The sequence below is a fragment of the Copadichromis virginalis genome, linkage group LG16 (assembly GCF_057382275.1).
Source record: "Copadichromis virginalis isolate Kocher_CV1m ecotype Utaka linkage group LG16, C_Virginalis_male_GT1.1, whole genome shotgun sequence".
NCBI lineage: Eukaryota > Metazoa > Chordata > Actinopteri > Cichliformes > Cichlidae > Copadichromis > Copadichromis virginalis.
In genome coordinates this window covers 14,512,730-14,645,272 of record NC_140633.1, presented here as the reverse complement: position 1 = coordinate 14,645,272, position 132,543 = coordinate 14,512,730, and the positions used below count along the sequence as shown (strand labels likewise).

The following is a 132,543-nucleotide window of genomic DNA, read 5'->3' as shown; positions in this document are numbered from 1 at the left end:
ACGTAAGATCTTTGCCCAATAAGATGGATGAGCTCACGTCGCTAACCTGGTCACAGAGGGAGTACCGGCAATGTAGCATCATGATGCTAACGGAGTCGTGGCTAACATCGCTAACTCCGGACACAAGCGTGACACTACCGGGATTTCAGATGCTGCGAGCGGACAGGACGAGAGAGAGCGGTAAGAGGAAAGGAGGGGGACTGGCAGTTTTTGTGAACGACAGATGGTGTAACCCTGGGCACATCACTGTGAAAGAACAACTCTGCAGCAGAGACATTGAGCTGTTAGCCGTTAGCATGCGTCCGTACTATCTGCCCCGGGAATTCTCGCATGTTATCGCAACAACAGCGTATGTCCCCCCCTCGGCCAACGCGGATGCAGCCTGTGACACTCTCCACTCAGTGGTCAGCAGACTGCAAACACAATCTCCGAGAGCCCTTCTCATAATATCAGGGGACTTCAATCATGCCTCACTGGACTCCACACTGCCCACCTTCACCCAGTATGTGACCTGCTCAACCAGAGACAATAAAACACTGGACTTACTGTATGCCAATGCTGAAGAGGCATACAGTTCATCACCTCTCCCTCCACTGGGCAAATCTGACCACAACCTGGTGCACCTTGTCCCTGTGTATGAGCCCTTAGTGCGCAGGGTGCCACCAGCCACCCGCACAGTGCAGAGATGGTCAGAGGAGAGCGAGGAGGCTCTTAAGGACTGTTTTGAGTCGACTGTGTGGGAGGTGATCTGTGACGACCATGGAGAGGACATCGACAGCCTTACTACATGCATTACTGACTATATTAATTTCTGTGTGGATAACACCGTACCTACCAGGACTGTACGGTGTTTCTCCAACAACAAACCTTGGATTACCCCAGAAATTAAAGCTGTCCTCAAGCAGAAGAGGAGGGCCTTCAAATCCAAAGACAAAGAGGAGTTGAAAAGGGTGCAGAGAGAGTTGAGGGGACTGATAAGGAATGGGAAGGACAGCTACAGGCAGAAGATGGAGAACCAGCTTCAGCAAAACAACGTTGGTGAAGTCTGGAGAGGCCTCAGAACCATCTCAGGCCACAAACAGCAGAACTCTCTGCCTGGGAGGGATGTGAGATGGGCAAATGAACTGAATCAGTTCTTCAACAGATTTGATTCAACCATGAGACAGTCTGCAACATCGGCTGCAGACTCACCCACCCCCACTGCTGCTGTTCCACCTCTGACACCTCAGACACTTCACACCTCCTCTATTCACCCTGCTCACTCCCCCCCACCCCCAACAACAGCATCCAATACACACTCAACACAAGGCTCCAGCCTGTCTCTCTCAACCACCCAGGTTAGGAGGGAACTGAGGAGGATTAATGGCAAGAAGGCAGCGGGCCCAGATGGCATCAGCTCGAGGGTTGTCAGGTCCTGCGCGGACCAACTGTGTGGGGTGATGGAGCACCTCTTCAACCTGAGCCTGAGGTAGGGAAGAGTCCCACAGCTCTGGAAAACCTCCTGTGTTGTACCAGTGCCAAAGACTTCACGCCCCAAGGACCTCAACAGCTACAGGCCGGTGGCTCTGACATCCCACCTGATGAAGACCCTGGAGCGGTTGGTCCTGGCTCAGCTTCGGCGCCTAACAAGCTCATCACTGGACCCACTTCAGTTTGCCTACCAGCCTGGCATTGGAGCGGATGATGCCGTCATTCACCTCCTACATCGTTCCCTCGCTCACCTGGAGACCGCTGGAAGCACTGTGAGAATCATGTTCTTTGATTTCTCCAGTGCCTTCAACACCATTCTTCCCTCGGTTCTGAAGGACAAGCTGGTGAACTCTGGAGTGGACCATCACCTCACTACCTGGATCCTGGACTACCTCACCGACCGACCACAGTATGTGAGGACTCAGGGCTGTGTGTCGGACAGGGTCGTCTGCAGTACGGGGGCCCCACAGGGAACGGTTCTGGCTCCGTTCCTCTTCACCATCTACACTGCAGACTTCTCCCACAATTCCACCCAGTGCTTCCTGCAGAAGTTCTCTGATGACTCTGCAATAGTCGGCCTCATCACTGATGGGGACGACAAGGAGTACAGAGGACTGACTCAAGACTTTGTGGACTGGTGCCAGCTGAACTACCTCCAGATCAACGCCAGTAAAACCAAGGAGCTGGTGGTAGACTTCCGCAGGCACAAGCATTCTCCACTGCAACCACTGAACATCCAGGGTATGGACATTGAGGCTGTGGACAGCTACAGGTACCTTGGTGTTCATCTGAACAACAGACTGGACTGGACTCATAACTCAGACGCCCTCTACAGGAAAGGGCAGAGCAGGTTGTACCTGCTGCGGAGACTCAGGTCGTTTGGAGTGGAGGGCCCACTCCTGAAGAAATTCTATGACTCTGTGGTGGCTTCTGCTATCTTTTATGGCGTGGTCTGCTGAGGCGGCAGCATCTCTGCTGGGGACAGGAAGAGACTGAACAGGGTGATCCGAAGGGCCAGCTCTGTTCTAGGATGCCCTCTGGACCCAGTGGAGGTGGTGAGTGACAGGAGAACGGCGGCTAAGCTGTCATCCCTGATGGACAACATCTCCCACCCCATGCAGCAGACTGTGACAGCACTGAGCAGCTCCTTCAGTGGGAGACTGCGGCACCCACGGTGTGGGACGGAGAGATTTCGCAGGTCTTTCCTCCCCACTGCTGTCAGACTCCACAACAAAGACTTTAACTGAACAAACACACACATCCACACATGTGCAATAACACTAAGTGCAATAATCTTTTCTGGCATCGTATTTTTACTCAGTTGTATATAGCATTCGTATTCTATTTTTATCTTATTGTATATTTTTATTCTATTTTATTCTACTGTATATAGTATATTATTTTATTCTATTCTGTACAGCTGTGTACTGTATTTATTCTTATTGTATTCTAATTTTTGCGTCATAACTTTTGCACTGTCCACTTCCTGCTGTGACAAAACAAATTTCCCACGTGTGGGACTAATAAAGGTTATCTTATCTTATCTTATCTTATCAGTAATTAAATGTTTTGATTTGACAGTCATTTAGTATCCTTCCAGCCAAGATCTATTTAATAAAAAGTGAATTTGAGAAAGGAAGTCTAGGGGATTGGAGACATATCCTGGCTACCACCTCTCTCATTTGATTTATGAATGATAACAAGCACTGGGATGTGCACCTACACACAGAGAGAAAGCTAGATTTAAACACAAGTTCATGCACATTTTAAAATCCTGTTTAACTCCGCCTTACTGCCTGAGAAAATGGAAACAATACTTCATCAAGAATGAGGAGAAAATGAATCACAGAGCAAAGAAAGAAAGCATAAAACAAACACAACAGGTTAAGGTTGAAAGCAAAGGGCTTTGAAGGCATCTGCCTTTTGTGAAAGACAAGACAGCATTCTCCTTGTGTAGAGCAATGATTGTGTGAGGTGATTCCCCTTGAGCTCTCCTGAGGATGAAAGTCACTTGTTCAGCAACAGTCTAGGAAAATAAAAAAGTCCTGAGGTAGTAGGTGAAGAAGGAGCTTTAGGTAAGTGCAAAGTGCTGATATGAGTACTTTGGGGGAAATTGCTCCCCTTTCTGATGTAAATCAATAGTTATTATGTAGTATTTTGGGGAGGGATGTTCAAGCGGCTCACTTGAATTACAAGGAGTATTTCCAGTAGCTTGTTTCCTGCTTAATCCAAGAAAGGATCATCTCAAAAAGTTGATTCTGCTCACCTGGGCGTAACGTTTTCAGTGGGAGAAATGTGTTGTCACTCATCCAAGTGACTCCTTCAGTCTGAGCTGACTGCAGGTTTCCCCAACCTTTTAAACAGTGCATCTGCATAATGACTGAAACTAGCACCACTGACGAACAATGGGCTGTGAGGTCAGTTTTATATTAGTGATCAGGAAAGTGCAGTTTCACGTAAACTAACCCTTACTGAAGGAGTCCTGGTGAAGGCCCAAAGCTAAACACTAACCCACATTTCTAACCTGGCTAAGGGGCAGGTTGTATAAAGGAACAGAGACAGAGATACTGACGGGAGTAACGAGGTCTGAGATGGAGGAACAGAAGCAGAGTCAACTCTTCTAAGAAATCCCAAAGGAGAATAAGTGTGGGTAAAGGCAAGCGTGACAAGAAGACAATAGACAGACACATGTTTGCAGGAGCTGTGAAAAGGAGCAGGTGGAGGATACACAGACAGAACAGAAAGATGGGAGGAGAAGTGAAAGCAGGAGAGATTAGAGGAGTTAGCATCTCTTTGATGCTTACTTATTAACAGCGGCCTTTGTCTATGTAATAGCGTTTACTTGCATCAGATTAATATGATTATTCACAGTGTTTGCTGATGAATATTTAGTGTAAGGAAATTAGAGCTCTGCTCAAAGAAACATGTTTCAGTGCATCACATTTGCACAGTTTAAATATGGCATATAAAAGAGCCTGTATTTAAGCATTTTTCCCCGCTTGACACTAGATTATTGCATTACGGGTAGTTTTTGTCAGTTCCGTTGCTGTAACTAATTATAGTGTGTTAATCTGAAGTATGCATTTAGTCTTCGAGTCACAGCACATGCTGATTCCCAATTAATGAACAGGATGTAAACCAATTAGAAAATTCTGATATGATGCCTTTTCACAAACACTTCTTTGCTATCATTATTTCAGCAGATGTTTGTGAATGATCCTGGTGTGCCTTCACAAAACGTATTACAGTAAAAATGTGCTTTCATTTGAGAATCAACTAGATAACATCAGAGTATAGATGATACAGATCAAACATTAAACAGAGCATTTTCTCTCTAATGTCTGTTTGTTCTCTTCATACTAAATTTTACTCGGTCTTGGGTTCATTTTTGATCAGTTTTTGACTGTCGATGCTCACATAGAGTCTATGACCCACTCTTGCTTTTTCCATTAAAAATATAGTGCTAAACTCAGGACTGTTGTCTCAAAAAGTGAACTTGTTCATGCCTTCATCTCCTTCCGCTTGGATTACTGCAATGCTCCATTTCCTTGTCTGTCTAAAGTGTCTATTAATCGCCTCCAGTCTGTCCAAAATGCTGCTTCAAGGCTTTTAACTCACCCTTATAAATTATCTCATATCACCCAAATGTTAAAAAGTGTCTGCACATGCTTCAAGTTTAGGTATCATTTTAAAATCTTGGTTCTTACTTTTATGGCCTTACAAGGTGAGGCACCCATTTATCACTTACTCCACTCCTGCTCTCCAAGCCTGATCCTTAGTTCCACTCCTGGAAGCCTTCTACCCGTCTAAAAAGTAAGAGGGATTGTCCATTCCAGACCTTAGCTCCAAATCTGTGAAAGTGTTTGCTGCTCTCTCTTTGCATCATGTAAAAAACAGCTTACAGCCCATCTGTTCAGACGGGCATTTGGGTAATGTTCTTTGCTTTGTTGTTTTACTTGTCATGTGCGTAATAAGTGAAGTACATTCATAATATGATATGATACAGTATGGGGCAGCAACAAAGGCATCCTCTTTTACCCCTGCAGCCACTCCCTTTCAATAACTCCTCCTGCAGAAAACACATTTGTTCTTCTGCTAGTTTATAGTTTAGCTGCTATTGACATAGCTGCTAATGTTTCTTAAAGTCTTGTGTATTTGTCAAAGTGAGGAAGGTGTAGTCAACTACAGTGAGTGGAAACATGTCCTTGGTATCTTGTTGTGCTGCTTGGTATGACATGTGGTAACAAAATGTTATCAGTTGCTAACAGTGGCTACACGTGAACTACTTTTAAGAGTCCTGACTTTAAAGGATATTTTTTTTGTTTTTCTTTTATTCCAATTATTAATTGGTGAGTCTTCCACAGTGTGTGTTGTGCCCTGTCTCCTTCCTATCGCACCCAGCAGATGGCTGCCTCTGCTTGAGCCCGGTTTTATGGACTTTTCTTACCATACACTATACAGCACTGTGAGGTGAGTGTTGTTGTGATTTGTCACTATATGATGAAAATTATAATGAGTATGATGAAATTGAATTGAAAGTGAAATGAACCGAATTGAAGTCAGTTCATTTCAGCAGAAAAGCATTTGTCTGCATGACTCTGCCTCCAACACAGAAAAGAACACAGAACTAACAAAGTGCAGGTAAATGGGGACATCTGAAACGAAGCTGCATACTCCAGCAAACATTGACATGCATGTCACATTTGTTTTTGCTCGCTTGCTTTCAAATTACTTTTGCTCATTCTGAAGGTCTTTCCATTTTCTTGCCCATATCTGCTTCTTCTTCTTCATTGTCAGAGATCCCTCCAAATCTACTTATCAAAAGTGGGCATGACAAAAGGGGTGTGGCAAATGAGAGGAAGTGGGAACGAAAGGGTTTTGTTAAATGCATTATGGATCTAGGACACAGACAGATGGATAAATGGGAGGAAATAGAGAGTGGAACAGATGGGAACCAGACAGCATAAACTGACAACATAGGAAGAGCTGTATGGTCACAGAGGGCCATCTGGAATCTGTCTGTTTTTGTCTATGTATTGTGTTTTCTGGTGGGAGAAAGGAAATATCTAACACTTTAATAACAAACCTCTGATTAATGTTTGCAAAGTAAACTGATGAATGCAGAATGCAGCCGTCATACTGGCTCTTTGGGATAGCCCATCCAGCATATGTGCAACACTCCAGTGACTCATCAGATGGAAATACAGGGTCACACTTCATGGTAATGGTCATACACCCTGACTCAGAGTCTGTCTGCGAACTGTGGTCCACCAGCCACGTAGGCATCCGGCGTGATTCATGAGCCATATCTGGTATTTATTACCAAATTGGATAGTTGGATTCTTTGTAGACTAGAAAAAGTTTTTGTTTCAATAGGACAAAATATTAGTTTGATACAGTCCATCAAAATGAAGGTGAAGCAAAACTACTACAAAACTGGTTCTCTTCAGTATTACTTTAAAACACACCAGTCATTTGCATTCCTTGCATTAAATCTTTCCAGTTTGTCTGAGGCTCAGAGGAAGTACAGACTCAGTTAAGAGCAGCCAAGGAAGGCAGCTGTGCCTAAAATTTGGCTGGGGATTTGGTGGGCTCGAATCCCAGTGATATCAGAGTGTGCCAAAGCTTTATAACTCGCTAGTTGTGCTTTGCTACAGCCACATATGCAACCTGCAGTGATGAGCAAATTTATAATGCTTTGTATGTGCTAAGACTTCAGTTACTGAATAAAATATAAGCACATTTTTGCTTATATTAAAGTCACGTAAGATTTTAAATTAAATTATTCATAAGCAGACAAAGCACTGAGAAGCCAATGTTCAGCTTTTTATTTTATTTATGTTTAATTTATTTATGTTTTCCACATTACGGTTAATTCAGTCTGCCTGAAAAGCAGAACTATGACAGATGGTAAATGGACTGGTTCATATCTAAAAGCACTCAAAGTGCTTTGCACAACTTGTCTCATTCACCCATTCACACAAGTACTTCCTATTTACCATTCACACACATTAATACTTCAGTTGATGCATCAGGGCGCAACTTGGGGTTAGTATCTCGCCCAAGGATGCAGGATGCATGCAGAGAGACGCAGGCAACCATTAACATTTATGGTTAACTTAGGATAGCAAATTAACCTTTGAACTGTGGGACGAAGTTGAAGAACAGGGAAAACACACAAACTGAGATAGCTATACAGAGAAAACTTGTTTTCTGTAAACATGTTTATTTCTGCTCTAAATTTGGGAATTTTAACCTGTTTTTTGTGCACAGTCTCAAGTGGCCACTTGAAGAACTGCAGTGGAATAGAAAGCTGTAACTGCCCTGGCATGTAAAATTAATAAGTTAACAAACATATTTCTATGAAAACGACTGGGGTTTGTGTGTGTGTGTGTGTGTGTGAGCGAGTGAGTGAGAGAGAAAACTCTAGTCTGAAGGCAAATGGCCAATTCTTTGCACCACTTAAATTGCAGCCACCCAAAATTTGTCCAGTGGACACGGATTCATCTAAAAAAAAAGAAACATGATTCAGCTTCTCACAGAGCTCAATGAGAGAACATTCAAACCCAGATTAGAAAAAAGTAGAAGGCCCACAACGATTACATAACTGACTTTAGTCTGTTGTCATAATACTTTGTGTTATGGGTTTAGTCAGATTTGAAATGTTAACTCTTTTTCCACTCAACATTGTTTCTTAGTAACTAAACAAGCCAAAACGTCTCATTCTTCCTTAATATGTGAGTCTCTAGAAAACCGTCTGCTGCTTAGCTTTTGACAGCAGTAAATTTACTCATCTGTCAGCACCAACACACCCACATATTGTTCCGATTTCCAAGCAGGCAGTGCCTCTGTTCTGTATGTGTGAAATATCTGCCTTCATACCAGAGAGTGACCCATAATTCCCACGGTGGTGATAAGACTCCATCTTCATGGATAGGCCATTCAAAGTCATTTTAGTCATACAGCCCTGTGAAAAACTAAAGCCAAGTTCAGTAGCTCGTAGAACCAGCTTTAGCAGTAACCGTTTTCTGTGTGACTTTATCAGTCACTCACATCATTGTGGAGAAATTTTGGGACACTTTTCTATATAACTGTGATGGCTGCAGTTACAGCTCCACAGTGGTAATATCCACCAAATATTAGTGTAGAGGCTTATACATAACACTACACTAACATTTTTCTTTCTTTAAATAGGGTTTAATTTACAGGATAATAACTGGTTTTGGTTTAGAATTAATTCACGTATCCACATAACACTGCATTCTAAAATAAGTGCGCACATTTTAGTTTACACTGTTATGTATGATTTAATCTCTTTGTTTTCTGAGTTAACTGAGTTGCAGCTACTCCAGTCCCTTGATTGACGAGCCAAGAGGTGGAAAAGGGGCGGAGCCAGCATATATGGAGGACAGCAAATTGGCTCATACCATAACTCTTGATCATGGGGGGGGGGGGGAATTGGGATTTGTTATGTTAGTTTCAGTTAGGTTTTGTGTGTTCTACCCCTTTTTGTGTTTTTGTGGGCTGATCAGCCACTATTTAAGTTTCCCCTTTGGCTCGTTTAGAGAGGTAAGTTTGTTTGAGTTATCAGTATTATTTGATTGATCTATGAGTAGAGTTCTGTTATTTTGACCTCTCTTATGGGCCCAAGATTTTGATTTTTTTTTTTTGTATGATTTAACCAACTATGTTTTTGGGTTCAACAAAAAAAAAAACATTTTTGGATTTTAACCTGTGCCTGACTTTCTTTCACTGCTCAGTTCATCACAATGACACTGGTTCAGTTCATTATAGTTTTGTAGTCTCTTAAGGTCCTACTACAGCACAGGTGTCGAACTCCAGGCCTCGAGGGCCGGTGTCCTGCATGTTTTAGATGTGTCCTTGATCCAACATAGCTGATTTACATGGCTAGATTATCACCTCAACATGTCTTGAAGTGCTCCAGAAGCCTGTTAACGAACTAATAATTTGATTCAGGTGTGTTGAAACAGGGTGATATCTAAAACCTGCGGGACACCGGCCCTCGAGGCCTGGAGTTCGACACCCCTGTACTACAGCATTTCAATTAGGCTGGGGTCTGCGAATTTGAGTGGCCCATTGCAACACCTTCATTCTTCTTGTTAGCTGTGATTGGGACCTTTGTCGTATTACATGACCCAATTTTGGCCAAGCTTGAGAGATTCAACATTAGAACACTTTGATAAACAGAGGAGCTTTTGGTCAACTCATTGACTGCAAAGCCAAAATTTTCCTACTCCAATATGGTGATCAACAGTTGCTATTTATCCTGATATGTTGGCTTGTTTTTCACCGATAGCGACTTTGTGCTTTTTGGCCAAACATCTCCGCTTTCATCTCATCCGCCCTAAGACATTGACAGAAGCTATGTAGGGGTTTGTTCTTGGGCGTTTTTTAGCTTTTGAGTTTTTTGCGTTTTCTCTCTTCAGACATCCAGCTGGGACATCCAGTCATGAGAAAAATAAAAACTATCTTGAATGTTCTCCATCTGTGAAAAATCTTTCTCACTGTTGACTGCAGTCAAAGGACACTGTCATTCAGGTCATAGATGAGTCAGTGTAATAGTGGTGATGATCATAATGAATGTGCAATTTAGGGGACATGATAAGGTCAGAGAGACGCAATCATAATTACCCAAATGACAGCTAAACCTAGTTGTGCATCTTCATTTGAGGAAGTCTGAACTTGCTCATGATTTTGAAAGCTTGTCATTGGAGGGGAGGTCTTTAGTGCATGCCTCTGTCATATGAAGTTCATCACATTGTTTTCAAAACATCACCAAATTTGGGGAATATCCCTTAATGACTGATATCCCTTTAATATCTCGAACATGTCATATCTAAAAAAAAAAGTAAACTGGGACATTTACAGTAATTTTTGGGAGGATCTTTTAACCACTTCACATCACTGAAAAAAATTCTAACCAAGGGAGATTGTATTACTTCTTGTATTATAGGCTAGGACTTATCCAGACATGGGGGAAATTAAATCTCATTCACTTGACTTTCCTTAGTTTGGATGGAAAGCAGAATACAAAAAAGAATCTGTGACCAACACTCAGAAAAAGCTGACTCAAACCTTTCTTTTATGAGGCAACAGTGCAAACAGGATGGGTAGATTAAAGACAGAGACATCTGAACATATCAGTTAATGTTTCCCTCTTCTTGCAGTGTTAGCAGTGACATCTGGACACCAGTAATGTGAAGACTCGGTAGAAAGCTGAATCTGATATTTGGATTCGTGTATTTCTGTCTCTTTGTGATGTGGATGCACATCTGTGGGTCTCTGCCCAGCCTATTCATAGACCAACCACTTGAGCAGGCTCGAGGGGCCTCCCATGGGAATCCGTGTGAATGTATAGATGTCATACGGAAGGATTTAGTTTGTTTGATATGATGCTGCCCATCTTGCTCCCATTGTCTATGCACCTCTTTATTCATCTTAATTTTCTGTTTTGGAAGCCTCTTAATCCTTTCACCTTGCTACGTTGCCTTATCTTGTTCTAGCCCCTTTTCCACAGCTGTGTCCTCCTTGCTCCTGACTCCCTGACTTTCCCACACTTCCAGGCCTGTGAACATGACTGCTGTCCACACTGCCAAGGCCAACATTTCTACAGGATTGACCCATGTGGCCAAAAAGATGCTCGCTGCTGCCAAGGGGGGGAGGTTGTTTTATGTGTTATGTCAACAAGGACTGCCAGATCAGTGCCAGCTGTCTTCCAAACACCATCCAGTGGCAGTGGCACTGTACCCACAGCTTCCCTGTGGCAACTTCCCAGTGCCAACTGTACTGAAAAAACAACATGGACGGGTGTCGCAGTGCCAGCTTCCTGCCATCACATTAATACAGACTGGCATGGACTGACAGTAGTCTGGTCACATCCGCACACTTATTTGAAGGTGGGAGTGGGGGCATAGGCGTATCTCTTTACATTTAGCTACAGCCTGCGTGTGTGCGCGTGGACTTCTGTGCTGAACTTTTAGCTACTTAAGATGTTTAGATTCTTATCATGATAACATACCATGAGTGAAAGATAGTCCTAGTCAGACTGATAAGTGGATTTGATAACCAAGACTGATAACCCAGAGTTCAGAAGAACTCTGTTGTCTTACACTAAATGCTGACTTTCTGAGAATTTTTCTCTTTACTTCACTTTGTATTAGAAAAATAAATGAAATCTTTTAATGACTTTACTTTGAAAAGTCTTTTTAATTTAGACTTTGTAGCTGTGCAACATGTTCCAGATGGGTCATTAGAGGTAAAGTTAAGCCTCATATTGTTGTGTAATCCTGTTCTCAAGTCACAGAAAGGATCTTGATGTTGCAGTAATGCAAGCAGGATTTCCTTGGCTCAGGAGGTAACAATTTATAACAGAAACCTTGTATCAAAAACCCGCTAGCAATAAAGACTAGTTAGATTATAGGAAATGTGAGATCAGAATAGAAAAATATAATATCATCTCAATGGCAAAGACAGAGAGGGGGAAAGGCTGGACTCGAGGAATCCTGAATAGACATCTTTTGGTGAATTCTGTTATCCTCCCCGTCCCCTTAAAGAGCCAATAACTGTGTAGTAGCAGCCATATTATAGAAAGAACATGAAGTGCTTTAGTCTTGGTTTTCTATATTCATACCATGAATTAGCACAGCATTTGTTCAGTGCTCTGGTGGTCTGTTGATTATGGCGCTCTGAACGTATCCATAAATAACGCCATAATGTGTAACCTAATCATATAATCTTGTGTATAACTTGATGGGAAAATCTTTTTAAACATTTTCTTGAGCAAAGAATACAAGTGAACGTGTTTTTTATGCCTGTTTGACCACTGAAGTCATTTAGTTGGGGACTCCAATTTTAAACAAAAAACCTGCCCAGTTAACTGCCCAGAGATGCCTAGTAAGTGTAAAGACTTGCTTCTGTGTACACCTGCGGCACTATCAGTAAGGAGGCATATCTACTCGTAGTTATTGACCTTTGACCTCTACTGGTCAGCAGACATCAGATTCCTTTAGTCACAGTTGCCACTGAGCCAGAAAGGGGTCACGCCCTCCCATCTCCTTCCACCTCTGGAAATAGACACAGTGTTGCTTAAGAAGTTATCAACCACTCAGCTTTGCCGAGTGGTTGATTCATGCGCACAGAAGTCAAGAGACTTGTAACACATCTTTCACTGTGCCTGCAGTTTTGCATGTAGGTATTACATTCTTAGAAGGAAGTGAAGGCTCTTCCTGCCCTTCTTTATGTAGTCTATGTTTGTGATTCACTTTGATGGATCACATTAAGAGAACTATGTCGATGTTCCAAGAAACATTTGACACTCAGTGTAGATCTTGTTTGTTTTGCCTACAATGGCTTTAATTTCAGAGATAAACAGTGAGTGATCAGGTCATTGAAACACACAGGGCCATTTGTGCATGTGGTGTTGGTGGTCTTCCATTGACAGATCGACACTGCTTTACCAGTAGAGTTTGCAAGACAGCAGGTACACCTAGTGTGGTTGCCTACCTCTGGAAACACCTCCCTGCAGGGGAGTTTCCAGGATTTTTTAAATCCAAAAGCAGATTAATTTCAGATGTGAACTGAAGCTCAGAATAAAAAAAAAAAAGACAAGACACGTGCTAATAAAAGAACAATTTTTAATCGTTTTATGTTATCGCAGGCAGGTAGTAGCTGTATAAATACACACATTATTTTCCAGTTTTTTTCAGAGTGGGTTACGGCTTTAGTTCACATTTGATCAACTTTATTCCAGTCAACTTGTCAAATCTTAATCTGACTGTCCTGTCAAAACAAAGGTAAATAGAATTTGAAGCAGTTATTATTTACATATGATACAAAAATAGATTTCACAATAAAAGAGAGATATATTTACAATAAGAAGCTCTATAAAATACAAATATCTTTCTGTTATAAAAAGCCATTTTTAAAATAACTCTTCCAGCTCAAGTTTTGCACGAGGGAGTGTAATCTGGTCTGTGGCAGGATGAATTGTAATTCAAACAACGAATGCACCTTTAATGGGAGTCCATTACTTCATGGCTGCGCAGTATTCTTGTCCTACAAAGCTAATCTTAACCCTGACTGCAGTCTTTACAGCCATGTGGTCTGAAGTTAGTGCTGGGTTAACTTTGGGAGCGCTGAGCGGCTGGAACTGATGCTGTGGTCGAGCTACTTGGCAGCTGCTCCGCCATCCAGCTGCATCCTGTTGGGTGGTTTTCTGTGAGGGGTGGGCAGGTGCATGTTAACTGTTCAAGGGGGGTCCTCCAGACTTACACTCCCTCCTTCCCTCATGGCCAGGCTCCAAGCTGACTGTGGGCCTCTGTGTCACATGCCTAGACCAGACAGAGACGGACACGGTTAGAGCAGGACTCCCTGGCTCCTGGTTCTATTCTCAGAATGGTGGACGCTCAACTTTACAGGCTGCTCATCGTAAACACTGGTGGCCCCAATAAACACACCACACTCCGTTGCTAACAGAGGAGCTGGCTGACTGCCTGAACGGCTAATTGAATGTCCAACTTTACAGACAGACGGGATGTCTGCGAAAGACGGATGTGCAGTGGCTAAAACAGAGTAGGGAGCCCAAGGAACAGACATGGAAATAAGAAAAGTTCCTCACTCCCACCCCTGTCTCTTTCCAATACTGACATTTAAAGTTGAAATTTCCGACAGGGTTTACCCGGCACACATTCCTTATTCTCTGATGCAAGTTCCAACTCTGACAAGGCCTGAGCAAAGAGGAGGCGCAGCACAAACCAGCCGTCTATTAGCCTAACATAGTGTAAGCTACCAAATTGCCTTCTCAGGTTACAGATTTGTGCATTCCAAGTCAACTCAGGTCAAATATTATTATTAAAGCCCAGTAGGCTAGAGATGACAAATTTGCATACACCACGGAACATTCCCTACCTCTGGGTTGCCAAATATACAGCAGAGGTTCCAGATTCAGCCCACTGAATGGCTTTGCAGAGTGCAAAGACTGCAACAAGGAGGGCATAAATTTTGGAATTTTCACTGCTTTTTACATTTGGAAGAACTGCGCTGCTAGTTGATAAGAATGAATGGTGTGATGACAGCTGTTATTTAGGTCACTGCTGGGTTTGCAGTTTATCCTGACATCACTCAAGGCTACACGAGAGTAAGGTGGGGGTTTCTTTGCTTCACTACCACCACATATTGTTCAAACTGACTTGTTTTTCTAAAGACATCTCATCATTATCATTACAAATAGATGTTTTATTACCTGTAGATATTTTCACATTGGAGTTACACTTTACATGAAAAGAAAAGAAAGTAATAGGAATGATTTGGAGGGTTGAACTGGGCTGTATGTGACCCACAAACTAAAATAAGTTTGACACCCCTGCTCTACACTAAGAGGATCAATTTGGATAAAGAACAAAAGCCCAGAGGAAAATGCCTCCGTACAGGGTATATGTACCATGCACTGTATACACGGAAAGAGATAGGGGAAGAATAGACCAGGATGAAATTTATAAAGCAGCGTTCCACTGTGTATGATCTGCACTTCAAAGCTGAGTGACAGGTGAAAAGGGATACGCAGCCTTTCTCTCCAGTGTGGCCCTGGAGGCCTGGAGGTCCATATAGCAAGCCTCAGCCACTTCATAATCCTGACACATCATTGTTTCATAGAAACCTGCGGGGTGGCTCTCATGGCATTTTATGAGCAGTTGTTAACACAGCCGACACAGGGAACAAACGCTCCGGTTAATCCCGAGTAGTGAGTGGCGCCAGCATGCAGGCTAATTTATCATGGGGCTCTGACAGCCAGATTGCATTAGTGCTTACTCTCTAGTGTCTTGTCCAGGTCAGCGATGAAGTCCTCCAGCTCTTTAGTGTCGCCCAGTTTGGCTGCAATGGAGACACGCAGAAAGAATCACGATTTTGAAGCAGTTTAAATATAAGCTTCTTCAATCACTCATTACCACATATACAGTACAATACATAGCTTGTTTATGTCCATGAGTTTTCAAGGGCTTTTACTCACGTTTTGGTGACATTAGGGGAGGTGAGGTGGTGGTGATGGGGGAGAGCATGGTGGGCGAGTTCAGTCTCTCGTCGCTGAAGCTGAAGCTGTTTCTGTTGAGAGACTCGGCACCTGTCAGAAAGAGACAGAAGAGAAAATGCAGGCACATAAGATCAAGCGAGTACTCACTTTTCTCTACATCTGTGTCAGTGGAACAAGCTTCAGTGTGTAATCATCGCATTCTCCTCTAATGACACCCTTTCTCTATGGGCTGTCGCGTGCATGCCTCACAAACACGTGCGGGTACAGCACAAAAACTAAAGTGTTAAAATGAATCTCTACGGAAGTCTTTGTTTTTCTAGCAGCAAAAGTTTCTGGATGACTTTCAAAGCTAAAAAAAAAAAAGTCTCGATGACCATAAATCATGGATTAAAGCACCACTGAGGCTGTTAGTGACAGTAATATCAAAAGTTTTTCTGGGCAAAGAGGTCTCTAAAGGCAGCCAACTCTTCTCCTGCTCTTTAGTAAGATTTATCTTTGACATGTTCAAAACAGCAGAGCACGCTCTTATTTGGGATACTGTTTGTGTTTCTTATGCACCACCCAAATCTCTACACAGAGTCTTACATAAATGACCTAATAGTCACCTTTATTTTGCCGCACAGTACTTCAAACCACCACTCTTGCTTCACAGCAAGGAAGGTTCTGGGTTTGAATCCACCATCTGTGTGGCTGCTCCGGCTTCCTCGCACAGCCCAAAGACTTGCAGTTAGTGGGGTTAGATTAACTAGTGATTCTAAATTGTGTGAATGTGAGTGAAAATCTTTGCTTGTGGCAGACAAGTGACCTGTCGGGGTGTAGCTTGGATAGGGATAAATGTTTATCCGACAGCATGAGAGACTTTTTAAATCATTCTTTGTAGAAGTGCAAACCACACTGATAATAATGAATGTGTAGCTGTGAAGTGTGTGTGCTCAAACTAAGATTAGGCTACACTTAAAGATGCCGATGTGTATCTTGCACCATGTCTGAGATGTCAAGCACCCACTTGTTCCCGCCTCTCTGACCAATGCCTCTCCCGCAAGTCTGGATTGTGGGAAATTGCACATGGGATAAAGGCAAAACACGCGGGAAGTGCAAGTGGATCACATGCAAACACACACACACTGATGAGCCCTTAATGTCTGCACTTGACTTGAACCTGAATCCCTCTCATTTCTCAGCTTCCTCTGCTGCTCTATATTCATGTCTGTCTGTCCTTCTTATTCACTCCTACATTCTTCATACCACTTTCTGTGGCTCTCTGTCGCCTCTCTCACTCACACTGACACTCCAGGGTGCAGCTCCAAGACTTTTTTGTCATCTATCTACGCCTTCAACAGTCAATACATCCATCAGACTTTGAGACAATAGATGACCCCTGTGGGAGACAGCTCGTTCGTCATTACTTCACTACCATGGAGAGGACAGGGTTCAAGCAGGAATCCGATCCACTGATCAAATCAGCAAGCTCATTAGTGCCATAGACATGTGTTCAAACACCTTCCCTGTGTTTGTATCACTGATGTTGCTCCCTGCGAGATCATTAGTGATAATGGCCCCTGTTATTGTGCAATTATCTAGTTTTAAACATCTGATTCTCTTTCTAGTATATATCATACATTCGACTGTTTGGCCATCAAACCTGTACACCCTCTTTCCTCCCTTAGACGGCCCAACCCACTGGCATGTGTTTGGAAAAGTATATTTGCGCATGGGGACATGAAGCATATTTTTCTCTGTGTGTCAGCATATCCCACTTGCCCGCCTGAAGTCGGCTCTACAGCTGGGGGAAGCTAGACTTTTAAGACACTGTATGGTAGAGTGATATGGTAACATATGACAGTAAACCCTTAGAGACGCAGCCACAAAATAGGGGCAGGTGTGCCAAAATATGCAGCTCAACGTGACGCCAACATCTCTGAAGCATGAGAAAGGGATTTTCTCTCACTGCTACTCTCCCTGCGTGCGAGCATACATGAAGGCGTATGCAACAGTTTGACGCTCGACTCGGGTGCCCTCTGGATGCGGCACTGTAAATGCAAACAATACCCTAATCAATTCAAAATAGTCTGTATGCTTATCTGTACCTCATACACCTGTGAGAATGTTAATGTTTAACTTTCAATAAGTTTAGCAGTGTGGTGATCCCGATTCCAGTTATGTCGTGTTTGCACTTCTTGTGGATGTGGAATGTGGTCTCTAGCATTTCCTCCTGTTGAGAATAATGATTCCTGCTCAGTTTTCTTGTTTAGTTGATGGTCAAATGTTTGCTAGCGTTTATGTAACTGTGTGGTATTTGGGCCACTGTGACATTAATCAGCAATACTAAATTAAAATTAAATAACACTCTCTTATGTTTATGTGTACTATATTACATTGATGTGACATATCCTCCTCAAGCCAAGTACACTCAAAATAAACAAGCTTGTGAACCTGGCTTTTTTTTAAAAGGTTTCCTTACTTAGAGAGTTTGCATGTTTTTTACATAAAGCCTACTTTACAGTGTACCTGATAAGACACTACACACCCAAGGCATACAGTGCGCTATAGGAGGAGTGGTACTGTAGAGATAACAAACCCTGTGTCTTCAGTCTGCAGAGAAGTACAACGTGTCATTATTTTGTGACACTCTGTAACTCTTGCCTGACTGTCTGGGGTCCAATTTAATTGCTCCATGTTAAGGATGACAACAAAGTCGCGCCACTGAACCTTTCCACTGGTTAGATAACCATGGTAATACTGAGGAGCAGGTGAGCCGAGAGTAAATCACAATCCTTGCCCACTTACTTTCTGTGTCGCTGATGCCGCTGTCGCTGACGCTGGCGCTGCTCCTCCTCTTCATGGTCTTCAGGTGTTCGTCGTACCTGAAGTGTCGCCTCTCCACCGGCGATGTGAAGTCTTCGATCACCGCGTCGAACTCGCACAGCACATCGTTCAGATCCTCCTCATTGACGAACTTGGCTGCAAAGGGGGGGGGGGATAATTCACAAAATTGAAATAAAATGTTACGCAAACTGTTGATGTTATGATTCAGGTCTGAAAATCATTCACGTAGCACATTATTCTATTCTTATATAAACACAACTGCAATTCAGTTATCGTACTCATATATAAGATAATATTTATATACATATATATTTAAAACAAACGACATTACCTTGAGGCTTCAGCTTTGGGGACTTCATGATTCCACTAGTTCGCTTAGAAATGATCCAGAAACGTCGTGAAAACTTCTAAATAAATAAATGTGGCCCTCAGCGTAAAGTCCCACTTCGTCGTAGGGTGCTTCAGGTCTTTATCTAACCTCCAGGTCCAGGACTGGCGCTTTTTAACGAGCCCTGAGGAGTGGGGGCGGAGACGCAGGGAAGGGAGGGGAAGCGTATGTGTGTGCGCGATCTCTTACGCGCTCGCCATTACCAATAAAGCTTCCCCCGGTTAAAGTTACGGTCCCCTGACGTCTCCTTCTTAAAAGTATGTTTGTAAACAACTTCTGTGTCACTTGCCAGGCAGAAGTGTAATGCAGGGATATTTATAATCACGAGTCAGGGCTTTTCATATTTTATCACCGGGCAGATCATCACAGTAGGGTGAGTAAGTATACTTACTCACCCTACTGTGATGATCTATAGCCTCATCTTTGATGAATGACCAAGTTTCTATAATCAAACTGCGTTTCCTCTCTTTGCATTTAGAAGAAATGAAATGAGAGTATGATCAGTGTGGGGCATCTTTAGATCAATGATTAACTCGGTACATCTCAGCCTTACTGTGAGTGATTGATTTTCATTCACACAGTGGGAAACTGCGTGTTTGCTGCTAGAGTTATTCACAAAGAGACAAAACACTGACAGATCCCATAAAAAAATCAAGCTATTGAATAATTTCTCTAAAAAATGGGAATTTATTCTGGTTTTATAGATAGAACACTATTCAGGTTACATAATCTGCACTGTACTCAGATAGGAGTAGTGATGTATCGGTCGCGAACGAAACAGCTCTTAGAGCCGGGTCTTTGAGTGAACGACGCGAGCCGGCTCCTTATCGCAGGCCATGGTTTTTTCCCCTTTCTCTCACCCTCTCTCTCGCACTATTTTCCGCTTCACTCCGCATGTGAGCCTTGTGCTTTGCGTTGGGAAGAGGGGGGACTCGCAGTAGCACAGGAACAGAGCTGAGGGAGAGACAGAGAAAGAGCGCCAGGGACAACAACGTCACATTAGAAAGGTATAGTAATCATCCACAACTATTTTCAGTTGCAGATGATAAAGGATTCAGAAAGTTTATTCATGCAGGGCCCATATGACAGAGAATATGCATCTTCTTTTTGTTTTTATATTTTAATTTATATTTAATTGTGTTGTGGTTTGCAGTGTTTTGTGTTGTTTCACTTTAAATTTGTTTAAAAGGAAAAAGCTGAAAATTTAAATAGTTAAAAGTTGAAATGTGAATAGTTGGTTTTTGTATTATATGATTTATTCATTACATTTTATGTGGAGTGAATAAATAAAAGTATATTTACAGTGGCCCCTAGAGACAAAGCACATACAAACTTCAAAACACGTACAAACCCTGAAGCACGTAAAAACTCCATAGCACGTACAAAAGACAACAGAAGTGCTCCAGGATGCTACGTGCAGTGTTGAGCTTTTGTTATTTAGTGGCTACACAAGCCAGCAAGTACCAAGGACCGGATTTGGTGTGTGGTAGTAACAGGTAAATGAACTTTTTAAAAAAAAATTATTTGAATATATATGTGTGCTTGTGTTTTTCTGGGCAAAGAGGTCTCTAAAGGCAGCCAACTCTTCCCCTGCTCTTTAGTAAAATTTATCTTTGACATTTTCAAAACTTGTGTCCTTTTGTGCATAATTTTATATTATTGTTAATAATAAATTAATTAAAGCAACAAAACAGCCTGAAGAGCCAGTTCGGAGCCGACTCTTTTTAGTGAGCCGAGCTGAAAGAGCCGGTTCTCTAAAAAGAGACGGAAATCCCATCACTAGATAGGACCTCCATAATCCAACGAGACAGCTCGTTTTGCACTGTATGATCTCCGGGGCTCTTATTTTGTCTAGGTCTGATTTTCAGCCATCGTGAAACTGCAGTGACATCTGGTGGTGGAATCTCACAGTTGCGGCTGATCTTTGCTCAGCAATACAACAGTCCCAAAACAAAATCTCACCTCAGTTGTATTTTGAACTGAACTGTAATCTACATCAGCAAGTACAATTTAAGGAGGGCGCTCTCAATATATCGCCTTTGCTTTCATTTCCAGAGTACCCAGAGGGAACCCACGCAAAGACGGGGAGAACATACAAACTCCACACAAAAAGACCCCGGCCGGGTGGTGGAATTGAACTCAGGACCTTATTGCTGCATCATCATCATCATCATCATCATCATCATCATCATCATCATCATCATCATCATCATCATCATCATCATCATCATCAGTAGTAGTAGTATTAGTAGGTTCAAGGTTCTTTATTTGTCACATGCATAGTTATACAAGTATAACACACAGTGTAACCTGACACGCTCCTCGACTTGTGCAAAAAGGGGGGGGGGGGGTTGATTTGTGAGTTGATTTGCCTCCATAGATCAGTAGCAAAGTAATCCAAACATGCTGAGACGTTCACACCTCTGGTGCCCCGTTTAACATGATCAGCAAATGGATAAACATAACGTGTGTGCAGCTGCATGTGTCTGTTGACTCTCGTGCTGCTAACCAAGGCTTGGCCCCAGCAGAGGTGTTAAAAGTGAGACCTTCAGGACATGAGAAGATGTCAGCGTTCCCACACTCATGCTTGGGATACCAAGGCTCTCCATTTGTACAGCGTATTCAGTCATGCAAACCGTCCATCCATCACTGAACATGACACCGAATAAAAACAATGCATATTGTATTTATTAGAAATAAATTACATATTCGTTCTCTGCTTACATATTTACATGAATCAATATTTGTTCCTGATAAAATACTGCATATAAACTTGAAAATACAACTAGTATTTCATAAAACACACAAATCCGACTTACTCATTACATTTTTACTACTTTTTACTACTTTGATTGCAACTTCCAAAAAATAAAAAATCATAGTGACAAGTGACAATTCACTGAGTTACTCAAGCTACAAGACAAATCTGGCAAATAGTCTGAAACAAACATGTGTGAGTTTTTTTCATGTTAGCTGTGATTTGGTATTTCTATGTTATGTTACCTTTTTAGCTTCATGTCCATTTATTTGCATATTCATGAGCATGCTTGAGCTGACCTGTATGATCTATTATCTATTATCACTCAAAGTCACATCCAAGTAGCTCAATTCTCATGGTGATGGAGGTCATCCAGCTTTTGGGGATGACTCGGATAAAGCGGGAGAAAATGGGAGGGTAGATGTAGTTCCTGGCGTGGCCGTTGTTATTTGTATTTCCCACAAAAACCTGGATTTGATGTGAGCAGAGAGACAGGAATTGTTTACAATCACTTCTTTACTTCACTCAGTGAAAACACAAGTTTACTTGCTCAACATGTTGGACGGCTCACCCTGGCAGGCTCATCCTCACTATCCGTGTACTCTTTCCACTCTATCCCATTGTCACTGTACTGCAAAATGTAGGACATGACATACATCTCCTTCCCCAGAGACTTGGCTCCCTGGGTTATGACACCTGTGATCTTTTTAATCTGAGGCAGTTCTACCTGAAGCCACTGGTCCATGTTGTTATACTGAGAAGGAGAAGAAACAAGAGAGGCAATCAGGAAAAATCTGAATGCTAATGAACTGGCAAATTCTCAAGGGTTTTTAAGTGTTGTAGGTGTACTGGTTTTTACGCGATGCTCACATTAAATCTGAATGCACTTCTGTTTTATCTATCACGGCAATATTAGGACATTTACCATAGCCCGCCATGCGTTGACGGCACCTTGTCTGTTGAGGCGTGCGAGTGATGGTTTCCAGGGTCCATTGTACCAGCTAGTGGCTGTAGAGCTGGCTGTGATGTAAATGTCCCCTATAGCTTCACTTTCCATCCCAAGAGGCACTGAGCAGCCTGAGGCAGGAGATCAGAAATGTTCAGGACCTTTCACTTGATCATAACATACACTTTTAAAATTTTCACAGCATCCCTTACAGCCAGTTTAAAGTCTTATGCATTTAGTCTGGGGTTTGAAATGCACAGTGTCCAAACCTTTTTTTTATTTTTTTTTTTACTAAAATCGTTGTTACTGTACCGGCTTACCATCAAGCTCACAGCCAAAGTACTCCATGCGGACTGTTGCCATGTTGTACCATTCAATGGGGTGAAGCCTAATGAATCGTCCAATCACGGGAGGGAAGAAAATATTTGTCTTTGTCCCATGGGCTTCCTGGTTACCAGTGAATACCTGGTAAGAGAGGATAAGACACAAAGTGAGAGAATTAGATAGCTGCTCCCAAGCTTGTCCAGTTTGTAGGTCTCTGCATTAAAGAAAGGAAGTGATCAAACTTCCCCCCCACCTTTCTAAAGCCTTCGCTGTCGCCTTTATAAAAGATCCACTTCCGGCGGTCGTTGCTGTAGGAGATCAAATATTTGACCACATACTGGGAATAGAACATTTGCTTGGCTCCCTGAGTTGCCACCTGGCTGATCACAACTGGCCGCTGGAAGTCTACCTGTGTAGGGGAAAGTAGATATTAAGGCACAGTGTCAAACATAAGGCCCGCTAAAGCCTCCAGTCCGTCCCACTGGATGTCTTCAGAAAAGAAATTTTGGACTTTTAATTGTATTTTCAGAAGTTTCACAGCTTTTCCTGCTGATAAAGATGTCCCCCATGGTCATCCCTACTTAAACAAAGTTATTCAGTTATAGATTTCTGTAATTTTACACATTTACTCTTTAAAATTTAAGACTTGTGATGACAGATTTCTTTCTGTTAAAATAGTTTGTATATGAGATATACAGTGGGGCAAAAAAGTATTTAGTCAGCCACCGATTGTGCAAGTTCCCCCACTTAAAATGATGACAGAGGTCAGTAATTTGCACCAGAGGTACACTTCAACTGTGAGAGACAGAATGTGAAAAAAAAATCCATGAATTCACATGGTAGGATTTGTAAAGAATTTATTCGTAAATCAGGGTGGAAAATAAGTATTTGGTCACCTCAAACAAGGAAAATCTCTGGCTCTCACAGACCTGTAACGTCTTCTGTAAGAAGCTTTTCTGTCCCCCACTCGTTACCTGTATGAATGGCACCTGTTTGAACTCATCATCTGTATAAAAGACACCTGTCCACAGCCTCAAACAGTCAGACTCCAAACTCCGCCATGGCCAAGACCAAAGAGCTTTCGAAGGACACCAGGAAAAGTATTGTAGACCTGCACCAGACTGGGAAGAGTGAATCTACAATAGGCAAGCAGCTTGGTGTGAAAAAATCAACTGTGGGAGTAATCATCAGAAAATGGAAGACATACAAGACCACTGATAATCTCCCTCGAGCTGGGGCTCCACGCAAGATCTCATCCCGTGGGGTCAAAATGATCATGAGAACGGTGAGCAAAGATCCCAGAACCACACGGGGGGACCTGGTGAATGACCTGCAGAGAGCTGGGACCAAAGTAACAAAGGTCACCATCAGTAACACACTACAACGGCAGGGAATCAAATCCCGCACTGCCAGACGTGTTCCGCTGCTGAAGCCAGTGCATGTCCAGGCCCGTCTGAAGTTTGCCAGAGAGCACATGGATGATACAGCAGAGGATTGGGAGAATGTCATGTGGTCAGATGAAACCAAAGTAGAACTTTTTGGTATAAACTCAACTCGTCGTGTTTGGAGGAAGAAGAATACTGAGTTGCATCCCAAGAACACCATACCTACTGTGAAGCATGGGGGTGGAAACATCATGCTATGGGGCTGTTTTTCTGCCAAGGGGACAGGACGACTGATCCGTGTTAAGGACAGAATGAATGGGGCCATGTATCGTGAGATTTTGAGCCAAAACCTCCTTCCATCAGTGAGAACTTTGAAGATGAAACGAGGCTGGGTCTTCCAACATGACAATGATCCAAAACACACCGCCCGGGCAACAAAGGAGTGGCTCCGTAAGAAGCATTTGAAAGTCCTGGAGTGGCCTAGCCAGTCTCCAGACCTCAACCCCATAGAAAATCTGTGGCGGGAGTTGAAAGTCCGTGTTGCTCGGCGACAGCCCCAAAACATCACTGCTCTCGAGAAGATCTGCATGGAGGAATGGGCCAAAATACCAGCTACTGTGTGTGCAAACCTGGTAAAGACCTATAGTAAACGTTTGACCTCTGTTATTGCCAACAAAGGTTATGTTACAAAGTATTGAGTTGTATTTTTGTTATTGACCAAATACTTATTTTCCACCCTGATTTACGAATAAATTCTTTACAAATCCTACCATGTGGATTCATGGATTTTTTTTTCACATTCTGTCTCTCACAGTTGAAGTGTACCTCTGGTGCAAATTACTGACCTCTGTCATCATTTTAGGTGGGGGAACTTGCACAATCGGTGGCTGACTAAATACTTTTTTGCCCCACTGTATAAGGAATTAAATGTGCAGTTAAACTTCTGTTCAATGGCAGAAAGGGCAGTTTTGCTGGTCTGCCCCACATAAGATCAAAGTGGATCAAAAAGGAGTTTTGATCCACGTATTTGGCCTTTGACACTTCTACACACTGGACAGGTAAAATTTGTGCAAATATTTTGTGCGGTAAAAATATTTTTAAGACCCACATTTTCTTAATGCAGTTGTTCACACCAACTGAGTCATTTCGCCTGATGAAACTTGCAGCATTTATTTTTCAGATAAAGATAGATTTTTAAATTTTTTCCATATGAACAATAAATGTGACAAATCAAACTGCTGCATTTGGTGACAGGTGCGCTCATAGCGCACCGAAATCGAGTATACAGTGATAATAGTTAAATAATAGCAGAGGTGCCAAAAGTACAGACTTTACTTAAGTAGAGGTATGGATAGCTGGGTTAAAAATACTCCAGTAGAAGTACTGAAGCAACTTCTTTACTCAAGTAAAAGTGAAAATATGCACTCAAAGTAAGAAAACAAACTGTAGGTCTTTGATTCTACTAACCATTTTTGTCCAAAGGTAACTGAGGCTTGTGCTATATTAATATAATAATAAAATAATGTTAGTACATGAGAATTTAATTTTAAATGCTAATTCTAATGAATATACTTAGCTTGAACATGTTATGTAGGACACATGAAGTGAAAGAGAATTAAAAACAAACAAACACACTATTTTCTGTTGCCTACATTGTCGAGGGTGCCTCCACAGATAAACAATAAAATGAGTGCAGTCAAGGGTTACAGTCGGATTCAGTGGGATACATCAAGGAAACTCTAAGATCTGTGCAGAGTCTAAGCGTTGGGAAAAGAATCACAACTTACATTAATTTCTAACGTGAGCTCCAGTAGGTTTTCTTTGTGTACATGCTGTAATCAGCTGACCAGCTGCTCTTTGTGGATTCACACAACTGAACATGATGTAAGCAGTTTCACAAGCTATCTTGGCTGATGTCTATCCCCTACACTGACACTACACTTTTTATACGGTGTTTATAATAGATAGTATAAAGCTGGAATTCAGTTAATTAATATAAGCATCATTGACTTAAATGCAAATTCATCTCTGCTGCACTTGTAACCTAACACTGACCATGAGCAGCACAGCCACTATGCACCAGACGCACACAGTGTTTTAATAAAGAATTCGCCGCAGTACTAAAACTAACCTGTTTACCCAGTATTTTCATGCAACATTTGAAGAACATAAAGTTTGTGTAGGTTTGTTTGTTTTGCAAGACATTTCACAATATGATAATACATAATTTATCAAAACACACCATATACAAATCAAATATGTGATTAGAATTATGACATTGAATACAAGCTTTAAAGTTGCAGTTTATCAAGCGTCACTGAGCAGTCTTTATCTTTAAATCTAACCTCTCTTTTTCTTACCCACTCCTGTTTGTGTTCCTACATCTTTCTCCATCTCTGAGTGAACTCATATCACACAATTTTCTCTCCCTGTAAAATACAGCAGCTGGACCTTTAGCTAGCAGGAGCACTGTTGTGCCAAGGTAGTTATACTTGGCGTTGGGAGTGCACAACACCATTCCACTTTAACCCCAGATGATAAACGCTACAGATGACACAGCTGAACCTAATGTAACCTATCCCAAACCTAAGCTGTTTTGAAAATGGAAGTACAGCTAGTCATTTAAAGATCTAGGGAGTAAAAGTAAAAAGTTGTCAGAAAAAGAAATTCTCAAGTACAGATACCTGAAAATTGTAGTTAAGTACAGTAACAAAGTATTTGTACTTCATTACTTCCAACCTCTGACTATTTTACCTAAGACATAATTTCTCTGCCTCTTCAGATGTGGTCCCAACTTTGCCAACAAGAGCTCAAACTGCCCCACTCACATCTTGAAACATGTACAAGCAGTCGTAAAACAACTTCAATTCCTGGATTTCAAACCATGAAGTTCTCCCTGCTGCTGCCTTCTTGTGAGAAGTGGATGAACCCAGAATCTCTCTGTCTTCCCTTTCTGGTTTAGAAACATCAGGACCAGCTACTTTTTTCAGTCCAGTGTTGGAGGAAAATTATTTTTTGTGAGGACAAACGCTTTCAGTGTGTATATGTTAAACAACAAGTTTGCATCTGAAAAATGTGGAATTTCGTGTCTTTTTTTTGCATCGCATCTGGTATGTAAACAACTGTATTTGCATGGTAAGCATGGGAGTGTAGGTTATCACATCTACACCACATTACCTGAATAAAGCTGTTGTTCTTGTCTGTGCTCCATGCATTGTATTTACCCTGATTGTTCAATCTGGCAAGATGGGGCTCCCAGTATCCTTAAAAGACAGAAAAAATTACAGACCTTTACCATGCAATAATTTCCCAGGTCCTCTGACAAGATACCGAACTGCCGATTGCCTCCGATGTATCCATCAGAGTGTGATTGGTCAAAGTGCAGAAAATAACGCGGGACAGGGGTGAATGCAGCTTGTGGTATAAGAAGTGCATTGAGTCCACAGTAAAAGTCCTTTTTATGAGAATTATAGTAAAGTTGTCGGATATGGTGGTGGATTTGGAGACACAACTGGTGAAAAGAAAGATTTCTGTGATAGTTGGTGCTAGAGCATCTGTTCAAGACTGTTCCACCTGTAGATATAATGTAGAAGTTGGACTTCTAGCTTGGCTTTAGTTTTTATTAATATTTTTAAATGCCCTGGGCTTGTTTTATTGTAAATAAATCATGTTATTTGCTACTCTTGAGTTTTGTACTCCTTGGCTATCACTGCCCTTTTAGTGTTTTAGTTGATCTCCACCCAATGGAAAAGGACCTCCCTCTTCCTTCTCCTTTTCCTGCATTACATAAAGGCAATGACCTTGATTACCCTTCTAGTTTTAGTCCAGGTAACAACAACATCAGTAGATCAGTAGTGATTCGTGATGTACTGTGAGTTAAGTAGTACCGAAGTGTATTTGTTGCTAAAATAAATTATTGCAGACAAGAGGTAGTATAGCTACCTCTAGTTTTGATTGCTGTGATCTCTCCATCCTTCACACTGCCCGATTCTAGACCCAGTGGACGATAGCAGTCTTGGGGACACACGAGAAATATTTCAGTATTAAAATGTAAGACATATAAAACATGTCAAAATGGGTAGAAAATCATGTTGTAAATGCAGCAGAGTGATAGTTTTATATTTGCACCATTATCCAGAACCAAAAAGAGTGTCTGCATGCCCTTCTGTTGGCTAAGGCCAACTTCTGTCTCCAGCTGCCAGAGGCCAGGTTTGGATGGATACATCTCCAGGGTAGCAAAACCCCCTGCGAACACAGTTCATCACACGGACTCACTTGAAACTTTTCTCTCTGCTGCTACAGCTGACAATCCAAATCCTGCAGACTGTGAATTCTAATGTTTAAAATGTGGTGAAGAAGGTGTTACTCTAAGTTTACATATCATTCTCACCAGGCAGCAGTGGGTAGACAGCCTGTCTGTAGCTGGTGCTCTTCTTGTGTATAAATGTCTGCCCATGAAAGTGGACACTATGAAAATCATTGGGAGAACCCAAGTTGATGAGATGCCAGGTCACAAGCTGGTTGGTGTACATCCTCAGGCCCTTCAGGCTGTGTATAATTCCATTGATTGCTAAAAAAACCAAGACATTTTTATATAATTCTGTTTTTGTCTCTAATAGGTGCATGGTATAGAAGGCACTAAAAGTAATGCATTACAATGGAACTTTAGGTTCTCCTTGAACGTGTGATCCATGATTCTCCTTCGCCTTTTTCTTTGCATTATCTCAGAGTTCTTCTCATAGTACCAGCTCCGTGACTCATCAAAAGTCATGAAAAGTAGTGTGAATTCTCTCCTATCTGTTAATTTCGTGTCCAAGGTTCCCTCTCGACACACCAGCAAAGGCCCAATCAAGCCTGAGTGGATATCCCTTTCCTAAGAGAAAGCGCACATGTGAGGTTCAATATTATTTTAAATAAATCATTACTTTGTTTTTGTTTTATTGAAGATATAACTTAAACCACAGAAAATTCTCTGCATCTCTCTTTTTTATAACAAGTATTAATTATTATACTCACAGGATTTACGCCTGAATAGTAGGCCCAGGTTCGGCAGACAGACTCTTCTGGTTTTGGCCCAACTGTATGCCCGACTTGCCACAAATAAGTAAAGGTGCTATTGGGTTTAACCTCATTGTCATATTGGAACCAGTAATGGGATTCATCCTCATAGGAGAGGCCTTCTGTCCGCTTGGTATAGGACACCCCATTGGGGTGTATTGAATATGGACGGTTGGCATTGTTCCTGAACACCACCTACGAGACAGTGACACACATTCTGCATTTTGGAAAGATGGAGTGTTAGGGTTGGGGTAATAAACTTTTTTTGGAAAACGCTCTTTTTGATTATCTTGCTGAGAGTTAGATTAGGAGCTCTGACCTTTAAACCAGGATAAAGGACACATAGTGAGTCTATTAGCTTAGTGAAGGTAATTGGTTAGATGGATCTTGGTTGCTTTAGACAGAATATATAAATATTGAGAAAGTAAAGGCAGCTGGCTTATGTCGGGTTAGTCTTACCATGATGCTTTGTCCAACCTCCGCTTTGATGACCGGCCCCAGGATGCCGAGATGCTCGTCTATCTCCCCACGGATGTCGGGTGTGGTGAAGCTACTATCCAAGTAACCTCGAAAGACTACCTTGGTGAACTTAGTTTCTTGGCTGAGTAGTTCATGCTTTTCTTGCCTCCTGTTTAAATAACAGGATGATGCTTTAGCTGACATGTTCTTGATTTCCTGTAAATCAGCATTCAGGTGTTATATTAGTCTTTTAAATTTTCACAACTCTGAGCTTACCTGTGTCCATACCCTGCATAATCCCATTCGACCTCCTCTGCAGCAATGAAATAAGTCTTGACATTGGGGCCTGACATTTTTAAGTAATATTTTGTGGTCTCGTCGAGGTCAAGGTTCTTGATATCATCAGCGACGCTGTAAGGGTCTTTGTACATCACGTACTCGTATTCATCCTGTTCTTCTAGCGCTAGGTGATCTGGTTCTCCCCCAGGAATATAAAGCTCATAGTCGCTGAAATCAGGCCGAGGCACACCAATAACAACGGGCATGTCAATGACGTGGTCCTCAGTCAAGACGGGCTTTGGTGAGTGAGGCCGTGACCCACGAGGAGTCATTCCTGGATTAAATCCACGAGGAGAGAATGGTAAACCACTCCGGGCCTGAGGCTTGTATTCCTTTCTTTTCCTTGTTTTCATGCCATGTCCCTTCTCTGGTCTCTGTCGACGGTTCACAACCCTGACTTTCTTTTTTGGAGGCAGTGTTGTTTGAGGGGTTTCCTTCTCAAAGTGTTTCTTCAACTGGTCTGGAAGTTCCTCAGGTATCATTTGGTAAGTTCCTTCGTAGGTCCAGTTGTGACCTTGTATTTTGACCAAACTGGTTTTAATAGCCTCTGTATTGTTTTCCTTAAGGAAGATGATCACTTCTTCACTGCTCTCTGAGAAACCTAGCTCTTCAGAACTGAGGGACTGGTTACCTGAAACTGTAGTCTGATTAGAAAGACTTTCCAAAGATGTGTTGGTCAACTTGTCAAAGAGACTTGAGATATTCTCCTCACGCCCCATACTGCTCATCACTGATAGAGCTGATCTGGATGCATCCCCTGTGACATTTTGCTCATTCTCAAGCAAAATCTGGGTTACATTTTTATAGCTGGAATTAGTTGGAGTAGTCACAACTTCAAGGTTAATTTGAAGTCCATACTCTAGCTCTCCTGAGCTCAAAAAAGTGTTATTGTCACTGGTTTTATTTTCTGTCCTTTTAGTCAACTCCAAGATGGTTAAGTTGTTCCTTTTAATGTTGCTGCTGACTTCTTCAGCATCTACCTCTAGAACTGACAATGAATGGTTTGTTCTCTCTGCTGACGTGTTGCCATACTTTACTGCAGTGTTAGTCTCGTCTTCCCGTTTTGTATTTTCCAGCAGAGTGTCAGCTGATAAATTGCTGTTTAGGCTACTGTTGAAATTGTTAATGCTCGGCTTTGACAGAGGCACAGAGTAAGAGAACACATCCCCTCTAGTGTATTTCTCCTCAGAGTCCTGTACAACCTCTTCAATAGAAGTGTGGTTATCAGTGGTCAGTGTTACATTTATTCTTTCCCTTTCTAAACTGTTACTTGAATTTCCTGATAGTACTGCAGTGAGATTGGTCGGCTCTTGCAATGCTACGTTAGGTCTGGTAGTCTCTGATGACAAACTGCCATTTCTAGTTGTACTGGAATCCTTTTGTGACACATTGTGGCTATTCAAACCAGTTAGGTTCTCTGTTTGATACAGAGTGGAACTCTCTAAAACTGACTGTGTCAATGGTGTACTGCTGTTCAGTATATGTGTTGTATTCTCACTTGTGCTTTGTTTCTGCAAATTACCTATTGTAATATTCAGGACTTTCAAAATAAGAAACCACACTTCAGTTAATGCATCTGAGTTTATAGTGGAGGTCTCGGGTTTACTCTTTATCTCTGTGAAATTAAGGGTGCTGTTCATATCTTTTTCAAGGACATCAACAACATCGTAATCCAGGAAAGAGAGGTCCAAGTTCTCCATATCTGAGTCAGCAGACTGGTTCTTGACAGACCTGAGATTCAATTCTTCTGCAAACATTTGTGTGTAGATATCTGGCTCCAGTGATGGGTTTTTATCTGGATCTACCTTCTCTTTCTCTTCTTTTTCTTTGATTTCCTCCAAGCTAGGGGGCTTCCACACAGTAAACTCACTTTTTGGCAATGAATCTTCGTACTCATACTGGTAGTCACGGAAGCACTCAGCATCCCGAAACTTAACACGCATTCCGTTAGTTGTCTCGTGGGAATTCAGGGAAGCAAGAAGCCAGACACCTGGTTTAAAAGAGACACAAAAAACATCAGTGATAAAACTATGGAGTGTGCATCTGTTTCGGATGGTGGCAGTGACTGGTTAATTACATGGACTATATAGGATGGATATGGGAAATGTTACGTTACACTTATGAAGTTTCGTGAAGTCATGAAACATTTTTGTTCTCACCATCAACCCACCAGCCTGGGGTGCCTCTAAACATGAAACCAAAGGACACTATCTTTGATAAATCGTGAGCATATCCTCACCTTTACAACTTTGTACAAAATGAACTTCTTGTATATTAACTATGATCTGTAATGTAACAATTAGGGCCATAAACTCATCAGAAAAGCATTTATTTAGGGCACAAAAAAGAGCGCTGAGGGTTCTGTTTCCATAGACTTCTGTGCAACTGCACTGGTTTTAATTTTAACACCAGAGCTATTGCATCTATGAATCTACACTTAATATCATGCAGTTCAATAAAGTGTTACTTTCAATGTCTTTCTGAAGGTAAAAAATATCCTGGCAAATAATTATCTGGATGTTAAGAATCTGACATAATATGAGCACTGTCAGTCCTTACTGACCAGTGTTGAGCATGTTCATAGTGATGGTCTCTCCAGTCATGGGGTAGAGGCTTAGGAAGTCCTCTGTTCTTTCATTCAGCTCAAATGTGTGGCCGTAGAAAGTAGCTGTCTGGATGTAGTCCTGTGCGCCAATGCTGGACACGTGCCATGTTGCAACCTCACCACTGCAGAAGCCCAAGGGTGGGTCGTCCTTAAAGATGTAACCGTTGACAGCTGTAAGGTAATTCATGACAGTTAGTTGACTGCAGCCAGGTAAATGCAAGGCCAATATGTTATATGAACCTTAATTAGCTCAAGGAAAAACTCACTGTGCTTGATATTGGACTTATAAAATTCTGGGTCTTCCCTGTTGACTTTAGATTGATTACAATATTGGCGAATGTTATCCTCTAGATACCAACTCTTGTTCTCATCAAAGACCGCAAACATCGCATGCTGCTCTTTGTCTGCTTTCAGCTGTAGACAAAAAGAAAGACATGTACTCCTCTTCACACCATCAGCTTCTATATCAACAGCAAATACATCTCAGTCTTATAGTTTTTGGGCTTGCAGGTATTTTGGTCATCATCAAATTATTCGACAAATTAAAACAACATTCATTAAAATCTTTTTCAATAGTTGTTAACTAAACATAAACTAAAAAATGATAACTAACTGAACAAGATTGTGTGCTCACAAACTAAGTTTAGTTTTACTCTTTGCCTGGTTCTGGCGGAGGTTTCTTCTTCCTCTGCACTGGCGCCAAAGTGCTTGCTCGGAGGACATCTGATTGTTGGGCCTTTCTCTGTAGGTTCTTACCTTACAATATAACTCGCCTTGAGACAACTGTTGTTGTGATTTGGTGCTATATGAATAAAACTGGACTGAATTCAACTTAAATAAGTGAACTTGAAAAACTATATGAAACCAAACTTAATTCAAAATACCACTTAAATATGAAGACTGAGGCCTTTCTGTGTGGAGTCTGGACGCAAACCAAATAACACTGAAAGCAGCATTTATTATTTATTTTTTATTTTTGCTGCCCAGTGTCTAGCAGCTGTTTTTCTTACCTGCACATTCCTGACATTGAGGGACTGACTCTTGCAGATGAGCATTGGTCCAATCAGTCCAGAGGCGATGTCCCGTGGTGTGTTCACCGCACTGTGATAAAGTCGTGTCAGACATCTGGAATCTCCCTCCAAAGGCTCATCCTCTTCGACCACTTTCCACACATAGGTGTGTGTCTCACCTGGCTGGACACCATGAGAATGGTTTCCTGGAAACCATAATACAAAAACTCCATCAAATATATGTCAACTTTTAAAATAAGCAAACTAAAGTGGGCTGTTCAGCCTTAAAACGTTTGCTTTAAATGGGATGAGAAATGAGTACCTCCTTTTGGGTAGTTGACTCCTTCTTGGGACTTCTCTATTGTCAGTCCATGCGGGTAGATACTGTAGGGTCTGGAGGCCATGTTCTTAAAAACAATCTGTAACAGCAGTAAGGGTACATGAGGACAAACAGTCTGTAATCACTGTGAAATAATTACACAATCCCTGCAGTCCACTTTAGTGAGACACACATAAGATACTTGTCTTAGCTCTGTGTTTATTGATTTGAAATACCACTGACTGTCTGGATAAAGTGTTGACTTTCAACTCAAAAGTACATCTATTTCCTGTCTTTGAGAGATAGGTTTTGAATTTTTGAACGTAGTTAAATAATATTCTGTTTTAAATCATTTAGTGAAGACTGTTGATGCCTAAATAATTGTCATTTTATTGCCTGTCAGTGCACGTTGGTGACCCTCCAAACCAGGTTCCCTCAGCCAGAACTAAGAGTGAGACTGCTTTGAAAGTAAAGCATTTGCAGCATGGTACTTTTAAGCTGTTTTTTCCTAAATATGTTTTGAGTTATGTGGCTCGTGTGATCATGTGGAGTGATATGAATAATAATTGAACTCATAATATGCTAAGTGACTATAATTTGGCTTCAATACATGTTCTCTCACCGTGATAATGTCTCTGATTTGCGCTCTGATCACTGGGCCCAAAATACCCAGCTCATTTTTCCTCTGCTTGTTCTCTGATTTTTCAGTGAACGTCTCATCTTTGTACTGAGTGTACACTGCCTTCTTGTACTTCCCACCTATGCGTGTTGGTGACTGACTCAGGTACTGGCGCTTGAAGTCCCTACACAAAAAAAATGAGAAATTTTCTATATCAGTTCATGTCGGCACATTTGCAGTTTTAATCTTTCATAAACAAAAAAATACCTAAAATGTTTTAAAATATAGTCTGCTTACTCATCAATATGGTCTTGCTTGGTAGGCGCATAGTCCCAGAAAATTTCCTCAGCAGCGATGTAGTATTTCCACTCCCTGCTTTGTCGTTGTTCTGCATAGCTCACCCACCGCTGTGGTTTTTCAAATCCTTTACAATTTATCACATCCACAAAAGCGTGCATGCTAGCTGCAATGATAGGAATGAATTTTTACTGTCAGTTTAACTACACAGGTGAATACTTTTCTACTCTGGTTAATGTAGAGAAACACTTACCTTCTATGTGCTTGACGGTGTGTGAGGAGAGCAGCCAGCGTCCTGTGTGGATAGCCACCATTCTGGCAGTGATGGAGGAACCAGTGATGAGCCCGACTGATGACACTTTATGCCCAGCATGTTCCAGTACTTGCCCGTTCATATGCACTGAGAATACCTCTGGCTCTGAGCTCATACCCACCAGATGTACACTCACAGGGGCATAGGTGCACATGCTGACATCTGGAAGGAAAAGAGGAAACTCTGAGTCTCTTTATGGTTTTTACATTGTCAATATTGACAATATTGACATGACAGTCAATATTTTTCCTTTACACCGACATACACACCCTAGCATTTACCACTCAATTCCATCAGCAATGTCACTGTTCCTGAAAATACAGTTGTGGCCAAAAGTTCTGGCAATGGCACAAAGGTCTTTTGGTACACTTTGCAACTTGCAGCTTTTGAATGATTAAATCTTTGTGATTGTTCTTCAGTTTATCATAGAAACCTGTCAATAATAATTTCATTAAAAACAAAAGCAGCATGAAATGAATGAAAAACTTTGTGCCAATGTCAAAACTTTTTGTACAACTCACTGTATAAACCCCAGCTGTCAGAGAAATGGAGTGAACTGTAGCTAAAGATTAATGAATCTCATGGAAATGTGAATCAGAGATGCCAGTGTAAATAATTGTTTAGTATACATCAGAGGAGAACAGAAAAAACAACTGTGAAATTCTGGGCTGCTTCTGGGGTCTGTATTTAACGTAACAATTTAGTCCATAGCTTTTGTTAATACTAATATATATATATATATATATATATATATATATATATATATATATATATATAAAAACACCCAGCACGCCCCTGCGGGCGGTTTATCCTTCAAGCTCGGGTCCTCTACCAGAGGCCTGGGAGCTTGAGGGTCCTGCGCAGTATCTTAGCTGTTCCCAGGACTGCGCTCTTCTGGACAGAGATCTCCGATGTTTTTCCCGGGATCTGCTGGAGCCACTCGCCTAGCTTGGGAGTCACCGCACCTAGTGCTCCGATTACCACGGGGACCACCGTTACCTTCACCCTCCACATCCTCTCGAGCTCTTCTCTGAGCCCTTGGTATTTCTCCAGCTTCTCGTGTTCCTTCTTCCTGATATTGCTGTCATTCGGAACCGCTACATCGATCACTACGGCCGTCTTCTTCTGTTTGTCTACCACCACTATGTCCGGTTGGTTAGCCACCACCATTTTGTCCGTCTGTATCTGGAAGTCCCACAGGATCTTAGCTCGGTCATTCTCCACCACCCTTGGGGGCATCTCCCATTTTGACCTCGGGACTTCTAGGTTATACTCGGCACAGATGTTCCTGTACACTATGCCGGCCACTTGGTTATGGCGTTCCATGTATGCCTTGCCTGCTAGCATCTTGCACCCTGCTGTTATGTGCTGGATTGTCTCTGGGGCATCTTTACACAGCCTGCACCTGGGGTCTTGCCTGGTGTGATAGACCCCAGCCTCTATGGATCTTGTGCTCAGAGCTTGTTCTTGTGCTGCCATGATTAGTGCCTCTGTGCTGTCTTTCAGTCCAGCTTTGTCCAGCCACTGGTAGGATTTCTGGATATCAGCCACCTCCTCTATCTGCCGGTGGTACATACCGTGCAGGGGCCTGTCCTTCCATGATGGTTCCTCGTCTCCCTCCTCTTTCTTGGGTTTCTGCTGCCTGAGGTATTCACTGAGCACTCGGTCAGTTGGGGCCATCTTCCCAATGTATTCTTGGATGTTCCTTGTCTCATCCTGGACTGTGGTGCTGACACTCACCAGTCCCCGGCCCCCTTCCTTCCGCTTAGCGTACAGCCTCAGGGTGCTGGACTTGGGGTGAAATCCTCCATGCATGGTAAGGAGCTTTCTTGTCTTTATGTCAGTGGCTTCTATCTCCTCCTTTGGCCAGCCTATTACCCCAGCAGGGTACCTGATCACGGGCAGGGCGTACGTGTTGATGGCCCGGATCTTGTTCTTACCATTCAGCTGACTCCTCAGGACTTGCCTGACCCTCTGCAGGTACTTGGTGGTTGCAGCTTTTCTAGCGGCCTCTTCATGGTTCCCATTCGCCTGCGGGATCCCCAGGTACTTGTAACTGTCCTCTATGTCTGCAATGTTGCCTTCTGGTAGTTCAATCCCCTCAGTTCTGACTACCTTCCCTCTCTTTGTTACCATCCGACTACACTTCTCCAGTCCGAATGACATTCCAATGTCATTGCTGTATAGCCTGGTAGTGTGGATCAGGGAATCGATGTCTCGTTCACTCTTGGCATACAGCTTGATGTCATCCATGTACAGGAGGTGGCTGACAACTGCTCCGTTCCGTAGTCGGTATCCGTAGCCAGTCTTGTCAATTATCTCACTGAGGGGGTTCAGGCCTATGCAGAACAGCAGTGGGGACAGAGCATCTCCTTGGTAGATCCCGCACTTGATGGTGACTTGTGCTATGGGCTTGGAGTTGGCCTCTAGTGTTGTACGCCACATCCCCATTGAGTTCCTGATGAAGGCTCTTAGGGTCCCATTGATCTTGTACAATTCTAAGCATTCCAGTATCCAGCTGTGGGGCATTGAGTCATAGGCCTTCTTGTAATCAATCCAGGCAGTGCACAGGTTGGTCAGCCTGGTCTTGCAGTCTCGGCTGACTGTTCTGTCTACCAGTAGCTGTGGTTTTGCGCCTCTGGTATTCTTGCAGTCAGCTTCTTTAGCCAGTAGGCGTGAACCATGTCGGGCCCTGGTGCTGTCCAACTCTTCATACTGGAGACCCTTTCTTGGATATCTGCCACTGTGATGGTTACTGGACCCTGTTCAGGGAGGTCGCTGTGGTCTGCCCTCTGATCCACTAGCCACTGAGCATTGCCGTTATGGGTTGCGTCCTTCTCCCATATGCTCTTCCAGTATTGCTCCGTCTCCAGCCTTGGTGGTGCTGTTCTTTTATTATTATTATTGTTCCCTTGCCACTGAGAGTACACCTTTGCTGGTTCTGTGGAGAACAGCTGGTTTATTCTCCTGCCTTCTATCTCTCTGGTGTACCTCCTCAAGCGGCTGGCCAAGGCTATGAGTCTTTGCTTGGCAGTTTCCAAGGCCTCAGGTATGGACAGCTTGCTGTATTTCTTATGCACCTTCTTTGTCGCACCTTTCTGCAACTCCGTTAGTTGGCTAACCTCCCTCTGTGCTACTTTGATCTTGCCCTCTAGCCTCCTTCTCCATGGAGGGTACTGCCCCTTGTGGCTGTTCAACTTGTAGCCAAGCATCTCACTGATCACTGCTGCTGTATTGTAGATCAGCTTGTTAGTGTCGGTAATCGTGGTTGTAGATATCGTCCGTAGTGCTGCATTAACATCATCTAGCAGACCTTAACCCGTAGTCGGTTATATATATATATATATATAAATATATATATGTATATATATATATATATATATATATATATATATATATATATAGTTTTCATTGTTTTGCTATTGAATACTTCATTATTGTATTGTATTATTGTAGAATCCATATATTAAAAAAGGCTAGCTTTTAGATCCCTTAGTGACAAATAACTGAGTGTTATACAGACTTACCTGGCAGAGATCCGTTTGTATATCCATTGATAGTATATTTCACATGGTTGTCTGAGGTATAGCCGCTAGGCTCGTATTTGCTCCTGCTCTCATCAAAAACCCCGAAAAGAAATACATACTCGTGGTGGATGCCAGCCTGCTGCCCTGATTCATCTAGACTGCCTGCCCAGAGAGAAAGAAAAAAAGAGAGCGTTCAAAATTCTAAAAGCAGTGTAAAAAAACACAAAAAGCACCAACACATTTTCATAGTTACCTTGCTTGCAGATGAGCAAAGTGCCAATGAGGCCAGAGTTGTAGTCTTTGACCACATTTTGATGGGAGATGTAGGTGTAGGTAAGACAGGTGGGGTCATTTTTCTGAGGAGCAACATCTGATGTCACCTCCCAGTAGTAAACGTGCTCACTGTTTGGAAGTACTTTGTCGTCCTCTTTCTCTTTTTGTGACGTGTTGTCAAAGTAGTAGGCTCCTGTGAAGAAAGGAGATAACTACTCCGAATTACAGATAAATAATATCATGATGGCAAAATTAACAAAATGCCACTGGTGTGCAGCAACTACAACTAAAAAATAAACTAAAACTAGATGTGAAAAAAACAACAACATATTAGTTAACTAAAATAAAATAAAAACCAGCCTTTTGAAAAAGAAATTCAAAATAATTTAAATGATCTTGTAAACTTGGAAAACTAACTAAAATGAAATTAAAATATATAGAGAAAATCTCCTTAGTTGCACTGATGTCATGTTCACAAGACTTTCAAAAGTTTCTGTTTTGTTACTGTCATGGTCCTGGGTCAGTGAACCGGTGTTTTATATTTTGTGTTATCATGATTTACTACAGTTAGCGTTTTGGTTTCTGTTTTGTATTTCTAGCTCCTTAAGTTTTCTAGTAGTTCTTGGGTTTTGTTCCTGTGCCCCTCACGTTTAGTGTGGATTTTGTTCTGTCTTCATGTTTATTTTCTTGTTCCCCAGTCAGTCGTGTCTCATGTCGCTCCTGTCCCGGTGCTCCGTGTTCCCTCTGTTCAGTATCAAATCCATGCCTCTGTGCATCTCGTGTGTTTCCTGTTTTATTTTGATAGTCCCTGTCTTGTGTTCAGTGTTTTGAGTTTTTACATCTGATGAGTTCCAGCTGTGTTTCCACCTTTTCCCCCATCCTCTCGTTTCCTACGTGTGTATTTTAGTTCTCAGTCTTCCCCTGCTTGTTATTGCGTTGTACTCTCACAATACTGTGTTTTCCTCCGTGTTCCTAGCCGTTCCCGAGTTCCTGGTTCGTTTTCTTGTGTTCTAGTTGAAGTTTGTAGTTTCCAGTTTCTAGTTTAGTTTTGTGTTTAATGTTAGTTTTTACACCCTAAATAAAACTGCCTCCTTTAGTTCGCTCTTTCGTTGTCTGCAGTATGTGGAAGTCTGAGAAGATTTAGAGCTTTTTTTATAACCAGCTTTAAACAGTTTACAAAGATAATAGAGACTCTCCTGCATGGTTTTCTTACATTTTTGTGTTTCCTGTGTACTCTGACTTTTGTATTAAGAGCAAATTAAGGAACACTTTGCCTCAATTTCCTAAGTTCACTTTAATTCCCGTAAGTCTCAGAGAGTGATTTCCTAAGGCTTAGCAGTTCTTCCTGTTGGACTTCAGAACTGTCTGCTTTGATAATCTGCCTGCCTGGTTAATATTTTAGAAGAAGTCAAACAGATTTGTTTGTTGTATTGGCTAATGTTGTGTAATTATTACAATAAGGGACATCACAAGCACTCACAGTAACATTATGAGGCAGACTATGTTATGAAGTAGTGGTACTGTTGTTTTAAGGATAGCAGCATCTTTTGCATTCATCTGTTAGCAGCTGGGTTAATACGCACTCACCCTCAGACTGTTTCCCATAAGCCACACCGTGTGGGCTGATGCTATACGGGCTGGTGGCCATGTTTCTGAAAGTTACAACAATCGTCTCCCCTTCTTCTGCCCTCAGCGTGGGACCAAGGAGACCTGCAGAGAAGTTTATTTATGTGGAATCATGTCGTTTCAAAGGCTTTAGTTCATCACAGGGACACACTCGGATAAACACAGACTGACTCATCACTCTTTCTCTTTAACTGTTGACTTGCACAGCAACTTGACCGTAAACATTTGCAATAAAATGAAAGTAACCTTCTTCTTTGTAAATACAGCTTTATATTTTTTTCTTGCTTTCTGGGAAAGGAATTATTCTGTGACTGTTATTTCACTATCCTGCAAATGAATATATGCTTTGGCACCACATAAGAGGTGGAAGGGAGAAAGTCCAACCTTTTAATTCAGTTCCTTCAGAGAAAAATTAGCAAAAGTGGTAGCTGCTTATCCATTAATATGCACTCGGAGTGATACATTAAATGAATAATAATAACCTAATGTGTCCTAAAGTAAAAAGAGTGCATTTGATAGCGACTGTCTGTGTTTTTTTCCCACTGCGTGACACCAGGGCACCTTAAAAGCTCCTCAACACTGGTTCATTAAGTCTCTAATATACATGCATGTACATGGTAACTGCTTTCTGGGACCGTTATTGGTAAATACACCCCTCTATCTCACAGGTTAGTTAATGTGCAGACAGCGCAAGTGTTACTTAAAAATTTAAACCAGACATACGGTGTGTTCATGTAAACCGCATGAAGCATTTACCTAACCACGATGGATGAGTCTTAGCCTGTCTGAAGCCTTTCTCATATTCCCGAAAGACCACTTTCTTATAGGTGGGTCCAGACCTAAGGAAGGGTGGAAAAACACAAAACATTACTCATTGTGCACACATAAGAAAATCCCCACAATACTTACACAATGGTGCATAGAGTCTAAGATGTGAAATTTACTGATTTAACATGGTGTGACTACTGATTTCATAATAAAACGGATTTTTAAAAATACAATAATAAAGTTACCAGATGCAAAAAAACAAAAGACAAAAAAGCATTCCAGTTACTCTTTATCAAAGTTTGAAGTGCTGTCCTACCCGTCTGTGTCGTTGCCAGAGTATTTCCAATCTATCTCCACAGCAGCAATGTAGTAATGTCTCTCCTTAGGCTGAGGCTGGTTTGCTTTGACCTGGTGGGCAGTCAGAAGAACCAGGACAGGTAGGAGCCAGCGAGCTCCAGTCCGGACACGGAGCCTCATACTTATGATCAGAGAGTGTGCTCTCTTCTACAACTCAAGAACGTGGGAGCTGACAGTCTGCTGTGTCCTTTATCTGCCACTGACACACGTACACATACCCACACTTGCTAGTTCAAACATTATGTCCCAGGGCAATGAACTGCGCCTCTGCATATTTTTCTTCCCTTTTGCAACTGGAAACATATGTGCGTTGCTGTGAGTCATGCCCGAAGGGTGTTGATGGTGGGAATGAGTGTTGAAATTCTGATCATAAATTTCTCTGGCCTAAGAATGTTCCAGAAAACCACTCTTAAAAACATGCCATAATTTCAGGGAAGCATTACTGTAAGTGTAATAGGTGTGGCCACACGTCATTCTGGTTTACCCCAATTTCACGCAGTTGAAATACTATTAAATGTAGCCTAAACTCATATCTGGACATTCACTTAGTGTTTACCAGTTTATTATTATTTTTAAGTAAGATGTGACTTAAAGTATCACATTTACATAAAACAAAGACAAAAAAAATCTATTGAGGCTACGTCCACACGTACACGGGTATTTTTGAAAACGGAGATTTTCCGTTTTCGTTTTAAAAAATAATCCCGTCCACACGTAAATGCAGAAATGAAGGAAAACGCTGCTATGAACATGCCAAAGCAACAGGTGGCGATATATTCCTAACCGTGCAGAAATGTTGGCCAATCAGAAGTCTAGAAGCCTCGGTGGGAAAAAGTAAACAAAGCTGGGGCATTGAAGCAGAACTGAGTCGTATGTGTGGAGGGACAGTAACTGTGTGTGTATATGTAAGCATTCAAACACTGCAGAGAGTAAAATTAATAGTATTGTAGAAATTCATTTCACCGAAACAATAACGTGGCGCACAGTGTGACGTCAAAAAATGCGCACACCTTTGACGCTGGATTTTCTCAGTTTTTCTCATCCATGTGTAAATGCAAAAACGGAGTTTTCGAAAATATCCACCCTGGCAGGCGTTTTTAAAAATCTCGAAAATGCCGTTTGCGTGTGGACGAAAGGTGCAAACGCATAGAAAAATCTGCGTTTTCAAAAATACCTGGGTACGTGGACGTAGCCTCATACTCACGCTTTTATTCGTGTATCGTTTTTCTCTTGTCTCTTATTTCCCCTTGTCTCGATTGTACTTTATTTTCTTGTCCCGTGAACATACTTTTCTATGCTGTGGTGTGCTGGGGGAGCAGCACAGCAAAGAAGGACTCATCCAGGCTGGAGAAACTGATCAGGAGGGCTAGCTCTGTGGTCGGCATGAAGCTGGACACTCTGGTGACAGTGGCAGAGAAAAGGACATTAAAGAAACTGATGGACATTATGGACAATGCTAGGCATCCTCTGCACACGGCCATTAACAACCAGAAGAGTCTGTTCAGTGACAGGTTGCTTCTCCCAAAGACAAGAACTAACAGACTTAAAAACTCCTTTGTCCCACACGCCATCAGACTGTTTAACTCCTCTCTGGAGGGGAGAGGGAGGGGAAACAGGAGGACAAAGGAGGGGGGAACAACTAAGTTGTAGTGCCTCTTCACCTCACTGTGCAATACCTTTTGTGCAATACTTTTGTAAATAGTCAACAGTGCAATAGACCTCAATACTTGAAATGTGCAATTCACTTGTATTTTTATTTTTTATTCCTATTTATTCTATTTATCCCCTTCGTATATTTTATTTATATTGTCTCTGTATTTATATATATGTGTGTGTGTGTGTATAGATATATATATATAATATTCTGTAACTCTGTAACTTCTGTCGGTGCTGTGCTTTTCTGGAAATCGAATTTCCCAGAGGAACCCACCCGAGGGATTAATAAAGTTCTATCTAATCTAATCTAATAGAGTTTCCGCTCCACTGCCTTATTTCATACGGGTCCACATTACCGATGCACACTATTTTTTCCAAGTACGGCCGGTCTTGGCGTCTGGGCGCAATCGGTCGCGATACAGCCCTTTGTCTTTTGCGCTGATTTTAATTTCTCTTTGATATTTGGGCATATTGGGGCCCGATGAATGTAAAAACAAAGAATTACCAGATTTTTTTTAACTTACTTTTGTTTTTAAGAAAAACGAGAGCCACAAATGAGGATATTCATTTAAGATTATGATAGAACGGTAGCAGTATAATGTTCTCGTAAGTGGATATCAGGCCCATGTAGAGCAAAATTGAGTATTTTTGTCTAAATAACCTAAATGTGATGTCCACATATGTGGACGGCAGGTCCTAGGAGGTTAAGCATGGTTCTGATTGACCAGGGATATCACTATATTTGGCAGAGTCATCCTTTCCAAAGCTGAAGGTATCTCTAAATTAATTTACCCATGTCATTCTCTTTATGTTTCTCCCCAAAATATTAGGAAAGCCAACTCAATTATTTTTCAATTCCTATGGAAAAACAAAACCCACTATATTAAGAGATCACAGTTGGTTAAAGATTATGAGAAGGGTGGTGTCAGAGCCTTAGACTTTGAATCAATGATCGGAACTTTTAAGATCAACTGGCTCAGAGCTTGCTTATCTCAGTCTGATTCCATGTGGTTTCATATACCCAGATCTTTATTTAAGGAACTAGGAGGAATTGATTTTCTATTAAAATGTGACTTTGAGACTAGTAAAATACCTGTTACACTCTCTAATTTTCACAAACAGATTCTTCATTTTTGGAAAATGATGTTTACACACAACTTTTCTCCTCATATGTCGACCCTATGGAACAATAGAGTGATAACTGCTAACAAAAAGACATTATTTATCAGGAACTGGTTTGAGAGTGGTATCTTGTTTGTAACTGACTTGCTGGATTTGAGTGGTGCTCTATTGGATTACGTGTCTTTCTCAAAGAGACACAACTTTAATTGTCCATTAAAAGAATACAGAAAAGTTTGCTGTGCTATCCCTTTGGCCCTAAGGCAGCTGATACGCAACACAATGCTACACTCTGAGGTCAATCCAGCGCTGCCAAACCTAAAAATTGGTAACTGCATCCTAAATGATAGTAAATGTAACAATAAATTTATCAGTGTGAATTTTAAATCTATTCTTTTCCAGGGGTTTAACTCAGGTAGATATTTGCAGGCCCTTCATGGGGACCAGTCACTCATGGAAAAGGCGTTCTCAAAATTCATTCAGTGGCCTGTCTCCCCAAAAGTAAAAGAAACTCATTTCAAGATAATTAATAATATATATCCTGTGTCTGAATTTTTAAAGAGGAGGTTTAAATTTGAGGTTAACCAGTGTGCATTTTGTGATTCAGCCTGTGAAACATTACACCATTTGTTTTTCTCATGTCCTGTGTCAGCTGCCTTTTGGTTAGAACTACACAGCTGGTTATCCCTCAAGATCAACGATATTCCCCAGTTTAGTATTTCTGATATTATTTTCTATATGGCTAAACAACATCCATCTGTCTCTACTGTGATTAACATTGTCATCCTGTTAGGTAAATACCATATACATTGTTGTAAATGGAGGAATAGAAAACCATCCTTTACTTGGTTCATCAATGACTTTAAACATTATTTCATGTCACTTAAAAAACTGAAGTCAAGCAGATTTGCCGCAATCTATGATGACATTTCCCATTTGCTACTGTTTTGATTATTACCTATATTGTGTATCAACCTGTGCTCCTTTTAATTTCTTCCCCATTAATACTGTGGATCTTTTGTCTAGCCCCCTCCCCCCATATCCTTGCTGTTAGTTTTGTTGTATTGACTATGTTCTTTTTTTTTTTTTTTATCCTCCACGAGAGTTCATTTGCACTATAATGTATTATTTTGTTTGTGACTGTATTGTTCCAATTGTTAATAAAAAAAAAAAAAAAAAAAAAAAAAAGCATGGTTCTGATAGTCCTGCTTCCAACACAGTAGTGTGTTTGTTTTGATTTGTGGCCTTCTGTCATGGCGCCGCGATCCCACAATGCAATGCGGCGTGACGTCAACTCCAAAGCCCAAAACGGGATGACGTCGTAACCTGTGTTTTAACGCATGCGCAGATCAACCAGGAAGCGGTAGTGTTGGCGAAATGCAATCCCTCGGTTATGTTTCGTACTAAAGAAGACTAACAGGCAGGTATTTATAACACTGCCCTGTTTTCTCATGTTATGGACAGTAGCTCAAAAAATAATTTCCGAATATTTAAAAGAACAAGCGTGTTTTATCGGCGTTTATTGGCACAAAGGTGACGATTTAAAGGCTAGTGATGCAAGGCCACCTCTGTGCTAATAGAGCTGTGTGTTGAATTTTGTGTGTTTGAACAGTCTAACTTACCGTCCTGCCAATTTTCGGGTGATTTTTATAAGTTTTATGAGTATTATTGGACATGGCAATGGAGTTTAAATTATCTCAAAAGCTGGAAGTTGATTTAAAAACTGTCGACTAATTTGCCGTAAGTTTGTTTTGTTAGTTCTTAAGTCACTAAGTCTTTGTAAAAGTGAAATATAACTACGTATTTTAGCAAAGTGTCGGTGTTTAAATTCTGTGTATTTAGGTTTGTGTAGGTTCTCAGACGCCAAGATCATGGTAATGTAAGTCGCGTTTTTCCCCAAACGCCTTAGATTGCAAGAGTACAAAACACGTATTTTCTCTTGTGAGTAGGTAAAGGAGAGGAAGCACTGTATCAAATAAGCTTAAATTAAAGCAAGAGTACTTTTAAAACATCATTCAGTAGTTATTATAGCTATCTAGTGTAATCATCATTATTATTATTTTTTGTTAAATTAGTGAACAGAAACCCCCCCAGCACCAATACTTGTTGTTAAGCAGGGAGTGTTTTTTTGTCTTGGTGAAATTGTGGATATACAGTACTGTGCTAAAATATTGAAGCTAGCCTCATTTGTGGCTATTGGCGGCTTCTTTTTTTTTTTTTTTTTTTTTTTTAAAAAAAAGAAAAACAAATTTTCCGTCCAGTCATTGTACCTGATTATTTTCAGAGGAACTTTTATTTATTTATTTTTGTTTGTTTGATAAGCCACTTAACACTGACCTGTGAATTATTCAAGAATAGGAGAGCCCACCTCAGTGTTGTGTCTGCACATAACAAACAACTGAGCAAAGAGCCAATTTTAAAATATATTTCTAGCCACTTTATTACTTGCTGCCTCTCACAAAAACACAGAATTTGTGCCCATTTACTTATTTGAATATACAACAAATGCCCAGGATAATGCTGTTTGACAGGGACAAAATTGCATTTTTTGCACCAAAAAAGTGTTAGCTGAAAACTTGGCATATGGTGGTGCCATATGCCACCACGCTGCACACCACATCAGCGTGGTGTGCAGCGTGTCTTTAAAAGCAAAAGGAAGGTAGACAAGTGGAGGACAAAAGAAGAAGTGGCAGGCTTAAAAACCTGCCCACAGCTGATTAACAGTATCTCAAAGTCACGTTCTTTAGAATAAGGGGGGGAAAAAATGCAGCAAAGACCTGACACAGGACCTGAGAGATGCATCTGGGCTTGCAGTTGATCCATATACTGCTTACTGAAGCCGCATCAGAAATGGTGTCAGTGTGAGGGTGGCTGTCAAAAAATTACTCTTAAGGAAGGGAAATTGGAAGAAGATGTTATGGTATGCCAAATGACACAATAACCAGACTGAAAATCCCTGTGAGCCCTGTTGCAACAGTGCTTATTGAGTCATAGTTTGACAGAGAATAAACAAAAACAGCCAACATCCACATAAATCTCTTGGATTACTTAAAGAATTGACCTGAAAGCTTGCCTGATACATAGATTTCTTGGAATATAAAGGTCATCTTACTGAATATTGAAGTTTTAAAAAATTCTTTGGCAGTATAATAATCATAATGTAAAGGGGAAGTCTGATAAACATGTGTGCGTGCATCGTTGTATGTATTCCAGCAGGTTTGGCTGGATCCATTTCCAGTCGCAGCCATGGCATGCTGCCCCTTGTGCCCCAGGCTGTGCTCCCGCTCATCAGCCTACACTCTTGCTCTCGGGCTAGGCTTTGTAACACTGGGGACCAGCCGCATCCTACTTCTGAAAATGTCTGCCAATGCCGGTGATTACCTGACAGTAAACACATGCACACAACTTTTTTTTTTTTCCACAGCTGGATAAAAAGATTTAAAAAACAGTGTTAATGTGTTGGCAGCTTGCTCAGCACGTGTCTTCACATTTTGTTCTTTTTGCAGAAAACAAGTATGACTTCCTCCCAGCATCTGTAAATCTGCTTGCCGAGGCTCTTAAACTGCTCTTCTGTCTGGTCATGTCAGTCAGGGTCATAGTCCGAGGTAAACTTTGATGCCTGCGTGTGTGTCCTAGTTGGGATCAGCTTATGTTCTGGTTTCATATCACATCTCAAAGTGTTTTCTCACCTGCGGTGTTTTGTCTGTTTAAATCAAACTCTAGTTCGTTTTCCCTCCTTGGTGTAGTTCGTTCGTGCAGGTGTGACTGCACTCAGGAGCGGATGAAAAGAACAGCACCGAGACCCTTTGGAGGAAGTGGTCTCAGTACAGTTCCAAATTGACTCCAGAGCGGTTTGTTTATGGTGTGAAGGTGTAGTTTGAGCTATAAAAAAACCCCCATCCCATAGCAATGTATGCTTTGTAATCTCAGCATCGAAAGGTACTATAGATGTGCAAAGGTCTTTTTTTTTTTTTTTTCTCTCTTCCCCCCCTTCTCACCGTCTCTTCTCCCCTTTGGTTTTCATTCTTTCCCCCTGTCCTATTAAAAAAAAAAAAAAAAAGGATGACAAAGGATGAACTGAAGCTCCGCCATCATGTGATGTCACATGCTGCTGTTTCTGATGTCACTTCCAAAAAAAAAAAAAAAAAAAAAAAAAGATGTGCAAAGGTCTGTACGAGCTAGCAGCTAACCATGAAATAAATGTAAATTCTCTGTGTTCAGCACCTTCTTCCTGCGTTTACTTTTGTTGCTCCCAGCCCGACAAATCTGGCTGCTGAGCAAACTGAACATTGTCACATTGTTTGTAGTGACGCAGTTTGGTTTGTGTGGAGTTCACTTGATTTCTTCTCTGTGTGGAAACAAACCCAATCACAGCGAAAAGCTAAAAGTTTACAAACTCATCAAGTGGCTAGGACCAGAGTAAATGAACTATAGATGTGAAAACACCCTCAATTTCAGATATCTGGGCAAACTGCTTGAATGTGGAAGAAGTTAAAAAGAAACTAAGATAATGTTGGAAGTGTGATTACAAGTTTGCCTATGAAAATAAAGAAAACATAGCAGTTAAATATGACTGATCTGTTTTTAAGGTTAAAAGCCCCATTTTTGTGGTTTCATTTGTGTAAATTTTCATCTCAAACTTACAAAGAGAGAATCTTTCTGTCAGACTGGCCCAATTTCCTGTAGAGGACCATTATTAATGAATTATTAATTATGTGTTATTTATTATAAAGTCCTGTGTCTCCAGAATTTTGGGATTGTACCTATTAGTTTATCATACATAGGTGTGACTGCCTGTTGAAATTATTTTTAGATTTCAATACATCTGCTAGCTTGGATCGTAGAAGGCACTAAAAATCTAAACTAATGAAGTCTATAGGAGACAGGTTAGTGAATGATGGCCAGTCAAAATAAGGTCAACCCTCCAATTAAAGGTCAGTGGCAACAGGAATGTTGAATTAACCATTACAAAATAGAAGGGATCAATAATCTGGGTATTGGTATTTATCATGTCTCGAATATGACAAAAACCACGACAAGTCTTACAACTAATATTTGTGTTCATAAGTTCATCTGACCTCATTCTGTGTTCCATGAGTGAAGGATGTTCGTTGACTCTTTCTTTCTGTTACTACAGAGGGCCGATCATGCAGAGATTTGGGTTGTGCCTCCAGCTCTTCCTTCCTCAGCTCCCTGAAGTGGGCCGTCCCTGCTTTCCTTTACTTTCTTGACAACCTCATCATCTTCTATGTTATGAGCTACCTGCAGCCCGTCAGTACAGATAAGATATTTAAGATGTTTGCTAAATGATAGCTGCTAGAGGGAAATGTGGTTGCCTGGACTGCAAATTTTTTTAACCCTTTGTTAACATCCAAATCTCATTTTCCAGTTTGTAGATTTGAGCTTTTCATATCAGACTGGCATTAACAAAATGTCCTGCACATTTGATGCTTTAAATGTGCTGAGCTGCTGCTGTTCTTTTTGTTCCCAGGCTATGGCAGTGTTGTTCTCCAACTTTGTCATCCTGACCACAGCTGTGCTCTTTAGAATAGTTTTGAAGTAAGTTTCACTTTTAACTCAACTGTTCTTCAGAAACATGTTGTGTGTGTTTGATTGTGGAATGAGAGGTGATATTTTAAGATTTTATTTGGTTGGTCTCTTGAGGAAAAAAGACATTTTTTTTCATGTTTTCCAATTGTAAGCGGACCAAAGTGTGCATGTGAGTGAGAATGGTCTCCTATACCATGGAACACTGTTACTGAATGTGTTTTGCTTGTCCCAGTGCACTAAAGCACGCACAGGTAATTTGATCTTCAGGCTGTTATTTTTATTACTGTATATCATAAGCTAATAGATTAAGCGTCATTTGTTTTTTGTTTTTTACTTGGCCTTTTCCTACAGGAGGCGCCTGTCTTGGGTTCAGTGGGCAGCGTTGGTTATTCTCTTCCTGTCCATCGTTTCCTTGACAACAGGATCAGGAGGCAAGCAAAACTCAATAGCTGTTCCCAGTCTTCACTCAAACCCACTTTCTAGCCCCTCCAACTCTTGCCTACTCTACACCCAGCTTCTGGAGGAGATGAAGAACAGCAGGTAAAAGTGAAGCATGCAGGATTATTTAACCTTTACTTAACTAGGAAGTAGATCTTCGGAGCTTTAAAATATTTTTGCAGCAGAACAATTTTCCAGAACAAGATGAGCAGCAGCACGAAATAGAACAATACACACCCAGTGAGCATATTTATACACATGAGATAAAGAATAAAGTGTAGAAACTTAAGTAAAACATTTCAAAACTATGAAAACATCATGGCAGGTCAAATGTAGTGAGGCTGCAAAACATTTATCACTGTATTCAAATAATTTCTAATCACCTTGAATTCATTTAGTGAGATCAGTCCCCTCAAATGTAGTTGATTTTGCAGCTCATGCTGGGAAGCTGAATATTAAACTGCCCACAGCTGTAGGGAGAGATGGAAAGATTATATGTATCAGTTCCAACTATTTTAGCAGGTCTTTTATGCAAAGGGAGAAGAAAAGGTTTGGTAATCTAATAAATGACACATATCTGTCATATTTGTAATATTAGATTTAAATGATGGTGTTTTTGACTGCTGCATCGAGAAAGTATTCTGTAAGTAAAATGGCGCAGAGAGCTTTGGGAAATTCTGAGCACTTCTTTTGCAACTTGATAACATTTTTGTATTATTTATTAATCTACAGTGAAATACTGTAATGTACACGTTACATTAAATACGCTTTTTCACATCTTTGTTCCTTTACACTGCCAGTATATCATGGGCATCAACCCTGCCCGGCCAGGCCTGGAGGGACAAAGTAGTATCGAAGCTTCAATCTCTGGGTGTGGGTCACATCCTGCTCATCCTCCAGTGCTTCATCTCTGCCATGGCCAACATATACAATGAGAAGATTCTCAAAGAAGGAGAGCAGCTCACTGAAAGCATCTTCATACAGAACAGTAAACTGTGAGAAGCTGCTTGTGAAGAAAATGGGAAAGCAGAGGACACGTGGATGACTTTGGTGCTAACATCAGTCGTTTTTACTGCGTGTTTTTTAGGTATGCCTTTGGTGTGGTGTTTAATGGTCTGACTCTTGGGCTCAACAGCGAGGCACGAGGTCTCACCATGCACTGTGGCCTCCTACATGGACATAACATTTATTCCCTGGGCTTGGTGCTGGTCACTGGTGAGTAATGGTGGATTAATGACTCGCACTGTCATCACAAATTTGTATTTTTTCTTTCCCCATTAGTCAGATTTGTCAGTTTCTTCCAAAATGTCAGTGTTAAACAAAAGTGGACCAAAACAGCTTCAACATTTATTCTACTTTTGGACATCATGCAGTCATTGGGACCACAAAATTACATTTAACATTTTTAACTTTTGGTGTTTCTGCCTATCACAAGATTGATAACTTCAGTCAGCACTGTAGTGCATCATTCTCACATCAGAGGGACATTTGAATACTGTTTTATACAGCATATGACTGGAAGATGAATATCAAGCAGGCATAAGTGTGATGTTTATTGAACTGAGATCTCCTACTGTCATTTCTGTTGCTGGAGATGTCCACTCTAATTTAATTTAATTAGTTTGCTGCTTTGAATTATATGCAAACATGTCCATGTGGATTATAGAAGTTGCTTGAGGAAGAGAAAATATGTTCATCAAAAGAAGACAGTTGAGGTACTCGGGGCATCTAACCAGGATTCCTCCTGGACTCCTAGGTAGGTGAGGTGTTTTTGGCCATGTCCTACTGGGAGGAGGTCTCAGCGGGCTTGGGGAATACTGTGTCCTCCAGGATGAGCTGGAAGGGATGGCTGGGTTGAAGGAAGTCTGTCAAATTGATAAGCAGAGGAAGTGGTGCAGCACCTGGTTCTGTTTGTAGAAGCTCAGATGTAGGGGCAGCCAATCAGATGAAAGCTGGCGTAAATAGAGGAGGGGTCGGAGTGGGAGCTCCAAAAGACTGTAGCATGCAAAACCACTACTTTGTACAATTTCTGTCGTCTACAGACAAAATCATCTTAACTTGTGATCTTGTAAGCTGCTGGTACTTGAGTTGTTTTATGCCTCTGAACAGAACCTGGTGGGTATTTGGTCCTGCTTCTGGCATCAGTGCTAAGCTACACTAATCCAGCTGCTGGATGTAATTTGTTATTAACTGGACTAGTTCATTTATCTATCTCTAGTATGCATTTGAAGAACTCATAATCTTCTGTGTTCTCCCTAGCTGCCCTGGGCTTATCCGTGGCCTTCATCTTAAAATTCAGAGACAACATGTTCCATGTGCTGACTGGCCAGATCACTACTGTTCTGGTCACAGGCCTCTCCCTCTTCCTCTTTGACTTCCACCCTTCGCTGGACTTCTTCTTCCAGGCACCCACTGTCCTGCTGGCCATCTTTATCTACAATGCCAGCTGGCACAAGGACCTGGAATATAGCCTGCAGCGAGAGAAACTACGGGTCATCAACGGGGAGGTGTTTGAGAGGTCAAGAGGGGTAGGAGACAAACCACATATCCTCAGTAGTCACGCACACAAGCCCACACACTCCTTTTCCTCACACAACTTCGCTCACCTAACCCCGATGTATATCCACTTCCTCTACTCCCGCCCACATACCAAGTGCTCTGCAGGAAACTTGGCTCTTGTTTCTCTGTAATGTCATTTCTTGAGTGCAGGAGGAAACCTGATTCCCAGCTATGAAAATAGCATTCAGGCTCATGCTGGAGCCTTGCTTCATATAATTCCTTTAGTAGTCAAGTGTTTTTTGATGGAAGAAGCTATTTAACAATACAGTAGTCTGTGGGGATACTATCCTGGAATTCTTTTCATCCCCAGCGTCCCCAGGAAGAAACCCTGTAATTCATGTGAAATGCCAGGTTTCAGGTGTTTGTTTCTTTGCTAGAGCACTAACAAAAATACCCTCTCCATTGGCAGCCGTGGCTTTAAAATGCACGGTACTTCCCTGGTGTTTTTCGGGGAGCAAATACTGCCCTCCACTTTCTGAAGACAGAAAAAAGATGTGCACAGTGCCTCATTGTCTGCAGATTTGTCCACTGGATTTGACCACTTGTGCATTCATTCTGATGCCTTGTCTCTTTTTTGTGTTGCAGGACGGTGAGGAGCTCGAGCTCCTGACAAAGGCAAATGCAGACAGTGAATCTGATGAAGAGTCCTTGTAGTAATGATAGCGCTAGTAGTATCCAGAGGATACTCTGCATCTTTCCTGGTGCTGGTGTCGAACTGCACAATTGACTGGATGGAACATGGTCACAGATTGTCTGTGAAAGCATTTATTTGAACAGTGATAAGCAGGTAAACGGTGAAAGATACTGTTGCTAGATTATATGATAGACTCCTAGAATTAAAAACAAACAAGGTGTTTAATAACAGAATTAGCAAAATCTGTATATTTTGGAAACGTGCCTGTCTGTGGATGACTGCTGTCATTCATATGGGGGAAAGTACCAGCAACGCTGTTTGTTGGAAAATAAGTGATAAGTGATACTTTTGGATTCATTATGGATTTCTTTTATGGACAGTGTATTTCTTTACATGATTTCTGTTGTACATGCTGCTATCTGACTGCTTGCTGGTGCTGGACGTCTAAGGACCAGAAACTGCAGTTTCAAGATTGTTTTGATAATAGATGTCCAACGCAACGCAACCCCCCCCCCCCCCCCTTAATCTCAGCCTTCATGAAACTCCACTCTTGTCCATCAGCCTTGTTTCCACTCCGTTCTGCAGTCATGAATGGATGTAGGAGCTCCTTTAACTGTCTGGACATTTGCAGCTCAAATAATTTCACATGGTGATGAATAGAACCACAGAGAAGACGCAGAGTTTTCATCAAGGTGGATAAAAGAAATTGTCTTTTATTTGGTGATCTCAATTCTGGAATCACAAAAGAAGAAACTCAACCAAAAGGAAAAAAGGAACAGAGGCAACTATTAAGTCCAAAGTAAAAGGGGAAAGAAAGAAAATACCACTCACATTACTACGAGAGGAAAAAAAAAAGTTGTTTTTCATTGTTGAAAAAAGGAAAGCAGAGCTGCAGCTTTTTATAGGACCTCAAATTTCCCCCAAAACAATAGGAGGCTTGCTAAAATTTAGTACACCCGACATTAGGTGGAAACAAAAAATATAAATGAATGTTTTATACATCTGGCACCTGGACTATTATTTTCATTGGACTATTGGTGTTTATTTTCTGAGCCAGAATAAGTGGTATTGATATAATTGCCACTAAGGCCTGACTTTCTGTCAGCACCACAAACTCCCTGCTTCTCTTACTTGGGGCTTGAATATTTTCTTGTTAAACTGTAAAATAACATTGTCTAAAGATTGTTGTTTGTGCCATTAAAATCCTCACGTGTGAATGCATTTTCTTGTAAAATAAATGGCAAGTTGTTTTACTTCTGTGCAAGTAATGCAATTTAATACAATCGCTGATGTCTTGTCATAAATTTATGTGCATTTATTTAAATACTGAGGTTTTCTGGAGGAAGACCTAAAGGGTACTAGCTGCTCTAACTCCATGTTTTTATTCTATTACTTTGCACATACTTGATAGCTGTTTTAGCTCAATATCAGTTCCTCTTAGATATTTTACCCACCTGCTGAATAACAGTGTTCCACACCCACTAACATTATACAGATCCAAGAGAAAAGAGACTGTAACGCAGTCTGATGTCTAAGCTTTAAATGAACAAGACTTACTTGTACATACACTTTGGCCATGTTTAATACAAACTCTGTCTCTTGCTCTATGGCAGCTGAGAGATGCTCCAGCCTCCCCATGCCTTTAATTGGATAAGTGGAAGAAAATGGGTAGGTGGATTCCAGCCCTTCTTACTCACAAAGTGTGTTTGCAAATGTGATTGCATTGAGGGGACAGTAAGTTGAGAAGGTCTGAAACTACTGTAGATATTTCAAGTACGGCAGGTTGTTTCAGTCATTACATGACCACTAAAATATACTTGGAAATATCTTTCCAGTTTTGCCACTAGGGGGAGGTGTTGCTCAAAAGATTATTGCAGTGCATTGGCACTGAAAGTGAGACAAATAATTTAAAGGACCTGGTAGTAAACAAACGTTTATTTTCATATAGCCATATAGAAACAGAGTATAAATAGAAACAATGTATAGCAACAGAAACTTTACAAAAGAGAAATAATGTGATGCTTTTAATAATATTATTGGTAACTGCACTTCAAATGCAACAGATGTCCAATAAATATGTTCTATTATCCACAAAATCAACGTGTGTGCTGAAACTATGTAAGTCTGACCTAAAAAAGCCAGCTAGAGATGACAGACGATGCAATAATGTTTTAAGTTGAAAGAAACAAAAAAACCCCGGCAAAAACTAAAGTACGCAATCCATCTTTGAACCTTCAGGTTCATCCATAAATTTACTGACTAACCAGATCTGACGCTGCTAAGTATAAAGCAGCGTACTATGCTATATAGGGAATGTTAAAGAACTGGATATGTGAAAGCATTTTTCTTCCCTTCACTAAGTGCTACAAAATACTCGTCTGTGCCAACTGCCCGGTGGGAGATGGGAAAGACACAAAAAGGTTTTGGGCCAAAGGAAGGTAGCACCAAGGACCAGCTGCAGGCCAGTGTGCATCATTGGAAAGCACACACCTGTTAGTAACCATACCCCTGGTGATAGCCATCCTGATAACTGTGTTCGTATCCATGTTGATGGTAACCATAGCCACCATATTCATCTTCAGGGCAGCGCATGCCAAGTGACTGCTGGATGGCCATCTCCTGTCTGCGGAGCTGCATAGAGTCTACCAGGTCATAGATAATGGCCATGGACCACATGGGTGAGGGGTACCAGGACTTGACATTGCCATCCTTCCCCACCAGCAGCATGGAGAAGTATTCTGGGCTGATTTGGAAGTAGTTTCTCATGTCCTTCACGAGGGTAGCTGAGAGCCCTTCACGCTCCACGGTAGCACTCCCTGGATGGACCAGAGGATCAGGTTAGGAACAACGTATTAAAGAGTGAATTTCACAATAGATGTAGCACATCGACATTTTCCTCTTCCTCTAAACTTATCACACAGAACTCAGATACCAAAAAAGTAGAGACCTTAGCTTTCAGAAAATATATCTGTTCACTATTTTGTATTAAATATTCTTACCATTGATAGGATAGAGCTCCAAGACTCCGCCCATATCTGGCGACTCTGTGCCAACCAGCTTCAGAATGGCGATGTGCCTCAGGCCTGTGTAACCATGGCAACCATTTTTTGAAAAGACATCAGAATGAGGCAAACAATTTTTAGACAACAGCATGACTTCAAATGAGAACAGCAGTATGCTGACCAACTGTTCCTTATCAGTCTGCTTATTTAGGCTGATTGTTACTTATTTGTTATTGGAACTGTCCTAAGCACTGGTCTCTAGGTAAAGGGAGGAGAATGTGATGGTGGTCCAGAAAGCCCTGCCAAAAAAGCTGTTTCCTCTGAAGCGAGAAAGCCCACATTAAACACAGGAGAACGCTGGCTTCACTTGGTGAGTGCCAAGTGCTGAATACCAGGATCAAACCTCTCAGGCCTTCAGCCCAGTCAGCAGGACAGGCCTTTGTGCGGGATGAGGGAGCGAGGGGGCAGCCCTGGGTGCTAAACCAGCCAAGAGCAACACACGAAGGGAAAAAAGTCCCAGTAGAACCTAAACTGGATCTAGTGATAAAGCAAGAAAAGCTGATTTTTTCAATCATCTGACTTGACTTAAATAAAAACAGTGTACACTCAAACAGATAAATGGTAGCACTTTCTAGGAAGTTATATTTCATGAGAGCTTTATAAGCTAGGACAAATGATAAATAATCTGTTAATGCTTCACAGATCAACAGTAAGCTAAAAATATTTTTTATCATTGCAAGGTTGTAAAAATTTGCTTTGGCTTAAATATAAACCCCTATTTAATGCCCCTGTGTACACACAGTGTATGTGTGTTTGAAGGTGAAACAGGCATGAAACATTCAAAAAGAGAGGGCAGTGAAAGATTACTTGTCATCTTGTTCACTAGCCCTTAAGGTCAGAAACTGATATAATGTAATTGTAGATTTAATGGCTGATTGTTACAAATAAAACATCTGACTCAAGGTCAAGCTCATACACGTGAAAGACCATTTAGTGTTTTTTACAGCCTATGTTAACCTGTATGAATATGCAGAAGCAACAAAAGTCTGAAGGGAGCCAGGAAGAAATGTCCAAAATCTTCAGCTTGTGCAAACAAAACAAGAGCGTGAGGTTCATCTTGGGCAGAAAGTCCTGCTGACAGCAGTTATTTGGTTTCACAGAGAAGGAAAGTTCACCGTGGGCTATTTAAAGTTTACACGTGTCTTCCACAAACCTGTCAAACGTATCAGGTTGTTGAGATTTGCAAAGTTGAGACAAATGCCTCTTTTTGAGATGTGCCGTAATAACTTTCAAGTTGCTGTGGAAAAATTGACTAACCGGCCGGCTGAAAAGTCTCCTGCCAGGGGAGGAAAAGAAAAACAGTTCAGTTTTTTGCCAGTTCCGTCATCTGGGATCCTTCTCCACATCCACTGGTGAACATGCATTAACACACACATAGTGCTCATGTGCATAAACACAGGCTGATAACGTCTGGAAAGTTGCAGTAAACAAAAAAACATAACTTGTTCATTTGATTTCATTGCTTCTTCATTTGATTAACATATTCATGAATATTCTGACTAACATTTTGGCAAGCAGGGACATGACACAGGCCCGTGTGAAGAGAAGGTCACCTTGGAATAAACATGTCATCAGAGGGAAGTTTCATAAAGAGTTCTGCTCTTTTAGGTATTTCTTCCCAGGAAATGAATCTTTGTACTTTCGGACTTGCAGGAACAGAAGATTGTTATGGGCGGCTGTGCATCTTCCACTAATAGGAAGGTCAGTTGTTCAATCTCTTACAACATTTCTTATAGGGTACAGAGTACAGTAAACAGGCACATCGTGACCGTTTACGATGAATTAGACTAAGGAGTGTTAATCACACTAACAATTGGTTCATTGAGCCTGCAACTGTGTTTCTTATAGATTTGTTTTTTGGTTGCAGCAGGCAGCAGATTTTGGAGAAAAAAACCTACACCACCTAAACAGCACCAAGCAGCAGAGAGACTCAATTAGAGCTTGGGTGGCGAGCATATTTGAGCTTTTAGCAACTGAAGTGACCTCTGAAAAGTTAAACTGGTTGACTTCTGGTGACTCACCCAGATTGCAGGCTTGGCTGTTGAGGGCGTAGAGCTGCTGCTGATAGGCCCACTCCTCGTCGTTGGGAGCGGAGATAATGAACAGGCGACGTCTCCATCGGAACCTGCAATCACAGAAAATTTGAGTCCGGATTTAAGTGGCACTTTGGTCCCGCAGTGAGAGCTCTGTACCAAGACAAGGAGTTTGTGCTTGTGTGCTACATATTCCCCTTATTACTGCCAGAGGGTGACAACCCGGAATTATGGTCAAAAACCTGCCAGATCTCTACACTGTGTTCGGGGGGATTCAGGTCTCTATGGCAACAAAAGACAGCCTGTCTTTAGACATCTCCAGGAGAAAATGTGACTGAAATGATTCAGCCTTGAGGAATGGCAGGGTTTTTGTTACTTTTGATTTTCATGGAACACACACACATGCAGGCTGCTGCAGTCTGCCAAGTGCTGCTCAGAATTATTTAATTGTGGTCCAGCTGACTGCAACAGATATTTGACTGATGTGGACACACCATGATGGAACCACCCAGTAATTCCAACTACACAGACTATATTGATCCTTGGGGGAACAACCTATATATGGCATCAATCTCAATAAAATGTTGTAATAGAAACTGTACTGAATACCTCAATTTGTCATGGAAATCTTGCACCCATGGAATGGTTTGTGCATGTTATTTTTAAGCTACAAGTTAATGCTACATCAGCATGGGTGCTCTTATCCAGTGTTATTTTCACTGACCAATTATTTTTGTCATAATTTTTGTCAGTTACCTTTGTTTTCATGATGAAAGGGAGACAATAACTAACTAAAAACTAGTGCACGAGACAAAAAAGTGCGATGGAATATATTGATACTTTGGTCTAAAAAAAATAAAAAATGTGAGATCCAATCAGAAATATTTAAGCTGTGTACAAAGGCGGGACGAGTTTGGAAGTGACCCAATCAGAGGTAATTGCCCTGTGCATAAAATGTGACCAAATATCGAAACCTGGGAGGAAGAGGAGAGTGAGCATATGCACACATTTCACATTTGATATCAAGGAAAATAAGATGGAAACAAACCTTTACACTTTCAATGATATTTAACAGACTAAAAATAGAAATAGACTGAAACTACAATATTTCAGATGCCTAAATTATGACTAAAACTAAATATTCAAAAGACTATGACTAAAATAATCAAAATTAAAAATGTAAAACAATCACAGCAGTATTCCTGTACACAAATCCATTCTTGTGTGATCCCCGAACAGTTTATGATTGCAGCTTATTAACCAAGCTTGCTAGTGTTAGCTAATAACTTTCTCAACCTCAACCTGAATTGTGTCTCCAAAAACACCACACCATAATGCTAAAATGTAAGGTTTTCAAAGCAAGTGGATCAGTGAATCAGTGGGTCTACAGGCTTTATTTACTGATCTCACTCATGGGCGAATATCAGCAAATCCCTGCTGATAGTTCTTATGATGTTTTTGTCAGAAAAAAAGGTTTTAATGTTTGTACATCCACAGTGTTTTGGTCATGCCCTATATTTCCATAGAAATCCTCACCTGGAGAGAAAGTTTTCCAAAGATCTGGGCTTGTCTTCCTTCTTACAGACCACTCCATCTCTCTTCTGCTGCTCCATCTCTCGCATTCGGGAGGAGAAGGTGTCGATGTAGTTAAATACAGCCTTCATGGCAATGGGAACCTCAAAGGATTGCTGACAAACAAGATTGACAAGAACCAGTCATACTCTCCCAAAGGTCGAGTCCGAGGTGAAACCACAGAATAAATAAATCAAAATCCCTGTCGACAAAAAATAAAACAATAAGTAGCACTACAGTACAGCGGGCATTAAAATAGAAATCCACTGCATGAAAATGGTGAAACTCCTTCCAGTAATGTGATTATATGAAGTTATGCATGTTAGTAAATGTGGTGTGGGCTTTATCACATCCCAGCAAATCTTTGTAACAACTTCTGGGAAGCAGCAAAACCGAGTATCTCATTTCATCCTAACTGGTCATAACACGAACATCTGAAACGCGCACAAAAATGTAACACACTTGCACATCTTCCTCAGGACATGCTGAAGTTGCCATTCTGATTCTTTCACACCTTTCCTTGCACTGCGCTCTCTGTCCTTTTTCTGTCTAATAAACACACCCACATCCGTGTACATTCACAGACTCCTCTGTCTCTGCTGCTGACAGCAGAGGATGTGAACACTGGCCTCTTTGATGAATCTGTCCGAAAAACAGGCTGGTGATTTATCCTGGCACATGCACACACACTCTTATACACAGATGTTGAGCAAATGTCATGTTGTGTAAATTTAAACAGTGTTTTAGTAAAAGCACCATGTTGGCAGTATTAGGGCAGAGAAAAAGAGAAAGATTTAATGGAAGTGTAAGCAGATAAGTTGTGAATCAGTGAACACTGGAAGAGGACCAACCGACCAACAGCAGTGCTGTTAATCAAGGCTGTTTAAAAGTATTAGTCAAGACTATGTGAAAGGGCAAGTAAAAAAGTACGATTAAAATCCTCCCTGCTAAAATATCATAGTATATTTAGAGGTCTTTCACAATTCAGTGACTGAATCCCTTAAGGCTATGTTCCAGGAAGGCAGGACTTTTGACACAGCTGATCATGCAGTCTTGGTGAATATGCTACATGGCAACAGTCTTGTCCAATAACACTGTAACTTAGTTTTGAAATAACCATGACGTGTCTGCTTTCCTGGGTCTTCTTCTGTGTTTTTTCCTGTTTCCAAAGAAATGCCTTTGGATGTGTGTGTGCATCCAAAGGCACTTTGCATTGGTTGCATTGTTGCTCTGCTTGGTTCCTTCTTATTTTTTGTATGTACATGTGTAACAGCCATACCCAGCACTGCCTTCACTTTCACAATATTTTACAAATATTTGTTTCCCAGAGTCAGAACAGACATTAAAAAGAAGCATTTACCGATGCTGGCTATGTTACGTGGCCTAATCTACAGGGGGATATCTTTTATGAGTGTTTTCCATTTCCCTGCATTGCTTCTCTTCTCTTCGTGTCATGTCAGCTATTTACAGTGCAGCTGACTGAGAAGAGCTTACACTGCAAATGCTTGTTAAAGGCTCTTTGAGACTGATGGTGGCCTAAAGGTTAGTGTGAGCCTGCTATTATAGTTACTCACAATGGCAACACATCACTATCATGCTAACCGTCTTGTTAGCATGTACTAATTAGTCCTAAACATAACATGGAGCTGAGGCTGTTTGGAATGTCACAGGGTTTTGACATCATATGTTTAGACTGTTTAGCTTACACGTATGTACCTCACTGCATGTTTATTGGGCACCGATGCATTACAAATATATATTTACTCATTTATTTTTTTTAACACCTTGTTTTGTGTTTTCTTAACACTTTACTAAAACAAGACCATTTAATTTTGGTATCTCACCATAGCACTTGCAACAGTTAAAACAAAGTTAATTTGGAGTAGAAACCAAGTGTAGACATATCAAGTGAACACTAGATATATCTGTATGCCCATCCACATTATCTTTGCCTATATTGACAGCTGTTTATCTCTCTGCTTCAAGCTTTACAGGTACATTAATGACAGTTCTCATATTTAGGCTAAAGATTATTCTCTCTCATTATTATTTCCTCTAGATTAGGGTTGTAGTGGAGATATCAAGGATAGGCACGGTTGTGGCACTGATTCAGTCTTTGAGCACTACTGTCACCCCGGTGTGTCAGCCAGAACACAACTTAAGGGCAAATTGTCGCAGAGTAGGGAAGAAGGAGCTTGAGGTTCGGTCTGAGGCACTTTATTGTCACGACTCAATTTCTGGGGCTGTAAAACCGTTGCATGTGTATGTGTGTGGTTTTACATAACATCCCGCAGGAATCAGTGCACCCCACCGGACCAACACTGCTCATCGGACCTTAAACTGCCCACCTTACTAACCGGATGATGTCACCATACGGTGGGCTGGCCCAAACTGACAGAAGATTGAATATTTAATGAACAGTAGATAAACTTATATAAACTTATGAACACCAATAGAATTATCCTATGAACTTTGGGGCCTTTTATACAAGGGTCAGTCAACTCCAGGCCTCAGGGGCTGGTGTCCTGCAGGTTTTTGATCTCACCCTGGGTCAGCACACCTGAATCAAACGATTGGTTCATTACCAGGCCTCTGGAGAACTTCAAGACATGCTGAGGAGGTTATTTAGCCATTTAAATCAGCTGTGCTAGATCAAGGACAAGGGTACACACATGTATATTTATATGGCTCTTTGAGAGGCTATTGATTGACAGCAATGCATTCCCAAGTCCCTCCAACAGGACTTGAAATTGGTGTGAAATAGAAGAGCTGCCCAAAAACATGTAACTTTTAAGAATTTCATCACAGCGTGAAACTACAGTTCTCAAAAAAGCTCACCACACCACCTTCTTCCTCGACACCGTCACATTCAGTGAGTATATGTTTATAACTCTCTTCTTTTCAAAACAAAAAATGTGAGTGTGTGTGAATCTCCAATCATCTCCTGGATGATTGAGAATGCATCAAGACGTGAGTGTGTGTGGTTCATTTAGGGGACATCTTTATATTTTAGAGTGAAAAAACTGCTTGACTTACATGCAGTGCTTTAAGTGGGCCGGTACGCGCCGGTACTCAGTACCGCCACTTCTAAATATAGCTCTTGAGAGTACCGCCACCTCTCCATGCGCCCAGAACGTGCTTTTAGCGTACCGGTACTCTCATTTGCACATCTGTTATAATCGTTTGGCTGCGCTGCCGCTTTTCAGAGCGCCCTTCACAAGCACGCTTCCTAATTCGTCCCACCGAGAGCAGAGACTACATTACCCATACACCAATGTGTTTTACAAGTGAAAAGCGCATGCGTCGCTTTTGCCGTTGTCATGTCAACTCAACGTGGTCCGGAGAGGGTGTGTAAAACGCGCAAACAGCTGCTCGGTTAAAATACAAAAACAATGAACACTTAATATGCTCTCCTGGCTTCAGACTCTGAGTAGTAAAAGAACAAGGTCAGAATCAGAGGACTCGCTGGCTGACACCCCACCAAGCCAGAATGATATCGCTGCAGGTCAGACGCAAGCTAATGAAAGCTGCACTAGTGCCGCAGCCGCGGACGACGGCACTTTTGGCGACGACGAGGACGAGAATGACACCATTTCTACCGATGACAACAGCCGCGTTAGCGAGCACGAGTGGCCAGAATGTTGGTCCCAAGCACAAGTCCGGTATTTCTCCACAAATTACAAGTGGCTGATCAGCAGAAATCAAAAGTTGGGTCGTAGTGTGTGTAGTCAAGTTTGTGCTCGCGTGGACATGCAGCAAGGGCAGAGAGTGTCGCAGGAGTGGAGTGGGTGCTTAATCTCGTCTTTTGGAAGGGACAAGGCTGCACAACAAAACTCACTACGAAAGAAAATAAAAGAGCACAGAGACTCAATTTATCACAAGAAAGCAGTTGAAATAAAAGAGAAGGCAACACAAAATACAATGCAAAAACACAATGAAGATATGAGAAAGGCTGACTACGCTTCAACTTGCAATGTGTTTAGAACAGCTTATAAGATTGGCAAGCATGGGTGTCCCTTTACAGACATGCCAATAGATGTCCAGTTGCAAGTCTTAAATGGTGTCAAGATGGGCAGAGTTTTGCACTCTAATAACTCATGTGCAAATATACTGGATCACATTGCAGCTGAAATGAAAAAGAAGGTAGTCAATGACATAGTGATGAATGAAAGAAAATTGTGTGTGCTCATTGATGAATCCACTACAATAAGTGGAAAGTCTGTGCTTGTCGTGTGCCTGCGGTCAGCTATTTCCAGTGAAAATCCAGACACAATATTTTTTTGAACTGATTGAGCTGCAGGGGACCACAGCAAAGGACATCACTGAAGCACTGTTAGGATGTCTTCATAATAATGGCTTTGACCCTCACTACCTACAGGAACATTTGTTGGCATTTGCTTGTGATGGAGCCTCAGTGATGCTTGGGAGGAAAGCAGGAGTTGCTGCGCAGCTTTGTTCCAAATTCCCTTACCTGTTTGTCTGGCATTGTTCCAATCACAGACTGGAACTGGCAGTTTGTGATGTTTTGAAGGAGGTAGGAGGAATCAACCACTTTAAAATATTCTTAGATCAGCTTTACTCCCTCTGCCATGCATCACCAAAAAACCAAAGGGAGTTAACCGAGAGTGCTCACAATGTTGGACAACGTCTCCTTGTGATAGGCCGTGTTTTATCAGTGCATTGGGTTGCTTCAAGTGAGAGAACAGTGAAAGCAGTATGGGAGAACTACCAAGCTCTGCAGGTACACTTTACAAGTGCTGCTGCTGATACCAGCAGTGACTCAAGAGAGAGAGCAAAATACAAATTATTTTATAATTTATTTTATATACATTTTGTTAAAAATAAATTTCAATACCTTTTTGCACATTTTATTTATGTTCAGTAGCTCTTTCTAGCTCAAGCAAATCTGCAAACTAATAAAATGATTTATTATTTTGTATAAGGTTGTCTGTTGACTGTTGTATATAAAACCCATTCAATAGTTGTTGTTACCTCAGGGGAGGCGGAAAAAAAATAGAGTACCGGCACCTCTTTTGGGCCACTTAAAGCACTGCTTACATGCTTTCCAAATTCACACCGCATTAATTTAAGTATTCAACAAGCTAATTGATCTACACAGCACGGCCATTCTGTTATGGGGCTGCCCATCGCATTCTAGCCCCTTTATTATCAATATAACATGCCTTGATGAGACTGTGGTCTGGCACTATTTACCTAAATCTGAATTAAATTATTCACAAGTCACTACAAAAGGTATACTTGTGTTTAATTTGGCGTATTTGATGCTCTTCCCGACACAGCTGTCAAGGGATTTTTTTTTTTCCTCCTCCTGGTACTTAAATAGGGATCTTTCACTGTTAGGCAAATGTGCAAACCACTACACTATAGAGCCACAGCCTTCACATAATCATCCTATACTGCTTAGAAAGAGTAAGTCTCTACCTTGACTCTCATGTCAGTGTCTGTGAGGACCATGTAGAACTCCTCGTAGGTCATGCCAAACTCTTTCCTCAGCTCTGTGATCAGATCCTGGTTCACCAGGTCTTCCTGACGAAGGCCCTTCATAGGCTTGTCATTCTCTGGAGAAATAAAGGCACATTAGACAGATTCAACATCTACTTTCCTACTTTAAAGAGGGTACTAATTTCCCCTTTAAAGAAAATCAATTAACTGTTAAAATCAAAGGAACATAACATTTATTATATTTGGAATCTTAGTGAAATGGTCCAAAAGTCAAATGTAAATCTAATATATTGCCTGGAATATCAGATTGGAAAAATTGGGGAAAGAAGGAAAACTGCACACTATTGGTTAATCTGTCTTCTGTCATGTCTCCCTCCCCTCACTGCCAGTCGGTTGCAGCAGATGGCTGCCTCTCACTGAACCTGAGGTTTCTTCCTGTTCAAAAGGAGTTTTTTTTCTTCTTCTTCTCACTGTCACCAAGTGATAGCTCATCTTCATCTTCTGAATGTTGGTTTTTTTTTCCCCCTGACAATTATTCAAATGGTTATGGCTTCAAAAGGCTAGAAAAGTACAGGGAAGATACAAAAACAGCTTAAGACATGTTACAGTCGTATTTCTTAACGTAAAATGAAGAGCAATTGTTTCCCAGTTAACATGCTTACTCCTCTTGTAGTTTAGTCATCTATGCTGATTTCAAAAAAACTGCTCCTTTAACAAATTTGTCTGAGAAGTTTAAGAATTAGACTCTTGAGTGAAGAGCAGAACTGAAGCATGCAGAATGAATCGGGGACAAACTGGACAAACAGCAGCTGAGATCTAAAAGGGTTGGATGTCTCAGAAGTCTAATGGAGCTGGTGTTTATGCAGACCAAAGCCTTTAATCATAGCTCCTTCCGTGTGTGTGTATGACATACAGACCACGGAACAGTGTGTTCTTGGTGGCTGGTTTGTAATGTGTATGAGCAATCACGTCAGGAAACCCCCAGTACATGTAGGTGGCAGAGGACAGACTGTACACACAGATATGTACAGCAAACACTCTTTAATATGGTCTATATGCAAAACATACACATGGCCAACCAGGCTACAACCCAAAGATGAAGTCACTGTAAGCAGAGGAGGGGCAATGCTGAAAGGACCAGCTGTTTGTCTGTGCACTGTGATCACACACAGTGAGTTTCTCTCACTTCCAAGGACTCTTATGTTGACTTCCATTTACTTTCTTGAGATTCATTTACATACTGTTGCTTAGCTTAACCTAAACTTAAATCAAGCCTTCATAATTAAAATGAATGAAGACTTACCAACAGAGGTGGGCCACAACAATGTGACTACATAAAAACATTATGTCTGGATAAAACCTCATCTGCACATTGAGTGACACACTTAAAAAGCTTAACAAAGAGCAGTTAACACACATCAACCGCAGCCTCTGGTTTGAGACGGCTATAAAATGTCTCAAAATAGAAGCCAAGCACAAATGACGCAGTGCGTCTCACAAAAACAGCAGCAGTTTTGTTGCATTTGAACAAGTAGGTTTTCAAGCACTGTTATAACTGCTCTCTGTGTGCATGTGGGTGTGATGAATTAAATGTCTCCAGCTTACACATCAACTCCACAGGAGATGATGCACAGGAAAGGTATGCACTCTGGTTTGCTCTCCCGGTACATGTTATACAGACTCCTGTACTTCATAGCTGCTGAACTCATCACATTTTGGATTGGAAGCTGAAGGCATTCCTACCTCTAGCTACAGATAAAGTGTAATTACTAAAATAAGCAACGGTATTATGGTAAATGAGCCGAATCTAACATCACTGAATTCAGAGGTCAACACTGTTTAGTATCACCTGCACAGAGAAGCACAAAACACTGTGGCTTTGGCAGAGTCGGTGCACATTCTGGATGTCACTGTGGGAGCAGAGATCTCTGCTGAACACATTTAGTTTGACATAATGTGAGGAAGGTAAAACAAGGACAGGACAGCAGATGTGGCAGGAGACACTTTTCCTTGCCACAGTCTCAGTATGGACAGCACTCACACAACATTTCCCTGAAAAATGGTATTTTAAGGCAAATCACATCTACTGTATTCCTAAAAACATGCAAACTTACTTACATTTATGACAGAATGCCCGAGTCTGTTTATTTCAGTGCTAAGTAGAGAGAAAATGCTTTCCTTTTTGGTGATAACCACAATTGTTATCAACAACCCTCCGGTGTAAGAGAAAGAGTTTCACTGTGAAGGAGATTAGTGGTGAGGTCAGTGAGAACATGTGGCTGGAACTTCATCTAAGATGACATTACCTTTGCCTCTCAAAGCCTTCTACTGATCTGAAATACAGGACTAGAAAGACAGATCCTATTTCTTACATTCTTTCATATTGCTTCCAGTCAGGGCTAGATCGGGAAACCCTGAATCATCCCTCAGTCATGCTGCTGTGGGCTCAGGCTGATGGGGGACTTTGCAAAACACTCTGAGCATCGCACTGAACAACTCTCTGAGCTTCTCTGCTCACTTATTTGTCTTCTCTTTCCAGCAGGTTGTGCCTTGTTCTCCTCTCTTTCTCCTCACTTGCCCAACTGTCTCACCCTGAAGTGGTTCTGTCAGAAATCTCTTCTTGTTAAAAAGTTCTTCCTCCCCACTTTCACCAAATGTTTACTTGCAGTTTACTTGGTATCTGATCATTGGGGTTCTCTCTTGTATTGCAGGGTCTTTAGTATATAAAACAACTTGGGATGGCTGTTGTTGTAGATCGGGGCAATAAAAATAAACCTGGACTAACTGCTTTGTTGTTCTGTGTTTCTAGTTAACATGTTTGTTTGTTTGTTTGTTTTTGTGTGGTGCACAGAAGTTCCCACTGTTGTGTTACTGGTTTAATATTGTTTTCCTCATACTACACGTGAGTATTCTGTGTCTTCGCAAAGTAGAACAGAAAAGCGGCAGCTCTTAAAATGACAGGAAAAGCATTTAGCTGGATCTATGATGACTCTGTCATCCTAAGGAAGATTTACTGACAGCGGAAACATGACTTTGATTTAGAATTACAGCCTTCTGCTGGTTAACTGCAGTGTTTTGCTGCATGGAAGGGCTGTTTGGGAAATCCATCTTCAGTGCTGGAAACTTCAAAAATGTTTCATTGTTTCAAAATGTTGCAGTTGAGAAATGCTGCACGTCCGAAAAACATCTGCTCCAAATTGAGAGCCACATGAGCTATTCAAAAAAGGTGCCTGGCTGAGCAACTGAAAGACTTGCTACAGTTAATAGCGATTGTGGCATATACCATGTCAAAACAAGGAGCAAAAAAACAAAAACGTATTGAACCCTCTCATACTGCATATGGAACTACTTACCTATCTGATAGTGGTCGATTTTCATGGTGGAGTTGGTCAAAGAGCCAAAAATAGTTATGATAGAAACTTTCCTGATGGCCATCTCACACACAGACTCCAGGTACTCATCCCTCTGCTGAACATACATACTGAGCTCCTCACTGGGGGATGTAATCAGCTGGAGGAAGGGAGGGAGTGGAAACAGGGAGGTTAGAGTATCCTGTGTATGCTGTGACACGCGCGCGTGCAAATACAGTGTGCTGCAGAGGTGATGTTTACATTAACCTGTAGGCGGACGATGGGGCATATTTTCCCAGCCTGTTCACAGCACCACTGTGATAAGAATCTATGCTGGCTGCAAAACAGAGCCGCACAGTCTGTTAGCTCACAGCTGTGCAGTCTTTCAAATACCTGGATGATGGTTGTGTGACCTACCCTACCACTTCACTATACAGAAGTGACACTGTACAATAAATGGTACAGAGGTGCTTACCTGTTTGTTGACTAGTGAAAAATTAATCAACAATAAATGATTTGTCCTGATGTGAGTCTTTAGAACATTTCAGTACTCTGTCTTGGAAAACAAAGTCTTTCCTTATTGGAGCCGCACCAACTGTAGGTCACTTCCTTCTGCTCCACACTGCCAGCTGCTCAGTGACTCAGAATGGTGTAATGCTCAACTTCCCAACTCAAAACCTATCAAGCCAATCAAAATTTGAAGTCCAGAATAAAAGCACTAATTTCATGTTTGACTAATGAGTTTGGCTGATGGCTGTGTCTTTTAATTTCTCTTATAGCTGCATTCATTACTGTAGTGCTGATGTGTTTCTTTAAAGAAACTGTTTGAGATTTTAGGGAATTTTGCTTATTTGCTTCCTTGCTGCAAGTTGGATGAAGAGATTGATCCCATTCTCGAGGTTGTTTGGGATATATATATATATATATATATATATATATATATATATATATATATATATATATAGAGCTATTGGCCAGTTAGCTTAGCATAAAGCTGGCTGATAGTTGTATTTGACAGAAAACTCAGTTAATTACTGAGGAGATATTTAGATTATTACAGAAAGGAGGCAACATCAATTAATTACTGAGGTAATGCTAAATCAGAAATTAAATCACATATCATGCTTCATCTGTTGGAGCCATTTTTGGCTGGGTGCAGAGAAGTCCATGCCATCTGCTTATCAGAGGCCCATGGTCTGATATTTGTATTCATCTGTATTTTGGCAAGAAATCAAATAAGCACTTTGGCCAAAATGTTAAACCTGTCCTCACACTTAGCGATGGTGCCCTGAGTACTGACATTTCCCTCTGGCCAAAGCTCGAAACCTGGAGTTTTGCCAGGTGAAAGAGCCTCTTGTGAACTGTCAGTATTATGTCATGCTCTCACCAGCAGCCGCCTCCTGTTTTCAAAGTAATCCAGAAAGGAGGCAAGGGCACTCTTTGGTGGTGGCGTTGGCTTTTTAGTGGGCTTTGGATAGTCCACTTTCTCCGGGTACTTTGACGCCTTCTTTCCATTTTTCTTTCCCCCGATCTTTCCCTCCTTCCCTGGCTTTCCTCTTCTGTCGGCTTTCTTGGCACCCTTGTCATTCTTTTTCTTCTTCTTGTCATGCTTATCGTGCTTTCCCTTCCTGGTAGGAGTGATAACAGTGATGACTTCTGGCTCCTCTGGATTGCTTGCTGTTGGCTTGCTAGGCTCATACTTGTCTTCATACTCGTTAGTCAACACCTGCGCACAAAAGCAGATATTATTTTTCATTTTGTTCACTGATTCAAACACTGTGAGAATGATTTGGTCTTGAGCTGGTGTCGTGGTAAACTTTTCTTTGTACACACAAAAAATGATGGTGAAATGAGTTATGTTGGCTGCTAAACAGCTATTTCATTTGAAAAGCTCCAATGAAAAGCAATTAAAGTAATCAGCAAGAAGTGTGCTGCATATGTACTCATGGATATTATTTATAAATTTATGTAATGTATGGTTTTAGCACTAATATATACCCAGGTGTTTTGTATTCTATAAATAGCATGAATCTGAAACCCATTAAAATACAAAGTCAATCTATTAAATCTATCTTTAAAATGAATGTTACAGATTACCTTGTCTCCACCGTTCTTCTTCTTGGTGGGTTTGGTCTTTGGGAGTCTATGTGTGATGGGTAGCTTGCGGCTGTGTGGATCTCTGTTGAGTTTGTCAGTGCGGTTATCTCCAGCTGGGGTGGTTTTCGGTGGGTACCGTTCCCTTTCTCTGCGGTTGTAGTAGTATGGATCAGCGGTAGTTCTTGGCAGTGGGAGCCACAGGGCTGTGGTAGGAGCTCTGGTCGTTTTCTGAGTGGTGGTAGTAGTGGGCCTTTTTGTGGTGGTTGGTTTTCTGGTTGTTGTTGTAGTTGTTGTTGCTCTGGTTGTTGTAGTAGTCGTAGTGGTGGTCGTGGGCTGGGTTGTTGTTGTTGTTGTTGTTGTTGTTGTTGTTGTAGTGGTAGTAGTTGTGGTTGGTTGTGTAGTTGTTGTTCTGGTGGTGGTTGTAGTAGGTCGAGTTGTTTTGCTATTTGAGTTTAGTTTTATTGTAGGTGTGTCAGGAACTGGCAAGATGGAGACAGAGATCACAGGTAAACATTTCATTTTGCATACACTCAAAAAAAAAGATTATTCACCCTAATAAACATGAAGCAACAATTTTGAATAAAACACAACTGAAATAAATACAATTTAAGATTAACTTAAATTCAAATTCAAACTTTTAATTGAAATAGTAAATTCCTAAGGAAAATGTGCTTTGTATAAACTGAATGTATACTATTTAAGCAAATTTAATTTGAGCAGATTCCATTAAATGTAACATTACATTGTACTTATGTAACAATTTAATGTTATGCGTCATCAGTGTATACTGTTAAAAAAAAAACCTTTGTAAAACTACAGGAATTTTAGTACAGTAATATACTGTACTCAATTTTGTTTCTGAGTACAGCTGCACACTGTAAACGATATTATAAAAAATATGAACAGCAAGATACAACATAATTTTACAAAGAGGAATTTTTTTTTCTTTTTTGGTTTAAATCCTGGATTTAACAGTGTTGTGAGTTTTTCAGTTATTTGGTGTTTAGAATTTGTTTGTTTCTGTATGAGGTGTTTTTAAGAGACTGCGTGACTAAGAGTAGGGTTAAGGTTCAGCTGGCAATGCATTATAATGGCACAGAATCTTTTAGGCAGTAATCTGAGATAGTAATAAACTATAATGAACTACTGACAGTGTTGCTTAGTAAAAGCTATATTCTACATTACCAGTACCATAAAGGTTTTTACAGTGAGGAAGTTGTTGTAGTTTATAGGAGGGCACTGAACACTGTAACAGCTGACAAATCTAGCTGCCAGCCCCCTGAAAACCCTGAGTGCCATTATTCACATTATTCAAACTGGTCTAGAACCTGAGGAAAGGTTGAGTGCCAACTTGATCTCATGGCTGCCCTTCCTGGTGTAACCATCCAGTTTATCCAGGCTGCAGACTGACACTAAGATCGTACAAGTCTGTTTGCAGCTCTCAAACCAAAGATCTTTTGTTTATAGGGCACATGTGGTAATCACTGCACCATGGATATATTCTAGAAAGGTTCAATGTTAATTAAGAAGTTTTAAAACTAAAAAGTGTGGATTTCCCTGCTGTGAAAACAAACATGTTGAAAAAATGTTTATCATGGTCATTCTCACCTGCAAGTGTGCCTTCTTCCACTTGTCCCTCCACACCTGCTCCTTTACACTTCTGGATGAAGCCTTTCTGGCGGAGCTTCTCGAGCTTCCTCATGGGTGACTGGTCAATGACCTCATACATGGCCTCCAGCCTCACAGGGTAGGGATATCTCTCTTCCACCTGCAGGGTTTTCTTCAGAAGCACCATTCCAAACTTGCCTGCAGTTCAACACATTAATAGATTAAGGATATGATATGGTTAATATCAGCACCTGCAATGACGTTTTGACCCATGCACAAGTTGAGACAGAGGCTTATGCTGTCTACCTTCTTACCTTTCTCTAGTTTTAGGAAGTTCATTAGTCTGGGGATGAGTGCAGTATCTAGTGGCTCCTCCATCACTTTCCCCTCTGTTGTGATTCTCCGGACCTTGCCTCCCATCTCTCCTTCTTGGTGAAACATGACTATCTGGTTGACGTGTCTTTCTGCCAGCTCGCAGTAGACATCTGGCTTCAGTAGTGACATCATCAGTCGGTAGTAGCCGTCTGAGTCATGGGGCGCCGAGATAACGAGGACTCGGTTTTTTCCTGCAAAGCTGGCCAGCAGATTTGGTGACCCGGCGCTGCTGGGCATGCGGGTAACTCTGGCTCTGGCTCCTGGAGTACCTTCATCTGTCAGTTGACGGGACAAGCCAATCTGTCCATTCGTCCCTATCCTTCGCAACCGGCCTCCTGCTTTCTTGACTCCCTCCAGGTTCCCCGACCTGGCGGTAAGCGGAATCGCCTCGTCTGCCTGCACATTTTGTGCGTTCTTGTTGCTGTGCACCGAGATTGCCGAAGCATATCCAGGGCGCAAACGTCCCTGAAAGCGTCGGCGCAGTTGCACCCGCTTGAGGTGAGTCTGTTTGTCGGCTTGGGTCCAGGTAAGCAGATATATCAAAGCTAAACTGAGAACAAAACCCCTCATTGTTGTGTGAAATTAAAGTAGGCTAAACACTCACTGCCGTAAATGCAAAGATCCAGTGGTGGATCCTTGAACCTGTGCGTCTTTAGCGCATCTGAGGGTGACAATCAATTAATTCCAGATGAAGAGTGCAGCGCGCGCGGGATCGGCACATAATCTGCCAATGACCACTTTCAGAGCATGACTTCTACTGAGGAAATCCACGTTGCTGTCTGCCTTTAATCTGGCAAACAATACGAACACGAGAAGAGCTCAGAGCACAGATCTACAACTTCATCTCAGCAGCACTTTCGTTTCCAACTCACAGAACAGAAGATCAGAAGCGTCGATCATTGCAGTTATAATCTGCAAACATCCTCAAGTGGCTCAGAAAAAAAAATCTATCACCGCGGGATACACTCAATAAAATCCTAGAGTCCTAGAGTGAAAAGTTAAGGACCACGTCACATCTCCAAAATGCAAAATTTGTTTACGCCCTAATTACGTCTCAACTAGTCAAAGTTCTTTTGGGCTCTGTTTATTTCCCACAACAATAAGTCTTCTGGCTGCAGAAATAGTGAAGATCCCTCAAAATGCAAGACAGTTAGTCTGAGCTGGAAACCTGCGCTTAGACTGTGCAGAGGAAAAGCGAATCTGCCTCTTCTCAGGTCTCCCCTTTGGCAAATCGGAGCTCTAGAGGTTTTCCCAGAAACGTCCACACTAACCTCAGCCTCCGGACTCTTGGCGACGCAATGTCAGGACCTGCCCCGGGACATTCGGTTGCCAGTTCACTCTGCAACACTCCTTTCACTGGAAGGTTCTTTATGGGAAACTGGTCAGAATGAGGTGGGTTGCACTCAAAAACACATTAAGTAGCTGAGGAAGATTTAAGAAAGAAAAAAGTAAAGGAAAAAGTTTACTCCCCTGCTGGCCAGATCTCCGGGAAGAGAAATCCCCATAATCTTACACAGTGTCAAGTTCCCCCTTTTAAGGCGAAAGAGGAACGCCCCCAAATTCGATTTCTTTCTACCAGCATATTCCACCTCCTCATTTTCATTCGATTTAAATTCACAGCATGACCGCCTCTTTCATCTTATTCTAAATGTCACTGCGAAAAAAGGAGAAGAAAACGCCAAAAGATTAATATTTCTAAAATAACGCAACTGCAATGATCGCCCTTGCTCTTTTATGATGTTTCTTGAACCCAAATCAGTGTTTCTCAATTTCCTCTATGAAAGTTTCCTAGGTTGGCTTGTAATTAAGGCCTAAGTAAAGAAAAGAAAGCCACCAAGTCTAAACCACATCCACTCTCACCCCAAAGACAAAATACTACCTCAGCATAAACAAAAAGGAATAGCTGCCACATTTCTATACACACAGAAAATATATCATGCCATGCAACAACCATCTTCATCTTTCTTCGAGTGATGTTAGTGTTTAGATGCAGCTTTAGATTAGATTTCACTTTTGGTCCTTTCCGTCCACAATTACAGCAACGTGGCATTATTGATGTTTCGTAGATGACATTGCCACTTGTAATGACACTTTTCTTGATCCTGCAAATGCTGAAAATCTGATTACAAATACACACAATCAAATCAGCAAAAGACTTTGTGAGCTTATTCCACTTTACTATTCCTCTCACACGTATAAAAATTGAAACAACTTGTGAAGGGAAAGAAATGCAAGCTTTCTGCAGCTTACTGCAAGTAAACTCTAAAACAACAGTTGTTATTAACACTGTATGGCATTTCATAACTTGCAAAAACTCTCTTTATGATCTTTATACAATTCTGTGTATGTGCCACTGCGAATGTATTGGATTGGTGTTATTTTTATTAAAGGATTCCTAGGGCAATTTTAGGATGTTTAGTGAGTTAGGTTGGTAGAATAATGTTTTTAGGGAATTATATCTTATATACCTGTTATTTGGCCCCCTACCCATAAACCTTATGAATAAAGATACATTCTAAGCACAGCACAACTGAAAAGATCATCATAACACTGGTAGTTTCAGGATTTGTGGTTCAGTATGGATGTATCCTATGAGTATTTGTGCTTACCATTACAGAAGTCTTATGTCTTATAAACAAGTAAAAACATTATGTAGGGACATTGTTTGCATTCACAGTGGACAGAATCAAACAGAGCACTGATTACTGCATTCAGTGCACAAACTCCACAGACTTCTCCACGATTTGCTCTGTAATTACACTCAGTATCCGAAATCACCAACGTCCTCTGGCCGCTCCTCTCTGAGTGAGCCAAGGTGAAACTCATTCCCAGGACTGCCGGCCTCAAACCATGTATTTTGCTTCCATCCAGATGGTTCTGTGCAACAGATCTTTAATACATTCAGAGAACCAGAATAGGCAGCAGTGGATGGCCATATGGAAGGATGCCAACATTGAGGAGGGATTCAGATGCATAAGTCACAGTGGAGGAATCACATTTGGACCTGATACTGAACCAAACATTTATCATCCAGACTATCTGATAAATTATCTGATATTTACAACATGGTTTAGTTAACAAGTCAGAGGGCATGTTGATTGTTGTACACCAGAGCTGTGTTTCTTATACCAGACACCCTTTTTAAAAGTTCTTTAATGCTGTAACAAAGAAAAATATCCAAAATTGTTGGTGTTTGGCTTAACAGAAACTGAAAATATAACATTTCATTTTATGGAAAAGATATGGAGAAAGCCCGTTCTTGGTGACAGCTTGATGTCATTTTTTTGTTTTTGTTTCAATGGTGTGTGCACCAGTGTCCTTTCCTCAATTTTGAACTGTGTTTAAAATATTGTAATTGTGATTGTAATTATATAGCAGTGCTTTAATAAAAGGCATTCTCCATTATTGCAATTGATTAAACCACAAAGGTCAATTCATTTCAGGGTTATGAAGAGACATTCTGATGTTGTGATATGTTGAGAAACAAATTGTACATCCTTGATGAAATACTGCCTTCTATTGTATCTTTTCAAATTTGTTAAATAAATAAAATAAATCTGGACAAGGACACTGCTGAGAGTTACGTAGAAACAGGAAATATCCTGTTTCTACGTAACTCTTGTGCTGCCCATTTAAAAATAAAAGATGTCCAAAATGTAATGTTGCGTTTTCCATTTCTTCCATTTCTGAATGTTTGGTTTCATGAAAGAGTGGAATGTTTTACAGCTGGAAACCAGGCTGGTTATAGCTCTGAACTGACTGAGCTCATGCAAACATAGTATCCTGCCTACCCAGTCAAAAGATAAGAAAAATGATTTTGGATTTTGTTTAGCTAGTAGAAAGAGCAGCACAGAAAACACAAATGCCAGGTATGATTTCTGATTAAGTGAATAGCCGAGAGTAGACCGCCAAAGCCTTCCACTGGCAAATAATCTTGACATAATCAGAGATTTGATTCAATTCAATTTATATACTGCTAATTCAAATATTGTATGGTAAAGACCCCAACAGGCAGACAACCCCTATAAGCAAGCACTTGGCGACAGCAGGAAGGAAAAAAATCCCTTTTAACAGGAAGGAAGACAGGAAGGAATGACAAGGGAGGGCAGCCATCTGCCATGACTGGTTGGTGGTGAGGGCAAAGAGAAACACCAAGGTCAGAAGAAGCGCACCACTGCCATCTCTCTGAGCTCTGAATATTCTTGATTAGTTTGTTAATTGATTAGCAATTAGTTTAGTAGTTTATTGTTTTTGTTTTTTTTAGAGATCATCTGCAGAGTCATTTCAGAAATGCCAGCAGCTGAACAGTGATTCAATAAATCGTAGGTTATTAGCAGTTTTTTTTCTTTTTCTTTTTTTCATCCAAATTACCCACATCTCATTTTCAACTGCCCACACATAAGAGGCTAGATCTGGCCCTGGCTGAAAAAGAAATTACAATTATAATAAGTGTGGGAGACAGGATCAAAAAGAGCAACAAAATAGTAAGTCCACAGAGAGGTACTTCATGTTCCATGTTTATACAGTATAGTATTGAATTTTCTAAGGAAGTATCTATTTGAATGACAATCAAACAATCAGGAAACTGTGTTTAAGAAAGAACATTTTGGCTCCCCTGCACCGCCTTCTGCTAAAATTAACCTCTTCCCACAGTCTGCCATTCCACCCAAAGATTACAGCCATCTGTGTCTCACATGTTCTGTTCAAAGGCTTGCTTGAGGAGTATAACATGTCTGAAACGTCACGGGCATCCTTAGCTCTTCCTGAGATTTAGCTTTAAGGGGTCCTGATAGTTCTCACGTGTCCTATAAAGCGGCCTGTGGTGCGCGGGTGAACGGTGGCCTGCTGCATCTGTAATTTTAAGATGTTCGGGGAAAGGTGGATTTGGTCACTTCATGGTGTTCAGTTCCTCTCTATTCTAAACAGGGGAGGCGGAAACAATTAGACAGACATATTTTAAAATAGGAACAAGATGCCAGCCATCTGTTTACCAGAAACCTGCACATATCTTGAACATCATCTCTGCAGACCAAGCATGGAAATAAACAGTACTGTTTATTTCATCCAGCTGAGCTACACCCATAAACAATAATGACCTTTGACCTTGCTCACTGGCATTTGGTATACTTTTCTTTTTTTGACCTTGCTGGTGGGTTAGTGAGAAGGAAACCTGTTGCACACATGATTGGAGACAGAAAAATCAAGCAGCATCTTCACAGGAGGAATTATTTATTGAAGCAAAGTAAAAACAGAAAAAAGTTAAGAAAATAAAATGTTTTTTATTTTCTCTCCCAGCATGCTTTAGAGGCAAATCCTTGACCGACTCCACCCACAAAGTTTCCAGCTCAGGGGAAGAGAGGAACTGTAAAAGAAATGAGAAGCTAGTGTTTACATGTGACTAAAATAACCTAATGTTTCTCATATATTATCATTTAGTGAAGCAGAGCACAAGGGAAGGAAAAACTATGTGAAATAGGACAGTGAATGTAAGAGTGAATGGTTCCTTATCTCATTGTGTTAGCCCTGTGACAGTCACGTGGCTTGTCCAAAGTGTACCCTGCTTCTCACCTGAAGGCAGCTGGGATAGGCTTCCCCTGTGACCCAGATAAGGATAAATGGATAGATGGATGTAGCTGATGCTGATTATCTGACCTGTAGTCCAGTGCACAAAGTTAAAATTGGGACAAAAAGAAGACTTCAACTATTTTATTATATTATATATTAGAGTGATCCTTAAATCCATCTCAGACTCTGCATCACAGCACAGGCATCCTCACCATTCTGAAAAGCCCTTATATTACCACATATCCACTGACTCATGTGAATAGATTCTTCTATCAAGTTTGCTCAGCTACGCTGCTTCTAAGTGTTTTAACCTTCTAAGGCACATGGGTGTATTTCTAAATATACATATGGATGGTTATGTTCAAAAAGCAAGCTCGGGCTGATGACCTCCTGGCCATGACTCAGTTTCCCTCAGTGCCCCAGTATGAGGCTAAGACCATTCATCATGTCAATAGGGAGCCTTTCATAGGGGTGAAAAATCAGAGGCCCTGCGGTGGAGGAGGACAGACTATGAGTCAATTCCCGCTTGGTGCTGCCCAGGCCAGGGCTTTCCAGGTAATGACCCTAACATGTGGGCTTTTCAAAACAAACTTGTTTTAAGTTCTCTTTACGGCATAGCAGACATATTGTAAAATTTTATTTAAAGCTAAATCTGAGACTTAAATGTCAGTGGGGGTGGGGGGGGGGGATTTATCTTCATGGATAAGAGCTGTAAACTTGAAACCCAGTTAAGATACAAAAATAAGGACTTGAGACAAGAAAGAAATAAACCTTGAAATGTCAGATTTTGATTTCCACAGAGCCACAGATTTTGAATATTTTGTTGATTTTTGCTTCTTTTCTTGGATGAGTGGACAGATGCACACCAGGACTTAATGCTATAACGGTGTGGTTACTAACAAGTGTCAGTATACATATAAAATAAACCCAAAGGGGCTTCACAAATAATGAAAACTACACTGGAACTTGAGGCATTGAGTTGCTGTTGCTGTATTTTATTGTTGTTCTATTAAAAATTCTTTAGATTGTACAGTCTGAGAAACATCATGGAGAAACATCACCAAAAGAAATACAAATCATAAATTGAAATAAACAAATGCACTCATAATCAGGGGCTCTGGCTCAGGAGATGGAGCAGGTCATCTGCCCTGTTGTCTTCACTGCAGTGTAGCTGTTGGAGAAAAATATTTATTTATCATATTTGGCAATAAATGCTGTTAAATTGCAAGCAGCAGGAAACTGGCGCTGATGCCGCTTGCAATGCAGATAAATTAAAGAGCCAGTTGCAATGAGCCCCAAACCCAAACTCAGCGGGTCAAAGCACATTCCTGCACCGCATTCGTTTTATATGAAGACGAGGGAAAGAATGTTGCCTGACTCATCCTGGGTGCGGGAGCAATACGCTGAGACCACACTGTATCCCAAATTATTTCCATGTGAAGTTTCTGTTATTGCTATGCTAATGGCTTCAGCGCAGTGATACACTGGGAATGTGTGAAGAGAGCTTGGGCTCACTGACAAGGGGATCCCAGAAGAAAGAGGAAGGCATTTGCATCATATTCAGTTGCTTTTGTTCGATCTGCCATTTGTGTTACAAACTGAAATTTCCCTTTGTCATTCACTGCTGAAGTAGTTTTTTATTCCCATGTTGAAATATGTTGGAATTTTAAGCATTTCTGTGTGGAAATTAAATCATCGTGGCCGTGGATAGAACCAGGAAGGAGCAAAGAAAGAAGAATATAAACATGGAACAAACAAACAAAAAATAGAGGTTCATTTACACAAAACAAGCTAAACTGCATCTGTAGGTGATGATGATATTAACTATACTATTGTACTGTATGAATATGTGGAAATGAGCTATATGAGTTATATCTGCACTCAGGAGTCTTGTTAGTTATATTGCCACACAAACTGGATAATGACTTACAGACCTCACTCTTGGAGGAGTAATGGGGCTGCTAACCTTGAATACAAGCCACTAAGCCTGCATGCATACACACAACATGTCTAAATCCAAACACATATCAAAATAGATGTCCCATGCCTTGTGGAAGGAAATAGCAGCTATAATAGACCACAGATGAGGTTGATTATGAAAATCTGTCTATGTTGCACAGTAAAGCGATCCAGGCTGGACACCGGATGTTTTTCTTGGATTGTAAGGTCAATCACGGTTTATAGGCATCTTTAATAAGACTGCAAATGTGTTAAGCCTCAAAGATTGTTCAGACTTGGATCATTCTTACTCAGGAGGAAATGTCTTTCTCCCCAAGTTTCATCTAATAATTCCACATTGTTTGGATAAATTACAGTATGAGCCTCTTTATTTATTTATTTATTTATTTATTTTTCCTGTCCCGTTTGGCTCTTTTGCCATCAGAATTATTGTCTAAAGGCAAAGAAAGATGCCCAACGGATTTACTTTACCAAATTGACCATCCCAGCCTTGCCGTAATGGTCCATTTGATTCACCTTTTATTGTTTATTTTATTTTCACTTACTGAATACGGGACAGACTTGACTGGGGGAAAGAAGGGGAGAAAGAAAGAGGGAAAGAGAAACAGCTGAGAAGAGGGACGGGGGAGAAGGGCAAAAAACATAAACCAACAGAACGGGCAGAGAAAAAAAAATGCATATATCAATCACCTGGATCATCTGCTGAGAAAGAAAAAAGAAAACAAGCAGAAGAGAACAAGAGTAATAGAATAAACAACATCACAATGATATATGGGAATATGACAGTAAATACTAAATATTAAACATTATTGTGCAGCACATAAGATCAACAGAACACAGTGTGCTTTGAGGTAGGAGCCAAAAAGGGTGTAGTTTGTGGGTGTGATCACCCGTGTGTTCACCTGTGAGCATGGACGCGCTTGTTTTTTTTAAAAGGTTCCTTCATGTAATGATCTGGTAGAGGGTGTGGGGGGGGCCACAGCCCCGTCCTCCAGGGCATGAAGCAGGTATGGAGGAGATCAAGACTTCAGACATCCAGAGGCCCCCAGAACACAAGAGACCAAGGAAGACCAACAGAGGGGCAGCCGCGCCACTGTCCCAGTTAGAGCTGAGGAGAGTCCCAGTATGAGCCTCTTTAAAACATAAAGAACTTTTTATTGGTTTCCTCATTTAATTGTGTTTACTTTATTCAGTATGGCCAACAATTTTCATTTTCAACATCACTCTTTGTTCCCACTAACTAATATCAGTAAAGGTAACCTGGAATCAGTCACGTGCCTGACTTGTGAGTGCAGAGATTATCATGTTGCTATTTCAAGGTCTAGAAAACGTACGTTAAAACTGTAAGCATTTAAATCTTTACATTTAAAATTTTATTGTTCCATAACTGTCACGGTCCTGGGTCTCCTGACCCAGCGTTTTTAGTTCTTTGTGATTTTTTGTATTATTGTACTTGTGTGTGATTTATTCTATGGCTTCTAGTTTTGATCCCTTGCCCTTCATGTCTCTCTGTGTCCCCTCTGTTCTGTGTAATTGTGTGTCTTTGCATGTTTGAGTTTCTTGTTTTCTGTCACTCTGCATTGTGCATTATGTTCTCATGGTTGGTTTTTTGTTACTCTCTCTAGTCTAGTCTCTTGTGTTCCCAGCTGAGTATTTCCCTGTGTATTTTGGTTCTTAGACCTCTGCCTTATGGTTTATGTCTCTGTATTTCTTAGTTGCTGTCTCCACTGTGTCAAGTTCGCGTCTCTGTGTGATACTTCCTGTTTTACTTTGATGGTCCGTGTCTCATGTGAATGCGTCCTGCTTTGCTTGTCTCGTCAGTCCTGATTTCTCCCAGCTGTGCCCTCCTTCTGTGTCTCATTCCCCTCGTTACTTCCCAGTGTATTTAAACCCTGTGTTTCTCTGAGTCAGTGTCGCGTCGTCCCTCTTGCTGTGTGGATCTCCCTGTGTGTCTCTCTGTGAGTTTTCCAAGTTCCCAGTTTAGATTAGTTTGTATGTTTTTTCCCTGCCAGCAAATAAAGCTGAGTTTTGAGTTCACCTCCCTGAGTCTGTGAGTCCTGCACTTTGGGTCCAACTCCTGCCTGCCGCACAGCGATTCATGACAATAACAAGGTTACTGCAAGCAGCCTATTACGCTCCATAGTTGTGTGCAACCTTCAGTGGCAACAGAAAGCACACTCAATGGAAAGGATGGAGGATGTCTGGTTATATTGTTATGGACCCATAAAAATCAGTATATAGAGAGGTTGGGGTTCTTGGTTGATGAAATGTTGGACTTGAGAGGCAGCAATTTTCACACACCTAGAATAATTTCTCCTCATTTTAGACAAATAGTGTCTTTCTGTTTTAGTCATGAACAATATAAAAACCTTAACTTCATGTTTATTATTATTGACTACAGGGTCACATGTTGTAACACAAAAGACAATCTTTGCAATTGTCAAAGTCACCAAATTAATTCAATTTTACATAGTTGCAAATCACAGCAATAGCTGCATTAAGGCAAACAAAAGACCCTACAGTAATACAGAGACTGGCAACAGTGGGGAGGAAAAACTCTGCTTTAACAGGAAGAAACTTCCATACACTCCTTTCTGACTGTTCACATGTTACACAGCTCCTAATTATGAGAACCAGGGTAAGGGTGGAGCAACCATCTGCTGCTACCAGATGGGGGGTGAGCAGTGGGAGAATCAGAATTAAATCATTGATGTCCACGACAACAACTAGCTAAAAAAAGGAGCATACTTTGTCAGAGAATACAACAGTAGATCACAGATTTACTGTACAATTTATAAGGAGGAAGCTCTCAGCCTCTCTCTCCCTGTCCAAACCAGGACCGAAACCAAGAATGCGTCAATTTGTATATCAGATTTTTTTTCTCTTAGTCAGAGCATTAAAACTACAGGTCATGGTCAGCCTGGCAGGGGAAAAGCCTCTCTGAGCTGACGTGGCTGAGGGCACAGCTATCGGCCTGAGAAACGCCAAGCTAACAGTTTAAGCCGCATGTCAAACGCACTATAAGCTTCTTGTGAGATGAAGAAAAAAATGGAGTAAGCCATGTGTTGGAAGCAGTAACTGGCTTTTACTCTGATAACTTTTTAGCAAGCTCCATGTTGTGGCTGTAAAAGCAGAAAAGAAACCCACGTACTTTAAAAGTCCAATAATACCTCCTTTTTCCTCAACAATGCCCACTATCAGTAAGCATACTTTAATTTCCTCTAACTCCTCCACATACCTCTAAACTCATTGTGGCCTGAGGCTGAAGGATTTTGGATTATATACACTTTTTTTCGTACAATACAATAACACTTCTTTGACATATGCTGTTTGACTGCTCCACTTGTCCTACTCCCTGGACAGAGTAGTTGTACACTACAAATCACAAGTTTATTAGCTCCAGAGCTGAGCAATGCTCGAATTCACAAACAAAAACTTAGCAGAAGCAGCCCTATTCTTCCCTAACAGCAGGGAAAATCCAAACAGATTCTGAATTAAAAACTTGCTACCTACACAGATTTCTAAAGACAATACACAGAGTTAAGCTCAGTCCCACCGGAAGCCAAAGAGGTGATGAGATGGAACATTTCAAAGAATTTTACAACAAATCTCAGCAGCTCCCTTATGTTGAGGTGGATAACTGGTAGACATGTCTTTGGCAGTAATATTACAGTGCACAAAAACGTATGGTCATGCACATTTGTGTTATATAGATAAAATTATTGGGCTACACTTCTTAATCTCTGAATTCAGGGTTTTTTTTTCAGTCCCTTTGCCACAGATGTATAAAATCAAGCACCTAGTCATGCAGTCTCCCTTTACAAATCTTTGCAAGTGATTTAGAGAAGTTGCTGAATTTCAGTGTGGGGATGTAATGCCACCATTGCAACAAACTGGTTGGTGAGATTTCTTCCCTCCTAGATATTACAAAATGAACTGTAATTAACATGTTAGGGAATCACAGCAACTCAGCCACAAAGTGTCAGACCATGTAAAGTTAGACCAGAATAACCCAGTGCATACAAGTCAACAACACTCTGCTAACTCAATAAGTACAGATTTCCAAACCTCTGCTGGCTTGATCATCAGTAAAAAAACTGTTCACTGAGAGCTTCATGACATGGTTTTACATGGCTGTGAGGCTCCTGTAGCAAACTAGTACTTTTCTCTATAGTGTGCCTGTAGATAAACCCGATCTGGTACTCTTTCTGCTTTAAAATACTGTACAGGGTAGAGCAAGCAATATATTTGAACATGAATAGAGAATATTATGTTTACTACTGAGGTGGCACCTCAATGATTTTAATCTGCATGCGAAGGGAACATAGTCCTCTGTGTGGTTAAGTCTATAATGTTTGAATAGTGCATTCCACAGTCAGGCTTTAGAATAACATTGCCTTCATGCACAGTTACTGCTACAAATATTTCCAAATGCCTCATCAGCTACAGATCCAGAACATTTAAGCTTTCATGCACAAACTGTACCTGTACAATCACATATAGGACATGCAAGAGTTCACAATCATGTACAATCATATTTGCAGCTTATATGGAATACACACACACACACACACACACTTTATTCATGTTTAAGTAATTTGTATTTTCTCAGATGATCTCTAGATTATTGGTAATAAAGCATATATGGTCATGTTTTAATGATGACAGGACAGGATAGAATGCTAGAGAGTTTATTTCCATAATTCACAGTTTTACAGTAGTCCCTATTTATTTTATTGTGGGCCTTTGTGCAAAACATCAGTTTATCTATTGTCTGAAACAAGCCACTTTCACTCCTCTGCTTTAAGGCCAGGGTTCGTCTGATTGGCTGCCCCTCATAAACAAAACACCTGGACAGCAGATGGGGCTGTGGTGCTCACAACCAGAACTTTGTATCTGAGATGACCATATAAGTATATATTTCTTTTCATATCTTATACCTTGTAATATAAAGTAATATATAATCAAACCCAAAAGCATAAAAAACAGTCTGAAATTAAGCCTTTGTGCTCACAGAGATTATTTGTACATTTTTGCATACTTGTACATCTAATGTAAAAAAAGAGAGAGAAAGAAAACTATGTCTCATTTTCCATTTCTGATCTTCTCTGACAGCTTGGTACAAGACTCACTAACATGAAAAGTCAAATCTCTTCTCTTTATCTCCATCTGCGGTATGTGGAGAACTTGATCCCTGGTTATAGCAATGGTTATAGACCATTCTGCACATCAGAGATCCAGATTGTAAAAACCTGAGCTGAAACAAACTATTGCTATTGTAGGTGAATCTGTTTTCCATCACAAGTACCCCACATATCCCTTCAAAGACCGTATGAAACAGTTAGAATGGAAATACCTGCATTCAATACAGGGGGAATTAAGAGCCATCAACTTCTTCTGCTAAAATAAGTTCTAAATTTATTTTGAAAAACATATCCAGTTAGAACTCATTGTCTGAGGAACTAGAGAGAGGTATTAACATCATGTCTGGATGACAGTGTCCTGGGGCCTTGGCAAATCTGGTGGTCAAGTTTACTTTGGGGAGGATTAAGGACAAAAATGTTTGCTCAAGCCAAAATTTCTTTAGCGTCTTCGCCCGCCCCAGTCGGTGTCTCCTTGTGCCAGTTCCCCCTGAGGCTAGCAGCTTAGATGACCACTGGGCACCAAAACATCGCTCATGTCTGGAGTTGGATGAATAGAACCCTAATACTAGGTTGAGGATCCCATAAAAGATCAGATCACAGGCAGACCTAAACTAGCCGGGGCCCTATCATTAGAAATGCAGACCCACCTGTACAAACATGCACACTTTTGAACACACACCCACATCATGGCCTTAAAGAGGTCAACACCCAAAACTAAATGTTTAGCAAGTAGCACAATGTAGCTCCACTGTGGATCCTGGTATTTTTTCTTAACTTTGACACTGGCAGCAATGAGCAAAAGGAACATGGTGTGTATCAGTATGGTTCTATTTTATTTAGTGTGCTCATAATCATTTCAACTATTTTAATGCTGAAGAAAAAAAATGCTATAATAACCTTGCTGGGTAGTAATGTTATACGGGCAGGTAAAATAGATTATAAAGGGGACAAATGGCAGATATTTTGTTGGCTTCTTTTTTCTGGGTGTGTTTGATGCTGCTGTACTGAATGTGTGTATGAATGAAACTTGTTATAAAAGTGCCTTGAGTGCTCAGATTGATTAAAAAGCAAGTACGGTTTACTATTTACTTGGAAAGGTGATGAAACCTTCTGAGTAGTGGCCAGCCTATCAAAATTTCTCCAAGACCACATCAAGGACTCATCCAGGAGGTCACCAAAGGTCCCAGAACAACATCTTAAGAACTGCAGGCCTCACTTTCCTCATTTAAGGTCAGTGTTCATGATTCAAGAACACAAAGGCTCATCTCACATTTACCAAAAACATTTTGATGATCCCCAATACTTTTGGGAAAACACTCTGTGGAATGACAAAATAAAAATGTGAACTTTTGAGATGATTTGAGTAATGTTACATTTGGTAAAAACATAACAGAGCTTTTCATAAACATAACAACAACAGTCAAACATGGTGGTGGTAGTGTGATGGTCTGGACATGGAGGATTTGGCGTGATTAATGGAACCATGAATTCTTTTCTCTACCAGAAGATCCTGAAGGAGAATGTCTGACCATCATTTTGCTGCGGATGCAGCGGGTACCCATCGCACCTGGTGCATCCGCAAAGCCACTAGCATTGTCGAGCAGCCCTCACACAGGCTCTTCATCCTGCTGCCTTCTGGCAAGAGGTGCCGAAACATTCGGGCCCTCACTGCCAGACCATAAAACAGTTTTTTTACCCAAGCCGTCAGACTCCTGAACACTCAGTGACTGGACACACACACACACACACACACACACACCACTACATCAAGCACTTTTCGCACAGTGTTCAGTCTCTGCACATTTCTCTTGCACTGTTGCGTCTGCACTGTCTCGTGTCTGTATTGTTCTGTTCTGTCTGGTGTTGCACTGTCTTCGTTTTTGTTTGTCCTTTTGCAATTTCTGCACTTTATGTAGTCCTGTGTTGATTATCTGTTATGTTATATGTAGCACCACGGTCTTGGGGGAACGTTGTCTCGCCTCACTGTGTAATTCACCACTGCACATGGTTGGAATGACAATAAAGCCACTTAACTTGATTTGACTTGAAGCACACTTAGTTTATGCAGTTGGACAATGATCTGAAACACACCAGCCAGTCCTCCTATGAATGGCTAAAATAAATAAATGAAAGTTTTGTGGTGGCCTGGTAAAAGTCTGGACTGTCATCTAGTTGAGTTGCTTTGATGAGATCCTAAACAGGCAAGTTTATGCTTGAAAACCCTCCAACATATATCACTCTCCAATTATATCAATTCTGCCAAGAAGAGTGGACCAAATTCCTTCACAACAATGTGAGAGGCTGATAAAGACATATCTATTACTTGGTGCTAAAGCTGGTTCTACCGGCTACTGAATCATGGAGTGTACTTAGTTTTTCACAGGACTTCATAGGATAAATAAAGGATGGATTCTGCCAACAACTCTAACTGGTTGCATGGAAAAAATAAAAAACTAATCTGAAAACATTTTTATCTTGGCCTTTGATCATTTCATTCAAGTCTGTTAAGTGTTAGAGACCACACTAGATGCTTCTGCATGGGTCCATTAACAAGCTTTCAAAGGATAATATTAGATCCTTATGCAAGATCTGAGTATGAGAAAACAAAAAGAGGAGGGACAGATGAAAAGTGTGTATAATAGAATAATCATTGTCAGTTGCATATTTCCAAGCTAAGGGCTTAAAACATTATTTCACACTGGTCTCATGTGTCTCTCTTTGCAAGCACATTTTGAACATGATCACAGACAAACTGGGTGTAATTATAACATGATAAATAAATATGCAGTCTGGTTTATATTAGATGCTGCATTAAGAGTTCAGAACAAAGCTTCAAATAGTCTGCAAAAAACACAAAAATTCCAAAACAGAGCCGAGCTAAGCTTTCCCAAGTGTCCCATACTTTGAACGCTTTGTCATGTATCCAACAGCCCCATTGTGGAGTAGAGAGGCAGACAGTCTGTGCTGTAATAATGTTGACATTTCACAGAGACAACAGGGGTGCAAGTGCTACAGTCACTGTTCCATTGAGCACCAAGTCTCTTCAACACAGACTGCATAACTTTCTCAAACAATTACACAAATGACTGCATGAAGCAGTTTCATTTTCACATCATCTGGGATTGAAACTGAGCAAGACCTGATATAGATGTGCAAGCACTCAAGTATTATGTACCAATCTATGCAATACATTTAATAGTAGGCATAGCCAGCTCTTGTACACCCTTGGGACTGACAATACACGTGATGGGAAAGTAATTTTGTTCCACATTTATCTAAACAGCTCATCATGAAAGCTGAAGTTGCTAAAGAACGATTCTAATTGATGTGTGGTGGATCCAGTTTAGCTGTTCCCACAGGACCTTTGTTCGTGATCAAGCTTAAATGGCAGGATTTTTGAACAATGCTTGGTAGAACACATCACAAAGTAGTGCACTGCTTACTACATCCTGTAATGCAATTCCTTCATTTTCAAGAATTTAGTAAGTTAGTTATTCTTAACAGAATCTGAAGCTAGCGATGCTAGTTCAAAGCAGCAAAACTCAAGATATAATTGCTGATGATAATTACTTCCTTTCATGGAAAGGGACTCAAATCCCATTGAAACACCAGTCACAGGTCACTTCCATGTTCTTCCCCAACTCTCTCCACCTTCCTCTTCCTTTCCTTGCATATCTCAGGCGAGCCAATGCTGTCACGGTCTGCGGAGGCAGACCGTGCGGAAATGTGTGTGGTGGACCCAGGAGCGAACACAAGCGAGGATGCAGGAGTGGAGTTAAACAAAAGCGAGCCTTTTATTCTGGCTGATGAAAGGAACAAAACAGAGTGAGGGCAGCATAAGAGTAATAGTTCAAACAGAAACCTAAACTGGACATAAACTAAGAAAAAGCTATGGCTGGAGATACGGAACACAGGGGGTGGTAACACAGACGACGCGACACAGACTACATGAAACACAGAGACTAAATACACAAGAGGGATGATCAGGGGAAGTGGCCACACATGGGAACACAGCTGACACAGATAAACATAACAAGACATGGCAGGAGTAAACAACACTGACGGGAGACTGTCAAAGTAAAACAGGAAGTACACAGGTGCAAACAGGAGGAGAGAGAGAGAGAGCGCGCGGGCATAGTGGGCTGGGGAAACATGGAATGAAACAAGGAGGGGAGATGAGGGCTCACAGATACATAGAGGGGCACACAGGGAATAAAAGTCACAAGGGGAAGTCAAATAAGGAACAACACAACAGGACAACTTAGGAAACATGGCCTAAATAAGGAACGAAATACAAAAATATAAGAAACTAAGAATACTGGGCCCACATGGCCCAGGACCATGACATCACCCCCCCCCCCCTCAAGGGCTGGCTCCAGACAGCCCAAACACAGGAAAACAAAAACCAAACAGAAAACGACCCAGGACGGAGGGCTCGGAACAGAAAACAAAAAGGAAAGCACAGCTCAGTTCAGGGGGCCGGCCGTGCACAAGGCAACGGCGACGACGTGGAAACAGTTCAGGGGGCCGGCCGTGCTCAAGGCAACGGCGGCGACGAAGGAGACGACGGAGCAGTTCAGGAGGCCGGCCGCGCGGAAGGCGGCGGCGGCGAAGGAGACGGAGCAGTTCAGGAGGCCGGCCGCGCGGAAGGCAGCGGCGGCGTCGGCGAAGGAGACTGAGCAGTTCAGGAGGCCGGCCGCGCGGAAGGCAGCGGCGGCTCTCCAGTGTTAGGCGTGCTGGCCATGGCCCGGTGGCCACAGGACCAGGCGAGGCAGGGCCAGGCGAGGCAGGGCCAGGCGAGGCAGGGCCAGGCGAGGCAGGGCCAGGCGAGGCAGGGCCAGGCGAGGACGAAGACTCTGAGGCAGGGCCAGGCGAGGACGAAGACTCTGAGGCAGGGCCAGGCGAGGACGAAGACTCTGAGGCAGGGCCAGACGAGGACCCTCCAGCGGGGACAGGTGGCTGAACGGGCCCCTCGGACCCTCCAGCTGACGAGACATGAGGCTGGACGCGTTCACCTGACATCTTACAGTTAACAGTCCAGAAGCAAACAGGTGTCAGATGTCCTGAGGCACAGACCAGCTCATTCACTTCAAGACTCATGTAGGCTGACATAACAGGCTCTAAAACAGAAAGTCCTGCTTCTATATTCCTCCCTTCAGTCTCGAGCAATGACAGAGCTTGACGGCCCAGATAAGCCGGGTCAGCCACAGGGAAAACAAGGACTACAACATTCCCCAGAAAAACACGACTTAAGCCTTCACGGATAAGCTCCTGGGCAAACATGAAATGTTCAGGAATGAATCTGGGCGATGAGAACTGACCAGCATGATGGCGGTAAGTGTTATATTGACTAGGAACCATGTGTGAGGTGGACTGTAACTCAAGGGTGTTATGTAGTGTGTATGGTGAAATGGGTACGGCTAATGCTGTGCTAGCATTCCTAGCTGAGACGGGTGATGTTACACAGGTCATGTTACCCTGATTTGACTCCATGTCGTCATCTTTAAGTACCAACGTGAGTTCATGATCAGCGTTCTCAGTTTTAAGTTCATTGGGAATAGGAGCAGCATGCAAAACAGGATTACACATCATCTCACACTCAGTACTCTTATACTTTACGTCATGACCCTCCTTTAAATAATCCTTATGTGCTAAGGAAGCACAGGGGCCTACTTTAAGTAGCTCGTTGGTGAGCGGAGCGGGCTTGGGAAGGGAGGCATTAGCCACAGGTACTTCAGTCTTTGATGGAACCCCAGGCACATTAAATGACACAGAAGAAAACACTTCCACCCCACTCCCCACACAAGCAACATCACGGCCTGTGGAACTCTCTGTCAATCCAAGTGTAGTGTCAGAGGTCCCTACACGATCACTAGGCCTGTCCAAGAGCCTCTCTGAAAGACTTGGCTGTGGCTTGGTTAGCAGAGCATTACTCAGTCTGAAGTTAGCACTGGCTAATTCCGAAACAGTGGCTTTATTTTCACAAACACACACACGAAACAGGGGATTCCCCGGTCAGCTTAGAGGCTGGACAGTCAAACACCTGTTTGGGTGGCGGTGACAAGAACACCGGCTGAAACTCCCCAGTGTTGGAATTCACAGTCTGAGTGGGTCTTACTCCCTGTTCGTGGAAGCCAGACGAACAGACCACACCATTCACAGTACCAGAGTCAGCCATTGCCACACTATGTGTCTCTGTTAACTTTGACCCGTGGCTTTGTAATTCTGAGTCCAGTTCATCTTCTACGGCTTCAATGGAGGCTGGTGATGACAGGTTGCATTCACTCACCTCCGGTCGTCGCGCAGCGCGACGGGCACGCGAACGCCGTTTCTTCCTGATCGCAGCGTCCGATGAACCAGGCAGGGGCGCCTCATGCGCGCCGGGGGGCGTCGCAGAGGCTGGGGAACTGGGCGCTGATGGAGCGGTAGGTGAGAGTTCTTGGAAGCTCAGGGGACCCCCGAGAGCCAGGCGAGTTCCCCGGAAGACCTCGTCATAGTCAGGAGCAAGCCACGGCTTCCGCCGGAGCTCTTCCTCCAGTCGAGCGCATGCCGCTCCCCGAGGTCGAAATCCACTGCCTCCATAGCATCCTCGCGTCGCACCGTGGAGGGCGAGACATGCCGTAGCGACGAGCGACGGCGACGTGAACGCCGCTTCCTTTTTGAAGTGGTGGTGGGCGAAACGTGGATCTCTGTGGCGACCGGCTCCTCGTCTTCCGACCACATCCGCGCCAGATAATAAGCGGGAGAAAAATAGTCCGACCGAGGCGGCGAGGGCGGGCGGCCGGTCCGAGGCGGGGCGGCTGGCGGGAGCTCCTCCTCGGAGATAAGCCAGGGCTTCCAGCGTAGCTCGTCCTCCCGATACGCCCGCAACACCTGCTGCCGCTCCTCCTCACCGAAGTCAACAGCCTCGGGCATCTCCGTGCAGTCAGGCGGTGGCGAAGATGCGGAAGCCGATGAAGCGGGAGCCAACGGTGTGTCGGTGGTGAGCCTCACCGTTCCGACTCTGACTGCCACTGGCTCATGAGGCAGCGGGGTAACATCGCAACAGCATGGCTCTGGCGAAGGCACACGCACACCGGGCCGCTGCGGCTGCGGATGGAGTTGGAGAGTGGTGACGAGAAAGTCAACGATCAGTGGGTGTAGTGCCTCCCATAACCAGGGGAATACAGACGCGCATACTCCCACTTGCCGGGCTAACTCCTCCCGTTCCTCCACTCCGGAACACTGCAGCCATTTAGTACATAGTGACTCCACCGTCTGGATGATCTTCCTCTCGTGTGTCGCTGGGTCCGGCATGGTCGTGTCGTACTGTCACGGTCTGCGGAGGCAGACCGTGCGGAAATGTGTGTGGTGGACCCAGGAGCGAACACAAGCGAGGATGCAGGAGTGGAGTTAAACAAAAGCGAGCCTTTTATTCTGGCTGATGAAAGGAACAAAACAGAGTGAGGGCAGCATAAGAGTAATAGTTCAAACAGAAACCTAAACTGGACATAAACTAAGAAAAAGCTATAGCTGGAGATACGGAACACAGGGGGTGGTAACACAGACTACATGAAACACAGAGACTAAATACACAAGAGGGATGATCAGGGGAAGTGGCCACACATGGGAACACAGCTGACACAGATAAACATAACAAGACATGGCAGGAGTAAACAACACTGATGGGAGACTGTCAAAGTAAAACAGGAAGTACACAGGTGCAAACAGGAGGAGAGAGAGAGCGCGCGGGCATAGTGGGCTGGGGAAACATGGAATGAAACAAGGAGGGGAGATGAGGGCTCACAGATACATAGAGGGGCACACAGGGGATAAAAGTCACAAGGGGAAGTCAAATAAGGAACAACACAACAGGACAACTTAGGAAACATGGCCTAAATAAGGAACGAAATACAAAAATATAAGAAACTAAGAATACTGGGCCCACATGGCCCAGGACCATGACAAATGCATCTCTTATGGGCTATGTTTTTTTCTTTTTCTTTTTTTTTAATGAACTTTATTGGCCAAACAATGAGTATACAACATACAGACAGATGAAGTATACAAAAGAACAGAACATGAACACACAAAACCAGGGGTGAAAAAAATGATTAAATTAATACATGCAAAAATTCACACACACACACACACACACACACACACACACACACACACACACATATATATATATATATATATATATATATATATATATATATATATATATATATATATATATATATATATATATATATTGTTTGCGAGCCTTTTTGTTGGTGGAGTCTGATATTGATTGTATGTACAATTCCACATCCTTAAAAAAATGACAGAAATATGGCGTTTTATTAGTAAATTTACATTTATGGATAAAAAATGTAGCTAAAAGTATTAACAAATTTATTATAAAAACATTTATCATTCTTTTTTGAGAACTTAAAGAAACAAAATAAAACATTTTCCCATTGTAAAGAAAACTACCTTAAAATATGGACAATAACAAAACTGCTAAATTCCTTCCAGAATCTCTGTGTAGAAGAACAGTACCAAAAAAGATGTGTCACAGTTTCTGGATGATCCCCACAGAGAGTGCAATTAGTATTTATGTCTCTTTTAAATTTTACTATGTAGTGACTGGCTGGGTAACATTTATGAAGAATTTTAAATGAAACTTCCTTCACCTTATTTACAATCAGATGTTTATGGGAGACGATCCAGACTGTCTTCCAGTTGATATCTGGAACATAATGGTTCCAGTAAGATGTTATATATGGGAGAGAGATGATATCTTCTTGGAATAAATTACGTATTCTCTTATTGCTGTTACCAAGTTCCTGTGAAAAGCAGATTTTTCCCACTGCTGACTCAGCTGGATCAGAGAGTGACTGAGGTATATATTGAGCTGTCAGTGTTTTTATATAACATTAAAGTACCTGAGGGTATGGCACCAAGCACCATTGAGAATTCCCGAACACTGACAGGAAAATTATATAGTGCAAGAAATTCATTGTAAGTTAGTAGTTGTCCCTCTTTATTAACCAGCTGAGCCACCAATAGGATCCCATTTTGGACCCAAGTTTCCAGGAAAAGTGATTTATTTTTAAATAAAATGTCTCTATTGTTCCAGATGAGGCTTATGAGCCATGTTAACGCCTGTAGTTTTCAAATAGGTTTGGATAGCTTTTTGCAGGATAACATGGCTGACATGGTTCTGGTCCCAGGAAACCCAGAACGGGCTGCACAGAGTTTCTGTTCTCTAAGGGCTGCAGAGGAGATTGAGCAAGTTTTTCAGAGGTGCAACCCACATTTTCAACTCTGTTCTTCACCCCATAAATGCATTTTCATTACAAATGTGGTACAATTTAAGGGGAAATGAGCATGCTTTCCAAACGTATGAGATTTATTGCCAAGAAACATTGTTACAACACAGAAATTATTGGCCAAACGAAAATTTCTGTACTTTATACCGGACACACCTTCCCAATTTTGTACTCTATTTGAGCTCCAAAATTTCTCAGTCATATGCCAGTGCTGCCCTGGATCACTGTCATGTTTACAATTGTACTAGAACACAGGAAAGCACAAGGCAAAGGCAGTGAAGGAACCACCGAATACCACATTAAGAGGAAAGAAGTCAGTCTACCCTGGATCAGACAATTACAGCATGCTATAGCCATTCCTCCACCATCCAGGAGATAACAGAAGAACCTTTGTAACGCAAGTAACAACATATTTGTAACTAATTACTGAATATATTATTGAAAATGTAACCGCAATGACAGGAACACGTTACTTTGGAATGTGCTTCACTCAGCAGTGTCGGAGAGTAATCAGGGCAGAGCCTAGACACCAAACCTTAGTTGTACCTGCTGCTGTAAAAACAACAACATTTTTTTAATGTAGTGTGCAGATTTTGATTTTCAGTGTTTCTGCTGCCCTACATATAGTCAAATGCATCCAATTCTACTGTCGACATTGAGCATGCAAGGTCAGCAAGGAAGATGTCAGAGGTGAAGGCTTTTGGATTGGGTAAGTAATTGCATTTTTAAAAATATATTTTCAAAGAAGAATGTGCAAGTCTGATGGCATGGAGTTGGTGAAGCAAGAGAATACTAAGCAGGAGAATGATGCCAGTGCTGCAACAAATAGCTTTGTCCTAAAACTGTGAGAGAAATGAGCCATTGTGTTGTTTCTCCAAAGATTCTAACATTGTAGCTCACTGTGCAGTGAGGTAAAGTCAGCATAGTTAAATGTAAATATACAGTACGCTGCAAATCTGCCTGCAACTCCTAGCTTTTAGCTAAAGCCAAGAAAAATTAACCAGCTTAGTACTGTTTATGTAAGGGAGGATCTGTAATACACTGAAGCATTTTAAAAGTAGTGCATTCAGAGGTAAATGAACAGTATAATGAATAATTGCTGCTCAGTTACAATGGATGTTTATTGTTGGTAATGGAAAAATGCTGCAACAAATCATTTCTTGGTCAGTGATGTTATAACATTAACGAATAATATAATGTTCCCATAAATGTGACTTTTAAAAGAATATTTCTTTTAAAAAAAGAAACTCAACAGAGTTCCTGAGGCTGGATTCATGGAGTAACACCAGTGAGTGGGTTATTTCCATTCACTGGCATGTCCACTTTTCAACCCCCTCTCACAGGTATTGTTCACTGAAAGAATGCAGACAGGAATTGTCTCAGTCTTCGTATAAAGCTGGGCATACACTGTGCGATTTTTTCAGTCGCGTTAAGCTGGGCGTACAATGAGAGGCAATCAAGAGCTTTAATATTCTAGACGATCATTGCATCAAGAACATAAGGGCTACGTTCACACTGCAGGCGAAAGCGCATCAAATCCGATTTTTTTTTTTTACCCACATCCGATCATGGTGTGACAGTGTGAACGGCACAAATCCGATATTTTCAAATTCGATCTGTGTCACTTTCGTATGTGGTACTGAATCCGATACATATCTGATGTTTTAGAAAGCAACTGCTGTCATGTAGCATTAAATCCGTCTTTTACGTCACTGACACAAGACAGACGCCAATTATCAGCACCGGAGAAGCGCCCGATAAGACATCGCGAACGCTTCCTGGCCATCCAGCGTAGACAGGCTCTGGCTGAATTTGCTGCTTTTTGCTCCATAAATGGCACAGATGGGCTGGACTACATGCTGAAACTGAAGCAACAAGCGACAAAGATAATCTCAAAATAGCTCTGCAGGAATTTAAGTAATAATGCCTTAATACACATCTGTTTTCCTTTCATCAACCTTTACAAGTGTGATGACATAACTTTTGGACTGTAAAAGCTATTATAGGAAGTTGGGTTTTTTTTTTGTTTGTTTGTTTGTTTGTTTTGCCTTGCTAGCCATGCAGTTTGGGGAAATGCCAAAAGTCTCTGTGTCAGCTGGCCCACCACTTTGATACAGATGGAAAAGACTGGAAGGGTCTCCATCAAATTTAGTACAAACACTCATGGTAATTGTTGTATCCAGTGAATAATTAATGTACCCATCACATCGCCAAGGATGAATTTAAAGCAAAACCATGTTCCTTTCCAGTCTTAACCATGTAGTTTCAGTGGTTTACTCTAACCAAACATAAATGTGGCCCCAGAAAATACCTGAAATGCAGTCCATTGCTCAACAGTTACCCACCAATCTGCTTATAGAATAGAACAGAATAATGCTTTAATTGTCCCACAAGGGGACATTTGGTTGTAACAGCAGCAAAAAACCACATATATAAACAGAACTGGACACAGGACATAGAACAGAAACACACACAATTTTTACATATTTACTTCATGGACAATAATTACCAAGACAGAGTACTGTACAGTTATTAAAATTAAAGGACAGATAAGTGGCAAACCCAGTGTGACACGTGTAGACATGTATGTAGACACGTAACTTCCAATAAGTTAGAATATATATAAACTGAGAAAAGTAATACGCAAGTTATAACATTAGAAGTTGCTCTGTTGATTAGTGTACTTTACACTAGTTTAAAGTCAAAACACTCATAGGTTGCAACAAACAAACACACAACATAATCGTTTAGTTAGAGGAAACCATGAGGTTTCACATTGGTGGTTTTAGTGAAATTTCTCAACTCAGCTGACCTCAGCGTTTCATTGTGATGAAATGTGGACAAGTGATAAATGACTTTTTGCCTTCAATCGAACACATTCTTATTCTGGGGATGTTTTGCCAGATGTTCTGCAAAGTGCAGTCTGCTGTAGGAGGTCAGAGTCAAGATCATGATGATGCCGTTCATTGTTTCCGCTGGGGGATGAAAAAAAGGCAAGAATATGAGGAAATGAATTGCTTCGTGAACAGTCTTACCCACTACTTGCAATGCTCGCACTCCTTCTGCTCTACTCGTCAGGTGAGGAAGCAGCGAGGCTCTGGTTGATCACAGAGAGCATTGGTTCACATCTTGAGAAAGCAAACAGTGTGAGAATTCGTAGCTTCTTTGTTTCAAAGTGATCGCTTTACTTGTAAATATAGTCGAAACTGCATCACAGCCATTATGTTTAACTTCTGTGCACGGTGATAATGTCAGATGACGAATATGGCAAATACTCGAAAAATTGTGAGTCAGCTTCAAGCTGTTCTTTGTGTTGAGAGCTAATTACCAAGCGAAAACACAGTAGCGGGCAAAACTAATAAGGTGAACATCTTAAACATCATGCCTGCAAGACATCCAAATGTTTGCATTGTTCCTGTGAATGTTTAACATTTAAAGCAGTCACTGGCATGGCTGACTGAAAACAGAAGGTTGCACTCTTTACACCATGCAGTTTGTAACAGCTTGTGTTGCTTTTCTATTTGAGTGCAGGTTTTGCAACAGCCAGGTCTATAGAGAGCATGGGCTAAATGTGTCTGTCCAGAATAAACAGAAGCTGGATTCATGTGTTAAACCTGCAAAAACAAACCTATACAAGGACTACATCATATTCACACACATACTTTATGTGTTTAAAACAAACTCACAGCTAAATAAAGTGCAAAGCTTTCTCTCCCTATTGTGAGTTCAAGCAGGCCTGTGTCCAAAGACCTCTCAGTAATTTTCCGAAACATCCTCCTCGTTTGTAACGGGGCTGAGTAATACGGGTGTTTTTGTTTATTTACCCTAAACGCAGTTCTGCAGAGTATTCAAATATTTTTACTCTGGAGAAAAATTCGGTGTTAATGAACAAAAAAAGCAAACATGCACAAAAAAAATACACCTAATCATAACCATTCTTCTAAAACATTTCAAGCAAACCGAGCATTCATAGTTTTTCATAGTATTTCTTGCCAAGTGATGTCATTGGGAAGGTTTATGGTTAATATGAGCAACAGGTTTCCTGCTTCCTATGTTAGAGCAGACATCCTGGAACCTGAGGAATCCCAGCCTCAGTCCCATGAGACGAGCCTTTGACCCCTAGCAGAGGTTGAGTCAGTTGGCAGCCACTTCCCACCAAAACTTTCCACTGATGTCATAAACAACCTCTACCCAGATTCGGGGGAGTGAGGTTGACAATCCTAGAGTTGGCTGCCTGCTTATGACAGCAGCCATTTTTTTCTTGAATCCTAACCATCAGGAGTTACAGACCTCATGCTGCTGAAATACTCTTTACTCGAATTGACCTGGCCAGCAGTGTTTAGTTTATAACTCAGAGATTACTGACAATCTCAAAACTCACACAAAATACTTTTTGTGTGAAATCTGACAAAATTGTGCACACATTTACAAATCATTTTAAACATTTAAAAATAAGACACCTTAAAAAAAACATGAAAAAAACATCTTCATCTGTTTCAACAACAACAACAATGAAAAAACATTCTCACGCCCTCAGGCAGTGGAAAAGGCCCCCATACCTGTCCTGCTAGATGTCAGCACAGCATTTGACACGTCTGATAACAATGTGGTTACATTACTGAGATTGGAACATATTATTGTACTAGGGTGGTTAAAGTTATAATCTTACTTGTTCAACCCCCTGAGCCACGGGCGACCGTGGCTCAGGGGGTTGGAAATCACATCTGTAACTGGAAGGTCGCCGGTTCCATCCCTGGACTCTCTGTCCTGGTCGTTGTGTCCTTGGGCAAGACACTTTACCCTACCGCCTACTGGTGTTGGCCAGAGGGGCCGATGGCGCGATATGGCAGCCTCGCTTCTGTCAGTCTGCCCCAGGGCAGCTGTGGCTACAACTGTAGCTTGCCTCCACCAGTGTGTGAATGTGAGAGTGAATGAATAGTGGTATTGTAAAGTGCTTTGGGTGCCTTGAAAAGCGCTATATAAATCCAATCCATTATTATTATCATCATGTTACCAGTGATTTACCATGTACCAAAAATATCGTCATGGAGTTCCACAGGGTGCTGTGCTTGGACCACTACTCGTACTTTTGTACATTTTTAATACCTTATGATCACTTCTCTTAGGCATTATAAAACATGTTGGTCAGAACCACTATAGTCAGTGCTTTAAGTGGGCCGGTACGCGCCGGTACTCAGTACCGCCACTTCTAAATATAGCTCTTGAGAGTACCGCCACCTCTCCATGCGCCCAGAACGTGCTTTTAGCGTACCGGTACTCTCATTTGCACATCTGTTATAATCGTTTGGCTGCGCTGCCGCTTTTCAGAGCGCCCTTCACAAGCACGCTTCCTAATTCGTCCCACCGAGAGCAGAGACTACATTACCCATACACCAATGTGTTTTACAAGTGAAAAGCGCATGCGTCGCTTTTGCCGTTGTCATGTCAACTCAACGTGGTCCGGAGAGGGTGTGTAAAACGCGCAAACAGCTGCTCGGTTAAAATACAAAAACAATGAACACTTAATATGCTCTCCTGGCTTCAGACTCTGAGTAGTAAAAGAACAAGGTCAGAATCAGAGGACTCGCTGGCTGACACCCCACCAAGCCAGAATGATATCGCTGCAGGTCACACGCAAGCTAATGAAAGCTGCACTAGTGCCGCAGCCGCGGACGACGGCACTTTTTGCGACGACGAGAATGACACCATTTCTACCGATGACAACAGCCGCGTTAGCGAGCATGAGTGGCCAGAATGTTGGTCCCAAGCACAAGTCCGGTATTTCTCCACAAATTACAAGTGGCTGATCAGCAGAAATCAAAAGTTGGGTTGTAGTGTGTGTAGTCAAGTTTGTGCTCGCGTGGACATGCAGCAAGGGCAGAGAGTGTCGCAGGAGTGGAGTGGGTGCTTAATCTCGTCTTTTGGAAGGGACAAGGCTGCACAACAAAACTCACTACGAAAGAAAATAAAAGAGCACAGACACTCAATTTATCACAAGAAAGCAGTTGAAATAAAAGAGAAGGCAACACAAAATACAATGCAAAAACACAATGAAGATATGAGAAAGGCTGACTACGCTTCAACTTGCAATGTGTTTAGAACAGCTTATAAGATTGGCAAGCATGGGCGTCCCTTTACAGACATGCCAATAGATGTCCAGTTGCAAGTCTTAAATGGTGTCAAGATGGGCAGAGTTTTGCACTCTAATAACTCATGTGCAAATATACTGGATCACATTGCAGCTGAAATGAAAAAGAAGGTAGTCAATGACATAGTGATGAATGAAAGAAAATTGTGTGTGCTCATTGATGAATCCACTACAATAAGTGGAAAGTCTGTGCTTGTCGTGTGCCTGCGGTCAGCTATTTCCAGTCAAAATCCAGACACAATATTTTTTGAACTGATTGAGCTGCAGGGGACCACAGCAAAGGACATCACTGAAGCACTGTTAGGATGTCTTCATAATAATGGCTTTGACCCTCACTACCTACAGGAACATTTGTTGGCATTTGCTTGTGATGGAGCCTCAGTGATGCTTGGGAGGAAAGCAGGAGTTGCTGCGCAGCTTTGTTCCAAATTCCCTTACCTGTTTGTCTGGCATTGTTCCAATCACAGACTGGAACTGGCAGTTTGTGATGTTTTGAAGGAGGTAGGAGGAATCAACCACTTTAAAATATTCTTAGATCAGCTTTACTCCCTCTGCCATGCATCACCAAAAAACCAAAGGGAGTTAACCGAGAGTGCTCACAATGTTGGACAACGTCTCCTTGTGATAGGCCGTGTTTTATCAGTGCATTGGGTTGCTTCAAGTGAGAGAACAGTGAAAGCAGTATGGGAGAACTACCAAGCTCTGCAGGTACACTTTACAAGTGCTGCTGCTGATACCAGCAGTGACTCAAGAGAGAGAGAGCAAAATACAAATTATTTTATAATTTATTTTATATACATTTTGTTAAAAATAAATTTCAATACCTTTTTGCACATTTTATTTATGTTCAGTAGCTCTTTCTAGCTCAAGCAAATCCGCAAACTAATAAAATGATTTATTATTTTGTATAAGGTTGTCTGTTGACTGTTGTATATAAAACCCATTCAATAGTTGTTGTTACCTCAGGGGAGGCGGGGAAAAAAAATAGAGTACCGGCACCTCTTTTGGGCCACTTAAAGCACTGACTATAGTCCAAAGAAGACTGATTTACCCGTCTGTAGTAAATTATATTTGGCTTCCTGCTTTCGTTTTGGGTTCACCATAACCTTCAATGGCCAACAGTGATAACAGTTATGACATCACAAGTCAGATATCCCATGAGATTCGCCAGCTGGATGTTTAGAAAGCATCAGCTCAGCCATCAACTGTCATTTGGGCTGAAATCAGGTGATCTGCTGGAAATATGGCTGAGCCTGATTTTTGTGGCCTTCCTCAACTAATGGCATGATCAGTTTATTTTATAACCATAAAAAATAAAAATGTGCATTTCATGTTAGGGATTGCTTTTTCAATAAGCAGGTAGAAGTTGGTCAGGTTAAAGCACTCTTATTTGTGTCCATTAGGGGAAACTGGTATTGCTAGAGTGGTTCGCTCACACATAAAAAGCATGGAATATGCATAATAAAGGTTATCAATGTTAAAGTAACATGGATGTTAGTTCAACAGTGATTTGAGGTTGCATGAAGGTTGCCTGGATTTCCTTGTTAGATTTTGTAGGAAGAGAAATTTGTGTTGATTGATTGATTAGAAGACGACAAAATAAAACATTATCAATAGAAAGAAAGAAGAAATAAATCAAACACAGTCTTTTTGAATGAATTTTAAACCCACATGTTTTCCAGCTGATTTAACCAATGCAGTATCCAGGTAGCTGCAACCCTGGGTTTATGATGCTAACACTGGAGATAGAGAAAAAATGGCTGTATCAGTCTGAGGCACTACGTTTACCATGCAACAGATGAGACCGATTTTAGATGTAGATAAATTTAACTGTCTTAAAAGGGTCATTGACCAGGCAAACAATGTCAGAGTGTTTTGGAATTTTTACGTGCTTTTTGGAGTTTGTACATGTTTTGTCTCTACGGGCCACCACATATATTTATATATAAACATATATAAATAAAACCACTTTTTACGTTAGTAATTCCTTTTGTGCAAATTTTTTATATTATTGTTAATAATAAATTAATTAAAGCAACAAAACAACCTGAAGAGCCGGTTCGGAGCCGAAAGAGACGTCTCTTTTTAGTGAGCCGAGCATCACTATTTCCCTGATTACCTTACGTCAACTTAAACCCTTAGTTTTCTTTTGTTCTTTGTCGTGCTGGACTATTTGTTTGCTTGGACAATTTCTCTGTGTATGACCTGCCTTTGCTTAGTTTTGAACCCTGCTTTTTCTTTTTTTCCCCCCTTTTTTTGCTACCTTACCTGAATAAAGGTTCATTTCTATTTATTCAAACCTGTCTTCGAGTCTGCATTTTGGGTTCAAGTTCCCCATAAGCCACAACAGTATCTTAAGTTAATATCCCCATATTTGGGTATATGTCAATGTTCTGGGGGATCTAAGTAACAAACCTGACTTGGATGAAACAAAGAACTGATTTGGAATTTGATGGTTAAAGGTCTCAGTCTATACAGAATGCGTAAGTCTGGATAGACATGTATGTAGACTCTAATCTGACAAGCCACAAAAGGCATAAATCCACATAGTGGCATTCTATGTTTACTGTGGGTTAGACTGGAAACACACTCATGCTAGTTGTTGTGATGTAAACCACTTACACATTGTTTTGTCCATTGTTTCAGGGTCCAAGTCTGCATAATGGATGTGGAGTGCAAAGTTAGCCACAACTTGTGGCTAACTTTGCACTCCACATCACATCACTACACTCAACATCAACATGAGAACCATTCCAGCCTGAACCTTAAATTATCCTTTAAATGTGTCCAAAAACATAAACAGTTGCAGATTGCAAACAGTGTTTGTTTTTCCACTTTTTTGTTGTTGTTGCACTTTTAAAAGTCAAAAATTTTCATTTTGTTTTTTTTGGTAGGATAATTTTATGTATGCGAACTCATCAGTACTGTTGGCTACATTAAGAAAAACACACTGTGAAAATGTGGTACTTTCAAAGCTTAAGTAAATTTTTAAAATCCCTTCATTAACTTCAGGAAACCAGACTGTGCAGTTCAGGGGTTCCATCTCTAAAGAGTACTTGCATACTGGCTTTTTTTCTGGCTAAGTGTTACATTTGTTACAAAGATCAATAGCAGTTTAATTTCTGTACGTTTCAATGTTTGTCCAAAGTGCTTCTGTGTATTATGGACAAACATCTCCACTTTTGTCTCGTCTGTCCAACAGATGTTGTTCCAGAAGTCATGTGGTTTGTTCAGATGCAAACCTAAACCTTACTGCCATTTTCTTTTTAGAGAGAAGACACTTTCTCCTGGCAAACCTCCTAAGCACGCCATACTTGTTCAGTCTTTTTTAATTATTTAATATACTAACTGAGGCCTGAACATTGCACTGTCTAACCTTGGGGTGAATTTGATGGGATGACCACTCCAGGGAAGAGTTTGGCATCAACAGACACCTGAATGCTCCAGTCCATCAAACTACCAAGACTTGTGGTCACACTCTCTGATGATCAGGAGCAACCTGGCTGCCCTTAAACCTCTTTATACATGTGGTGAGGGTCCTTATTTTTTCACACAATGTGTCTACATTTTTACTTTTTTTTTGTTAAATAAATAAAGGCACTGTTTTTTTTTGTTTTAGTTCATATGAGATTGCAATTTTGACACCTCTGCTAAGGACCAGGTGTTTTTTATTACATCTTTAATCTTAGAACTGACAGATGATGTGCTTTCTTTTTGCCATGACTGTAAGAGAGAGAAAAAAAGCTTCTCATCAAACTCTTCAGCAGGCACTCCTTCAGCCAGTTTTACATTGCCCTATAACACAGTGCATAATAGAACCCTTTCATGTTTGCCTATCTGCCCAGTTGTTTGTTTTCTCGAAATAGTTAAGCAAGCATAACACCCACACACCTGAACTTCTGCTGAAATGTCAGAGTTTCAGCTCTGGCAAAGACAGGGAGCACCAGGTTTTTGAAGATTGTTTTCTTTTCACAGACACAATCACCACAGGAATGCACTGCTGAGACGCATAGGTCAGAATGTGTTGGAAAAAAAGCTGTGAAAAGGACTTGCTTCAGTAGTGTGTATGTGTGTGTGTGTATACACAGAAATGCACACATATAAACACATATATAAAAAAAAAAACACATATACATGCACGTATACACATGTATATCATATACCTGCTTCTCTTTAAATATTCACTTCAAGGTTACTGTGAATGGGCACAGCACTGCACTTATACTTGTTTGATTTATAAACTGTTTATTTTTTCCAGTCTTAAAAAGAGGCTGGACTCTATGCCGCAGTTTAAAAGCTGTTTCAGTTTGCACAGCTGGTTTAATTAGAACTCACCTGTTTGTATTTATACAGTGTTTGGAGGCAGAGGTGTGTATTATTGTAAATGATGCAACACTTCCATCTGTGGGTCAAAATTTGCAAGCACATTGTCCAGTGGGGCTCTTAACTTGGCATTACATCGTTATTCTGATTAAAACTTCAGTTTGTTCCAGGCCAGACAAACTCCTCGTGTGCATTTGTAAATGTCCTGTGAGCAGCCTGCCGCCTTTTGGTGATTTCAAAAACAAGTCCTGGGGAAACCTTCAATAACGTGCACACAAGAGGGAGCTATTAGTCCAGTATTTCTCCTTGACCTGGAGTGACCCATTAAGAAGCTGCAAGGTAGGAAGACCTCCCCGAACCCTCACCTGGGTCATTTCTAACACAAACCGTATCTTGTGAAGATTATTTACAGGTTCTCTTTCAGCTTGAAACTCACTCCAATTTGCTTAACTGATGCCGTCTTCTAACTGTTTTTTGACTGATCGCTTTCCACAGATCACCTTTCCTTGTTACGGTGTTCATTGTTGAATGTCTGCTTTAAAAAGAAGTAGGCAGGTTTTAGTGTGCAATCACCTCCCTTTTTTATAAGGTACAGGTCTGTGGGACTATGTGCAGAGGAAAAAAAATTGAACATGCTTCAAAGATCTGTTATTAAGTTGTTCCACAATTCAGCCATGTCTGGTTCAAAATTTTTCATTTCCTTGAAAGAGCAAAAAATAAATATACCTGCAGTAAGAAAATGGATGAGACTTGTTGTAGTCAGGGGCATTTCCAGGATTTTTTTTTTCCACAGTGCACGAGTAAAAGTTTGTTCTTAATCCTGCTTATTATACAAATGTTTTTATCATCCAAACATACATATGTAAATGTGGTAATTATGCAGTGGTAATTATTATTGATTCATTAATGTGTGTATCACTGTGATGGTGTACGCTTATATTTTAAAATCTGCAAAATAACGTGTAGCTAAAGCTTCTTTTTTTTTTAAAAAACAAAAAAAATGTATGGAGTGTAAGTACACTGTTCGCATCCATATTGCAGTTGAGTAGAAAGAGAATGCAAAAATGGGGGTCTGATTTATTATATAATTCTGTCCTGCAGTATCATACATAAATAATACAGTATGCATTTAGGGTCTCTGGGTGGTCCCAGTCTATTGATTGAGACCTACTGCCCTCTGACAACCTGTGGCACAGTTCAGGAGTGTTTGGCTTCATCTATAATTACAGATAAAAACACATTCTATTTTATAGAAACGCAATTTCTGGTGTGTTTTGGTTAAAAGACTTGTTTGTGGCGCTTTAAAGAAAATGAAAATCAGTTTTAACTTTAACAAATAAAAGCATACACAGACACAGTGAGTCGGTCGGGTATTTAAATGATGAGTGGCAGTGAAGTCAACACTTTTGTGTCTGTTTAGGATTTCTTTGATTCGGTCAGTGTCTTTGTTCCCCCAGTACCACCGCGTTCCCCCGCTCTCCATTTTCCTGAGGGGCCTGCAGTCAACTTTGACCTCCACGAAGAGTTTGTTAAATGCCTGCGTAATCCCCACATCTGTGTTTGCGAGTGTTTTTATTCACTGTTTTTGCGCAAACGCCATGTCCATGTGTGCGTGTGCGTAATCCTTTGGTCAGCCACTCAGGAGACATCTTGTCTCTGTCCATCAGATCAACCTGACTGATGACACGGCATAATCCTTTAAATCATTTGCCAACAAGCTTTTCCTAAAGCCCTGGGGCAGCTTCTCCCAGCCAGATCAATACTCCCAACAAATCAACCACTGAGCCAATGTTTTGTTTCTTCTTTTTTTCCTGGTTGAAATACAGCCCCCTGGAGGGTTTACAGGAAGAAGAAAAATTTGGGAAAAACCTGAATCTATTCCAAGCTTCTAGCAGTGCCAACTCTGGCGGCCCCCCTTGAATAATGACAGATGATCAGAATGGTCTGACAGTGAGTCACCGACATCCACAGACATGCCTGTCTCTTCCTCTCAACCCTGGTTTTCACCTCAGCATGGAATGTGAAGGAATGCTCTTCAATTCTTATGGCGAACAAACCAGGATAGGAATCAACTCGCCTCCCTTATATTTGCACTTACGAGGATGTGTGCAGTCTGGTGAACAGATATGAGAAAATTCTTGGGGTGAGAGTCATGGTTTGAATAAGGACAGTGTTTATAGTATAGCAGAAATATGTGGTGGAACAGTTAAAATAAGCTTGTTTGTGCAGGCAGTGCATGCATACTGTGCACATTAGGCAAATACAACTAGAAGAGGGTTTGAAACTGAGATGCAGCTGCACATCTTGAGAATCAAGAGGATGATGGAGGTGGTGTCACTGATTGCAATTGTAATTCAATTACTGCACCTTGTGTGTGTGTGTGTGTTTTCAAAAATCTCCTGCCAGCCTCATAGTGTTCAACTTGGAAAGTGTCACGAGCAATAATTCAGAATTTTCTGTTTCATTTAATGAGTTCAAAAAATTACGTTTAACACCATCTTAACAACTCTGCCTGGATTTTGACAGAAAACACATTTAAAAGAAGTTTTGGAAACAACAGCATTAAAAAACCCAAAATGAAACAAAAACTGAACAACGTCAGGCGACTCATTCTTTAATTTTATTTTTAATCTTTCGTCAACAAACATTGCAAAAGTGAAGTTGAACCATGGACTCCCCTTGGACAGAATGCTTTGTGACCCACCCAGAGCTGTGTTGATGGGAGTGGGTGGTCCATTTTGATAAGATTCTCATGGTTCCCATAGGATTTAATGGCCTGACAGACAGAAACTGACAACCTCTAGTTAGTTTACAACAAGATCTCTGTGTGTTTTGCACTTACCCTAAGGCCACATACCAAGGTGTGTTGTGTGTATGTGTCTGTGTATATGTGTGTGCCTGTATGCCTGTGAGCTGTGGGGGTTTCTATTAGACTAATGTTATCTAAACTACCCCAAAAGGCATTTTATTTTGAACAGGCAGCTGTTAGATAAGATCGCCTCGGTGAATACATTAGCACCCATCGGCAACCATTCCATCCTTGTAGTCAGTGAATAAGGCAGGAATGCAGGGCGGTGGTGTGGGTCAGCTGTCTCAGAAGCTTCTTCGAGCCAAAGGGGATAATCAGTCATTTCTCTGACACCAGGCTACAGATCTCCGTATCTCCTCAGGCAGTTTCCACAGGTTACTGTGGGAGCTTTTATTTTGACAGATACCTGTTATGTGCAGATTGTTTTTTAGGTAGAGTGGGCTGCTTAGCATTAAATCAAAATGGGGCTCAGACATGCACATCTGCACGTATATGCTCTGGCACACATGTAGGGGTGTAAGATGAAGCCTTCATGAACTGTGACCAAGCACCCTGAGTCAAAGGTCAAGCTACTGATTTGCCCCACCCAGCCCCCTCCTCTTGCCATGCTTCAGAGGGAGGGTGCTGAACATATCATGACCTGACAAGGTGCTCGAGACATGACCCCCCCAAATCCTCCCACTCAATATTTCCTACTGCTTCTTTAATGCCCTCATTTCTTTGAACAGGTTTGGCATAAATCTTCCTCACCCTTTGTTCCTTCATTCCCACCCTCATGGTGGTTCTCTTCGCTCCTTCTTCTCCCTTCTCTTTACTCTCTTTTTTGTCCTTCTCGCTCTCTTCCCTCTATAACTGGTGGAATCCCAGCCCATCCACCTAAGTGCCATCGTTTAAACAGGGTAGAATGCTCCGCTAATATATAACCAATTACACTGGTCACATTTCCTGTGTCTCCTTTGAGCTCTCTGCAGGCTCAAAGTGCCAATCAGGCCTGGAATGCCAGAACATGGCTCTTATTTGCCAGGGGTCAGCGCACCAGTAACCTCACATTCTAAAGAGCCATTGTTCCCATGGCTAGAAAACTCGGGAGAGGCACACACACACACACACACACACACACACACACACACGCAAACCTACACACAAACACACACGCACACACACACGCACAAACCCTGGCCCCTAGAGGCCCCACATCAAGGGCCTGCTCTGTTTAAACAGCATCCGCCTGCATAGCCACCCGCCATGAAAAGGATTAAACAAGGTGTGTGAGTATGTGTGTGTGTGTGTGCATATAGGTTTATACACTGCAAAAACATGTCTGTGATAATGACTGATTTAATACAGTATTTGGTCAAAGTATTCGATCCATGTGTATAAATGTTTATTTTTGTTTTTATTTAATAATAAATTGCACTTTGTATGCATTTGGGCATCTGTGCAAGAGTAGGAGAACATAGCAGATACTCGGCATGTCTTGCTGATCTAAAGTGCCCAAACTGTCCTTGCACAAGGCATGGTGACAGAGCAAGGATGCTTTATAACGCACAGTGCAGAGCTTCGACATTCTGTCGACAGGATATGAAAACACAAACAAGATATGACTCAGTGTGGATGAACACTTGTCACTAAAGTGAGTGTGTTAAAATTGAAAAAGAAAAAGAAAAAACTCTTTGGCTCATTCTTGTCTGCAGTAGAGATATTACTGTTGCTGGTTGTTCAACCATGCCCATATGGACACTGAAGTATTATATCGACAATAATATTCTTCTCTATTCCTTTTGTTACATTACTTTCATACTCATGTAGAAGATGAGGCCTGATTTGCAGTTCGAATACCAGTTCATCGTAAACATGGGGAGGTGATGGGGCTAGGATCAGGGCTCAGTCAAGTTCTTCTTCAAGAAATAACTATTTCTTTGTGAACTTCATTTTGTGCATAATCAGGTTTTTGCACCACAATGAAAGTTTAATACTGTCTTAATTAAATCCATCCTTCTATCGGTCTATATTTCTATTCATTTACTTGCGCTTATTCAATCAAGGGTCTAGTATAGTTAGAGAAACTCTAGTAGACTGCCCTGATAGAGCTCCTTGAATTCTATTAGACTTCAGTGAACAAACCCCTCCATGAATTAACACCTTATGATTGAGATGTAGTTGGGCTTGCCTCAACACACAGATTGGACTCTGGAACCAGTTCCTTGAAAAGGGCTGCCATGGGTGAGAGGCAGCAGGCAGGGGTAAGTACATTTTTACCCCACTGGTCACTTGCACAGTGAGCACTTCAAACCTTATTCAGGCAATGATAGTGTGACCTGGAGGGATGTGACTGGGAGCAATGGCCTACCCAGTCCGAATCCCAGTGACTTATGAGTTAACCACACAATATTAAGGGTGTTTATACACCCTTAATGTTGGGCGACCGTGGCTCAGGGGGCTGGGAATTGCATCTGTAACCAGAAGGTCGCCGGTTCGATCCCTGGGCTCTCTGTCCTGGTCGTTGTGTCCTTGGGCAAGACACTTTGCCCTACTTGCCTACTGGTGTTGGCCAGAGGGGCCGATGGCGCGATATGGCAGCCTCGCTTCTGTCAGTCTGCCCCAGGGCAGCTGTGGCTACAACTGTAGCTGCCTCCACCAGTGTGTGAATGTGAGAGTGAATGAATAGTGGTATTGTAAAGTGCTTTGGGTGCCTTGAAAAGCGCTATATAAATCCAATCCATTATTATTATAACTGAATGCAGCACCAGAACAGAAAGTAGCAGGTTGATAATAGATTTTGTAATTATATTATCAGATCTGCGGCCTTAAGTCTTGGACAAGTCTTGGGTGAAGATAAGGGCAGAGTGGTAAACGATCATCACCTAGTGGTGAGCTGGATCAGGTAGTGGTGGGAGATGCTGGACAGGCAAACGACTCGGGAGTGGCGCTTTACTATGTTCAAAGTGTAAATCGTTAATAAATCCGGTGTTAATAAATCTATTAACTCTGGCTGGGTAATGGATGTTTACTGTAGAAACAAAGAAACACAAAACGAAGAATCACAAGTGTCTCAATGTGAACATAGGCAGCATTAACCTAGCATATCTTTGTGTGGCAAACGTGCCTGAAGAAAAGTCACACTGCCCTTTTCCACATAGTTTACTTTTGTTTTCTTAATCTAGCTCTTTAATTAGGTTTAGGCACCAAAACCTATTGCTTTAGGACAAGATCATGGTTTTGATTGAAATACAATAGGATAGAGACCGCTCTCGCTCATGCCGTGACAAGTGAGAGTGGGAGTGAGAATGAGCTCCAGCCTAAGACACGATAAGTAACAAAAATGCACAAAAGTATGAGCACTAGTATGTTTGTTACCTCGTTTTTCTGCAACGACAAAGAACTTAGGTTAATTCGTGGTCTGCCAGACACCTGTGGCATCCTATGTGGTTTTAACTCATGTCACTGGAGCAAATCCAGAAATCTGATTGGCTATAATGTTTGCTGTCTTTGGATTTCAAACAATTATTGGATTCCAGACCTTTTTATGTGTTTCAGCAGAAACATGCAAATACATGCACGCACATGCATACGCACACAAACACACAGTTTCACACCGGTATGCAGTTATGTTAAGAGAAACCTGACATACCTGATGGATCGAAACTACTCCTACGCTACTCTGTTAACCCCTCAGTGTTCAGCGTGGGAAACAATGCTTTAGCTATGCCAGCTAATTCCTGCTCAAATACTTAAGATGGATGGATGGATAACGGAAACACTGATAAATGCTGACACGGCCTCGGGATAGAGGCTCCATAATGGGAAGAAAAGGTGAGGTGTGGAAAAAAAGGAGAGAGAAGGTTGTCAATGTGCTGTTTCTCATTTGTTCTCTCCTTTTCCCCTTCCCCTGCTTGCCTATAAGAGATATCTGAGGCCAAAGGGCAGACAGCCCTTTCAGAGAAACATGATTGCAGCCTTGTTGCGAAAGGCCTTTCATTTAGAAATATATGACTTCTGTTAAAGGAGAAAGCTGAAGCATTCCCTCTTCCATCACTGCTTTTCTCTACCACACAAAACCCTGGCAGAGAGAGACCTTGTGCCTCTGAAAAAAGGCCTTTCAAGACACTTGTGTTTTCAAGGTCCTGCTTTGAAAGGCTGTGGGTTTACAGACATAAAAATCACCACCCAGATCAAGCTGAAGTGACATTTTTTCCTCTCTCTGTAACATACTGTAATTCCTCTTTTCACTGTCTTTATTACACACACATATATCTAAATATCTGATTAATGAATGCAGATGTATACATGGAAGTAAGCTCAAAAAATCATTTCCCTTCTTTAGTTTCACACCAAAATGCCGCGTCATGCAAGCTACTCTGTTATTTTGGCCTGAAGCGCTTGGAGGTTATGTAGCTTAGGTCAATACCATCTGCGTGTTACCGGCATGCCACAGGGTGATGTCACATGTCCTCACTGATGTCAGCAATTAGATGGTTGAACTTTTAGATAGCCTCAAATCCTCAGCCTACTGTTCCCGGCTCATACATTTGATATCTTGATCCTTATCAGTGATAGGGGCGCCATACAGCGAATAGACGCTGCTTGCGTTTATGTCACTTAAAAGTGCCTTGTAACATGATATTCTTCATAAATGCAGAGGCTAGATGTGAGGGATGTGAAAGGTTTTAGATGTGGATGGTATGATGAGTTATATTGAGTGTAAGTGCAGCAGGAGCCACATATTTTATTTTTCAGACCAAAGACTGAGTAGTTCTATTTTTTATAGAGTGATTTTACCAACACATAAACATCAAGTTCAAGGACATTCTACAAAGCTGAGGGCTTTCAAATGGTGTCCTGGGCTTATTCACTCTCTCCCTACAGTAGGCAGATTTTTAAAGCACCCCCCACACGTGGGCTTGTCCACTCAGCACATGAGCTGAATGTTGCGTGATGTAGGCCACACTGATAAGGGGAAGACAAGAAGGAACATTACAGTGCACTTGCTTTATCAGCGGCATGTCCTTTGATATAGTTTCACTACTGGCAGATTAAAGGCGCCTGCCGACTTGCAGGGACTGCACTGCGGCGGCAGTAGGCTGATTGTGGACTTGAGCCGGCAGCTCGCACTTCTGCCCTTTCACAAATTTGGAATGACTTGTTAACGGTTGTGTAATGATGACTGTACAGGGCAAAAACTGGAGGTGGAGAGAGTGGTGTGAATGCTCGGGTAAAATTTTATTATTCACCTTAGCTTCTGAATTGCTTTCTCGCACAGGTGTCCATTTATCATATTTGGGATTTCCCTCACTTTCACCTTGGTTTAAAAAACCAGGTCACAGTCTGTCCTCTGACAGATGAACTCCTCTAAACATTATAGTTGTTGGTTGGGACTAAAGTTCGAAACTGAATCGTTTTCTGTTCTCGTTCAGTGTCCCGTATTTTGGATTTCACTGGAAACCCCCTGCAAACAGAACATAAGCTGTTTTCTTGCAAATTAGTGGATTAGTTTATCCTGTCACAGGTTTAACATTCCTCCTTTTATAAAGGTCCACTTCCCATGCCTGCAAGGCTGGTTTCTATGACAGTTTAAGTTATAGAGATAGAAATAGGTTCCGGTAGGGGATAATCACGGTTTTCTTTCCTTCGACAGCCAGGAAAATCTATCCTACACCTCAGGGTCATTGTTCTTTGTCTGGCAGTAATATCTGCATGCTTTGCACAGCAGGCTCTTAGCAAAATTACGCACACTTGAGTGTCTGCACTCATATATGTATGATTTACAACAGCATATACTATTTGCTTCGTGAGACAGTTATGAAAACCACAAATTAGGGCTAAAAAAACTAACTTTAATGTTCCTAAACATCAGTACAGTCTATAGGTTTATGTTAAAGAATAAACAATGTTACATTTTAAACAATGAAATTGTTGCTTTTCATCCCTCTGGTGCACATTTCCGACAAGCAAATCCTCAGTATGGCATCAGCTGTGGTGCCATTTGTTTGAACATTTGTTTAGAAAGAATGAAAAAGTTAGAAGTTTTCTGAGCAAAGACAGATAGATGGATGGATGGATAGATCTGCTCAGCCATAATAGAAATAATAATAGAGGAAGACATAGAAAAGCCTGCAATAAGATTCTTTTTTCTTCAGCAATCAGACTTTTTATTTCCAGAATATGACTATAAGTTCACACAGTCGCCAGATCTTTTGTGGTAAATTTAGTTGTTTCTGACATACACGGCAGTGTCTTACTTAGTAGCAGCCAAGTGGCTCCTTCTCTTCTCTGGCGCCAAGGCTGATAAGGAAAGCAAAAGCAGGATGAAGTCACAAGGATTTTCTTTTCCAAATACCTTATTTGAGAGTTATTGTCAAGTTTATAAATGTTGCTGCTAGTTTAGTAAGTATTCAAATGTTGCCTGACCTTGTGTTTCCAAGTGAGAATCAGTAATACAGTTAAGATGATCGTGGTTCTTTAAAATCACAGATATACACAACATGTTCAGAACATGCAGGAAGTTTTGAGCGTGGGCAGAAAATCTTGCTAAAACACATCTGTTTTATTGAAGTCAGCAGGTGGATGATTAAAAATAAACTGATTTATTATTCCTAAAAATAATATATCAGTCAGAAAATGGTACAGTACTGCCTCTGGGTTTGGGGGGGTGGGGTGTTGTCAAGCAAGAGAATTTTAATATTTTTTGGGATCTTTTTTATGAGCGATGGGAAGGTGAGCGTGAGGTGGATCATCAGACTGGTGCAGAGCTAGCAGTGAGTCAAAACGTTCGATTAAGTCTATCTATGTTCAAACAACCACCTGACTGAAAGGCTAAGGCCATGTGAATACAAGTAGGCAAAATAAGTTGCTGCCGTAGGGTGGTTGGGCTCAGCCTTAGAGACAGCTTGAGGAGCACGTAAACCTGGAGGAGGGGTGTTGAAAGGACACATGGGTGGCTCCCCTTGGAGGTTTTCTAGGCACGCCCAACTGGGACCACACCCTGGAGTAGACCCAAAACTGCTGGAGAGATATTTATGTCATCTGACCTGGAAACGCCTCTTCCCCCGGGAAGAATTAAAAAGGATGTCTTGAATATCCTGCTCAGCCTGCTGCCACTGCAACTCGTTTTTAGGCAGAGGATATTGGATAGATCAATGGACTGATAGTTTATTACTGATCGCACATACATCCGGGGTAAGTTCCCAAACAAAATACAGAAAACTAGCGTGATATCTGACCAAATCTTTTAGTCTTTGATATTATATACCAGTAACTGTTGTTATTTAAAGACATTTTAAGCATTTGACACAGAAATTGGTGCATTAAGAGTAATCTAAACAGAAAAATGAATTATCAACGTTTCATGGGTGAAGACTCCCCTGACCATATTGCTTAACAAAACTTAGAGTTACAACAACACATTTTTATTTCATGGCACATCTTTTTGGTAATTTTATTTGTAAAATAAAGCAATCAAGATGTGATTCAAGTGCAGACTTTCAGCTTTAGTTCAAGGGTTTTCCACAAAACTGTTGTACTGTCATACGTTTAGGAAGTGCTGCTGTTTTTATACATAGTCTTATTGGTCTTACTTCACTGGATAAACAGACAGAATTTTAAATATATGGACTCTTGCTCTGCTAGACCTTTATTGCATCCACCTTTGGTTGATGCTTGTTTGTGGATCTCTCTTCCTCCAGGTTGCTCTTCAGTAACATGCTCTGCTGGTTAGAGCCCTGGTGACTGAGTTGGCCATTAAACAATATCTCATTTCATTACCTTGAGTAACTCTTGGCTTGCCTTTGCAATATGGTTTGGATCAATGTTCCCTCTAATTTTTCATGTGTCTGAGCGAGCACACAAACTCCCTGAGAGGTCCCTTGGACCACTGTGAGCCACAGCAGACGTGTGCACTGTGGTCACGCCAGCATCGAATCCATCCAAGTTACATGGTTTATTAAAATAATAAAATTACAGCATTTATGTTAGACTACTTTTAATTAACTGCTTTAGCCCACTTACAATGAAAATTAAAAAGAAAAATCTTGTTAATGACCTGTGTAGTGTGTTAACACTATTGGAAGTAAAAATAACTTGAACTCCAATTTTGAAAAAACAACTTTCTTTCTTTTCTTTTTTTCTTATATAAAGCTCTGACTCTTATTATGAGTATGAATCTGTGGTCTGGGAGAGAGTCCTGTAACTCTCTGTCTGCAAAATACAGTATATAATGACCAATGATGGGCAATTAATTATATAGTTACTTCTTCAAAAAAGTAACTGAGTAATGCAAACAACAAAGTTTTTTGCAGCTGTTTACCTAAAAATGCAGCCAAGGCAGTTTTAAATAAACATTTCAAACTATTTACAGAACAATCAGCTGTTCTGCTTCAAATTTGATGCCACACAAATTATTTGTGCCACTCCAAAAAATAATTTCTGTCCACTATGAGATAAAGGAGAACAACAGCCTGATACCTGCAGGCCTGACAACAGGAGATGTGTCACTCCTGTAACACCTGTAACATTCAGCAGTCGCCTCATTGTTCTGACACACACAACCTATTGACTACACTACACACTAACTACACAAGATTTGCGCTAAACGTCACAAATCTCTCACATGCCAAAACACCGCGTCACTCCTAAAACTTCCCCCTTTCCTAAACACCTAAATGCCATGTTGCCATATCATCTTTTGATTGGTCGACATGGTACATTTTTCGAAAATAGGAAAGGGTGGCTTTTTTTGGTTTTGGTTTTGCTCACTCATGGCGGAGAGTGCTTTCGAGCGTTTTCCTTATAAAACACAATTTTTACCGTTTCTTCCCACAGTAAATATAAACAACGATAGTATTCAGGAAGGAAACCAAACATTGCAGATATTTTTATCATAACTCTGGTTTTACGTGGCCGATCAACTCAATTTACAAACTGGTATAAAGTCCACACTTTTTCCATCAATTGCTCCGTCTGTCCTGCTCACATCTCCAATGGTTGTACACGTTGTCATTAATGTGGCTTCACTCCACATCAGCCACGCCGCTTTGCTAGCTAAAACACCGGTGTCGGCACATAAGGACGCTGTCATAGCCTGTCAACGACGTTGATTAGCTGCGTATATACGAATGTGAATCGCATTATTGGCTGGACTATGGGACAAGGTGGCATCGTTCTAATCCCATACGGGAGCAGCCAGTCACTTACTGACTAACACTGCAAAACAGAATTGTTAAAGTTTTAATTTCAATTCAGGTTAGATTTTTTTTGTGCGCAATGCAGATTTTCTGTGCGCAGAGACCGTGCCAGCAGTGCGCAATTGCACACGTGCACAGATGGAATATTGGTTTGGATTGTTGTCCATTGGCACTCTTCAGTGCTCTCCAAGCAGCTCTAGAACATTTGAGTGAATCTGAGCAGAATATAGCCAACACACTTCATAATCCATCCTGCTGCTTCAATCAAAAGTCCCATTATCAATAAACACTATTGGTCCAGTTCCTCTGGTGGCCATAGCTGCCTCCACCAAACTTGAAAGATAATGTAGTATGCTTCAGGTATTTCCTTCTCCATACTTTTGTTCTTGAGTGTAGCCATTGGTTTTCACCTTGATTTTAGACTTTGACAATGATATGCCCGCTTTGTCAGGAGTGTTCTTGACTTTGCCACATGTTGCAGACGGGTTTTTCTCTGTAGTCTTTAAGGCCTTTTGCATTCATTTGTTTTAAAAATGTAACAGGTTGTCGATATGACTGCTCCTAAAGTTTTGCTCTTAAAGCATGTGCACTAGTTTTGCTCTCTTTGATAGAATTATTTTGTTTTTTTTAACCTAATGATGGCCTTCTTCACTTTGACCAATATTTGTTTGGACCGTATATTAAGAGTCCCACTGAAAACTTACCAAATTAAATGGTTGGAATCAACTCTAAATATTTTATTAGCTTATTTTGTCATGGAATAACTAGGAAACAGGCCACACCTGGCATTGAGATGCCCACTGTTAAGGCAATTGTTAGGCCAGTGCTAGTCATAAAAACTCTGCTACTAGACTTCCCCACTGACGCAGGACACCCTCTTCTCTGATGGATGACCATGACATACTGTGGTGACTCACAACATGCGTCTCTGTTTTTGTTCTTTTAAGATGAAGGAAAAAAAGAAGCACAAAAGTCCTCCTAACCATTTTTTTTCTTGGAAAACACCAGCTGTCAAGTAGAAGTGCTGCATTTGTGAACATGTGCAGGTTTGTGCATGTGTGTGTGCGTGTGTGTGGCCAGGACACTGTCTTCATCCAGACCACAGTAAATGAAAAAGTAGCTTCTGGTCAGAGATGAGGCAGGACTCGAGGCTGGTTATGGTAAATACAATATGACTCATGTACAGTTGGCCATGTGGACTGAACAGATTTGACGTGTTGTGCCAAATGTTGGTTTTCAGATCTTTGGTGCTTGAGTTCTACCATCAGTTCTACCATCAGTATGGAGCACCAAAAAAAATAATAGATAACATCTCACAGTTAATAATATAGAGCACATACTGTACTTACAGCAAGTGATGAAAATGATTTTCTTGTAACCTCAAGGGAAATAACAGAATACAGTGTTATAAATTAGAGGGTAAGGATTTTTGCTGCAGGCAGATACTGTTTGCACCTGCTCAGCTGACATAGTTTCATAGTCTCATCTCACATATATATCTCACCTCATGTCCTCCTGAGACCCAGCCTATTCATTTATGTCCTTGTAATGGACATTTGTTTTTGGTCTATATTTTTTGCTTATGCTCAATAGAAGACATCCTGGACCTACCAACGATATCTCATGTGCTTGGGTGGGAAATCACATATATATACTGTACAAAGAATATATATATATATATATATATATATATATATGTACTGCTTCTTTGTACAGTATACATATATAATTGATTCTTAAAAATGTGGAAAATGGTGGGCTGTGATGATAGTTTGATCCCCCAATCATCGTCCTGGATTTTATGGTTTCAAATGATCTTAGGAGGGGTGAGGCTAACTAGACTCCAATCAGCTCCAGCTGCCTGCTACAGGACACCTGTCACCAGTTAAAGCGGCAACTCCAGTATCCATGACTTAATAAAAAAGGTATCAAGGAATGAAATATGATGTGGCCTCTCACAACATCTTTTATAAACATCTTTTTTAATGCTTGAAAGTCCGGCATTTTAACATACCAGTCTATGGAGATCGACGCATGTTTGGAGCAAACCTCAAGTGGCCACTACTGTAACTGCAGATTTTGGCATTTCCATGCTGACTTGATGGACTGTCATGTGTGATACATGACATTTTGTTTTTGAGCAACAGCGCAACACTGCTTGGCACACCTCTGAAATCTCTTTATGAAGGTGGTTTACATGCTGTATACTGATTCTTGGGGATGGCTGCTAAAGCTAATAAACTTGAATATTGAAATTCAAAATGAAATTTGGGTAGGTGTGTTTTTCCAATGATTTCATGACTTAATAATGAGAGAAACACATTGTTTAGTCCATATTTCAAAAATTCTGTTGGACAGATATATAAACTTGATAAAACAGTCCATATCAAACAAAAGATGTTGTTATGGAAAGACATTTGAAAAGTCCACAAAGAGGAAAATCTTTTAGGCATTTATCAGCTGAAAAAGAAAAAAACAGACATATAAAAATCCCCAAAATGTCTATTTTTAATGGGGTTTTCCATCTTTTTGTAGTTGCTTTTTGTTATGTCCTGGTGTATTCACTTATCAGTTATATGCGTCATCCTGTTTTGCATCAGTTTTGTGGTGGTTTTTGCCAGTTTTTGTAGTCATTTTGCCTTCTTATGATCATTGCACATCTCTGTATGGTTCATTTAGTGTCTTTGTAGTCACTATGTAGCTGTTGTAATAATGCTGTGCAGGAGACCCTAGGCCAGTGTCTACTAGTATGGGTCAGGAATTCTTCCTGGAGTACAACTGTTTATGTTACCACATCAGCCGTTTCCAGCCACCAGGACAGCAGTTTACTGCTGCTGAGCTGTTATCTATTTTTGGAATGTGTGTGAAATGAGTGAAAACATTACACAATCGCTTTCTGATTAAACATGCATTACAGTTTTCACGCTGACTTTCATGAAAATCATAAATCTAGGTTACAAGTTGTTACTTTACATGAGCCTCTTTTAAAGAAAAATGTTTAAAGAAAAACAACTTATTTAATTAATTATCTGATGATCAGAAGATTTTAGGATGCTGAAAGTCAAATCCTCACCTGATTACAATTTGGCCAACCTCCCATTCAAGATCAATTCCTCATACTAATGGCCAAGGTTGTTAAACCAAAGTTATTTAAATAACACAAAACCAAGTAAAACATTTAGGTATTCTAAAGTATCTTAGCTAACTGAAATAAAAATAATAACTATATTTCTGAAAAAATGAAAATCAAAAAGATCTTTTTGAACTTAGAAAGCTTAACGTCTCTCTGCAGATAGTTTGCTCACATCTAGGGAACAAGTGCACAATCAGTATTACCCTCTCTGATTTCTCAAGTGCTTATTTCATGAACCAGCCACTGCTATTGAGAGAGAAGCTGCAGGAAACGTCAGTCAACATGTGCAGTCTCTCATGGATTACTGACTACCTAACAGGCAGACTGCAGTATATGAGATTAGACAGTGCTCTGATTTGGCAAACAAGGAACTGTCCTGTCTCCATTCCCGTTCAGCTGGTTCACCTCTGACTTACAAGTACATATAAGTACTGGTCACTGAATGTACAAAAATTAAAAACCAAAATAAGATGTTGCCTTATTGACACAAAATTTGGAATTTTTCGGACTTGAACTTGTAATGTAAAGTACAGACCTGCCAAAAGCGTTTCGTCATCAAAGGATACAATGTGAAAAAACTTGAGTCAATATCAAGCGATAATAAGCTGATGCTGAAATTTCTAAACAATAAAAGGAAGAAATGGGTTTGATCCAGAAGTTGAAGCTGTATCTGTATTTTCGTACATACTTCATGATGTCAGTGAGGTAGTTTGAACTCTTGTTGGCAGAGCTGGGGCCACATCTTAGGAAGCCGAGTGGTAAAAAAAAAAAGTCTGTAAAATAGTAGTATTATTTTACTATTTCCATATCATTGTATGTTCAGCAACAGTAAGCATTTTGAGCGACAGGCGTAGTTGTTTCCAACTTCTGTAGTTTGACTGGTCAGATCTGTTGTTCACAATCGAAAAATTAGGTTTGAAAAAAGGAATGCCGCAAATGTAAATGGCTGTTTTAACAATAGGTGAGTCTGAAAAATATTTTCAATTCACAAAAGACAGATTTTAGGTGTCCAGTGTGTAAAGGTTTTAAAACTCATTAGTGAAGCTGGTTCTGTGATTGGCTGCAAACTGGACACTGTGATGTAGAAATCACTGAACCAATCACATGGATAATCCTGACCACAATCTGCATCACTTACTGGACAGGCAGCATAGTTTAATCTCTATCACACTGATTCAACTCAGCTACAGTAAATCTTTTATATCACGTCCAATTACTGTACAGGGAATGTGTGTAATAGAAAATCTTTTCTTTTAATAATTCAATTCGGTTTTGCTTTGTTAATTTAAAAATATCCTATAGGATATTTTTAAATTAACAATAATAATAATAACAGTAATAACTAGTATACTAGTTATTACTGTTATTATGATTACTATATTAGTAATTGAAAAGTAATATAGCAATTATATTACTATATTAACTGCTGTAAGAAGTATTTCTTAGTTTGAATTGAACCTAAACAATATCTAAATTACTAAATAATACAAAATAAAATAAAGACTAATTAAAGACAAATTCAAAAATGCAGAACTGTATTAACTCCTCCAGAATGTTTTTTATATTGCTGCTAATTTTAGATCGCCTCATGTATGTTCATTCCACAGACACTGTGATGCATGACAGATCTTATCTATCGTGTCAAACAGCAATCCTTACATTTCAATTTGAATTACAATTTTGGTAAGCGGATGGAACATCTATCTGAAAGCAAAGATTTTAATTATGTAGCCAAGAAGCACATGTACTATGTGCTGCCACTACCACAGTGGAAAGTACAGAGCCACGTCTCACAGTGAAAAAAGGGAAAGCAAATTTTTTTCCATGTTTATTTAACTTACAATTGAAAAATTGTAATTTCTTTTTTTTAAACAAACTCTAAAGTTTTGAATGCCTTTTGATTTTGTGTATGTGGACACAAATCAGTACTTATGAGAGTGAAAGTTGTGCTCATTTTTACAAAATAGTGTAGGGAAATTTGTGCTGAGGAACAGCAGCACACGTAATTAGACTAAAGGTCATGTCTATTTCACGAACTGCCGTGAGACTGAGTTGAATCACCACACTTTGAGTTATTTCCAATAAATGTGTTCCTTTGTACCAACCAGGTCACAATGGTACCAACAGGCAGCTGTGCTGGAGGCAGTCCAGAGGTGGACTGAGAGGAGGCTCTTTAAGGGGAGTCTGAGTTCATTTAAATGAGATAAGGATTTTCATTTGATCACATCTTCTATTTTAGGAGTGTTGTGCCATGTTTAGTGAACATTTATTGCACCTTGTTTCTTTTTACTACGATACAATGGGTGGAAACCATGCTAATCCTACCACTGCTTGTAGGATTAAGTGTGGGATTTGTTAAGGCCTGACTGAAGACCCTCTGACATATCATGTTTCAAGTTAGGAATGAGAGGAAACAAAAATGACAAAATAGGAATTACAAAAATAGGAATATCTAGAATCCCTTTCTGTTTTTATTTGTTTGTGATGGGACTGTGTTTTAAACCTGTCTACAGAAAGGGAAGAAAAGTATTTATCACCCTGCAAATCGCATATGTAGCGTGTCATTTTTTTTTTACCTGCCATGTCTGTTAACTCCTTTCACTAATTGTCTTAAGATGGACAGAACCCAGGCAGGTATTGCCACATGAAGTTCATCCACGGACTTAACTGAACCCACCCACTGTGCCGTGATTAAAGGCGGTCATTTCTGTGATGGGTCACATCAACATCTGCCTGCTTTTCCTTGCTTGCCTCTACCCCTCCTGCTCTCTTTATCCTTCACCATGTATGGCTTAAATTACAAAGATTTCAGCCAGTAGTGACTCATGTCAAGAAAATGCACTTCTGTCTCTCATTTTTTTCTTTTGTTTGTTTTGGGTTTTTTGTTTTTTTGTTTTTTCAAATGTATTAATGCCTTTCAATCACACTCACTCTCCATTTGTCTCAGTGTACTCTTTTTCATTTCAGGACATTTCCACTTCTTTCTTAAAACACCCTTTTGTCATGGATTTGGAGTGCCACATCATATGCTACAGCAAGTACTACAGTGCATCTTGACAGAGTGTGGCAGCACACATCCTCTTCCCATTTGCTAGACCCTCACCCCCCAAAGACCACTGCAAGCCTCAGATCCAAGCCCAGAAAGAGAGAGTTGGGAAACACTTGGGGTTGTAGAGAGGCAAGGATCGGAAGAAAATGGAGCTGAGGGAGATGGATGGACATGAGTTGCGTGGATGAGGAGGGAGAGAAAAACGGGAGCACAATTAGTCATCGATTTCAAAGACAGCGTATAATAAAACATTTCCCCCTTAGGTAAACCGCCCACGCTTTGCTCAGTGAATAAGGCGAAAAGAATGCACGAAAGCCCACTCACCGCCGAGCGGCTCGCCCCCCCTCACTTATGCTGGCGCTCTCTCGCTCTCTCTCTCTCCGCCGACACATCTTATAATGGGTTTCACCTCCACCACTCAAATGCGGGCTTTGGCAAATAATAAAATAAAATAAATAAATAATTTGAAAGTAAAACTGAAACATTGTTTAAAAGAGATCCACGCTCGAGAAGTGACTGTCAGTTTTTAAGTTTTTTGGGGTTTTTTTTGCAGCCGTGGGATTTGTCAACAGATAGCAGCACAATGACGAGGGCGTGCCAACCTGGTGAAAAGGACTGTCGGTTTTGAATCCAATGAAAAGCATCATATTTAATGGAGGATGCACTAACGGTTGGGTGACTGGGGGGGGGGGATACACACTCCAAAGAAAGCCCCCTGAATACAGCGAACATGTGCCAATAAAGGCTAATAAAGGCCACTGCTGTCACACCGCCTTTGATGAATTATGGTGAAAATAAAAGTTGAGCAGGGGCGACGTACATTAGCGCAAGGGCAAACCTCTGTTAAATTAATGAAAGGAGCGAGCCTACTCAGGTGGTGAAAGGAGCAGCAGAATGGTGTGCAGAAACAAATGTAAGCGAGCAGCGCGGTGATTTAACTGACAGCGCTGATGATTGAGACCTGTTTTGTCCGGCCGTTAAAGCGAAATTCACTGTGCTCGAAGAGAAACACAGACGACAAACGCATGCACAGTTTGCGTGTGCTTTTTCCTTTTTTTATACTCACCTGAATGTATCCTTGCTGTTACCCGAGCAACAGGCAAAATTTCAAGGGCTCTTGTACTGCACTGGTAGCCCAGACCACTCTCTCTCCCCATCTCTCTCTCTCTCTCTCTAAAACACAGGCTCTTTAATACACAATCAAAGTCACTGATAAAGTCATTGTAGTCCTTGCACAAGCTGACAATCAGCAAATAGTCACTGTTGTTTGGGGGTGGTTGTGGTGGAGAGACAGAACAAAAGAGCAAGAAGTTGAAAAGCAGAATTTCCCAAAACCAGATGGGCGTTTCACAGTGTGTCAAAAACATCAAATCTCTGACAGAGGTTAAATGAATGAGAGCTTTTGTACAATGTGTTATTTAATGTGTGTGTGTGTGTGTGTGTGGGCACAAAAAAAGAAGAAAAAAAAACACCCTAAAAAAATTCTAAGAAGTACAATGAAAGATACAGAGCGGTGATCTCTGTGGTGTCAGGGTTGACCTGGTGTCCTAACATTTACCCTGACGTTCACGACTGCGGCAGTCAACTGCAACATATGTGAGTCACATCTTTCAGCATTTTTCAACGTTGTTCATGCTCACACAAACACACACACACACACACACACACATGTGCACACTGCGATCAAGATAAAGGAAACCACGATTTGTCAGGGACAAGCTACAAATCAGCTTTCAACCCTTTAACTAAAGGGAAAACACGGTGACATCAGACGTGACCTTAAACATGCTGATGAGCGAGCTCTGCATGCAAGCACAAGCACACGCGCGCGCGCACACACACACACACACACACACACACACACACACACACACACATGCATGACAGTATTATTATTATTGTACATGCAAATACGCAGCCAGGCATCTGTGAAAACCCCAGTTTAATTTACTGCATCTTAGCCTTCACCTTTTCAAATAAGTGCAATAGCGGTCAAAGATCTACTGGAAATGTTTCACCATGTGAAACTGCCCACTCTTTGTTTGACTACAATATTACTCGAAAATATTCCCCTTTTCCTCCAGAGTGAAATACTTAATTGGAGAGTTTTCAGTGTACTCAAACTATGAACTCACTTTCCATTTCTCTCTAAACTCTCAGACTGTTTTCAAGTAAGCTAATCAGCATCTCCTGCATTAGTCACCTCTTTACCCTCTCCATCCCTCTTTCTTCATCCCCACTGTCTGCCTTCTGTTAGTGCTGGCAGTGTTTGGCTGTGTAAGTGTCCTTTTGACTGTCATCTTGTCTGGGGCCGCAATACATTTCTCCCTCCTCCACATTTTCTTCCTTAATGTGTATGAGTCAGGGTCTTAAGCACAGGTTGTACAGTGGTAAGTGTTGAGGAGGGCTTTGTGTGTGATGCGTACGTGTGCATATTTGTGTGTCTTTATTTGCATGTAGCCGTGTGTGTATGTGCATGCCTGCTAATGCCAGTAGGTACCATTATCTTTCCCGGTTCTTCATTAGAATTAAATGTCAGCGCAATTACCTGCATTTGTGACTCACCCCTCAGCCAGGTGCTCTTTCTCTGCTCCCACATGCAACCTGCAAACCTGGAATTCAAGGATGCAGATATATGCAAGACACACACAACACAACGCTCCATACACACTTAAACTTCCAATACACGGTGAGAAAAATGTGGGACCCTATGGCCAAACTGCTCGCCCACAGATACAGTGGGGCAAAAAAGTATTTAGTCAGCCACCGATTGTGCAAGTTCCCCCACTTAAAATGATGACAGAGGTCAGTAATTTGCACCAGAGGTACACTTCAACTGTGAGAGACAGAATGTGAAAAAAAAAATCCATGAATCCACATGGTAGGATTTGTAAAGAATTTATTCGTAAATCAGGGTGGAAAATAAGTATTTGGTCACCTCAAACAAGGAAGATCTCTGGCTCTCACAGACCTGTAACGTCTTCTGTAAGAAGCTTTTCTGTCCCCCACTCGTTACCTGTATGAATGGCACCTGTTTGAACTCATCATCTGTATAAAAGACACCTGTCCACAGCCTCAAACAGTCAGACTCCAAACTCCGCCATGGCCAAGACCAAAGAGCTTTCGAAGGACACCAGGAAAAGTATTGTAGACCTGCACCAGACTGGGAAGAGTGAATCTACAATAGGCAAGCAGCTTGGTGTGAAAAAATCAACTGTGGGAGCAATCATCAGAAAATGGAAGACATACAAGACCACTGATAATCTCCCTCGATCTGGGGCTCCACGCAAGATCTCATCCCGTGGGGTCAAAATGATCATGAGAACGGTGAGCAAAGATCCCAGAACCACACGGGGGGACCTGGTGAATGACCTGCAGAGAGCTGGGACCAAAGTAACAAAGGTCACCATCAGTAACACACTACAACGGCAGGGAATCAAATCCCGCAGTGCCAGACGTGTTCCGCTGCTGAAGCCAGTGCATGTCCAGGCCCGTCTGAAGTTTGCCAGAGAGCACATGGATGATACAGCAGAGGATTGGGAGAATGTCATGTGGTCAGATGAAACCAAAGTAGAACTTTTTGGTATAAACTCAACTCGTCGTGTTTGGAGGAAGAAGAATACTGAGTTGCATCCCAAGAACACCATACCTACTGTGAAGCATGGGGGTGGAAACATCATGCTATGGGGCTGTTTTTCTGCCAAGGGGACAGGACGACTGATCCGTGTTAAGGACAGAATGAATGGGGCCATGTATCGTGAGATTTTGAGCCAAAACCTCCTTCCATCAGTGAGAACTTTGAAGATGAAACGAGGCTGGGTCTTCCAACATGACAATGATCCAAAACACACCGCCCGGGCAACAAAGGAGTGGCTCCGTAAGAAGCATTTGAAAGTCCTGGAGTGGCCTAGCCAGTCTCCAGACCTCAACCCCATAGAAAATCTGTGGCGGGAGTTGAAAGTCCGTGTTGCTCGGCGACAGCCCCAAAACATCACTGCTCTCGAGAAGATCTGCATGGAGGAATGGGCCAAAATACCAGCTACTGTGTGTGCAAACCTGGTAAAGACCTATAGTAAACGTTTGACCTCTGTTATTGCCAACAAAGGTTATGTTACAAAGTATTGAGTTGTATTTTTGTTATTGACCAAATACTTATTTTCCACCCTGATTTACGAATAAATTCTTTACAAATCCTACCATGTGGATTCATGGATTTTTTTTTCACATTCTGTCTCTCACAGTTGAAGTGTACCTCTGGTGCAAATTACTGACCTCTGTCATCATTTTAAGTGGGGGAACTTGCACAATCGGTGGCTGACTAAATACTTTTTTGCCCCACTGTATACCTAACATACCACAAATGAATATCATCACTTGGCATTCTGAACGACAACAAGCACACCAAAGCTTTGCTGCGTCAAGCCCAGACTCATTCCCGTTGCTCTGGCTTCCTTTTTTTGTGATACTTTCTGCTTGATCTGTCCTGTAAAATTTTCCCAGGTTTTTTTTTTTTCCAATTAGTCCACCTCTGAAATATTTCATTGGCTACTTTGTGTCACTAATTGTTGGAGGGGATGGAAAGGATGCCACGACTCCAGGGATGCTGATGTTTTAGAAGCCTTAACTTGTGTTTAGTCTTTAAAGCCATTAAGTCTACATTTCTTAACTGATTGTCCTCAATAACACTAAGAGAGCTACAGAGAGGGAAAATAACGTAAAATGAAAACAACATTAACATTAAAATGCACCTTTACTTACCAGCATTATTCGAGGTGTTTGCAAGTATACATTTTTAAACACTTTTTCACTATCAGTTAACTCAGCTTCACAGGACATTGAAATGAAACAAATCTAATCTGACAAAACCTTGTTCCCATTCCAACTAGGGGCCTAAATATTAAATCATAAAGGCCCTATATTGCAAAGTACCATTAAAGCCAGGATAGCAATTCCACTTCCATATACTTTGGTTTAAAATATGTTGCAATTCAGCCAGAGGCACAGGAGAGGTGCTTACAATCCAATCCGCAATGAGTAGTAGTGAATGGAGCTAAACAGCTAAAATAAACATTTATACATGCTTCTGGGAAGAAAAAACCCATATAATTTATTTTGCAGATAATGTAACCGAACTGAAGAAAAATGGCTCAAGTCTTTTAGTTTTTCTTACTGGGAGGCCACTTCTGGAGTACTGCCCTTCTGTTATTCCATGCCGATTGGTTTATTACGGATTTACGACAAGAGGATGGATTGTCTGTTGATGGCACAGCTTTACAAATGATAACTGAAGTTAGAAGCACAACCCACAACAGAGACAACTGTGTGTATAAGAAGCAGCTGGTTATGATGGCTGAAGGTGACTGTTATCAAGAGGCTGCTTTGAAGAAACAAAACTAATTTAAGTGTCTCATAAAACCGCTCCAATCTCTGGTTGATTGAGTGGTGCCCTGTAAGCCTGCCACTGCACCGCCCCTCGTCTGCAGCAGAACCCATCACATACCTCCCCCTCCCAACTGAGGCAGAGGAGCCGTCCGGCCAAGCCGACTCCCCCCCACGTGAGCAGCCAAAGTCAGCCATAACCATGTGCATCCCCTATTGGACCACCATGAACTTAAATGGCTGTAAGACCAGATATCACCAGGTTGGCATCTTTCATGCGGTGCAGCCATTGCAGCAGGCCGTGGTCTAAGTAGAGGATGAATGAGTGTCGCAGGAGGTAATAGAAGAAAAGGCAACCACCCACTGGATTGCCAGACACTCCCATGCTGTACCTGGGCTCCCTCTCCGACAGGTTCTGCCCCCAGCCCTCTGTTTGAGGCATCCAACTGCAGAGCAAAAGGGAGGGAGAAGTTAGGCATGTGGAACAGGGGATCCCCACAGAAAGAACTGCCTCACTTCTTTCTTGGTCTTGGGACATGGGCCAATGTTTTGTCCATCTGAGGGCACCCATGCCCCAGTACTCCAAATACTGTACCTCCTTCCATCCAAATGCACACTTCTTCGGATTGTCTGTGAGCCCTGTATGTCTCAGGGACTCCAGGACCGGGCCACCCACTGCACATGCTTTGTCCAGGTGTCACTATGGATGATGACTTCACCCAATTAGGCAGCCGCATATACAGGGTCACCAGAGAAGCAGTTTCCGGCTCTCGCCATGCTTTGAGGAGGTTGAGGTGATATATCTTTTGGCTCCTCCGCTGTCAAAATTGTGGAAACACTCCAGAATAAGCATAAAAACATTGAAGACATTGAAAAACCTTTTCATCTACAATACTTATACTTAGAGACTTAGAGCTTTTTATTGTCATTGTGCAGTTTCTTGCACAGCGAAATTGGGTAGCTGAACCACAAAGGTGCTAAAGTAAGAAGAAGAGAAACCAATATACAACGAAGGCGGAAAAAATTAATAAATAATTAAATAAATAGAATAAAATTTAAAAAACAGTGTATATGTATACATATGTGAGTGGAACTATATACATGGTGTATGTGTAGGAAACTTGAAGCAGACTGGGAACATGCACAGAACATGGAAAGACTGAGATATTGCACATAGATGATCAACAGCAGTGTCAGGGTGGATGTGTTGGGGAAGTCTTTACACACTCTTAGTTTGCATTAAGAGTTCTGACAGTCCACGGGAAGAAGCTGTTCTTTTGTCTGTTGGTTTTGCACCTGATGGATCTGAGCCTTTTTCCAGAGGGCAATACATAATATCATCAAAAGATTCCAGAAACAGTGCAGCAGTCCATTCACTAAAGCTCATTTAAAATGGACTGAGACAAAGTGGAAAACTATTCTGTGAAAGACAAATCTAAATTTGAAATTCTTTTAAGTTGATTTATATATCACTAGTTGAGATAACTCATCCCTTTAGTGCTCTGTATGCAAGCGTGAAAATTTTAAAACAAATTCAACCGGGAGCCAATTTAGAGAGAATAAAATAGGGGTAGTGCATGCTTTTTGGAAAACATGGACACGTCACACTTCAGACTACAGAGAAGAGGGAACATCTGGCTCGTTATTAGCTCTCATTTCAAAAGCCTACATCTCTGGTGGTATGGAGGTGTATTAGTGCTTATGGAACTGGCAGCTTGAACATGTACAGTTTTTAGACTAACATATGCTTCCAACCAGAAGACAGCTTTTTCAAGGAAAGCCTTGCACATTTCAACAAGTCAGTGTAAAAGTGAATGCTGCATCTATTACAACAACATGGTTTCATAGTGAAAACCAAACTGTCAAACCAAGTTTCAAAATGGTCAACAAGAATTTCTAAATTCTGTTTAGCTTTGGGAGGAAAGAATTCCCAAACTTCCTGTTTCATAGGTGGTGCTGATATAATAACAAGGATAAAAAATGTAGACCTGTTTAACGATATCCCCAAAATGTAACATTTATGGGCTAAACTAAATTACATTTATTATGACATATATATTATTTTATTAGGTGTACAGACTCTCTGTACACTCGTTCTGACTTTAGACCAGCATGTGTGGCACAACAATGTCCACCTTTTATATACAGTCTATGGTCTTGATGTCACATTTGAAAAACTTTGCTTTGGAGGCAATCACAATGTTACAGTGTGAGGTTGCAACACATGAGAAGTGAGCAACTGTGTGAATAAGAAAAGAGAGCTCGACAGGTGACATGACAGCTGACCAGTTGGACCATTCACTGCATTTCTATCTGTTTCCCCATATTTCCTGTCTGTCTCTACTTCTCCTGTCTAATAAAGGCAAAATGCCAAAAGAAGCCTGAGAGAAAAACTCCTACTTTCACACTTCCACTGATCAGCTTACCTTGTCGTGTCGCATCTTCAAGTGGGCATGCTTTGCAGAGTTTCACTTACATAATCTGTCAGAGACAAAGTGGTTCTAGGGTGCTACTAGACAATTTTGCCAATATTTTGCCTGGAATATACTAACGCCCTTATCATGGTCGGTGTTGTTCTAGCCCATGGATGACCAGAAGGCAAAGGGACCTGTCAAGTCTGTAAAATTATTATATAGATGGACATTCGGCAAAAGGCTCTGTGGGGCCAGCTGAATAACCTGCTGGGAACACGGGTTATTTAGACACACAATTTGAACATGCTTTTCCTTACCTCACTTTGTCCAAGCTACTGTTGGAATACCTGAAACGGCTGCAGTCAGTATCACAGATAAGCTTCTTTTCATCTCATCTTGTTATCATTTGACTCTGTGTGCATCTCTCTGACGAATCCTAGGAGAGCACTTCAATCATTGAGTCAAATGCTCTTGGTGCAACCTAGGTCCCGGCTGAAAACCAGAGGTGATCGTGCTTTTGCCATTGCTGCACCTAATCTCTGGAACAGTCTTCCAGCTGATATTCGCGCGTCGGAATCCATTCAATCTTTTAAAACACGATTGAAAATGTATTTATTTGATCTTGCATATTAGATTAGTTAGTGATTCAGATCAGATGTGCACTTTGTACTTTTATTGCATTTGTATGTAATTTTAACCTATTGTGTTACTGGGTTTTTCCAGTTGATATTTCTGTGTTGATTTTATCTAACTTTTACACTAGGAGTGAAATATTTCTTTTAACATAGTACTCACAGGTTAATTAGTGTTTTGCTTTGTTTGGAAATGTATTTGTACTTTACTATCATACCCATATGTAATTAATTTTATTTCATATTTTATTATTGAGAAGCACTTTGGTGTAGCTCTGGT

The 132,543-nt window shown here is 41.3% G+C and overlaps 4 protein-coding genes and 2 pseudogenes across 10 annotated transcripts; 3 read left to right on the top strand and 3 right to left on the bottom strand.

The window, feature by feature from the left end:
• Positions 1 to 13,107: 13,107 nt before the first annotated feature.
• On the bottom strand, positions 13,108 to 18,831 carry rgcc (regulator of cell cycle). Its single transcript, XM_085435498.1, has 5 exons — positions 18,675 to 18,831; positions 18,305 to 18,478; positions 15,497 to 15,607; positions 15,298 to 15,360; positions 13,108 to 13,820 (listed from the first exon to the last, which is right to left on the bottom strand). The coding sequence occupies exons 1-5, from the start codon at positions 18,700 to 18,702 to the stop codon at positions 13,813 to 13,815; spliced, it is 384 nt and encodes a 127-aa protein (XP_085291624.1). The 5' UTR covers positions 18,703 to 18,831; the 3' UTR covers positions 13,108 to 13,812.
• A 2,566-nt stretch (positions 18,832 to 21,397) lies between these two features.
• On the bottom strand, positions 21,398 to 41,932 carry f5 (coagulation factor V). Of its 2 annotated transcripts, XM_085435496.1 has the most exons (25): positions 41,674 to 41,931; positions 41,346 to 41,428; positions 40,551 to 40,673; positions 38,944 to 39,156; positions 38,691 to 38,852; positions 35,104 to 35,325; positions 34,851 to 35,016; positions 34,557 to 34,737; positions 33,938 to 34,034; positions 33,616 to 33,821; positions 32,872 to 33,019; positions 32,564 to 32,776; positions 29,938 to 31,990; positions 29,662 to 29,830; positions 29,161 to 29,397; positions 28,801 to 29,017; positions 28,535 to 28,714; positions 28,273 to 28,389; positions 28,087 to 28,158; positions 27,322 to 27,407; positions 23,013 to 23,168; positions 22,756 to 22,900; positions 22,415 to 22,566; positions 22,061 to 22,243; positions 21,398 to 21,957 (listed from the first exon to the last, which is right to left on the bottom strand). In XM_085435496.1, the coding sequence occupies exons 1-25, from the start codon at positions 41,832 to 41,834 to the stop codon at positions 21,811 to 21,813; spliced, it is 5,889 nt and encodes a 1,962-aa protein (XP_085291622.1). In that variant the 5' UTR covers positions 41,835 to 41,931; the 3' UTR covers positions 21,398 to 21,810. The 2 variants fall into 2 exon arrangements, with proteins under 2 accessions (XP_085291622.1, XP_085291623.1); XM_085435497.1 differs by lacking the exon at positions 21,398 to 21,957 and having other exon boundaries at positions 22,179 to 22,243; positions 22,360 to 22,566; positions 41,674 to 41,932.
• A 3,888-nt stretch (positions 41,933 to 45,820) lies between these two features.
• On the top strand, positions 45,821 to 54,923 carry slc35a5 (solute carrier family 35 member A5). 5 transcript variants are annotated; one of them, XM_085435492.1, is made up of 10 exons: positions 45,821 to 45,909; positions 47,706 to 47,862; positions 47,996 to 48,094; positions 49,627 to 49,760; positions 49,981 to 50,048; positions 50,391 to 50,579; positions 51,278 to 51,472; positions 51,565 to 51,692; positions 52,737 to 53,005; positions 53,622 to 54,923. In XM_085435492.1, the coding sequence occupies exons 2-10, from the start codon at positions 47,736 to 47,738 to the stop codon at positions 53,688 to 53,690; spliced, it is 1,278 nt and encodes a 425-aa protein (XP_085291618.1). In that variant the 5' UTR covers positions 45,821 to 45,909; positions 47,706 to 47,735; the 3' UTR covers positions 53,691 to 54,923. The 5 variants fall into 5 exon arrangements, with proteins under 5 accessions (XP_085291618.1, XP_085291619.1, XP_085291620.1 ...); XM_085435493.1 differs by having other exon boundaries at positions 47,703 to 47,862; XM_085435494.1 differs by having other exon boundaries at positions 45,821 to 45,913.
• A 667-nt stretch (positions 54,924 to 55,590) lies between these two features.
• ccdc80 (coiled-coil domain containing 80) lies at positions 55,591 to 74,747 on the bottom strand. 2 transcript variants are annotated; one of them, XM_085435489.1, is made up of 10 exons: positions 73,170 to 74,747; positions 72,856 to 73,053; positions 71,248 to 71,726; positions 70,538 to 70,876; positions 69,154 to 69,310; positions 65,780 to 65,916; positions 60,302 to 60,453; positions 58,754 to 58,857; positions 56,670 to 56,753; positions 55,591 to 56,486 (listed from the first exon to the last, which is right to left on the bottom strand). In XM_085435489.1, exons 1-10 carry the CDS (start codon positions 73,798 to 73,800, stop codon positions 56,164 to 56,166), a joined length of 2,604 nt encoding a protein of 867 aa, XP_085291615.1. In that variant the 5' UTR covers positions 73,801 to 74,747; the 3' UTR covers positions 55,591 to 56,163. The 2 variants fall into 2 exon arrangements, with proteins under 2 accessions (XP_085291615.1, XP_085291616.1); XM_085435490.1 differs by lacking the exon at positions 55,591 to 56,486 and having other exon boundaries at positions 56,686 to 58,008.
• Positions 63,286 to 65,384, top strand: LOC146690428 (E3 SUMO-protein ligase KIAA1586-like; annotated as a pseudogene).
• A 25,495-nt stretch (positions 74,748 to 100,242) lies between the features above and the next one.
• Positions 100,243 to 102,293, top strand: LOC146690426 (E3 SUMO-protein ligase KIAA1586-like; annotated as a pseudogene).
• Positions 102,294 to 132,543: the final 30,250 nt, after the last annotated feature.

Excerpts from the sequence above, each read along its gene's own strand:
- rgcc (XM_085435498.1), bottom strand. The coding sequence starts at position 18,702 with ATGAAGTCCCCAAAGCTGAAGCCTCAAG. Across the intron at positions 18,479-18,674 it reads CCCAAAGCTGAAGCCTCAAG|CCAAGTTCGTCAATGAGGAG; the intron begins GTAATGTCGTTT and ends CCCCCTTTGCAG. Across the intron at positions 15,361-15,496 it reads TCCCCTAATGTCACCAAAAC|CCAAACTGGGCGACACTAAA; the intron begins GTGAGTAAAAGC and ends TCTCCATTGCAG.
- ccdc80 (XM_085435489.1), bottom strand. The coding sequence starts at position 73,800 with ATGAGGGGTTTTGTTCTCAGTTTAGCTTTGATATATCTGCTTACCTGG. Across the intron at positions 73,054-73,169 it reads CTTCCTAAAACTAGAGAAAG|GCAAGTTTGGAATGGTGCTT; the intron begins GTAAGAAGGTAG and ends GTTGAACTGCAG. Across the intron at positions 56,487-56,669 it reads GGAGCTCTATCCTATCAATG|GGAGTGCTACCGTGGAGCGT; the intron begins GTAAGAATATTT and ends TGGTCCATCCAG.
- slc35a5 (XM_085435492.1), top strand. The coding sequence starts at position 47,736 with ATGGCATGCTGCCCCTTGTGCCCCAGGCTGTGCTCCCGCTCATCAGCC. Across the intron at positions 49,761-49,980 it reads TTATGAGCTACCTGCAGCCC|GCTATGGCAGTGTTGTTCTC; the intron begins GTCAGTACAGAT and ends TTTTGTTCCCAG. Across the intron at positions 51,473-51,564 it reads TTCATACAGAACAGTAAACT|GTATGCCTTTGGTGTGGTGT; the intron begins GTGAGAAGCTGC and ends CGTGTTTTTTAG.
- f5 (XM_085435496.1), bottom strand. The coding sequence starts at position 41,834 with ATGAGGCTCCGTGTCCGGACTGGAGCTCGCTGGCTCCTACCTGTCCTG. Across the intron at positions 39,157-40,550 it reads TTATGGGAAACAGTCTGAGG|GAGCCTACTACTTTGACAAC; the intron begins GTGAGTGCGTAT and ends CTTTCTTCACAG. Across the intron at positions 34,035-34,556 it reads AAATCAGAGACATTATCACG|ATTGTTTTTAAGAACATGGC; the intron begins GTGAGAGAACAT and ends CTGCTGTTACAG.